General features: G+C 42.0%; 1 protein-coding gene across 2 annotated transcripts; it reads right to left on the minus strand.

Moving 5' to 3' along the window:
- Nucleotides 1–47,450: 47,450 nt before the first annotated feature.
- sacm1la (SAC1 like phosphatidylinositide phosphatase a) lies at nucleotides 47,451–99,471 on the minus strand. Of its 2 annotated transcripts, none has more exons than XM_036145628.1 (20): nucleotides 99,339–99,471; nucleotides 94,784–94,881; nucleotides 94,477–94,551; nucleotides 94,240–94,367; nucleotides 78,039–78,188; nucleotides 76,281–76,340; nucleotides 76,176–76,209; nucleotides 75,975–76,076; nucleotides 65,480–65,565; nucleotides 65,276–65,362; nucleotides 65,114–65,182; nucleotides 64,953–65,032; nucleotides 64,683–64,781; nucleotides 64,468–64,606; nucleotides 52,083–52,152; nucleotides 51,912–51,984; nucleotides 51,701–51,794; nucleotides 49,002–49,094; nucleotides 48,851–48,908; nucleotides 47,451–48,434 (listed from the first exon to the last, which is right to left on the minus strand). In XM_036145628.1, the coding sequence occupies exons 1-20, from the start codon at nucleotides 99,365–99,367 to the stop codon at nucleotides 48,298–48,300; spliced, it is 1,761 nt and encodes a 586-aa protein (XP_036001521.1). In that variant the 5' UTR covers nucleotides 99,368–99,471; the 3' UTR covers nucleotides 47,451–48,297. The 2 variants fall into 2 exon arrangements, with proteins under 2 accessions (XP_036001521.1, XP_036001522.1); XM_036145629.1 differs by lacking the exon at nucleotides 99,339–99,471 and adding an exon at nucleotides 97,332–97,350.
- Between the last annotated feature and the right edge of the window lie 44,708 nt (nucleotides 99,472–144,179).

The following is a 144,179-nucleotide window of genomic DNA, read 5'->3' on the forward strand; positions in this document are numbered from 1 at the left end:
CAGTGTCCTTTGTCCTTAAGGTGTAGGTGGACAGCAGTCTTGTCCTGAGGAGGTTGCTCTCCTGTGTTGAGCCATGCGTCTGTGGAGAGGTTGTTTGGTTTCTCCAATATAAAGATCAGAACATTCCTCACTGCACTCAACTGCATACACCACTCCACATATCTTAGGTTTGGGGGGTTTGTCCTTGGGATGCATCAGCCTCTGTCTAAGGGTCCTATTTGGTTTGAAATGTACTTGGATTTTTTTGTTTGGAGAAAATCCTTGTTTTTCAGAGATTCCTGCAACATATGGGATGACGATGTTTTTGCATTTATCCTTCTCACCATTATGTTCTTCAGCGTTTCTTTTGGATTTTCTTGCAGATTTGACAAAAGCCCAGTTTGGGTACCCACAGGTTTGGAGGGTATGTTTGATGTGTTTCTGTTCTTTGTGCTTCCCTTCTGTTTAGTAGGGACATGCTGGGCCCGGTGTTGTAAGGCTCTGATTACAGAAAGTTTTTGCTCCAGTGGTTGGTGTGAGTCAAAAAGAAGATATTGGTATGTGTGAGTGGGTTTCCTATACACTTCAATGTTGAGGTTTCCATCTCCTTCCATGCTCACCAAACAGTCCAGAAAAAGTAGCTTGTTGTAGTTGACAACCTCGTGGTAAACTTGATGTTGTGGTCCACCGAGTTGATGTGTCTTGTGAAAGATTCCACTTCTTTTAACTGGATTTTGACAAATGTGTCATCCACATATCTAAACCAGTGGCTTGGTGGTGTTCCTCTGAAGGTGCCCAAAGCTCTCTTTTCCATTTCTTCCATGTAAAGATTGGCTACAATTGGTGATACTGGAGATCCCATGGCACGACTGTCAGGGATTGTGGATTTGAACCGTAATTCAGCAACACACAGAGCAACGTTCCAGTGAGTTTATTGAACACAAGATGAGTTGTGGAGAAGGTGTACAGAGAATACTACCAGACTGCAGCAGAGGGATGATGATGGCTGGAGATGGCGGACATGGCAGAGCTGGAGCAGGTGGACTTGAAGAAGCAAAAGGTAGGCAGGCGTGAGGCGAGGCAATGGCGAGGGAAGCATGAAGGCAGGGAAGAAGATGATCCGGAGGGGATGAGCAGTCTGAGGAGGGTTTATGTAGACAGATTGGCAGGTGGAACGAGTCAGACTTGATTGGAGGCGGCAGGTGGCAGTTATCAGGTGTGGAGTGGAGACTGGAGGCAACTGTGCTGGATGAGAGGTGGAAAAGTTCTAGAAACTGTCCAAGGGCAAAGGTGCATCTTGACAGCACCCCCCTCAAAGCCAGCAGATCCCAGACGCCCACAAAAAAACAAATAACACACAAGTCCACAATCCAAACGAAAAACAACCCAGACAGGGTGGGCGGAGGGAGGCTCAGGCTGGAGGGCTAGAGTCCAACAAAAAAATGACCCAAACAGGGCGGGCAGAGGAAGGCTTAGGATGGAGGGCTAGGGTCCAAACAAAGAAAAGTGACGACTGGGGTGCACTGGAGAGCTCAGCCGACGACTGGGGTGCGTTGGAGAGCTCGGCCGACAATTGACAACCAGAAGGAGCCTCTGGTGGGCGACTGCGACGTGGCATGATCTGATGCGGGCATCGCGGAGGGAAACCCCGACGAGGCAGAGTCTTGTGCGGGCGTCGCGGAGGGCGACCCCGACGAGGCAGAGTTAGTGGCGGGCGTCACCAAGGACGCCCCTGGCTTGGCAGAGTCAGTGGTGGGCGCAGCAGCAGTGGCGGGAGTAGTGGGTGAGGCTGGTGCAGCGGACGAGGCGGCCAGGCTGGTGAGTGCAGGTCTGGGTGGAGGCGGCCTGCGGAGGATCTGGGCATAGGCAGCCTATTTAATCCACTCCATTTCCTCCACTAGACCGGTTATTCCCAGAAGGAACAACGGTACGGCTGGTCCTTATAAATATCCAACAGATGGAGATACATGGGTTCTGCCGCAGAACCCATTATGGTCTCGGCTGAGGGCTCCGGGCTCTGTGTGGGTGACGGGTTCATGTTGGCCGGATCGTACTGTCAGGGATTGTGGATTTGAACCCGAATTCAGCCACACACACAGAGCCACATTTCAGTGAGTTTATTGAACACAGGAAAAGGTGACTAGAGAAAACTACCCAACTGCAGCATAGAGATGATGATGGCTGGAGCTGGTGGACGCAGCGGAGCTGGAACAGGCGGACGTGAGGGAGAAAAGGGCAGGCAGGCGTTAGGCGGGGAAATGACGGGGGAAGACACCAAAGTTTCTCCTGGCGCCATCTTTAAATGTTTGACTTTGTTTGCAAAGTCTGAAGTGTCCTATCAAAACACAATAAGGGCCTTGCTTTGTCAAAAGCCACAGTGTGCATACATAACACATTCATTAACTAATCAGGGCTAATATCACCTTTACCCATAACATTCAATTTAGATAACAAATTACAGAACATACAATACAATACAAATAACTTTGTCATTCACCAGATGAACATGTGTTAATCACAAAATCATTAATTCAACAAACGAGGATTATTTGGACACATTTAAGACATATCAGAATATATTTTTCTACAGAAAGATTTTGCTTTGTAAATAGGTGTGTAAAAATGTATAAGTTATTAGCCTTATCTCTGCTTGGTGAGACATGTAGCCTACACTCAACTGTTCTTCTGACTGTTCACCGAGGAATGTTAAGAAAGAAACATATCAAAACATACTAAATAGGAAACCTTGTAATTTACATTATAGAAAATGATATTTGCCGAATATGTTCTCTAGATTAGGCTAGTCTTCACCAAAGTACTCTTACAGCACCAGTAGCCTACTTACTTTTACAGGTGAGTATGAATGTAAGCTTGCAAAAGCAGGTAAAGCTCAATTGTTACTTCTGGAGTAGCAGGTGGGTGTAGATTGTTTTCTGCCATTGCAAGGCAACAAATGTCAAAAACAGTCTTATCACATGGATGCGGGCCTCTTGGCAGGCCTTCGTCTCTACAAGCTTGTATTTGTTGATTGACTACTGGTCTAAGGTAGTTGTAGTGCCAAACAGATTAGATTAGATTAGATTCAATTCAATTAAATTTTATTTATATAGTGCCAATTCATGAAACATGTCATCTCAAGGCACTTTACAAAGTCAAGTTCAATCATATTATACAGATTGGGTCAGATTATACAGATTGGTCAAAAATTTCCTATATAGGGAAACCAGTTGATTGCATCAAAGTCCCGACAAGCAGCATTCACTTCTGGGGAAGCGTAGAGCCACAGGGAGAGTCGTCTGCATTGTACATGGCTTTGCTGCAATCCCTCATACTGAGCAAGCATGAAGCGACAGTGGGAAGAAAAACTCCCCATTAACGGGAAGGAAAACCTCCGGCAGAACCGGGCTCAGTATGAACGGTCATCTGCCTCAACCGACTGGGGGTTACAGAAGACAGAGCAGAGACACAACAAGAGAGACAAAAAAGCACAGAAGTACACATTGATCCACTAATCTGTTCTACATTGGATGGTAATAGCGGGCGAGCCGTCTTCTCTGGATGATGTCAAAAAGTAGACAGGGTGTCTGCCTCACGGACCAAAACTGGGAGTTGGTTCCACAGGAGAGGAGCCTGATAGCTAAAGGATCTGCCTCCCATTCTACTTTTAGAGACTCTAGGAACCACCATTAGAACTGCAGTCTGAGAGCGAAGTGCTCTGTTAGGAATATATGGAGTAATCAGAGCTCTGATATATGATGGAGCTTGATTATTAAGGGCTTTATACGTTAGAAGAACAATTTTACATTCTATTCTTGATTTAACAGGAAGCCAATGAAGGGAAGCTACAATTGGAGAAATATGATCCCTCTTGTTGATTTTCATCAGAACTCTTGCTGCAGCATTTTGGATCAGCTGAAGACTTTGAAGTGCATTTTGTGGACTTCCTGATAGTAAAGAATTACAATAGTCCAGCCTTGAAGTAACAAACGCATGGACTAGTTTTTCAGTGTCACCCCTGGACAGAATGTTTCTAATTTTGGCGATATTCCTGAAGTGAAAAAAGGAAACTCTGGAGACCTGTTTAATATGGGATTTAAATTACATTTCTTGGTCGAAAATAACACCAAGATTTTTTACTTTATTACCAGAGGCCAAGTTAATGCCATCCAGATTAGGTGATTGATTAAGAAGTTTATTTTTTGAGGACTCTGGTCCAAGGAATATAAGTTCTTTAGTCTGCTGGTTCTGGTCCGGAGGCACCTGAAACGCCTGCCGGAGGGCAGGAGAGGAAACAGTCTGTGGACTGGGTGGGATGAGTTCTTAAGGATGCTGCGAGCTCGATGTAGGCAGCGTTTCTTCAGGATGTGCTCAATAGTGGGTAGTGGAGTACTAGTGACGTGTTGGGCGGCTTTCACCACTGCAACAGTACAGCTCCCACACCACACTGTTGCACAGTTGGTCAGGATGAGGAAAGCTGTAAAAACAGATGGGGAAAGCTGTAAAAAAATCAGTGGTCGTCCACTTGGTGACACAGCATTCCTGCTGGGACAAATTCTGTGGCAGTTCCACAGATGAGCAACTTGCTGCAGTTCCCTCTGAAAAAAAAGTTAAATTAATATTTACAGGAAATTATATGGATATTTTTTACAAATGTGTACAGTCCTCTGTAAAATGTATTTTAAAGCTCTGCTGAACCTTATATAAGTTTTAAATAGAGAAAGTTGGTGTGTTTAAAAATTACAGCATTTTTGTTAGAACATGTCTTAGATTTTCTACTATCTTAAGTGTAAAGGATTAAAAAATGTGAATATGGTAATTTAAATTGTGTAATGATATGTTAGACAGTCTTAAGAATAGCACAGTTAATTACGGTACCATTTATTGCTAAAATAAACAAACCACCAACTTCAGGAAACCAAAAGAAAGTTGCTGAGAAACTGAGGTCGGGCCGTTCCTTATATGACGCGGTCGTTGACAAAAAAGATTAATCCGCTGAGATCCAATAGTGCTGATATGTAAACTTTTTTGACAAAAATAAAGTAAACGAATAACGTATCCAAAATATTTTGACAAAGGTTAATCCCAGCGATCTGCATAGCGGTCAACAAAAAAAACAGCAGCCCACTCACCCACTCTTTCCGTGACAATCCAACAGGTGAGTAATATGCCCAATTAGCAATCTCCGCCCACATCCTGTTTACCCATACCTCCACAAACAAACAACCTAACAAAAAAGCTCTAAACCCAGACAAACGGACATCAAACTTTCATTTATGGCTCCTACATGTGTATACATTTTTTGTGATGCTGTGCCTTAAATTGTTACTGTGGAGGAGCAATACTTAAACAGATCTATAGGTGGCGTAGCATAACAGATTCACGCAATGGAGCAGAACGCAAGCTTACATTTTCTGCGTCTTTGTTCCTACATACAGACAGATACAGGCTTTAAGAATTGAATTAAGAGGTGTAAAAACAGAAGACAGGCACTTCTGGGATTTTATAGCTCTGTTAAAGTCTAATTTCAATTTTAGATTAGATTAATTTAGGAATGCATTTGTGCAAATAAGGACAGTGGATTGTGTCCTTATTAGAGTACATTGGAGTTCTGTCAGAAATATTAATAGGCAAGGCAAGGCAAGGCAAGGCAAATTTATTTATATAGCACAATTCAGTACAAAGACAATGCAAAGTGCTTTACATGATTAAAATATAGCAAAATAAAACAGAATAAGAGCAAGTAGGAATAAAATATAGAAAGAAAATAGAACAAAAAACTGGTGATTCAGTTAACTAGGACAGTTGAAGGCAATTTTAAACAAATGTGTTTTTAATCTTGATTTAAAAGAACTCAGGCTTTCCGCACTTTTACAGTTTTCTGGAAGTTTGTTCCAGATAATTGGAGCATAGGAACTAAATGCTGCTTCTCCGTGTTTAGTTCTGGTTCTAGGTATGCAGAGTAGGCTGGAGCCAGAAGACCTTAATGGTCTGGATGGTTTATACGCTGATAACAAGTCTGTGATGTATTTAGGAGCTAAGCCATTTAAGGATTTATAGACTAACAGAAGTATTTTAAAGTCTATTCTCTGAGATATAGGGAGCCAGTGTAAGGACTTTAGAACTGGGGTTATGTGCTCTACTTTCTTAGTCTTAGTGAGGACGCGGGCAGCAGCGTTCTGGATCAGCTGCAGCTGTCTGATCCACTTTTTAGGCAGACCTGTAAAAACACCGTTGCAGTAATCAATTCGACTAAAAATAAACGCATGGATTAGTTTTTCTAGATCCTGCTGAGACATCAGTCCTTTAATCCTAGAAATGTTCTTCAAGTGATAGAAAGCCGACCTTGTAACTGTCTTTAGATGCTTTTGAAGGTTCAGGTCTGAGTCCATCACTACACCCAGGTTGCGGGCCTGATTAGTGGTTTTTAGCTGAAGCGACTGAAGCTGTGTGCTAACTTTTGATCTTTCCTCTATTGGTCCAAATATTATTACTTCAGTTTTGTTTTTATTCAATTGGAGAAAATTTTGGCACATCCACGTATTGATTTCTTCTAGGCATTTACTCAGTGCCTGAACTGGTCCATAGTCACCTGGTGACATGGTGATGTAGAGCTGTGTGTCGTCTGCATAGTTATGGTAGCTGATGTTGTTATTTTTTATTATCTGGGCTAGAGGGAGCATGTAGATATTGAAGAGGAGGGGACCCAGAATGGACCCTTGGGGAACCCCAAATGGGATTTTTGTCATCTCTGATGTAAAGTTACCTACTGATACAAAAAAGTCCCTGTCCTTTAAGTAGGATTTAAACCAGTTGAGTGCTGTACCAGAGAGGCCGACCCAGTTCTCCAGGCGTTCTAACAGAATGGAGTGATCGACAGTATCAAATGCTGCACTAAGGTCCAATAGTACCAGCACGGTGGTTCTTCCACAGTCTGTATTTATATGGATGTCATTAAACACCTTGATCAGGGCGGTCTCTGTACTCGGTGAGCACGGAAACCTGACTGGAAAACGTCAAATCGGCTGGTCGTTGTTAAGAAGGTGTTTAATTGTTGAAATACAGCTTTTTCAATAATCTTACTGATAAAGGGGAGGTTTGAGATGGGCCTGTAGTTCTGGAGTAGAAGTTTGTCTAAATTATTCTTTTTCAGCAGTGGTTTGATAATTGCTGTTTTTAGGGACTGGGGGAAAACACCTGACAGGAGGGACGTGTTTATTATCTGAGTCAAATCAGACATTATGACAGGTAAAACTTTTTTAAAGAAAGCTGTGGGGAGAACATCAAGACAGCATGAAGAGGAACTTAGCTGCTGAATGATCTGCTCTAAGCTTTTGTAGTTTATTTGGCTGAATTGGGACATTTTGTCAGGATAAGTTCCAGCTGAGTACCGCTTTGGTTCTGGAGCTGGTGTGGATGTACAAACTGATCCTCTAATTTTTAGGATTTTCTCAGTAAAGAAGTTAGCAAATTCGTTGCAGGCCCTGGTGGAGTGGAGTTCTGAAGCCACGGACACAGGAGGATTTGTTAATCTGTCGACTGTGGCAAATAAGACACGAGCGTTATTAATGTTTTTCTTAATGATCTCAGAGAAGAAAGATTGTCTAGCATTTTTCAGTTGTAAGTTATATCTGTTAAGTCTCTCTTTATAGATGTCATAGTGAACCAGGAGTCTATTCTTTCTCCACCTGCGTTCAGCTTTGCGACATTCCCTTTTTTCACTTCTAACTGATGGAGCATTTCTCCAAGGAGATTTTTTCTTCCCGTAAAAAACCTTCACTTTAACTGGAGCAATGCAGTCAATGATGTCTGAGACTTTAGAATGAAAGTTATCTACTAGCTCATCTACTGAGTTGCAGCCCAAGGTTGAAGTATCAGAGGAAGCTTGAATAAAATTTTCTGTGGCATTGTCCTTAAAGGTGCGTTTTCTTACGATGTCCCTTTGGCTAAATGAGTCACTAGTAATGATACATTCAAAGGTAACGGAGAAGTGATCGGATAAGGCAACATCAGTTACATTGACCTGTGAAATGTTTAGACCTTTAGTGATGATCAAGTCTAAAATATGTCCCTGCTTGTGTGTTGGCTGTTTAACATGCTGAGTTAAACCAAAGTTTCTAAGTGTGTCACACAGTTCTTTTGCACTTCTGTCTTCAGGGTTGTCAACGTGAAAGTTGAAGTCTCCAACAATAATTAAAAAGTCATAATCAACACATATCACAGACAAGAGGTCACTGAAATCATTAAAAAAGTTTGATGTGGACTTAGGAGGCCTGTAAACATTCAGAAACATAGTTCGTACCGGGCTCTTTACCTGGAGAGCCAAATGTTCAAAAGAGTCAAATTTTCCCAAAAACACCTTTTTACACTTTAGTGAATCATTAAACAATGTTGCTACTCCTCCACCTTTCCTTTGCTGTCTGCTCTCACAAAGAAAATTGTAGTTTGGAGGAGTCGACTCCAGCAGAATAGCTGCTTCATTAGATTCATGTAACCATGTTTCTGTTAAAAACATAACATCAAGATTATTGTCAATAATGAAGTCATTAATTAAAAGGGATTTTCCTGACAGAGATCTAATGTTTAATAAACCCAGTTTATATGATTTGGTGGTTGATGGTGTCTTTGTGGCAGGTTGCATCTGACAGTTTATGACTTTTAAGTACGACTGATTATTCCTGTCTGTTTTCCTTTTGCTTTTCTTATTTCTGCCACGTATCATAACAGATATTCCATGTTCTCCGTCAGGAGGCCCAGGCTTATGCTGGTGGCGGTCTTGACTGATAAACGTACAGCCAGGGCCTGCTGCATATCACAAGGACTTTATGCGAAGGTCTTCAGGACAGGCATGTTCTGTGATATGTAGAGGAGGAGGAGGATCTGGACCTCTGCGTCCTTTGGAAGATGCTGATTTAGTCACAGAACTGTGGTTTTCAGAATTAATATGTGGAGAGGATGTCAACCGTAGACCAATCTTAAGGACTTTGTTCATGGTGTGAGAAAAATCCAGGAAAGGAACCTCTGGGCTTTGTGGAGAAGAAGGCGAGGCGGGTGTAGTCTGGATCGGTGTTCGTGACGATGGATTTTCTTGGTCCTCTCTTTGTCCTGCTGAGATCTGGGATGAATCCTCCTGTAGCTCTGATGTAGCCTCTTTCTGTGTCATCTTTCTGGCCATCTTTATCTTGGCTTGTTCGGGCTGCACTGGGCTTATCATTTGTTTAGGCACTGGATGTTCTTTGTTTTGGGACAAAGCTGATGCTGTATGGTTTACAGAATAGAAGATGTTTGAAATCAGTCGTTTTGCACCTGACCTATTTAGAGAGAAGCCATCTCTGTTGAACAGATGTCTTCTTTCCCAGAAGATGTTAAAGTTGTCTATGAAGGTTACAGTTGTTTCTTTGCATGTTTTTTCCAGCCATTTGTTTAGCATCAGAATTCGGGAAAAAATCTCGTCTCCACAAGCCACGGGCGGGAAAAGGCCGCTGAGAAGCACCTTGACATTTTTGCCATGAACTAAGTTCAACAGACGAATGTAATCCTCTTTCAATACTTCTGATTTTCTTATCCGGGTGACGTCGCCCAGGGCTTCAGCTTGTATTATGAGTTTTTCCAAGGTCGGGCGCTCTTTCAAGATCCTTGGAAGGATGTCTAATAAATCAGACACCAGGCCATAGTTCGAATTGTTATAAATTAACACCTCTGTGTTTTTCTTGTTACAGAAATGTTTAATCCCACATACAGACCCACTGCATAAAATCAGGGTCCTTGGCCCCGTAGCATGTCCTTTCTCTGATGTATTAGAGCGAAAGTCGTTGACGTACCTCTGAGTGTTGTCATGATTCTCCTGGGTCACATTTTGGAGCGGAGCGAATCTGTTTCGTAAAGGAATTCCAGCATTTCCAGCAGGTTTACTCCTATCATTTGTTGTGGGAACAGCCCGATGTTGTTTCACTTGTCCTGGGACATCTCTCTGTAGTCTCGGCCAGTTTTCTTTGTCTAGGCGTGGGGTTCGTTGATCCTTTGGTCTTGCACCCTGAGTGATCCAGGGATTCTCATTTTCCTCAGGGATCTGTTTGTTCAGAGAGTTGCTGGGCTGGTGGTCCCCGTTTGGAGTCGCAGGCAGGGTTGTTTCATTTCCATACGCGCCGTTTACATCATAATTCAGTTCGAGTCGGCATATCTTCTGTTCTATAACGGCGATCTTTTGTAGAAGCGTGTCAAGGTCCACTGTGGTGAAGGTAGGCATCTTTGCAAAATCAAAATCAAAAATAAATAAAAAGAAAATAAATAAAAATAACTAAATCCAACTTTCCGTGGTTTTGGCAAAGAGATAAAAAGGAGATAAAAAGTAAAACGCAGGAAAATGCAAGCAAGCAGGGAGCAGAGAAAAAAGCGTCCGAGCAGGCAGAGAGGCGGAGCAGAAATAGTAGTCTAAGCTATGGAAAGATGTGATTGTAAAAGTATCCAACAGCTATACTGCAGTGTGCAGTGACTATTATTGCTTTACTATAAGACAGAGGACTGTATTGTTCATTGAAGTGAATAATCTGTAATAATGAATTTATTAGCCACTCAACCAATTCAAAGTATTATCTTAATTCAACCAAAAAGCAGAAAGAATCAGGCTACCTACCTCAAATATTTCCAGACAGGAGAACTGTATTGGATTTTTTTGTAGCTTGTTTGACGAGCTTTAGCTCAAAAATGTGTCAACTCTAAGAATCTTGGAAATTCCTGTTGTTCATGCCAGGAATCACAGTCAACACTGGGGGCTGAGCACCCCTAAAGGTCAGATCCTAGAATAGCCACTGTAGGGCAGTAATGAGCGGTAGAGTCGATGGATAAGTCTGTATATGTGGGCAGCAACATTCTGATGCAACTGCAGCTGTCTGATCAAGTTTTTTGGCAGACTTGTGAAAACACTGTTGCAGTAATCAATTCGATAAAATAAAACATATGGATTAGTTTTTCCAGATTCTGCTGAGACATTAGTCCTTTAATCCTGGAAATGTTCTTCAGGTGATAGAAGGCCGACCTTGTAATTGTCTTTAGATGCTTTTGGAGGTTCAGGTCTGAGTCCATTATCAAACCCAGATTTCGGGCCTGATCAGCGGTTTCTAGCTGAAGCGACTGAAGCTGTGTGCTAACTTTTGATCTCTCTTCTAATGGCCTCAAAATTATTACTTCAGTTTTATTTTTATTCAGTTAAAGAAAACTTTGGCAAATCCATGCATTGATTTCTTCTAAGCATTTACCGAGCACTTGAATGGGTTCATAGTCACCTGGTGACATGATGATGTAGAGCTGTGTGTCGTCTGCATAGTTAGGGTAGCTGATGTTTTTTATGATCTGAGCTAGAAGGAGCATGTAGACTTAGAATAGGAGGTGACCCAGGATGGACCCTTGGAGAACCCCACATGTGATTTTTGTGGTCTCAGATGTAAATTTACCTAATGACACAAAAAAGTCCCTGTCCTTTAAGTAGGATTTAAACCAGTCAAGTGCTGTACCAGAAAGGCCGACCCAGTTTTCCAGGCGCTCTAACAGAATGGAGTGATCGACAGTAACAAATGCTGCACTGAGTTCCAGTAATACCAGCACTGTGGTTCTTCCACAGTCTGTATTTATATGGACATCATTAAATACATTGACAGGGGCGGCCTCTGTACTGTGTTAGGCACAGAAACCTGATATGAAAATGTCAAAGCGGCTGGTCATTGTCAAGAACGTGTTTCATTGTTGAAACACAGCTTTTTCAATAATCTTATTGATAAAGGGGACACATGAGATGGGCCTGTAGTTCAGCAGACGTAGTTTGTCCAAACTGTTCTTTTTCAACAGTGGTTTGATAATTGCTGTTTTTAGGAACTGGGGGGAAAGACCTGACAGAAGGGATGTGTTTATTATCGGAGTCAAATCAGACGCTATGACAGGCAAAACTTTCTTAAAGAAAGCTGTGGGTAGAACATCAACGGAGCAGGAAGAGAAACTTTGCTGGTGAATCATTTTCCTTAGATTATACAGCTCTTACCCAAACTTGAAAGGCCTAGCCACAACTAAAAGGATGCTGGGACAAATCAGCTCAGTTTCTTTGTCTTTTCTTTTCTTTTGATTCTGACAAAGCTCACAACTATGTGAGTGGGTTGATGACCTTCAAAGCACATGAATAAACAGAAATTACAATGAAATCTCTTGAATGTTTTACATTTTCAACCAGCTTTTAAAACTTAATTGTAAATGAAATCAACAAACAATAAACTGCATATTGCAAGCAATGCATACTACCATGTCCATGATTTCAAACATTTGAGACATATTGTCAAACAAACATATTCTCTCTTGGTTTTACAGCACAAAATATGAATCGTGTAAATTATATTTTACTATCTCCTACCAGTGGTGTCTTTTGTCGTAGCTTGGAGATGAGTTCTTTGTTTGCTGTGCAATCCTTCTGTGAAGCCCAGGTGAGCAGGATTATGTTTCTAGATTAGGTTTTTGGCTTGAGGAGGGAAATAGCCAAGGAGTACTTGATATTATGTTAAAAACACTCCACGCGGGTGGACATTAGAAATTGTCAAACTTGCCATTTCCTGGTTTAACTTGACAGCCAATCTTAAAAACCTCTTTAATGTTATGAGCAAATTCCAGAAAGGGAACATCAGGGCTTTGTGGAGAAAAAGGGGAGGAGTGTGCTGTCCACGGGGATGGAGGTTTTGGGTTCTCTGGTGAAGGTAAAGGGGAGTCCTCTTTTTGTCCTGTTGAGATCTGGGAATATTCCTCCTGTAATTTTGATGTAGTCTCCTTCTGTGTCATCTTTCTGGCTAACTTTGTATTGGCTTGTTCGGGCTGTACTAGGCTTATCATTTGTTTTGGCACTGGCTGAACTTTGTTTTGTGGGTTTTTTATTTAGAATTTTCCTTGGGAGAGGGTGACACGCTTCTTTAATTATTGGCACATCATGCAAAGGTTGATTTTTTTTTTAGTAATTCCATTCAAAAACTGAAACTTATATTCAATCATTACACACTTTTCTTTTAATTTTGATGATTATAACTGACAACTAAAGAAACCCCTTAATTCAGTATCTCAGAAAAGGAGAATATTACTAAAGACCATTACAGCAAATAGATTTCCTGAAATGTTGGCCAACTGAAAAATATGAACATGAAACGTATAAGCATGTACAGCACTCAATACTTGGTTGTGGCTCCTTTTCCCTGGAGTTGTTCAGTCTGTGGCACTGAGCCCAGGTTGCTCTGATAGTGGCCCCTTCTTCATAATATCCCATAGATTTTCTATGGGGTAAAGGTCAGGCAAGTTTGCTGGCCAATTAAGAACAGGATATAATGGTTCTTAAACCAGATACTGGTAGCTTTAGTACTGTGTGCAGGTGTCAAATCCTGTTGGAAAAATAAAATCTGCATCTCCATTGTTGTGCCATAACATGCCATGATAAATAATTGATCTCGGATTGGATTCTGAACAGTGGAAGAGTTTAACAAAGTGATCGCTGTAGCGCCCCCTAGCGGGCGGAGGTAAAATCGCATAAACAAAGGCAAGCGATTCTGAATTAAATAATTTTACAGGACAAAACGTCCTCAGAATATTATTTCAACAAATAATGCTTTGTTTAACTTGGGCTTTGCATTGTGAATGGATTGAAATACATGGCAAATGTTTTTAACTCCATTCCATGTTTTTGTTAATCAGATCTGCAGTGAACCAGGATTCACTGAAGTATTCTGATTATGATCAACCACTTTTGTTTGTCTTTTGTTTGTTTTGCATGTACATAGGTCCTTAGCTTAGCTTCTTTTTATCTTCATTTTGCTTAGTAGTTTAGTTAAGTTTCACTAGCCTAGTAGAGAGGATTCATTAATCGAAATATTGTGTTAATTCAGGTAAACAGCATTACATAGTGATATTCTCTGGAAGTTCATTTTATTTCTGTTATTAAATTCTTGAACTTAAAAAGAAGTTGTCACTCCTTTATTCTGTGTGTGCAGGTTTTGCTGTTAAAAGATCGCTAGTGCTCCAATTCATCCCTTTCAACCGTTGTCTTGATATCAGCTTAAGAGCTGATCATCACCAGACAATACTTAACAGACAGAGAGTTATTTATGAAACATTAAATAACTTTAAACAGTGTATAATTGCACAACATTTATGGCGTCCATGGGTGGGCCTTCGTGAACACAGCTTGAACTGCACACATATCAGAATATAACCTGTGACGTTTTTAGACTTTTAGGAAAATAAAAGTTAACTAATAACTTCTCAGCTAGTGATAATAAACTTAACTACAAGATCTTAAACTCAGATGCTTGAGTCAATCAAGGTATCTGTCATAACCAACAGTCCCAGAGTGGATTTAACTGTAAAGCTAAGCTTACTGACTGAACCAAAATTTGTTGCACATCTGTCTCCAGATGATGTGACTTATCCTCATGTTTGCTTAAACCACAAGTCTTAAATGAAAGTCCACAGTTATGCGCTTTCAAAATTACCTGCCATCTGGAAATTTAGATGCTCAAATATCTAACCTAAGATGCTTTGCATATTTGTTTAACAAGACATTTTGAAAGCTTACTTGTGTTGTGTAGAACGTATTCGTCTCCAGATTTAACTCCTAGTTAATCTGAGGTGTCACCCTATTTGTGGAAAGGGAGGTGATGCTCTTAAAGCTAAAAGTGCTAATTTCCCTTAAAAGAAAGGTGAGGATCATAAGCTAAAAAGGTAGTAATTCCTTAAAAGGTGAAGCCTTGCGCAAAAGCTAGTAAACCCTAAAGAAAGGTAAGCAGTCGCTACAGAGCTCGTAAGTCCTAAAGGTTTAGCATCTTAACACTGAAAGAATAGTGTCGTCATAAGTCGCACGTTGAACGGTTAACCTGCGCACCTGTTTCTACACACACAAATAAGTATTTACAAAATGTATGTTTAAACATAAAAGCATAGCTAAGCATGCACCGACTGGATATTATGTTATTTTGAAAGTTTTGTCATAACCTGTGTTTGTTTTGTGTTAGCAAGATGGAGCCAGGACGTCTCACATCTGTGGCTACACCTGTGGTGGACCAAGCAGACATAGAGAGGCAGAAGGTTGTCGTTGCTGATCTCATCAACTTATCTGCAGATGAGTTGAATAACTTAAATAGTTTTAACCTTGCTGAATGCGATAAAAAGATTAAGGAACTGATTAACTTCATTCAGAATCCGACCAAAAGGACTCGGATTCAAGAGGTTGTGGGACAACTAACATTGTTATATCAACGTAAATCACAAGTAGAAGATGAACAATATCTTCAGTTACAGGTTGAGCATCAGATGGTTTTGGACAGAGTGAGTGCTGCCAGATGTGAGCTCTCAAAGGCCGAGGTGAGGAAGGAGGAAACTGATGCTGAGACCAAGGACCTCAAAACTCCTGATGTCTGCAAGGCTGCATCCCACCAGAGAAGTGAGTCCTCCACCCCTCAGGTGATATCTTCACACGATCAACCTCAGCAGGTTGAATCATTGCAGGAGCTGGAATCACAGAACATCTGTGCAGTTTCTATTGCAGCACCTAGAACAGAGCCAGTCTTGCCAAAATTTAGAACAGAACCTCTAAATTTTGAGTTCACAGGAAGTACTTCCACAGACTGCATGGGAGATGCTGGAAGTCAGACTGTCCACGATGAAGCCTTGCTTCATCCTGCTGCAGTGGACAGCCCCAAAGAGTACCAGGTAAACAACTCTGCAGACACATGTGGTTCAGATTGGAGGGATGAGCAGACATCACACCTGACTCATACCACCACCTGTCCTGACTCTGTGCCACCCTCTAAGGGCCAGAAGAGTCACACAGGTGGCCCACACCAACCTAAACCCCCACCACATGTCAGAGTTCACACCCTGGAAAACTCTCAATTAGATCAGGAACATTCTTCCTTACATCAAAAGTTAGTTCACAGACCTCCATCAGGTCACGAACATAACCGATTTGACTTCCCAGGTGGTCCAGGGCCACCTCATAATTACGGTTTCTGTTTTCGCCAACTTGAGTCTCTTGCTCGTGAAATAGAACAGTTCGACCCAGATAATCATGATTCCAACATTCATAATTATCTGCAGGAAGTCGAACGCTGTCTCTTTGACCTGCCATTTTCCTCATCTCGTGAGAAACTAAAGCTTATTTGGAAAACAACAGCTAGAAGCGTTCATGTTTTCATTAGAGCTCTTTCTCCAGAGATTTGTGACAGTTATTCAGCTCTTTGCAAAGCTTTAAGAGAAGAAAATTCTGCGTACAGGGATCAGGCTTCAATAACTCTTGACGCTTTCAGCGTTATTCAACAAGAAAATGAAACACCCAGAGATTATTACTATCGTTTAAGGAACGTTTATTCTCAGGGATGTAATTCTCCAGGTCCTGAAAAAGATCCACTCTTTAAGTCTCTGTCCCTTGATAATTTACATGAGAGTGTACGTTATGAAGTGACCATGCATTGCAGGGAAAGTAACTTTTCCATGCACGAGATCCGCAGATATGCCCAGCTTGTTTGGAACACTCATTTGCAATGTGACAGGAAACAAAGCAAGCGTAGAGTCTTAAACCTTCAGACAAGGAACAGGCCTAAGAAAAGACACAAAGTCAGTTCTCCAGTGATCTAGCAGACCGAAAGGTTTGTGGACAGACTGCCACGAAAGCCTAGGCAGCCAGACGATGGTCAACTCTTTTACAATGCAAGATCCCAAGGTCATATTGGTAAAAGGTGGAACCATTCCAAAGAAATGATCACAAAGGAAAACTTTGAAAGTATCTGCCGAGATTTTCTCACCGAGTTTGTCGCACGTTTAACAAGATTAAACGGTGAGCTGATCGAATCCAAAGCAACCACGCAACTTATCATGCCTCAGCTTGATAAGGTCCGCGCTACTTCCGGGTCCCGCTTGTAGGCAAACACAGGACTGTTCTCGCATTCTATCATTACAAAACGGGTGAATTAGAGCGTGCTTTTAGTTAGTTTATTTTCGAAATGTAAACAGTGCCTACGACTTGTTGTGCTCCCGGTTGCACACAGAGGCATTCCAATTCGTTGGATGTACGTTTCTTTCGTTTACCGAAGGACGAAGAAAGACAAAAGAAATGGATATTTTCAATGAAGAAGGACCCAGGCACACAATCCCAGTCGACTGGGGGAGCCATCATACCCCGACAGAATGTACAGTCTACACTTCATCTCCGGTAAATACAACTTAATTTTGCACTGGTCATTGTTCTACTGAAATAGCGGCGGAGGGGAGTTGGTGATCGCTCGACGGGGCCGGAAGAAACAGAGCCGCAGACTGCAGCAGCCTGCTGCAGTGGGTGATGGGGGGCTCTGGTCGGATGGCCCGTACGGGTCGTGTCGGCCCCCCCTCTTTGGGGGGCCTGGTCCGGGGGGCGCCTGGTCCGGGGGCGGGGCCGGGGGTCGGGCACAGGCAGTCGTATTGTTGAATTGTGGTGACCCCCCCCCCCCAGTTGGGATTTTTGGATGTGAATGCTATGTGGGAATGTGTGTAAAGCGTCCTTTTTTTAATTTATTTTTTATTTTATTTATTTATTTTATTTATTTATTTATTTTTTTGGTGTCTGTGTGTGGCGAGTGGGGCACAAGGGAGGGATGGTGTGAATGAGTGTTTTTTTTTTTTTTTGTTTTTTTTTTCCAGGTTTGGGTTTGGTCCGCTCCCTCTCCCAAGATCATCTCAAGTCTCCGCTAGGTGCGGAGCCCATCCCCCCACGTCCTGCCCTCCTCCGCTGCGTTGGGGGGCGCCTTGACCCTCTGCCGCGTTAACGGTCCTCGGGTTTGGGGCGGGTTCCCGGGTGGGCGCCGGCCCATTCCCGGCGGTGGCTTCGCGGGGCCTGGCCCCCCGGGGGGCGGCCGGGGCCCCTGCCGCGGGGGCGGGGCGCCCCTGGGGCCTCTGGCCCCCAGGGCCCATGGCCAGGACCACTTCAGCGCGGCCGGCTGCCGGCGGAGCCCACGGGCTCGTCCCCGCGGCTCTTGAGGGCGTCGGCATTGCGGTGGCTGGGGGATTTCCTCGGGGTCCTCTCTCCTCTTTCCTCAGGGGGGGGTTGTAGATTTCCTGTGAAGGCCCCTCCCGGGCGCACTGCTTTGGGGGCCCCTTTGGGAGTCCGGGGTTATGGGTCCCCTGACCCCTGCCTCTGTGCTCGGGGAAGGTGGGTCTTCGGTTCTCCACAATCACTATCAAGCCATTTCCTTCTGGATAATTTTCACCTAAACTAGTGCACTCTCACAATCTCCCACAGGTGCTGGGTCCCAGGTATTAAATGTTCACTTATATACAGAAAGGCTATAATTTATTTACTTTCTTTTCCTTTTTTTTTAGGTATCACATTCCTCTCTCCTGGTTCTTTTCAGGATCGTAGTGGCACCTTTTACTGAAAATAATGACCCATTATTATTGTTCTTATTATTCTTTGTGTTTTTACTGCTTGTGTAATCCCATGCCTAAAGTCTATGATTGCTAAGACTATGGGAAATGTAATGTTTCAATATCAAATGCTTTCACAAATCCCTCTTGAAGAAGTACACTCCGTAGTTTAACTTTTCCCTTGTTAAATGCTTAACAAAATGACAGTCTCATTAAAAATGCAGAACGTGTGATGATTTGCTGAGGTGAATCCAATGTAAGCCAGACACGGAGCTAATGCTTGATGGGTTTATTAAAGAGATGATGGCTCATGCAGACAAAAAAAATAATCCACAGAGGTTATGAGCAGACATCCAGGTAAAAACAGAGCTAGTGCGGACTCAAAAAACAAGACTGGTCAGAACAGGCAACAGACAGGTAAGTTTAACGGGAAAAAACTGAGGCTGGAGTGCTCTTACCATGAGCTTGCGAAACGGGATCAGATGTGACGTTCTGGCACTGGAGACTGATCAGAACGGAGTTTAAATGGAGGTGAGAACAGGTGAAAACACTGGGAGTTAATTGCAGGCAGGGTGGAAACTGAACAGGTGTGCTGAGTGGATAATTAGATCAGCTCCAGTCCAAGAAATGAGTAGTTGAATAAGGTTACGTTAAGCTCCAATTGTAAATAAAAATGATTAAAAGGAGGGAATGTTAGAAGAAACGTGAATGTAATCATTTTCTTTTTATCTTTTTATTAAGGACTGTTCTACTGTTTTAACTTCACACAGGCCTAGACAAGGAGTCTCTTGCTATATGTGTTAATCTTACACCTCTGTGTGTGCCAACCCCATGTTGTAAAAACCCCCTTGCCTTTTCTTTTGTTTCTTACCCCCATGTTGTGAACCCCTGACTCTGCCTGCCACTTCTTTGATGTCTGATAATAAAGGCAAATGGACAGAGGTAACCAGCGCAGATGGAGCCGAGACTGTGATGAAAACGGCCTCACGTTTCTGGCTCTTCTGCCCTCTGTCTCTTTGAGAAGAGTCTAAAAACTTGTTTGTGTTGGCTTTCTTTCCAAAATAAAAGAGTTATTAAACTTAACTCTATCATAAGAAAACACAGCGGACCAACATCAGCAGATTACAAGGCACCCCAAACCATCACTGACTGTGGAAACTTCACACTGGACCTCAAGCAATGTGGATTCTGCACCCCCCCCCCCCCCCTCTTCCTCCATACTCAGTCTAAACCCCGCCTTCTGTGGAGCTGGTTCAGCTTCTTTCACAACTTCTTTCTGCTGCAGTTAACAGAGCAGCAAGCAGAGCGATCAGAGTCATGATTTTTTGATCAGAAAACAGATCTGCTAACCAGATGCAGTCTAAAACGCCACTTAGTCTGTTTATAAATTTCGTTCTCATTAGGCACCTGCAATAGCAAATGCATTTGCCATAGCAACTTCACCTCAAAATCAAATGAGGCCAACTGAGCAACCCACCTTTGTTCTACAGCCCCAAGCTTGGCAGTTTGTAGATAAGCAACTGGATTATTGTCAGTGAACACCGTAAACTTGGCACCGGTTAGGTGTCCCTAAATTTTTCAGTGACTGCCCATTTCAGTGCCAAGAGCTCCAATTGAAATGAGCTGTAGTTTGCGTCATTTCGCTCCGCAGGGTGTAAGCTGCGACTGGCATAAGCGATTACCCGCTCTTCTCCTTCTTGGTTTTGTGCCAGTACTGCACCCAATCCATGATTGCTGGCATCTGTATATAGGCTGAAAGGTTGGGTATAATCTGCGTAGGCCAATATTGGTGCTTGAGTTAATGCCTCTTTCAGTTTCTCAAATGCAGTTTGACACTGTAATGTCCAGTCAATCAATTTGGTTCCATTCTTTTTATCAGTAGGGATGCCTGTTAACAGAGAATTAAGTGGCCGTGCAATTTTGGAAAACCCCTGGATAAAACGTCTGTAATAGCCGGCAAGGCCCAGAAACGCCCTCACCTCCTTAACGGACTTTGGGGCAGCCCACTCGGTAACTGCAGCCACCTTCTCTGGATCAGGCATAACCCCCCTCTGGTTAACCACATGACCCAGAAATCTCACCTCTCTCTGAAACAGATTACACTTGCCGGGTCTAAGCTTCAGGCCGTGCCTCCACAGACGCATGAAGACTTCTTCCAGATGTTGCAGGTGGGTATCAAAATCAGGTGAGTAGACAATTATGTCATCCAAATATACAAGCAAAGACTCAGTAATCTGCCCACTTAGACATTGTTGCATTAGTCTCTGAAAGGTTGCTGGCGCATTGCAGAGACCAAATTGCGTTGGAATTCAAAAAGGCCCAAAGGTGTAGTAACGGCAGTCTTTTCCCTATCCTTTGGGTCAACTTCGACTTGCCAATATCCACTGGCCAGGTCTAAAGTGGAAAACCACTGTGCCTTGGAAAGAGAGGTTAAAGTTTCTTCAATTCTAGGGAGAGGGAAAGCATCCTTGTGAGTAACAGAGTTCAATTTTCTATAATCGATGCAGAACCTCCAGCTCCCATCTTTTTCTTGACCATAACAATGAGTGCAGCCCAAGGGCTAGAACTTTCAGTTATCACACCTTTGTCCAACATGTCAGCTAGTAGTGACCTCATTTCTTTGGTATACATGAGTGGTGGCAGCGGTCTGAACCTCTCCCTTGTAGGGCATGCATCTCCTGTCGGGATGGTATGCTTGACGGCATCCGTCCGACCAAAATCCTCATCGTGTTTAGAAAACACTCTCTCCCATTTTGTAAGTAGGGTGGTCAGTTACCGGCTTCTGCAGGTGGTAAACCTGGTTGTTCCATTAGTCTGGGTAGACCAAAATCTTGGCTCTCCTCTAGCTTCCACCAGCCCTACTTGCACCACGCCACTGTCATCAACAGCTAGTTCGACATCTCTATCCCCGTGGACATCCAAGTCATCGACTTGGTAGAGGCGGCCGATCTTTTGGTAACGCCCTAGGGTAACTGGAAAATTATTCAAATTTTTCAGACGAACAGGGAGCAAGGGTGCGGCCCACTGAGACAGTGTTGGGCTCCTTCAGGGCTTCCACCAGGCCGCAGTAGTTTCTTCCTGCTGGTCCCGCTCGAACTCGACCCCAGACCACCACCTCGCTCCTTGCTGGGATCTTCACCCGTCACTGAGCTGGCCAAACGTATCCCATGAACTCATCCTCTGTGGCATCAGTGGTCCTCTGGCAAAGGGAAAAAGCCTCCCGCCATGCCCACTGGGACCTCGGGTTTTGGCAGCAAAAGGACAAGGGCTTCCCAGGGTTACGGAAAACCACATCCCAACATGGTCTAATTACATTCATGCCGATGATGAAGGGATTTGTGGAGGATTCACCAGTCACTACAAAAACCCCTTTTTGGTTAATATCGACACCCTCAATCTTAAAGTCCATTAGGGCGTAGCCTATGCAGGGGATCTCGAGGCCATTTGCCGCCTTAAGCTGGATGTAAGTGGGAACATTATTGACATTGCAGTTCGGAAAGTGTTTTAGGAACAGGCTCTGTTGCATAAGTGTCACTTGTGAGCCCGTATCCAAAAGCCCCTCCAAATTAATCCCTCCCACAGACACATCCGCATATGGGCAATTCCCCACTAAATTAGTAGTGGTCCTTTGGTCCTTTTGACCTGACCCCACTGCATGGACCTCGACAGTAGGGTGTGCTAGTTTAAAGCTGGCTGATTTTCAGAGGACTCCCTGCAAAACTGGCCTATATGGCCCGGTTGTTTGCACACCCTACAAATGGGCCTACCGTCTTCATCCCATCGGTAACTGGTGTGACGGTCCTGCTGCCGTTTCCCCTGGGGGTATGGAGAGGTGGTCCTTGGGCTTACTGATGTTCGTGCGGGACCCGTTGATCTCTGGTCTTTGATTAACTCGAGGGCAAGGTCCTTCATCTGGGCCTTCACCTCCTCCATGAGTTCCCTTTTCAGTTCCTGTTTCCATACGTCACTCTGTTGGTGAGATCGAACAGCATTAGGGTCCCTTACCGCCGCACATGTAACTTCAGGCCATCTTGGACTTTGTTCTTCTTCCAATAGAAGGGCCTCCTGTTGAACGGCACCGAAGGTTGCATCAGGGTCCAGGCGCACGACCCGCTTCAACATCTGAAGTAAGGCACCATCCTCCAGGCCAAGCAGGAATTGGTCCCTAAGGTGGGTATCCGTGGGTGCTTCTGTTGCGTCACGTTTCTGTAGTTCTTGGCACAGCTCTCTCAACCGGAGCACATACGCCTGGACAGACTCGGCTGCTTTCTGCACACAACCAAAAAATCGTGACCGTAAAGCAGAAACAGGAACCTTCTTTGTATACAAGTCATCCAGAACTGAAAATACTTTTGTCACCCTATTACACTCATCACAGAGCACATTAATTTGGCGTCTGGGCAACCCAGACAAAGCACCAATCAAAATCTTTACTTTATGTGACTCAGATAAATCATTTGCCTCTAAAAGACCTCGCATTTGCTCCTTCCACTCATTATATTTAATGTCACTTTGCCCTTCGAATTTAGGGATCCATGGGGCAACGGGATAGATAGGCATCATAATTTCTAAATATTATATATATATATATATATATATATATATATATATATATATATATATATATATATATATATATATATATCTTTTTAAAAAAACCTATAAAAGTTTCCGTTTTTCTCTTTTTTATCTATTAAAACACTGCTCACAATCCTGCGATCCTGTCAACAACGCCAGAATCTATGGCACCTGAGTGGTGAATTTAATAAATAGGAACTGCAGTGACTGTGGGCAGGGCTTTAACGAAATGAGCCGTAAGAGTTAACAATTTATTTTAAAAGAAAAATGAATCAATAAAAAAACATGTAAGGCAGTGAGGAGCTTTAATACAAAAGTCTGTTAAAGGACAAATAGTCTTTTAACTGGCCCAAGGGGGGGATGGTCCTCCCCGTCGCTCAGTCCTCTCTGATCGATCCTCCATGACCATGGGCGCGACCCTCTTCGTCACCAGCTGATCGATTCTCCACGACCACGGGCAAACCTCTACGGCGATCCGGCCGCTCGCACTCCAATATCTGATCGTCCGTCCCTCAGCAGCGATCAGTTGGAGCGATCAGTTGGCCGAACCTCTGCAGCAACCAGTCCTCGGGGGCGCGGTCCTCTCCGTCACCAGCTGATCAATCCTGCACGACCACGGGCGAATTTCTGCAGCAATCAGTCCCTAGTCTTGCCGCCCTGCCACTCTCACACCTGCGATCTGTCCGGCTCCACGTCGCTGCAACTGCACAGGTCTCTTTATTGCCGGCCTCCCAATCTGCATGCACCTTTGCAAATAGGGAACACCTCTGATCTAAGGTAGGCGTCGTCAGATATGGGTGGTAACGTCACTTCAAAATCAAAACACAATCAGAAAAACATGCAACACCAAAAGAAAATAACTTCAACTTATAACAAGCAAATTCAAATCAAAAGTCAAGGACATGCAACTAACTTAAAGAAAAACAAGACCACATTGCCACACTACTACTTTAACTACTACTACTAATACTAACTTTCAAATATACTTCAACTATCTTCAACTAGTTCAGCTTTTTCCTAAAATGTCATTCTTTTATTTCATTTCAGCTAGTTAGGCGCCTGCCATTGCATTTGCAATGAGGATGCCTCCCATGCAAATGCATGGAGGCACCTACTACTATTCACCTCTAAACGGACTCTTTATTATTAAAATTCTTAATTGTTTGACGATTAATGCGGCCCGAACCGTAGCGTGCACCCCGACAACATAGGTATCAAAACGTGCGGTTCGGTCGGGAATACTATTACTATTACTATTACTTTTATTGGGTTTCGAGTTACCATGACAACACAATTAGTGAAAAACCACCCCCGAAAAACGCCATAGTAATCAATGGAGTTAGGGAGAAAGCCAAAAAAAAAGCCTCCAAAGGACCATTTTCAAAGCTGTACTGTGTCACCATGCTTTCAGCTACGAATACCGTTTAGCTTCCAGATTGTAGATATATTTGTGAACTACCCAGAAGTGAAAACGGGATGTGGATATCTTTTATCGTCTCTTCACAGTTACTCCTCAAAGCTCATGTCCAAAAATCAGCTAAATCATTGTTTATAATGAAAGTCACTGATGGAATTCTCCAACCGGTAGAGTGGCTCACTCTGTCGTTTTCAAAGATTTCAAAACTCCGAAAAACTTCAACTTACTTGCTCAATTTTCCCTCTACATAGACAAATTATACATCAAAACGTAGGTATTTTTGTCTGGATTCAGAAAATGTAGCCCTCATTGGTGTAGGATTTATAGATTTTTCGCCAATCACCTCAGACCACCACAATCCCAAAACCCTACCAAATCAGTTCCTATGGAGCGCTTTTGAAAAATGACATCTGAAAATCCAAAACATCACACGTTTTCGCATCGTCCCCACTCCTTAACCGTTCAATGTACAGGTATGATACTTTCACACATGAATGTCCCAACCCTTCTGGCACTCACAAAAACAGGAATTTTGTGTATAACTGTTACGGTTTTGCCGCAGGAACAATTTGTTCGGGAGTAGCAAATGTGCAAAATCCTGAAAACGCTTTGGAGCTGCATCCTTCCACATCATCCACTTTTTTACATCGTCGCTGTGCCTACACCGATTTTTGTACAAACATAAAAATGAGCACCAAGGTCCTCAAAAGCCTGATGATACTCACCTTGAAATAATTATTTTGATATCTCTTATACTTTTTCAGCTACAGCGATTTGTTCTGGACCGTTTTTAGAGGATTTCTAAAATTCCATAAAAATCCCCTTTGAATCATAATTTTTTATGCCTTTATTAAAATATTTCCAGCAAAAACCAATAGTTTATCTTCTTCTCCTATTTGTTACGAAATAAACGCAGAAAAAATTACGTCTCTACCATTTACGGATCAGGAGATATAAAGTGTTGTGCGAGGCAAAGTATTCCTTTCTATTCCATTGAGGCAGACTCTCACCAAAGTGTCTGCTGCCTGCAGCAGAGGTGTTAGTGAGTTTCCATGACGAAAGAACTCTGCTGGCCAGAGGGACAGGCTCCATTGGGATAGAATGGCAACTTTCGACGCCCACTGCAGTGGCTGTGATTAATGTAGGAATCTGAAATTCGCACAGTCACTTCCTCTTAACATTTAAAATTTTTCAAGTGACTATCAGCCATGTGTCACTTTTCTGCCCCATTTTGGATTTCACATGCTTTCCTAATGGGCCTTTGCTTCCAACAGGACCTGGCATGATGCCTAGACACGACGCAATTGGCCAATAAAACACCACCCACCTGTAGGAAATGGCGCTACACACCATTTTGGTCAAATGTTGAGTTCTGGGCCCAGATGTGGTGAGGCTTAGTTGCTAAAGTAGGCCAATTTGAGCCGTGGCCTTTGGTGAGCTTTGGTGACAATAAGTATTGGCACCCCTTTTTGAGGCACTTCCCAGTACAGGATTTGGACCAAACTGACAGAGTACAATCAACCGGTGATACTGAACACAACCATGATAGCGGCTAACGGTTAACATGTTGCTAACCGGAAGTAGCTCTAGGAACGTACAAACTTCTGCTTCACAGAGTCTGTACTTCCTTTAGAGAGAAAGCTCCACAAGAAATTTGGCCTACGTTGCATAAAGCATCTCCAAGTTATGAGGTGTCAAACATCCAATGCTTTTCAATGGGGGACAAAACTCCTTATGCTCCCAGAAATGCATGCCCATATATGGCTACAGTATAGCTCAGATGGAAAGTGCAGGCTTTGCATGCAAGAGGTCATGAGATTGAATCCTGGTGTGGGAGACTAAGAGTTTTGTATCATAATCCCCACAGTGGGTATAACAAACACTGAGCTATATTATACACTGGAGTGTTAATAGCCCGCTGTTAGAACGAGTCGCTTTGAAGCCACCAGCCTCCATATTGGTACCCCCTATTTTCCCCCAGTAACTAGGGAATATGTGCGCTGCAGCATCAAATAACAAGGATTTTTTCATGTTTAGGGGGAGCTTAACACTTTTAAAATGTCTAATGCCATATACTTTATGTTATGTTCTAAAATTATCAAGTACTGAGAAAGTCAGGTGCTGAAATATTTTGCATTTTATTAATTCAAATATACATATATAACATGTATAAATATCTAAATAACAATATACAAAAACATATATTTACATATATGTATACATATATATACATATACACATATTTATGTATACATATATGTATATTTAATATAAATAACATGTAATTTCCTAGTAGTTGATAGTGTTAGTACATCCACTGACTGTAGAATTACCTGTGAAATGTTTTCACACAGCCAGAAAACTGCTTGTTGCTGCAACCAAATCCTATGGGATTCTGTGAGAGTAGGGAGTAGAAAGATTGCGGCCAGTGACTTGAGTTTTTCGCCAAAATCAGCACTCCAGTGTATAATATAGCTCAGTGATACCAAAACATGTGTGCTCATCCCATGAAGTATTTTTTGTACCACCTGCCATTTTGAGTTACCATGGCAACGTAATAAACAACATATTTTGTCCCTATTTGAGGCACATCCCAGTACAGGATTTGGACCAAACTGACAGAGTACAATCACCCGGTGATACTGAACACAACTATGTTAGCGGCTAACGGTTAGCATGTTGCTAACCGGAAGTAGCTCTAGGAAGCTCGTACAAACCTCTGCTTCACAGAGTTAGTACCTCCTCTAGACAAAAAGTTTCACAAGAAATTTATGCTACGTCGCATAAAGCATCTCCAAGCTATGAGGTGTCAAACTTCTAATGCTTTTCAATCGGGGAGGAAGCCCCTTATATTCCCAGAAATGCATACCCAAATATGGCTACAGTATAGCTCAGACACAAAGTAGAGGCTTTGCATGAAGCTGGGGCCAAATCTTTGTGCCCCTGTGCATGCAAGAGTTTGCAGGATTGAATCCCAGTGTGGGAGACTTAGAGTTTTATATTATAATTCCCACAGTGTGTATATCAAAACATGTGTGCTGATCCCATGAAGTATTTTTTTGTACCACCCGCCATATTAAGTTACCATGGCAACGTTATAATTGACGTATTTTCTCCCTATTTGAGGCACTTCGCAGCACAGAATTTGGACCAAACTAACAGAGTACCCACACACGGTGATACCAAACACAACCATCTTAGCGGCTAATGGTTAGCATGTTGCTAACCGGAAGTAGCTCTAGGAAGCTTGTACAAACTTCTGCTTGACAGAGTTTGTACTTCCTTTAGAGAGAAAGCTGCACAACAAATCTGGGCCATGTCGGAAAAAGCATGTCTATTTTATGAGGTGTCAAACATCCATTTTGACCCCTATTTGCCTCTGCTACATGCTGCAGAAATGCTCCAAAGACACTAAAATAACATTCACCTCAGTACCTCATATGATAAAGGTAACTAGAATCGTTCAACTTCTGAAGAAGTTGAAGAAGGCGCCCGCCTGGTGGTGCGCATAACCGTCAAAGGCAAAGCTTTCTTAGTTCCTTGGTCGTAGGCTCTCATCCCTTGTGGATTTTAAATCAAATCTTCTGAATGAAAAGGATTTTTCTTCATCAAAACCTGCCGATCGGGAAAACTTTGTGTCTGCAGAGATGCAAACTGCGTATATCGATCTGAGACGCAGCTAATGAGCTAATTGGCGACAGCCGACAGTCAACGTTTGCCATTCATTTGCTATGGTAGTCCTAAACCACTACTGACGTAATACACTTTTTGGCCACAAGCGTCATTTTGGGGGCGTTGTTTCCACCTCTTTTCTTAGAGCCGTTTGTAATAGAAAGAAGAAAAGGCAAAAACGGTCCAAACAAAAGGTCGTAACGTTTACATTTGTAACCTCTGCCTTACATAAACACTAGAATTAAATCTTAATAAATAAAAGTATAGACAATTATTTCAGTAACTCAATTCAGTAAGTGAAATACACTATATATAGGGGTTGGACAATGAAACTGAAATACCTCTCATTTTAGCGTGGGAGGTTTCAAGCCTAAATTGGACCAGCCTGGTGGCCAATCATCATTAATTGCACATTGAACCAATAAGAGCAGAGTGTGAAGGTCCAATTAGCAGGGTAAGAGCACAGTTTTGCTCAAAATATTGCAATGCACACAACATTATGGGTGACATGGGTGAGTTCAAAGGAGGACAAATTGTTGGTGCACATCTTGCTGGATGTGTCAAAACTTTCTTCAATTGAATAAAAACAAAACTGAAGTAATAATATTTGGACCAATGGAGGAGAGATCAAAAGTTAGCACACAGCTTCAGTCGCTTCAGCTAGAAACCACTGATCAGGCCCAAAATCTGGGTGTAGTGATGGACTCAGACCTGAACTTCCAAAAGCATTTACAGACAGTTACAAGGTCGGCTTTCTATCACCTGAGTAACATTTCCAGGATTAAAGGACTAATGTCTCAAAAGGATCTGGAAAAACTAATCCATGCGTTTATATTTAGTAGAATTGATTACTGCAACAGTGTTTTCACAGGTCTGCCTAAAAAGTGGACCAGACAGCTGCAGCTGATCCAGAACGCTCCTGCCCGCGTCCTCACCAAGACTAAGAAAGTAGAGAACATAACCCCAATTCTAAAGTCCTTACACTGGCTCCCTGTATCTCAGAGAATAGACTTTAAAATACTTCTGTTAGTTTATAAATCCCTAAATGGCTTAGCACCTAAATACATTACAGACTTGTTATCAGTGTATCAACTTTCCAGACTTTCAGGTCTTCTGGCTCCAGCCTACTCTGCATAACTAGAACCAGAACTAAACAAGGAGAAGCAGCATTTAGTTCCTATGCTCCACTTATTTGGAACAAACTTCCAGAAAACTGTAAAAGTGCGAAAATCCTGAGTTCTTTTAAATCAAGATTAAAAACACATTTGTTTAAAATTGCCTTTGACTGTTCTAGTTAAACTGTTTTACTGTTTTTAATGTTCTTCTTTGTTTCTACATTCTATCTCTACTTGCGTTTATTCTATTTTCTATCTACATTTTATTCCTACTTGTGTTTATTTTGCTATATTTTAATAATCTGTGACCAAGACAGCAAGTCTTTGTGACGTATCAAGAGCCACGGTGTCCAGGGCAATGTCAGCATACCACCAAGAAGGACGAACCAAATCTAACAGGATTAACTGTGGACGCACGAGGAAGCTGTCTGAAAGGGATGTTCGGGTGCTAACCCGGATTGTATCCAAAAAACATAAAACCACATAACTCCACTTATAACTATCTGAAATATAAACTAAAGGTCACCAGTCAGTTCTAAAACATCTTTAGATGAACCCTTGTTGAGCCCTGGAGAACCAGCGTACCAGATTAGCGCCTTACAAAGAGTTTACAATCATTCTGTTACATTTTATCTGAGTGTCTTTTACTCAGGTGAGCAGCAACTTGTGGTCTTGTCTTATTTTTTATTGATTATTTTTTTAACCTGGACACGAACATTTATCACAGGATCAGCCCGATCCAAATAAACTGAATAGTTTAACACACTTACCATAACACAGCAGCTCCCCATCACCGTTTATGACAACGAACTTCCACTTTTTCTTCTTCTGTTTTAAAAGTGGTGCACCCTTCTTCTTCTTCTTCGTGTTTTAATGGGTGCTGACCACATCCAAAAGGATCATTACCGCCCGTCTAGTGGTGCACTCTGTTCCTCATCTTTATATTATCAGCAGAGCAACCAGCTACCGTAACACCTGTTTCAGCGCGCAACAGCTCTACCGTAATAACAGTCTACACGCAACATTTCCCCTCTGTAAAATCAGGGACATTTCCGGGGAGAGCTTTAGCCGGGGACAGGTGGTCCAAAACGGGGACAGTGCCCGGAAATCGGGGACATCTGGTCACCCTAGTAAAGATAGCCAGTGTGGTGTTAGCTTTAGCCTAGCACGGCGTAACCCCCTCCGCGGTTACGCCGGCTTTGTTTACGTTCCGGTCGCCGGCTGAGTTGCACTTCCGCCCGGCCGGGAGAAGTCGGCAGGATCCAGTGTTCTGGAGATCTCTAGGATGACGGGAATATCGGCAATAAATGTATCACTGTTATAGCTCCAGTGTAAGGTCCAGAAACTGATGTGTGCTATTGCGCAGCAACGCGGTGCAGTTTTGGAAGAAAAAGTCCGGTGAAAAATAGATAAAAAAAAACTTCTAAATAACAAGTGCTGGAGAGACGCTGCACCGAACAGCCAGATACGAGGGTCGGCAGCTGTTTATGACGCAATGTGCGTGATGTGTATCCGGTTGTTAAGTCGTGACGTAACCACACTCCAATAATACTGTTTCCGGGTCCAAACGCTGGGTCCGCTCTAACTGCTCTGACGCTTTTGCCCGACTATGCCGCAGTGCTGTGTCCCGTGTTGTTTAAATAGATCGGAGTTTAAAAAAATGAGTGACATTCAACTGTCTTTTTACCACTTTCCATGTAACGAGAAAGAGAAGAGGAAATGGCTGCAGTTAAGGTAAGTTACAAATTTTAAACAAATGAAGAAACTTTGTTCTTTGCCGCCTAGTTAAGATGAAACTAGCTAGCTACGGCTAGTTAGCTAACGTTAGCTTTGGCAACAGTCTACAGACAAGCCGAAGCATGAAGATGTGCGTACGTAGCAAGAAACAACATTAGACCAGTTTGATATTATGATAATCTGCTAACGTTTCTCATTTCTATAATAATTGAGCATTGTTGGAGGGAGTCTGAGATATAAGATCAGAATCATGGTTAATGGCCAGGTATGATTACATATTTGATTCTGATCTTACATTGCTCAGTGTACATACACAGAACAAGCCTGGCCAAATCCAATCTTGAAGAAGCTGTGTGTGTCTTAGTATGCTTGGTTTCAGGAATGGAACAAACAAACCCCCTTTTAGTATATTAGTGTTATATTATGTAATACAGTATTCAGACCTCTCAACTTTTATCAAAAGTTAGGAGTGAGATTATGCTAATTTGGGGGCGGGGCTTGTTTGGGGGCGGGCTAACCGGACCCTGGAAGAGCCGGTGGAGTCAACTCCATCTCATTTTTATCCCACCAGACAATGAAGTAGACATGTATTACTTGTGTGAAAAAGAGAAAGAGACGTATTAATACTTTATTGTTCAGTTAATGGATTAAAACATAAATAATACACAATTGTTCAAATAATACTGATTAAAATAAGTAGTCGCGACCCCATGAGGGATAAAGCGGTTCGGAAAATGGATGGATGGATGGATGGATAAAATAAGTAGTTTTAAGTTATTGACCGAATTATTACACTGTTACACATTCATCTATAGGTTGTTTATCATTGTAAATCTATGACCTGATTGGTGATTCAGGCTGAGTTTCATCAAGCCTTTATGATCCCCTCAGCAGCAACACTGAAGCACACAGAGGTTCCCGCTGCGTCTTTACGCACGATCCAGCTGCTAATGTCTCCCTCTTTTCAGCTCAATGCACTTCTAGACTGTTACAGTTTATAACATTCTCATCACCTTTCACAGCAACAGGTTTCTCAGTCAGTCGCCGCGCTGACCAGACAAATCTCCATTTCTCTCGTCAGCGCGCTCTGGGCGCACTGACGCCCAGAGCGCACCGCTCCGAGGGAAAGGAGGGGGGAGAGGAGCAAGCGCGGAGGCACAGAAATACGGTGCATGTAGTTAAAAAATGCAGAATTAATAAAAACGAAACTTATAAACTGACCAAGTGGCGTTTTAAACTGCATCTGGTTAGCAGAACTGTTTTATGATCCAGCGTGCAGCCATGACTGGTTCTGAATGAACCGGTCATCTGGCAGCAGCTCCCCCCCCCCCTCCTGTGTACGCGGTACAGGACCTTACCGGCTCACTTTCGCCACTGTTAAGACTAAAATTATTCATAACTCTGATCACTCTTCCTGCTGCTCTGTTAACACGAACTGCAGCAGGAATTACTGATGGCCACAAGTTGTGAAAGAAGCCGAAACAGCTCAGCAGAAGGCGGAGTTTTGTCGTCCGCAGCCCAGATGGGCTTTGTGATTTTTATGCGTGAGAAATTCCATGTTTGCGTGTGAAATGCCATGTGTTGCGTGTGAGCGTGTGGAGTTAGTGAAATGCGTGTGTCACACGGTCAATGCGTGAGAGTTGAGAGCTATGCAGTATTATTAGGTATTATCAAAATTTCACCTGTAGTAGGTCAGTCTGGTCACTAGGAAGGTACTACAACCTTTGAATAATAATAATAAAAAAAAATCCCTTTGGTGAATTAATGTAATTTTATTCTAAAAGTAATATTTATTAATAATTATATATTATTTTTTTTTACAGACGTGAAAACTTCACTCCGAATTGCAACTCTAGGGTGTGCAGTTGGCATTTCCCCAATGGAGAAGCTGCTGGACCATCTGTACGGTGGGAGTACCTCAGACAAGGCAATAACAGCTGACTGTGGACTTCTCCAACATTTACATCCCGGAGATATGGTTATGGCAGACAAGGGCTTCACAATTCGTAACATTTTGCCAGAAGGAGTTTCCCTGAACATCCCGTCTTTCCTTGTCAATGGACAGTTTACGCAGGAGGAAGTGAACAATAACCGATTAATTTCGAAAGCTAGGATACATGTGGAGCGTGCAATTAAGTGACTGAAAGCGTTTCACATTTTGGACCACATTCCATACCAGTTTAAACTAAATGTAAACAAGATAGTTAAAGTGTGTGTGTGTGTGTGTGTGTGTCTTACAAATTTACAAACACCCATTCTCCGTGAAATTGGATGAGTTAACTGTATTTAACTGTTTGTATATGCATGAATTTCTGTATATTTGCTTGCATGTTTGATTACCCACTACATGTACTTACTATAGAGTTAAAAAAGACTGTTTGATATATAATAATAAATAAAATACCTGGCTTGTGTGAAATTTCAAAGTTTCATTTATTTTCTTAAAACTGTGAGAGTTGTAAGGATAGGAAAATCTTTATAAAATATAGGCTACACAGCATTTTATCTTTCTCATTTTATCTTATCTTAAAGTAAAGCACTACAAACATTCAACATTTATCTTAAATTACTTTAAAGCAGTTCAAATTCTTTCAGTTATGCACAAAAATAGGCTACAGCAGATTAAATGTAAGAAGCCACAACAAAAGTATTTACAGAAAACAAGGGGAGACACTGGTGAATACATTTAAGTAATATCACGTTTCCCAGTTGATTACTTCCATAAAAGCTTTAGTGGGTAGATTTGTTTTCTTAAAACTGGGAGAGAATGTAAGGTAGGAAACAATCCTCATAAAATATTTCAAGAGTGTCAATGTTCACAGCCCATGTAGGATCTTTTAGCACTGGCAGAATGACAAGGTCAAGAGGTGTCCACACAAGCAGTTGACAGGTGTTAGCTCCGGTCAGGTGCAGGTTTCCCTGGATCTGATGCCAGTAGTTGTGAGTGTCAGGGAACCAACCACTACATCGAACTCCATGAAAAAGTCCCTACTCTCCGCTGCCTGCAGGATAGTCTTGGTTCTGGCTGACCACGGACACTTGACTTCAATCACGCAGTTTCCAAACACCGTCCCATCAGGAGATCCACCAAGCAGGCCGCTATCAGATAGGAACAGTCCCCTCTCTTGTATGACAGCACCAGTGCGCTCAGTGTATTTCTGCTTTACCCTCAGGATGCCTGAGCCCATTCTTTGTCCTCCTGGGTGACAGGTCTTTTGATGCCAGCTGAAATAATGGTATACAAATGGTTATAATGATAAAATGAGTAATGTATTTATCTCAATTTAATAGCCTTTTATTATAATCATCATTTATTTATAGCACACAATCTAAACTTTTTAAAAAAATAAGAAAAATAAAATCTCAGTGTACATCTCAGCCTCACTGTCTTGCAAATATATTTCAATATGGTGATATGATTATGATTTTTCAGCTGCAATACAACACACCGCGAGTGTATGTTAACTTAAATACGATTAATCTCGTTAGCAATAGCTTTAAACCACATTACGTAGTTAAGAAAATATTTTAAACCACACAACATCAACAAACTTATTACAAACCTCAGACACTCTCTTGGTTGCAATAGACCCCTTGCAACCACGTGACTCCGTTACCCAGAACCCCTTGTGTGGCGGCCATATTGGTTGGCACGCCATTTGACGAAATGACGAGTTCTCCAGGTATTTTTCTTCTTTAGATAACGTATCACAAGATCGTTTTAAGAGTAAGTTTATGGTTGATGGTATCAGATTGCCAGATCCACACAGCAAAAGCCTGAAGGGACGGAGCGAGTCTGTGAAATGCTGGCCAAGGGTTTCGTACCGCGACACAGCTGCTTTATAAACACGCAGGCCAGTACGGACAAGAGAGCACGAAAGCCCCTGAAACCACTGGACGGCTGCAATTATTTTATATCAGGAAAAAGGCTCCAGCAAACGCCCGCGACGCCATGAGGGATTAAGCGGTCAGATAATGGATGGATGGATGTTCAGACATGTTTGTGCAACAGCACAAAGCAGAGAGGAAGACCCGCCCGGTAGGTTAAAAAAAACATCACTCACTACGGATTATTTTGGTGTTTTTGTCTTGTTAAAATGGGTGGAGGTGTCGGCGACATTGCAGCGTAAACACAGACGTACTAGCGCCCGGGAACGGGCGGAGGGGAGGTGGCGATCGTTACACTGGCCGGAGAGCCGCCGCTGTCTGGAGCAGCAGGAAGCGGGTGTTGCTAGCAACATGCTAGCAACATGCTAACAGTTAGCCGCTAACATGGTTGTGTTCAGTATCACCGGGTGATTGTACTCTGTCAGTTTGGTCCAAATCCTGTACTGGGAAGTGCCTCAAATAGGGGTGCCAATACTTAATGTCACCAAACGTGACCAATCTTCATGGGTCAGATTGGCCTCCTTTAGCAGCTCAGCCTCACCACATCTGGGCCCAGAACTCAACATTTGACCAAAATGGTGTGTAGTGCCATTTCCCACATGTGGGTTTATTGGCCAATTGGGTCGTGTCTGGGTATCATGCCAGGTCCTGTTGGAAGCAAAGGCCCAATAGGAAAGCATGTAAAATCCAAAATGGGACAGTAAACAGACACATGGCTGAAAGTCACATGAAAATTTTAAAATGTTAAGAGGAAGTGACTGTGCGAATTTCAGATTTCTACGTTAATCACAGCCGCTGCAACGGGCGTCGAAAGTTGCCATTGTATCTCAATGGAGCTTCTCCCTCTGGCCCTCAGAGTTCCGTCGTCATGGAAACTCACTGACACAGCTGCAGCGGCCAGTCTACCGAAGTGCAGAGACTTTGCTCACAATAAGTCCCATTGGATTATAATGGAGAACTTTGCCTCGAACAACGCTTCATATCTCCTGATCCATAAATGGTAGAGACGTAATTTTTTCTGCGTTTAGTTCATAACGGATAGGGGAAGAAAAAAAGCTATCGTTTTTTGCTAGAAAAAGTTTAATAAAGGCGTAAAAAATTATGATCTAAATGGGATTTTTATGGATTTTTAGAAATCCTCTAAAAAGGGTCCCGAACAAATCGCTGTAACTCAAAAAGTATAAGAGATATCAAAATAATTCTTTCACCATGAGTATCAGCAGGCTTTTGATGACGCTGAAGCACATTTTTATGTTTGTACAAAAATTGGTGTAGACACAGCGACGATGTAAAAAAGTGGTTGATGTGGGAAAATGCAGCTCCAAAGCGTTTTTAGGATTTTGCACATTCGCTACTCCCGAACAAATTGTTCCTACCGAAAAACCGTAACGCTATCCACAAAATTCCTTTTTTGTGAGTGCCAGAAGGGTTGGGACATTCATGTGTGAAAGTCTCATGTCTGTACATAAAACGGTTTAGGAGTAGCGACAATGCGAAAACATGTGATGTTTTGGATTTTTAGACGTCATTTTTCAAAACCGCTCCATAGGAAATGAATGGGGGAGGTTTCGGGTTTGTGTCGGTCTGAGGTGATTTGCGAAAAATCTATAAAAGCCACACCAATGAGGGTTACATTTTCTAAATCCAGACAAAAATACCTACATTTTGATGTATAATTTGTCTACGTAGAGGGTAAATTGAGCGAGTAAGGTCAAGTTGTTCGGAGTTTTGAAATCTTTAAAAAAGCTAGAGTGGGCCACTCTAGCGGTTGGAGAATTCCGTCATTGACTTTCATTGTAAACGATGATTTCGCTGATTTTTGGACATGAGATTTGAGGAGTAACTGTGAAGAGACGATGAAAGATATCCACATCCCGTTTGCACTTCTGAGTAGTTCACAGATATATCTACAAACTGGAAGTTAAACGGTGTTCGTAGGTGAAAGCATGGCGACACAGTACAGCGTTGAAAATGGTCATTTTGAGGCTTTTTTGAGGCTTTCTTTCTACCCGACTCCATTCATTCCTATGGGTTTTTTGGGGGTGGTTTTTCGCTAATTTTGTTGCCATGGTAACTCGAAACCCCAATAAAAGTAGTAGCACACTATTCCCGACCGAGCCGCACGTTTTGGTACCTATATCGTGGGGGTGCACGCTACAGTTCGGGCCGCATTAATCGTGGAATAATAAAGAATAACTAGAACTAGAAAAATTTCTGAAGAAATTTAGCAAGGCGCCTGCCACTTGGTGCGTACCATACCATCAGAAATAGCAACAGGAAGTAACACTGCGAATTTCAGGTTCCTACGGTCTTCACAGCCCTCGCAGCGGCCGTTGAAAGGTGCCATGTTAAGTCAATGGACCTCCTAGGAGCCTATTGCTAGCAGCGTTGTCATGGAGACTCACTGACAGCTGCAGCCCTCTCTCTGTCTGTAAAGGCAGAAGAACTCTGGCTAAGCAGCAGTTGGTAGGACCTTCCTAAAGCTATTTCCGTTAGCAACATGCTAACGGTTAGCCGCTAGCATGGCTGTGTTCAGTATCACCGGGTGATGTTACTCTGTTAGTTTGGTTGAAATCCTGTACTGAGAAGTGCCTAAAAAGGGAGAAAATCCTAAAATTCACCAAATATGTCAAGCAGAAGTTTGTACAGGCTTCCTAGAGCTACTTCCGGTTAGCAACATGCTAACCGTTAGCCGCTAGCATGGTTGTGTTCAGTATCACCGGGTGATTGTATTCTGTCAGTTTGGTCCAAATCCTGTAAAGGGATGTGCCTCAAATAGGAAGAAAATACGTCATTTATAACGTTGCCATGGTAACTCAAAATGGCGGGTGGTACAAAAAATACTTCATGTGATCAGCACACATGTTTTGATATTCACACTGTGGGGATTATAATACAAAACTCCAAATGTTCAATACCGGGAATCGATCCCACAACCTCTTGCATGCGAAGCCTGCACTCTCCATTTGAGCTATACTGTAGCACCATATATGGGCATGCATTACTGGGACCATAAGGGGTTTGGTCCCCCATTGAAAAGCATTGGATGTTTGACACCTCATAGCTTGGAGATGCTTTATGCGACGTAGCCCAAATTTCTTGTGGAGCTTTCTCTCTAAAGGAAGAACAAACTATGTGAAGCAGAAGTTGGTGAGACCTTCCTAGAGCTACTTCCGGTTAGCAACATGCCAACCGTTAGCCGCTAACAAGGTTGTGTTCAGTATCACCGGGTGATTGTACTCTGTCAGTTTGGTCCAAATCCTGTACTGGGAAGTGCCTCAAATAGGGGTGCCAATACTTAATGTCACCAAACGTGACCAATCTTCATGGGTCATATTGGCCTCCTTTAGCAACTCAGCCTCACTACATCTGGGCCCAGAACTCAACATTTGACCAAAATGATGTGTAGCACCATTTCCCACAGGTGGGTGGTGCTGTATTGGCCAATTGAGTCGTGTCTGGGAATCATGCCAGGTCCTGTTGGAAGCAAAGGCCCAGTAGGAAAGCATGTGACATCCAAAATGGCACAGAAAACTGACACATGGCTGAAAGTCACTTTAAAATTTTAAAATGTTAAGAGGAAGTGACTGTGCGAATTTCAGATTTCTACATTAATCACAGCCGCTGCAGCTGGCGTCGAAAGTTGCCATTCTATCTCAATGGAACGTCTCCCACTGGCCCTCAGAGTTCCGTCGTCATGGAAACTCACTGACACAGCTGCAGCGGCCAGTCTAAAAAAGTGCAGACACTTGGTGTCCAAGTCTGCCTATTGGATTATAATGGAGAACTTTGCCTCAAACAATGCACGATTTCTCCGGAACCGTAAATGGTAGAGACGTAATTTTTTCTGTGTTTATTTCGTAAAGGATAGGGGAAGAAGACTTGCTATCGGTTTTTGCTGGAAAAAGTTTAATAAAGGCGTAAAAAATTATGATCTAAAGGACATTTTTATGAAATTTCAGAAATCCTCTGAAAATGATCCCGAACAAATCGCTCTGGCTAAAAAAGTATAAGAGATATCAAAATAATTCTTTCACTGTGAGTATCAGCAGGCTTTTGATGACCATGTAGCTCATTTTCATATTTTTACAAAAATCGGTGTAGGCACAGCGACGATGTAAAAAAGTGGATGATGTGGGAAAATGCAGCTCCAAAGCGATTTCAGGATTTTGCACATTCGCTACTCCCGAACAAATTGTTCCTGTGGAAAAACCATAACAGTTATCCACAAAATTCATTTTTCTTGAGTGCCAGAAGGGTTGGGACATTCATGTGTGAAAGTCTCATGTCTGTACATAAAACGGTTTAGGAGTAGCGACGATGCGAAAACATGTGATGTTTTGGATTTTTAGACGTCATTTTTCAAAACCGCTCCATAGGAAATGAATGGGGGAGGTTTCGGGTTTGTGTCGCTCTGAGGTGATTTGCGAAAAATCTATAAAAGCCACACCAATGAGGGTTACATTTTCTAAATCCAGACAAAAATACCTACATTTTCATGTATAATTTGTCTACGTAGAGGGTAAATTGAGCGAGTAAGGTCAAGTTGTTCGGAGTTTTGAAATCTTTAAAAAAGCTAGAGTGGGCCACTCTAGCGGTTGGAGAATTCCGTCATTGACTTTCATTGTAAACGATGATTTCGCTGATTTTTGGACATGAGATTTGAGGAGTAACTGTGAAGAGACGATGAAAGATATCCACATCCCGTTTGCACTTCTGAGTAGTTCACAGATATATCTACAAACTGGAAGTTAAACGGTGTTCATAGGTGAAAGCATGGCGACACAGTACAGCTTTGAAAATGGTCATTTGGAGGCTTTTTTGGGGCTTTCTTTCTACCCGACTCCATTGATTATTATGGGTTTTTTGGGGGTTGGTTTTTCGCTAATTTTGTTGCCATGGTAACTCGAAATCCCAATAAAAGTAGTAGCACACATCTCGAGATCGAGCCACAGGTTTTGATGCCTATATTGTGGGGGTGCACGCTATGGTTCGGGCCCCATTAATCGTGAAGGAAGAAAAATAAAGAATATTAATAATAAAGAAGTCGTTTAGAGGTGAATAGTAATAGGTGCCTCCATGCATTTGCATTGGAGGCAGTGCTGTGCTTCGCACAGCACTGCCTCCTCATTGCAAATGCTATGGCAGGCGCCTAACTAGAAAAATTTCTGAAGAAATTTAGCAAGGCGCCTGCCACTTGGTGCGTACCGTACCGTCAGAAATAGCAACAGGAATAACACTGCGAATTTCAGCTTCCTACGGTCTTCACGGCCCTCGCAGTGGCCGTTGAAAGGTGCCATGTTAAGTCAATGGACCTCCTAGGAGCCTCTTGCTAGCAGCGTTGTCATGGAGACTCACTGACAGCTGCAGCCCTCTCTGTCTGTAAAGGCAGACGAACTCTGGCTAAGCAGAAGTTGATAGGACCTTCCTAAAGCTATTTCCGGTTAGCAACATGCTAACGGTTAGCCGCTAGCATGGCTGTGTTCAGTATCACCGGGGGATGTTACTCTGTTAGTTTGGTTGAAATCCTGTAATGAAAAGTGCCTAAAAAGGGAGAAAATCCTAAAATTCACCAAATCTGTCAAGCAGAAGTTTGTACAGGCTTCCTAGAGCTACTTCCGGTTAGCAACATGCTAACCGTTAGCCGCTAACATGGTTGTGTTTGGTATCACTGGGTTAGTGTACTCTGTTAGTTTGGTCCAAATCCTGTACTGGGAAGTGCCTCAAATAGGGGTGCCAATACTTAATGTCACCAAACGTGACCAAAGTTCATGGGTCAGATTGGCCTCCTCTAGCAACTCAGCCTCACCACATCTGGGCATAGAACTCAACATTTGACCAAAATTGTCAGTAGCGCCATTTCCCACAGGTGGGTGGTGCTGTATTGGCCAATTGGGTTGTGTCTGGTTATCATGCCAGGTCCTGTTAGAAGCAAAGGCCCAATAGGAAAGCATGTGAAATCCCAAATGAGACAGAAAACTGACACATGGCTGAAAGTCACATGAAAATTTTAAAATGTTAGGAGGAAGTGACTGTGCGAATTTCAGATTCCTACATTAATCACAGCCGCTGCAGCGGGCGTCGAAAGTTGCCATTGTATCCTAATGGACCTTCTCCCTCTGGCCCTCAGAGTTCCGTTGTCATGGAAACTCACTCACACACCTGCAGCGGCCAAAGTCTCTGCACCAAAGTGCAGAGACTTTGCTCACAAACAGTCCCATTGGATTATAATGGAGAACTTTGCCCCAAACAACGCTTGATATCTCTTCATCCGTAAATGGTAGAGACGTAATTTTTTCTGCGTTTAGTTCGTAACGGATAGGGGAAGAAGAAAAGCTATTGTTTTTTGCTAGAAAAAGTTTAATAAAGGCGTAAAAAATTATGATCTAAATTGGATTTTTATGGATTTTCAGAAATCCTCTAAAGAGGGTCCCGAACAAATCTCTGTAACTCAAAAAGTATAAGAGATATCAAGATAATTCTTTCACCATGAGTATCAGCAGGCTTTTGAGGACCATGAACCTCACTTTTATGTTTGTACAAAAATCGGTGTAAACACAGCGACGATGTAAAAAAGTGGTCATTGTGGGAAAATGCAGCTCCAAAGCGTTTTTAGGATTTTGCACATTCGCTACTCCCGAACAAATTGTTCCTGCGGAAAAACCGTAAGTTATCCACAAAATTCCTTTTTTGTGAGTGCCAGAAGGGTTGGGACATTCATGTGTGAAAGTCTCATGTCTGTACATAAAACGGTTTAGGAGTAGCGACGATGCGAAAACATGGGATGTTTTGGATTTTTAGACGTCATTTTTCAAAACCGCTCCATAGGAAATGAATGGGGGAGGTTTCGGGTTTGTGTCACTCTGAGGTGATTTGCGAAAAATCTATAAAAGCCACACCAATGAGGGTTACATTTTCTAAATCCAGACAAAAATACCTACATTTTGATGTATAATTTGTCTACGTAGAGGGTAAATTGAGCGAGTAAGGTCAAGTTGTTCGGAGTTTTGAAATCTTTAAAAAAGCTAGAGTGGGCCACTCTAGCGGTTGGAGAATTCCGTCATTGACTTTCATTGTAAACGATGATTTCGCTGATTTTTGGACATGAGATTTGAGGAGTAACTGTGAAGAGACGATGAAAGATATCCACATCCCGTTTGCACTTCTGAGTAGTTCACAGATATATCTACAAACTGGAAGTTAAACGGTGTTCATAGGTGAAAGCATGGCGACACAGTACAGCTTTGAAAATGGTCATTTGGAGGCTTTTTTGGGGCTTTCTTTCTACCCGACTCCATTGATTATTATGGGTTTTTTGGGGGTTGGTTTTTCGCTAATTTTGTTGCCATGGTAACTCGAAATCCCAATAAAAGTAGTAGCACACATCTCGAGATCGAGCCACAGGTTTTGATGCCTATATTGTGGGGGTGCACGCTATGGTTCGGGCCCCATTAATCGTGAAGGAAGAAAAATAAAGAATATTAATAATAAAGAAGTCGTTTAGAGGTGAATAGTAATAGGTGCCTCCATGCATTTGCATTGGAGGCAGTGCTGTGCTTCGCACAGCACTGCCTCCTCATTGCAAATGCTATGGCAGGCGCCTAAAAATTTCTGAAGAAATTTAGCAAGGCGCCTGCCACTTGGTGCGTACCGTAACGTACGGTCTTCACAGCCCCCGCAGCGGCCGTCAAAAGGTGCCATGTTAAGTCAATGGACCTCCTAGGAGCCTCTTGCTAGCAGTGTTGTCATGGAGACTCACTGACAGCTGCAGCCCTCTCTGTCTGTAAAGGCAGAAGAACCCTGGCTAAGCAGCAGTTGGTAGGACCTTCCTAAAGCTATTTCCGGTTAGCAACATGCTAACGGTTAGCCGCTAGCATGGCTGTGTTCAGTATCACAGGGTGATGTTACTCTGTTAGTTTGGTTGAAAGCCTGTACTGAGAAGTGCCTAAAAAGGGAGAAAATGCTAAAATTCACCAAATCTGTGAAGCAGAAGTTTGTACAGGCTTCCTAGAGCTACTTCCAGTTAGCAACATGCTAACCGTTAACCGCTAACATGGTTGTGTTTGGTATCACTGGGTGAGTGTACTCTGTTAGTTTGGTCCAAATCCTGTACTGGGATGAGCCTCAAATAGGGAGAAAATACGTCATTTATAATGTTGCCATGATAACTCAAAATGGCGGGTGGTACAAAAAAATACTTCATGGGATCAGCACACATGTTTTAATATACACACTGTGAGGATTATAACACAAAAATCTTAGTCACCTACGCCAGGTTTCAAACACACGACCTCTTGCATGCAAAGCCTGCACTTTCCATCTGAGCTATACTGTAGCACCATATATGGGCATGCAGTATTGGGACCATAAAGGGTTTGGTCCCCCATTGAAAAAGCATCGGATGTTTGACACCTCATAGCTTGGAGATGCTTTATGCCACGTAGCCCAAATTTCTTGTGAAGCTTTCTCTCTAAAGGAAGAACAAACTATGTGAAGCAGAAGTTGGTGAGACCTTCCTAGAGCTACTTCCGGTTAGCAACATGCTAACAGTTAGCCGCTAGCATGGTTGTGTTCAGTATCACCGGGTGATTATACTATGTCAGTTTGGTCCAGATCCTGTACTGGGAAGTGCCTCAAATAGGGGTGCCAATACTTAATGTCACCAAACGTGACCAAAGTTCATGGGTCAGATTGGCCTCCTTTAGCAACTCAGCCTCACCACATCTGGGCCCAGAACTCAACATTTGACCAAAATGACGTGTAGCACCATTTCCCACAGGTGGGTGGTGCTGTATTGGCCAATTGGGTCGTGTCTGGTTATCATGCCAGGTCCTGTTGGAAGCAAAGGCCCAATAGGAAAGCATGTGAAATCCCAAATGGTACAGAAAAGTGACACATGGCTGAAAGTCACATGAAAATTTTAAAATGTTAAGAGGAAGTGACTGTGCGAATTTCATATTTCTACATTAATCACAGCCGCTGCAGTGAGCGATGAAAGTTTCCATTGTATCTTAATGGAGCGTGTCCCTCTGGCCCTCAGAGTTCCGTCGTCATGGAAACTCACTGACACAGCTGCAGCGGCCGTCTACAAAAGTGCAGAGACTTTGCTCACAATAAGTCCCATTGGATTATAATGGAGAACTTTGCCCCGAACAATTCTTGATATCTCCTGATCCATAAATGGTAGAGACGTAATTTTTTCTGCGTTTAGTTCGTAACGGATAGGGGAAGAAGATAAGCTATCATTTTTTGCTGTAAAAAGTTTAATAAAAGGCGTAAAAAATTATGATCTAAATGGGATTTTTATGGATTTTCAGAAATCCTCTAAAAAGGGTCCCGAACAAATCGCTGTAACTCAAAAAGTATAAGAGATATCACAATAATTCTTTCACCATGAGTAGCAGCAGGCTTTTGAGGACCATGAAGCTAATTTTTATGTTTGTACAAAAATCGGTGTAGACAGCGACGATGTAAAAAAGTGGTTGATGTGGGAAAATGCAGCTCCGAAGCGATTTCAGGATTTTGCACATTCGCTACTCCCGAACAAATTGTTCCTGTGGAAAAACCATAACAGTTATCCACAAAATTCATTTTTCTTGAGTGCCAGAAGGGTTGGGACATTCATGTGTGAAAGTCTCATGTCTGTACATAAAACGGTTTAGGAGTAGCGACGATGCCAAAACATGTGATGTTTTGGATTTTTAGACGTCATTTTTCAAAACCGCTCCATAGGAAATGAATGGGGGAGGTTTCAGTTTTGTGTCGGTCTGAGGTGATTTGCGAAAAATCTATAAATGCCACACCAATTAGGGTTACATTTCCCAAATCCTGACAAAAATACCTACGTTTTGATGTATAATTTGTCTACGTAGAGTGAAAATTGAGCGAGTAAGGTCAAGTTGTTCGGAGTTTTGAAATCTTTAAAAAAGCTAGAGTGGGCCACTCTAGCGGTTGGAGAATTCCGTCATTGACTTTCATTGTAAACGATGATTTCGCTGATTTTTGGACATGAGCTTTGAGGAGTAACTGTGAAGAGACGATAAAAGATATCCACATCCCGTTTTCACTTCTGAGTAGGTCACAGATCTATCTACAAACTGGAAGTTAAACGGTGTTCGTAGGTGAAAGCATGACGACACAGTACAGCGTTGAAATTGGTCATTTGGAGGCTTTTTTGAGGTATTCTCTCTGCCCGACTCCATTCATTCCTATGGGTTTTTTGGGGGTGGTTTTTCGCTAGTTTTGTTGCCATGGTAACTCGAAACCCCAATAAAAGTAGTATCACACCATTCCCGACAGAGCCGCATGTTTTGATACCTATATTGTGGGGGTGCACGCTACGGTTCGGGCCGCATTAACGCACGAAGAAACTGGAATATTAATAATAAAGAGTCCGTTTAGAGGTGAATAGTAATAGGCCCTGCCCATGCATTTCCTCATTGCACATGCAAGGCAGGCGCCTAACTAGAAAATTTCTGAAAAAATTTAGCAAGGCGCCTACGTCGTGGTGCGTACCGTACCGTCAAAAATAGCAACAGGAAGTAACACTGCAAATTTCAGCTTCCTACAGTCTTCACAGCCCCCGCAGCGGCTGTTGAAAAGTGCCATGTTAAGTCAATGGACCTCCTCAGAGCATCTGGCTAGCAGTGTTGTAATGGAAACTCCCTCACAGCTCTAGCCTTCTCTCTGTCTGTAAAGGCAGAAGAACTCGGGCTAAGCAGAGGTTGGTAGGACCTTCCTAAAGCTACTTCCGGTTAGCAACATACTAACCGGTAGCCGCAAGCATGGTTGGGTTCAGTATGACCGGGTGATTGTACTCTGTCAGTTTGGTCCAAATCCTGTACTGGGATGTGCCTCAAATAGGGAGAAAATATGTAATTTATAACGTTGCCATGGTAACTCAAAATGGCGGGTGGTACAAAAATACTTCATGGGATCAGCACACATGTTTTGATATACACACTGTGAGGATTATAATACACAAGTCCAAGTCTTCCACACCGGGATTCGACCCCACAACCTCTTGCATGCAAAGCCTGCACTTTCCATCTGAGCTATACCATAGTCATATATATAAGGGTCTGTGGTCCCCCATTGAAATATACTTTTTAAAATGAATTACTGATAAAATTAAGTTTTTCATGACATTTTAATTATATGACCAGTACCTACATAGGTATAACTTTGACCCTTTGCATTTTAGAGATATATACAGTAAATTCAAACATGTGTAATGTACATGCATAATCTAAGTATATTTGCAGTGTTCTAACAACATTAACAGGTCAAACTTAATGACATCAATATTTGTAGTGAATTTATTTAAAACGTGACCATAACTGTATGCTTAACTTGCATGTTGTCCACACAATTTATTTTGGATCCCAAATAATTTAAACAGTTATCAAAAAAATATATTTTAATGCAATATTTTGTGCCACTGCCTTAAACTAAAGTGCAGGTTTGCTGGCAAAACCCATAACATCTATCCACTCCATCCAAACAAAAACTACTAATAATGATACATTGCAAAAATATATAATTGACAAAGGCTCAAGAAACCACAGTGAATTATAATGGTGTAAAATTACTGTTATGTTCTTGCATGTTTAATTTTTTGCTTCTTGTGAAAGAAAAACACTGAAACAATTTAGTTTTTTTATCCAACGCTGTCCATTCCAAAATGCTGCATAACCATCCAAAAATCAAGCATCTAACATTATGTTTTCAATTATATTTTTGTAAAAGATCTAAATTTGGTCTTAATAAGCCTACAGAGAAATGCTGCTTAAAGTGTAACTCACCCCAATGTAAAGGCATAACATCACCCCAAGATTAATTTAGAAAAAGTGCCACCAAAGCCTGCGGTTCCATGAGAGAAAGGGCTAAATGTGGGGATGAGTGTGGCCGTCTGGTCAGGATGAGGATAAGTGAAATGTGGAAACATAGAGGGACCAGGGATCTGGTGGTCCGGCCCCCAACAGTTTTTCTGGGTGATGTCACAAAATCTTTTTAAAGGCATACTATGCAACATTTTTCAATTAATTAATGTGTTCCATACCGTTTTGGATGATTAAATGAGTCATTTCAGGTCGAACAAAGGTTTTCTCTGCAGCCCTGGTGGTCTGTGGGGGAAATACCGCACTTGCAATTGCAAGAGCCCTCGGACCCGCACCCACAGGCTCAGAAGTCTCGTGCAAGACCGCAAGAGTCGGTCTTGCTTTACGGCGAGAACTCCATGTGTTTTTGCCCTGCCATTCACTATATGCACGCGCGAAAGCAACAACAAAGAACCGCAAGTTTTTTTTAATTATTATTATTATTTTTATTTTTTTTTGAATGTTGGCGAGGCGGCTGCCGTTGCGTTCGCCTGTCTGCTAAACTCAAAACAACCGCGCCTGGCTTGACGGAGAAACCAGAACAGCTGAGCATCTTTACAACAGTGCACTTTTACTTTCGCCCTCTGGGGGGAGCCTCGCTGGAAAATCAACCCCGGTTGCATAGTATACCTTTAACCAATAGCAATACTCATTCAAAATTTTCATTAAACCTTAGGAGAGTGCCACACAGGCGGTTTTAGACACAGAAGCAGTATTTCAACAAATATGCAGTAATATGTCAAAATATTGCCTGGGATATGTAGACGGCACTATAAAACATCCATGTTAACAGTTTATTAGCAAGAAAAATTTATTTGGCGGTGAGTTACCCTTATAAAAAACTATTAGGCCTCTTTTACACACATTTCACTGTCAATAGTGTTTTGTTTACTTTTTATGTATGTACTAATTAGGAAAAGCAGGAAGAAAATAGTCCTTGTTCCTAATCTCAAAACTCTGAGGCTTAAAATAAAAAAATGGCAATATAAGCTATACCCAATCGGCACAGTTTACGATTATGCAAATCAAAATTGTCTGAAGGCCTTTGATCACACGTTCTTCAAATTAAACTTTATAGGAAGACATTGTTTACTCATTGCAGTATAGCCACATATTTATATTTCACACACAATTTTGTAAACCTTGTTACATTCAAAACTCTGTGTGCATACTTTATATAGAGCTTTTCTAAATGAAGTACAACAAATACATTTAAATATCTTAATGTTTGAGTCCAACACTTTGGGGGTGACAATTCAGGATTAACAACATATCTCAGTAAAATGTATGTAGCACATCAACAAAAAAAGAAATCCTACCCAAAAGGAAATAAACTGTAATGTATTACAAGAATTATTTTCTGTTAGCTGACAAACCAAGGCAATCAAAACAATCTCATGAAACCAGAATATGGAATGACTATTATAGGTACACAAATGTACAGAATAACAAATGGTTGTGGACACACATCTGAAGAACGTTGACTTCGCCGTAGAGAAAACATTTGAAAAACTAAAATCCAGAAAGTAACACAGATAGCAGATTAGTCTAGATCAGATCAGAGAGAGAAAACAGTGAAGATGAGGTACAGGAGCATCTGTTTAACAGAGGCTCCCTACACATACATTCAGTCCATCTTTTCCTTGTGAACCAACTTTGGGGCATCTACAAAGTCTTGGCCATTAAACAGGATGATAGTAGCTGTGATTGCACTGGCGCTCCCCCAGAACATTACATAAGCAAGGGTCTCTGTCCATGTGTCACCTAAAAAAAAAAAAAAACAACCTTCACATTAGCAGTAGAAGCACAAATCCAGCCTCCATCTCAACCATGGATGAAAATTCTCTGAAAGATCTTATATGATAATATCATTTTGGTTGCTGAAGTAGTGCAGAGGCAATACATGCCATTTTTCTGAAAACCCAAAACCCTTATTTGATCACCCAAATACTTAAATTTGAATTAAATGTTTAAAACAAACGTCAATTTGTAGGTAAGACAACTTTATCTACATAACACCTTTCACAGGATAGAAACCACAAAGTGACTGTGAGCACCCATAAAAAAAAAACAGACTAATTTTATCTCCCAGTGAGACAAGAGTCAGTCTGTGAACCAGCAACAAACTGAATTTCCTTACAGAACAAAATAAAGCAGTGTTCACTTGAAGCATCACTTACCAGCCAGAAGAAGAGAAACAATGCACATGGAGAATGCAACCAGCATCACAATGGGCAGCTTCAAAAACAAAATACAAAAGAAAAAGTTGTTTAGTGTGTTAGACCACTCAGGTTCATTGTTATTACTAGGTAGTACACTGATAAGACTCACTGTTAGGAACTTCCAGTCCTTCTTCACACGAAGAGGAGTGGGGCCATCTGACTCATCAACAGCAAAGTTACCCAGGAACAGATCAATAGCATCCTAAAGAACAACAATGCTGCTGCAGCAATTTTATAGTCTTTCTTCAAGTATAAATCAACAAGGAAGCCTTTACTCAGAACCCACCATATTTTACTCACAGTCATGGTAATAAGATGAGAGAGGTACACTACAAAACGTAATGATTAACAACATCTGTTTAATGTTTAAAGAACTTAACACACTTTTTATATCAAGCTCTAAAATAATTTTTTTTTTTACAGAATCTTCCCAATATTGGCGTTTATTCAACATCAGTAACGTTGACAAAAATGTTTGGTAGAATAGAAAAAATGATTTTCACTAAAACGAACCAGTTGTTTTTAAAGTCTCAAGAATCAATCCAATGAACCTAACAGAACCATTCAGGGGTCCGTTCTTCGTACGTCGCTAACTCAGTTAGCTGGATTTGATTGTTGACAATTTGGCATGATCTTGGATCGTTTGGTTCTTCGAAAGACTTCCTGCACTTGTTGTCATAGCAACACGTGCGCCAGCTTAAACCTGCTCGAGAGCAGGCTTATTTCATGTAAACAGGATTAGATTGCAGCTTTATAAGCGGAGGAGATAGGGAAGTCTGTCGTACCTATGTCCATTTTTACGACTGCAACCTGTTGCGGAAGGTGCAAGAATAATTTTAGAGCTTTTCGAATGAATCGCGTATTGCGCAATAGACAGGATCCTTTAGCGCAGCGCGACAGTGTAATGGGGTACCGCGAACGAGCTATTTTTAGAAACGTAACGTCACGATGACGTCACATCACGTGGTACGCAGTGGGGCAAACTCCGGAAACCCGCCGCTGTTTTGCTTTAAAAGAGACGTGCGTTAGCCTAGGTTTTACTCGTTAAAACGACTGCTTTTTCCAAATCTAAGACCATGGTTTATAAACATTGTTGCTATGGAAAGTGCAACAGCGACTCGAGGTACGCTGATCGGCCGCATATGAAGGATGTTTTCTTCAAGAGTGCCAAGGAGAAATGTGTGCGCTTGGCACACCGGTGCGGTCGGCCTACATATGTAGCAAGCATTTTGTCGGAGGAAAGGGCCCAACCGAAGAACATCCTGACCCAATTCCAGCGACATCAAGTCAAGGTAAGAGTATTTTGGTGGCCGACATGTTAATAAAGAAGCGCCTGCTACCATGATAGCATATAGGCTGTCATGGTAGCAGGCGCTAACATGATACCCTGCTACCAGGATAGCTTACTCAAAAACATTTCAAATCAGACAAACATTAAACACGGACGGTGATTACAAAAAAAAACAAAAAAACGGCCGACGACGGCATGACCGCCGCGCATCCCCCACACCTGATATGACCGCCACGCAGGAAAAAAAAAAACAAAGCTTACCGTTCAATCAACTCTGTTCGTTTTCCGGTCTTTTTAAGCCCTCGACACTCAAGCCATCGTTTGAGCTGAAGGTTGGTGTGTTCTTCGACAGTGCGACCAGTAAACCGTGCGCCTGGGACACCGTCTTGGTAAAGTTTAATGGCTGCAAAGTCAGTCATATCGCTGGTTCTGTTGCGCTTGTAATAACTGGGTACTCCGTGCTTCTTTATCTGTGTGCCCTACCTAAGCGGCAAAAGGGGCGTTGCTCTTGAGACGGTGACGTCACGTGCGCGGTACCCCATTGTAGAGAGATTTCTCTTGGTGGCTGTTATAAACAGACAAACACATCATTTAACAGTGGCTTTTAAAGAGGTGTTAGAGCCATAAATAGAAAATATTTAAGTTATTTGTATAATGGTTTGCTTTATATTTTTATAATATTCGGTAAGATTTGTTCAGGCCATTTTATTTTGAAGTTTAGTTTTACTTTTACTTTACTTTTAGATAAATCATTTTTTGTTAAAAATCCCAGTTTGCATGTGTTCTTTACTTCCAGTGTCTAAGGAATGACACCGAAATTAGGATCTCTTGACATAACAAGTGCCTTTTTAAAATAAAGTATAATAATTAAAGGCTACCATTTTGTAGAATATTCTTGTACTTCACTTTTACTTGTTCCCATGTTCTAGTGGGTCCCGTGGAGGCTCTGATATAAAAGAACAAAGTAAATATCAAATTATTAAAATGCAAAAATACATACTGTAGAAAGTGATAGAAACATCTAACATGGACAGCACTTATGCATTTAATTTGTTTGCTACTTTTTGCCAGCCCTCTCTCCTGGCTTTAGCAGACTTTGAAGTGTTCACTGTCGTTTTAATTAATGACTCAAATTCGACATAACCTTCCATTAAAAGCTGTGTTCTGGTTGGGAGAAAAACTGTGGGCGTTCTTTGTTAATGCTGAACAGCCAATAGCAGCGCTGCTGATCAATGTTTCTACTATCGATACATTTCCCCTTTTAAACAGACGCATGAACGCGCAGTTGTCTCAGATAACTCAATCCAGCCATACTAATCGTAGACAACAGGTGTGTTCGAAGAACCCAATTAGCCGGATCATGATTAGCCGGATGAAATCATCTTGGATGTCTCATTTGATCTTGGATGTTTTAAGCAACGTACGAAGAATGGACCCCAGTTTATAGGAAATTATTTTCTTATGATTGTGAATTTTTTAAATCTTTTTGGAATAAATGAATTGTGTGACAGAGGTACTTGTCTGAATCCATCTGAAAAGTTGTTTTTGTAGTAGCGGATCATGGAGTTCCAGCCATCCATCAGCAGTCCCCACTGGGTCCTCTTGCCTGTCCTGATCAATAAATAAACTCGGGTTAAACAACTGCATGATAACAGTAATAACAGCATTGCTGTGGGATTCAAACTAAAATAACATGTTTGTGTGTTGAGGGATGTTTTATTGCATTACCTCGTGAAGTCTGTTTTTAAAGCTCCAGTCCCAGCATACTGCACAGCACATGCATTGGCATTGTCAGCCCATGCTGTTAGAGAGCAAACAAAAACATGAGGATACACTAAGACTTTACAGAATCTACTAATCACATAACACATGCTGATAGTAGAGCATGCAGTGTCTTACCATTTTTGTAGACTTTTTCAAACTCGACCTGCTCTTCAATGCGCTGACCCACATTCAGAACTCCAATTCTCTGTGGAAATTAGAGAGAAATATTATGTACTACTAAATAGTAACTAACTTTCCTGCCCTCTTTAGGAAATCCATCCTATTCACAAGAAAGGTTCTACTAAAAGAAGGAAATTTGGAAATGAAGCCTGACAGAAGTAGGAAGAGATATTTATAGATATTTTGTTGTGTTCTGATGTGTTTTTATTGTGTTTAAGGCTACACTGAGAAGCTAGCACTAACAAGTCACACAGCAATCCTAATGGTCTTTGAGCCAAGTGTTAATGTTTTGGGTTGCATTTTGGGTTGTGTTTACAAACTTTATTTCAATGAGGGTTGAAACACTGACGGTACATTAGTGATGGGTACCGAATTTGTTTTTTTATAAGTACCGACTGAATCCCATCGGTACTACCAAGTACCGATTCAAGTAAAATCAAATGGTACTATAATGTGTATACTCTATTTCTGTTAAAAACAAACCTATTCATAAAATTAAAACCATTAAAATAAAACAAAATCATCACCACTATGTCAACTCTGTTTAAGAAGACAATAACAAGCGTTTGGGCCAGTTACTGTCAGAACTAGAAAGTCTGTTTAAGTTTACATGCCTTCATATGTTTTGGTTTGTGAAATGGAGAGTTTCAGCCGTTCTCTACATTTGTCTATCTTACATGTTTTTTAGTTTTTTTTCAGGAGGCTGTAGACCCGGCTTTGACTCACATCATCCATGCATGTTTCCGTTGCGTAATGATGTATATGAGTTAAAGGCTGTCCGAAATCCGCATAGCAGTCCAAAACTCCTTTCCTACTCACAATAGTGTTCTTACTGTCGAACCCATGAAAGGTCAAGGAACAGCAGCTAGGAGCAGGAGCTATAATTGGATATTTTCAGATGTAGCCAGGGTTTCCGCTATGAAGGCAGAAAGCAACAGGCAAAAAGCTGTGCAGACAAAGTAACCAAGAGCTTTAAAGATGTAGGGATGTATTGGTAGTTAGTGTTTGTGCTTCAGCACATGCCTTTTCCCAATCTTCAGAAGGCAAATTCTCTTCTATGTCTTCGACCCAGTAATTAAGTTTCAGTAGAGAAGACTGAGAGGAGCACTCCACTAACAAGCTATATTGTTTGGAGATAATTGCTTTACCACAGTAATCATTCTTCATTTCGTTTTCCAGGGAGAACATTGAGGGGATTGACACACATTGATTTTGAAATGATTTAATACATTTTCTCACCTGTAGATATTTAAAGTAGTGTTTCTTTGGAATGTCATACCTGGATATTAGCTCTTCAAATGACATGAGGAGCCCATTCTCTAATCCCATGAAATCTCCTATTGTCTTTAACCCTTTTTCTGGCCATTTCGTCTAAATATGTCTTCACCTGGTACCAAATTGAAATCATATTCCTTACTTTGTCTTTTTTTCAGCAGTTTGACTTTTGTTGAATATGTACCGCGGGAGAGAAAGAGAGCAATTTTCAATGTCCATCCAAGGTGGGGGAGACTCATCTGTAAAGTAATACATGATAATTCTCCATTGTGGTGCCCAATAGTACCAGAGTGTATTGGGGCACCTGAGACCTCCTCTATCATACAGTGCCAACAAGAATGATCAACGCAGCCTTTGTCTATTATTCCACAAAAAGTGTATGAAAAATTTCTTCAAGAATGAAAATAAGTTGGCAGGGGGCGACAATGGGATGTACTGAAACAGACACAAATGTTTCAGTATTATATTTAATTTAAGAACGTTAATTCTTGCTATGAGCGACAAGGGCAAGTGATTCCATCTATCTATAGAGGAAATGATAGAGATTACCATAGGGTTATAGTTAACTCCAACAATGTCACTGATATGTGACAAACCTCAAATATGTGAAATTATCTGCCTTTTAGAATTGGAAAGAGGTCCAATTCCAATCCCTATGAAGGAGTTAACATAATGAGGATTTGTTTTTATTTACTTTATATCCTGATATTTTCCCAAATGTGTTTAACAGGGAAAATTGGGAAACTATCTCAGCTTTGTCTGCCCTAATAGAGAATGACATCAGCAGCAAATAAAGCAATTTTGTGTTCCTGTTGGCCTATTGTCAGACCAATTATATTTTTATGAGATTGCACTGCAATGGCAAATGGTTAAATTGCTAGAATAAATAGTAAGGGGGAAAAGGGACACCCCTGCCTACATCCCCATTTAATTTTAAATGGTTTAGATATAACCCCATTTGTTATTATTTCAGCATATGGTTAATTAAATAAAAGTCTAACCCAGTGGCAGAAATTATTCCCAGAGCTAAATCTCTTTAATATCTAAAATAAGTAGGGCCACTCAACTATCAAAAGCCTTTTCAGCATCCAACGATAAAGCAGTATCTTGTTTTCCTTCCAAATTATAAATAATATCAATTTTACATTATGAAATCCCTGTCTACCTACGATAATTCAATTCTGATCACAAGCAACTCTACAATAGACCCCTTGCATCTGACGTCACAGTCACGTGATCGGGGGTGCGCGCCTCCATCTTGGTGGGCACGCTAGCGTGACAGCCCACCACTGCACTGGCACAGTTAGCTTATTACTCGCATGGCCGGCGGAGCGATTGTTCAATATGGTGTAAACCTGTTGCATTGTTGGTTGCGGGAATCGTGCTGGGAGGGACAAAAAGTCGTTTTATAGGTTGCCTACCATAATAGACTGGCAGTGTGCTAACAACGGAACCGCAGGGTTTAAAAAGTTCACCGCTCACGATCTGTGCGGCGCGACGCTGGGACGCGACCGGACTGTACACACTGTTCGTCATGCCCCCTCTGGGACCGCTCGCTGTGGTGGCAGAGGCAGGCGAGCGACGGTGGGTGAACAGGGAACCAGAGCAGGGGGTCGAGCCCAGCTCACGCACCGGCGGCCGCGCGGCACGGTAGGTCGCCCGGCCCGCCCCGCGAGCGGAGGCGTGCCGAAACAGGCGGCCAGCGCGTCACGACCGACGTTCGGGCCCCGCGGGTCCCGGGCCGGGGACGGAGAGGAGCGGAGGTCGCCCCCTCGTAGCTCTGCTTGAACAGCAGGATGCGCTCACGAAAACCTCACGACGGCCGACTGAACAATATTAAACTCACCCTTCCACGGACAACTGCTACATCATTCAGGTAACAAACAGACAGTTCACGTATCCATCTGGCAGTGAACTGTTTGTGCGCTTCCAAACTCTTGTACGCCTTTATCTGATCGCCACTGTACGTTGGGGTGGGTGACAACACAAGGTAGTTCACCAGATCCGCATAGCAAATGGCCAATGGCAATGGCCAATCATCGGGATTGCTAGAAAAATCCATATCAGGAAGAGCCAAAGGGTCCGCATGACCGATCCTTGTACATTTAGCATAGTAAAATGCCTTATCAGAAGGCTGTAACTCATCCACATAAGGCTTGGATTGCATGTTGGTAAGGGTGGCTGCCAACCAATATGGCCGCCACGCAAGGGGTTCTGGGTAACGGAGTCACGTGGTTGCAAGGGGTCTATTGTGCTGCTAAGGGTGGCAGCACGTTAACGTAGCTCTGTAACTTTAATTGAGATTTCTTTTCTTTTTTTTTTTCAAAGTTTCATTCCTGCTTTTCTTGGAAAAATTGTTTTTTGGACAACAGTTTGTTCTTGTATTGGATGCTGTGCGGCAGGATTGATTTTTCCTAATACTTTTCTATATTTTGCGCTTTTGTTATGATGCATAACAATAGCAAAAGGGTGGTTTACAACCGGGAGGAGGTGATTAACATCACAAAAGCAGAAATCATACAACTCAAGCCAGAAATCCCACAAGTTGAAAAGGAGCCGTTGTGGTTGCAGAACAGGAGCAAAGAGAAGAGATAGAGAGAGGGACGAAGTTCAAACTATCTCTGCCATCCATCATCATGGGCAACGTGAGATTGTTAGCTAACAAGTTGGATGAACTTCAAGCCCTGACAAGAACTCGACAAGAGTATCAGGAACGCAGTATTATGTGTTTTACTGTGTTGTGCCATCAAGCCATGAACAAAAATCTGATTTAATTGGGAACAACATCTAACATGAGGAGAAATCAAAATGGGTTGTAAGCAAAGGAATTTGACACATCCATGCAGAGACAGCCTCTCTAAGCAGGGTGCCCTGCTATGGAGCCAGGTTCCACCTCACACTTTACGCTGGAGTAAAGAATCCGTCCATGCCAAAACCAGCTTTTTTATTTTTGTTAGACTGTTGCAGGAAAGCTGGTGCGAGACGGCGCGGAACGGTCTCCTTTCCTCACCAGGCCAAGCTGAGACGAGGGGTTGAGTTTCACAACCCCTCAGGTTGTGAAACTCAACCCCTGTTATTTCTCTGCCAAACTCAGGTTTGGCAGAGAAATAACAGGGAAAGTTAAATGGGTTATTTAGAAGGTTACTTTCACAGTATTTTTGAAACACATGGAGCTAACAGGGTAGCTCCCGCTAGCATTCTTTGAGCCATGCAATTGTGATGTAATTTGAGTGTGTTTTAATGGTTCTAACAAACGTTATCTCCACAAGGGTTTTATACATCGATGGGATATTAATGTTTGTGTTTTCCGGTCTGCTCATTACGACCAGAATAAAGCCTAAGCTTTTTAAAGTTACCGGCGCATGTCCACTAGCATAATTGCTATTAGCTTCCGGTGACTTCCGCTTTCACGGATATACAACTACGGATCGTTTCAAACATAAGGTTTGTCTCCACCATCGTTCGATAGTGCTATGAGCGTTATTACTGCGTTAATATGGAATATTAATGTTGATTTGATCATGTTTTTGTATAACTTTAGGATTACCCGACTTTAGCGACCGATCACTACAGCGATAACCCTAACCTCCCGGAGGTATAATCACATTAATAAAATCAAGAGTTCTAGAAGTTTACTGATGTTTACTGAGAAAATCATTCTTTAAAATGTTATTTCATCAAATAATGTTTTGTTTAACTCAGGATTTGCATTTTGAATGGGTTGAAACGCATACCAAATGTTGTTCTGAATTAGCTAAACTAATTTAACCTCAATTCATATTGTTTAAGATGAATTTTGGTTATTTAACTCAGACCTGCAGTGAACCAGGATTCACTGAATTATTCTGATGCTGACGATGATGATCAACCACTTTTATTAGCGTTCCAAGCCCGCAGTGCAGAAAGAACGAGCTATGCAAGGCATAGCCGTTTGTCTGCTGTGTGAGCAGAGAACCCTATTGTTTTTCGTTCGTTTTTACATTATTTATTCTTCTTATTCTCTGCTGAAACGCGTTGTGCGGCCCATGCGGACTTGTGACGAATCTATATATATATATATATATATATATATATATATATATATATATATATATATATATATATATATATATATATATATACATACATACATACATACATACATACACATATATACTGTTTATTCACTTCGGTCTAACAAAGCTCTGATGCTATCACAGAACAAACTTGAACGTGTAGACCTGTATCTCTCTACCTAATATTAGAAAAATCACATTCTAATCAAAAATATAAACAATATCTTTTCATCTTATCCCTCGAGTCCCTCAATTTAAACAAAAATAAGCCGCACAGTGCTGAGGCATCTTTAGTGTCTTCAGCTTGCATCAGCAGGATAGGGTAGCAGATCGACCACCCCAAGATGGCGGCCGTAATTCCTGCGCAGCGACAGTCAATGCGGGGTCTACTCTTATATTATGTCTATGGGAAAAGTGGCCTGGGTAGTTCCGTTCTATTAAAAATGTTGTTTTACAGGTGTTTGCAGGGCTTGCCAAAGCTAACAATTAACAAAGTACATCGTATTTGTAAGGCGGGATCCAAAGCCCCGTCAAGCAAACTGAAAAAAGGATTCACATTCTATTGTGATGTTCTCTGGATGTTCATCTTATTTCTGTTAATAGATTCTTGAACTTGAAGAGAAGTTATCACTCATTTATTCTATATGTATGCAGAGTTTGCTGGTAAAAGAACACCAGTGCTCGAATCATCCCTTTTAACTATTGTCCTTATATGAGCTCTTGAACTGATATTCACCGAACAATACCTAACATTTATTAATATTTATTAAACATTAAATAATTTTTGTTCCTGTGCCAAAGAGGCCGCGTCCTAGCGGCCCTCAGGACTACAGACCGGTGGCACTGACATCCAATATCATGAAGACCTTCGAGAGGCTAGTCCTGGAGCAGCTAAGGCCCATGGTCAGACCCTTCACTGATCCATTACAGTTTGCCTACCAGCCCCCCCTGGGAGTTGAGGACAGCATCATCTTCCTGCTGAGTCTACACTCATCTAGACAAGCCGGTAAGCACTGTGAGAATCATGTTCTTTGATTTCTCCAGTGCTTTCAACACCATCCGTCCGGCTCTACTGGGTGAGAAGATGACTGCAGTACAAGTGGAGCCCCCCCATCATGTCCTGGATTGTTGATTACCTGACAGGCAGACCACAGTATGTACGCCTACAGAACTGGTGAGCAACACTGGGGCCCCTCAGGGGACTGTCCTCTCCCCCCTCTTCACCTCAGACTTCAACTATTGCACTGAGTCCTGCCACCTTCAGAAGTTTTCTAATGACTCAGCAATAGTTGGCTGCACTGAAAAGGGTGATCACTGTGGTGGGCAACTTTGGACACTCTGACGACCGTGGCAGAGGAGGATGATGCTGTCCAGGCTTCAGTCCATCTTGGACAATGTCTCACACCCTCTCCATGACACACTGGCCTAGCAGGGGAGCTCCTTCAGCAGAAGACTCCCATTACACAGATGCACCACAGAGCGGCACAGGAAATCATTCCTGCCTGTGTTCATCAAACTCTACAATGCCTCCCTCTGAGAGTCAGACCCCCCCCCCCCTGTAATTCTGACACATAATTATAGAATTATTGACATTTATCCATTCTTTTTGCTCTCTTTTGCACATTGCCATTATCACTTTATTTTAGATCTGTAAATGATAGATAGATAGATAGATAGATAGATAGATAGATAGATAGATAGATAGATAGATAGATAGATAGATAGATAGATAGATAGATAGATAGATAGATAGATAGATAGATAGATAGATAGATAGATAGATAGATAGATAGATAGATAGATAGATAGATAGATAGATAGAGTTACATATGTATAAATATTTATATTTCTTTTGTGGAAAATGTTTTATATATATATAATTATGTTTGTATATCTGGAGCGTGTAACAAAATTAATTTCCCTCTGGGATTATTAAAATACTTCTGATTCTGATCTGAACAGTGTGTAATTGCACAACAACTAAGACATGGCTGCAGGATCATATCCCTGACTCCAATGTCTCTCTGCAGGGCTTCCTGTCTATATGAGCACACAGAGATTTAAAGAGCAGCAAGAAAAAGAAAGGAGGTGGATTGGCAGCGCTTGTCAACAACAGATGGTGTCACCCAACACATGTTACTGTGAAGTGTCTTCTCTGAAGTCCAGATATTGAATTATTGGCAGTAAGTTTTTGTCCATATTATTCGCCAAGAGAGTTTACCAGTGTTGTTTTGGTGGTTGTTTACATTTCACCCTTACATTCCGTTGACCCCAGGATACAGACAGCATCCCAATTCTTTTGTGGCAATATCTGGCCTCATTCTCTGCTATGTGCTGCCAATGTTTGTCAGCTGCTCTACCAGAGAAAACAAGACATTGGATTTATTTAACACAAAAGTCAAGGATTCATATATTTCCAGATCAAGACATTTTCTGGGTAAATCAGATTACAACCTTGTTTTTCTCATCTCAGATTATAAAGCCCTTGTAAATAGACTACCTGGTCTCAGGAAGCTGAAGAAGCCCTACCAGGTTGTTTTGAAAGTACCGATTGGATTTCTCTCCACGAGCCACATGGAGAGGATATAAATGCCACGACTGAGTGTGTGACCGACTATATGAACTTCTGTGTGGACAGCATCATCCCTATAAGAACTGTAAGATGCTTCCCTAATAACAAACCCTGGATCACCGGTGACCTGAACAAACTGACCCACATACCTAATAATTTCCAGGGATTTTCCCCTTGATCTTAAAATGTCTGTTTAAGACTCAAAAGATGTGAGGCTGCTCTCGAGGCAGAAAGTTTGTTATACTGTGTTCTCAGTAGCAAAAGATTTTCGGTGGATGTTTGGACTTAACGTTTAATAATAATCTCTTTCAACTAACTCAATTACTGTTAGTTCTTTTGTTTTATGATAGGTTTGTTTTGCCTTATAACTCGCAAAACAAATTATTTGCCCTCTTATATGGGCCTGAAAGGCTTTCCATTTTGAAGTGGGTGATGTTTCATCTGTATTGGTTTCAATAAAGATGTGAATTTGGCCATCTATGAAAGATATGTTTTCTGAGTCTAGAACCAGTTAAAATCCCCTGCTATAATATAGCAACAAGACATAGATGAAATTATAATGGCAGGCATACACTGTGCAATATTTTCAATCATTATACTCAGATACAGCTCAAACTGTACAACGAAACTGCAGGGTTTAAAAGTTCACAGCTCTTGATATCTGTTATTACACTGTACACCCTGATGCGATCTGACTGCTCACACTGTACGGAAGTGTCAAAGCTCATTGTTAAACATTAGGCTCACTAGAACGAAACGTGCTGCCTTGGCAATTCTACGAGTTGCTCCTCCGTAGTTTCACTCCATGTCACACGTATTGCCGCCATGCTTCTCTTTTCACTCCTATGTTTTCGTCTAAAAAAAGAAGAATTCCCTTGTTTGCACGTGTGCAGTGCGTGAGGTTGGGGGAAATCGGCTCATAGAAGCTTGTAGCTCTGCTTCAACAGCTGGATGCACTGACAATCACCTCACAAGGACCAACTGAATTTCAAACATGTCTGATTTTTATCCGACCGTATGATTCCTGATCAGGAGGTTGTCGTGAGAGGCTAATCACACCTCGTTATCCACCTCCCCACGATGCAGGACACACAATGAAGCTTAAACTCGGCCCGATCCAAAAAATTCTTGCACGACTGAAGAATCAATTGTACAGTGTATGCCCAGTTTAAAGAAGAGATTATGAAAGAACTTGGGGTCTTCAGTGTTAGAAGCATAAATATTTATCAAATTTATCTTTTCCGTAATAATAATTGTCTAGCCAATCAGGACGCAGGGCTGGAGTTTCATAGATGTGACGTATTGGATAAGCGATCGTGACGTGAGACTGTTTTGATTCAGATAGCAATGGCGGCTTGCATCGAGGAAGCAAGCGTTAACATTGATGCTGCTATTTCTTCCGTGTTGTCCAATCTACCTAATATTGTTTCATTAAAAGAACATCAGAGAACGGCTCTGAAGGCTTTTGTTGGTGGAAACGATGTTTTCACCCTTCTCCCGACCGGATTTGGCAAGTTTTGTTTTCCGGGGCGCGCCCGTGGCGGAGCGGTTAGCGTGAACCATATTAGGAGGCCTTTAGTCCTCGACGTGGTCGGCCCGGGATCGACTCCGACCCGCGGCGCTTTGCCGCCTGTGTTCCCCCCTCTTCCCGTCAGCTCACTGTCAATAAAACGCGTTTCCTGTGTCGCTCTCATTGCGTCACGGGTTAGCTTTGGTGTGAGTGGTTGAAATAGCACGTCGATAAAGAAAAGATGACAAACAAGTGGCTTATCCAATCATACGCAAGGATTTTTGATAAGGCCCAGACTTCAAAAAAGGCAATTCCTATGGAGAGGTCCCAGATGAATGTGAGTGGAGCTAGGCGGAGCGAAATCTATTTGGCTAGAGTCAGGCAGGGCAGTCAAAAGTAGCCGGTCAACGGCGGCAAATCGCCGTCTATAGCAGCTCTTGTCGCCGCCTAAATTTCCCCGATTATACATCCCAAAAATCACTTTTGCATCTGTCTCCACTGAGAGCAACATTAACGAGTGATTGGGTTCCTTTTTCCAACCGAGATGCTACTTTTCCGATCAAAACACAGACCGGTGTTATGCCGAAAAGTGCATGCCTGCCGAGATATGCGTCCCCTGTCGCGGGAGCGCGCCTCGCTCTGTACAACTGAATATCGACAAAGAAAACAGATTAAAATGTGACCAACGCAATTACTTGTTATTAACTTAATGATATCAAAACTTTTTAGTAAACCTCTTGTGGGGAAAAAAACTAGTTATTTGGCAGATTTGTTTACAAAATTACGGGTGTTATCCATCCATCCATTTTATGATCCGCTTAATCCCTCATGGGGTCGTTAACCGGGCGAGAGGCGGGGTACACCCTGGACAGGTCGCCAGTCTGTCGCAGGGCTACGGGTGAGTCACAACATTAAATCCAAAGTTTTTATCCGAGGTACGGCTGATTTATTTGTTGTGGTCTCTTGTCATTCACACACAACAATAAACCATGAGAGCAGACATGAGTTTTGAAACCGCAAAGCTTTGTCTTAAGCGGAAGATCAGACGTGCATCTACACAGCACAGCGTTCATAGACCAGTGTGATGCCTTCACGAGCGTCAGAAAGCTATGGTGCATTCAGGAGCATGGGACATTTCAAACTTACAAGGAAAGAGGCATGAAACGGAATAGAACTTAACTCATACAGTAAGGTATTTATCCAGAAAAAGCGTGGGCTTTCTTACAATACTGAATGCTCTATAATTGTATTTCTGCTATTTTTTGATTATGCACATCTATTAGGTTTTTATTCTGAAAAATCTATAATATTACATATATTATAATATAATATTACAGCAGCAAATTATCAAAGTTTTTCAGGGGATGCATTTTGTGTTCGTCTCTAGAATCTTCGCCGATGATATATCGTGTGTGTGATGAGTGCAAGTGAAATTAAACTGAGATGAGATTTCGAAAGAGCGATATGACTGAAATAAATTCAACATGTAAATTCAATTTTAAATTCCAACCCTGTATTTTTATCATAAATTCAACTTTGTTCGTGAAGAAACGATCGTTTTTATAACAGAACTGTGAATAATAATAATAAGATGAATAGACCTCACCTAATCTGATCTGTTTTATGTGGTGCTAGTAATTCAAATTAAACTAATTTTATGCAAATGGAGATTACCTTACCTTGTTAAAACATGATGATAACATCATGGGAAAAAATAATGTTTTAAGAATAATAATAAAAAACAAAGGTTGTTTTTCTGAAGAAATGATCATTCACATTTTTTGCCTTTTATTCAATTTGAAACATGCACTTGACTCTATTGTTTAAAGAATCACCTGTCTTGAAAGCTTCCAAAATACATCAGGGAGACTATTTTTCAAAATTCTCCCCTCTGGGGCTTGGGCACTGGCATAAGTGCACCCTCCTACCTGATAGTGTGTGGCCTGCTACTGTAAAAAAGTTTGACTGCCCTGGTCAGGTTAAACCCCTCTTACCTGAGATGTAAAAGGTGCTGAATATATACAGCCCTGCCACCTCCTCCCTACCTTAGCCTCCTTACTAGATAACAGGTGAGTTTATAGAAAATAAGTAAGTATCAGAGTGATTTTTTTAGTTTTTGCATCCCTCTGCAGTTCCAAGAAGATATTTTAATTCTTAACCCACCTGACATCCCCTCTAACATTGAATGGGCTTCCCACTGTTTAATTATTTAAAGAAGAAGAAACTGCCATTATCGAAACCTCTCTTTTGTACTTTTGTGTGTCGTCTTTACCAGCTTTCCTGTGACAACTGTCATAAACAAACACCGGTAGATGGTCACTGGAATGTAAGTAAAGCCCGGTGCCTGCCAGGCTTATAATACGCTGGGGGGAACCCTGAATGAGAACCATATGTTCTGTAGATACAGCTAACCAGAACATTTTTCTTGTTTTCTATACAAACATCAATTGTTATACATTCAACTATGCCCACTATCACCTTTGTTATTTTATCCTTAACAAGAATTTGTACTTAATTTAGTTCACCCAGTTTAAAATACATTGATTCATTTAAATATTTGTGAACTAACTTCACAGCTCCAACTTGAAGTAGTTTTTGTTCCTTTATCATAATTTGTCTGAAATAAAACACAAAAAATATAATAATCAGAATCATCATTATTCAGCCATGATTGTTTACAGTTCTCACACAAAGTGCAGGTGAGATTTACCAGGAATTTTCTTTCCTCTCTTTAAGCAGCACAGAAGAAAAACCCAGAGTAATACTGAATTACTGCCACATAGTCTTATTCACCTATATCACATTTCTTATAACTTAGTTTGTTGTTTAACTAGGTATACAGAATATTGGTTCAGACCATCGTCATTGAGAAGAGGATTGATCCTTTCACCATCTTTCTTCTTCCCAAATGAGAAGAGGTGAACATACCTGAAGTTGAGACTGAAGTGAACGTCTGGCCAGCAGGCTCTGAATTACATTGGTCCTGTCCAGGCAGTCCATGCAATTACTCCTGAAAACTCCTTTCTGCTGGGTCAGTATCTTTCCATCCGAGTTCACCATAAAGTAGCTAGACACAGAGAAAATTCTCAACACCTCTTTACAGTATGTATCTTGAGCTACCAACAGCTTGGTAGTTCAGTTACCCATATTCATCTTGTGTCTCTGCAACAGCATCCACCAAGATCTGAAGCCGGTCCCATCTCATGTGACTGCACTCTTTGTGAAAGTCGAAGGCCAAGTAACTGAGGACAATGAACATAATGTTAAAAGTTGAATGACCACTCTCAGGCACAGCTAATCTGAAGTTATCTTTAGAAAGAAAAACTGACAACTTTAACTGCTTTGTTAGACATTTTGTTGCCTCTGAGTGAAAAAGGGACCGTAAAACCTTAAAAGCAATGAATGGCACTTACTTGAGCATACCATTGTTCAGACCAGACGACATTTTGGCAAACTCTTCTTCTAGCGGCTTCTCTGAGCCTTTTTGATTCACCTGGACAAGAAAGTCAAAATTGGCCTTAAATGTATACAGTCAGATTATTCTTAGCTCAATGTTTAATTTGAATGTCCTCACCAGGTTTAGAACAGTTTGTTTTCCATAGATGAGCAGCTGAGAGTCAAAGTGCCTCTGGAAACCATCCATCTGTATACATTCATCAAATGGCTACCATCAGATTGTCAATTCTACCCTGGTTAAAACCAAAGAAATCAGACAACAAGAAATGGTGGTTCTTACATGATTCATGGTTTTGCTGATTACAGGTTTAGGTTTGTACTTCAGGTTGGGCCTCTGGCTCCAGTAAAATGGCATAGAACCTCGTGTCTGTAAATGAAAATAGATTTTAGTTTCTGAAATGTAGTTATATATCTAACGGTTTTCAAAAAAATGAAAAACAAAAAAAACACCCAACTGTAAGAATAAATTTACTTACAAACTTACCTGGACAAATGAAGCCTTTGCTCCCTCATACAAAACTATCTGCTCAGTTTCCACAAAGTTAGCAGCATGGCCTTCAGAATCAATGCCTGTTGAAACAATAACATCTCAAATCTGTCAAAGGAAGTAGAACCACACTATCTTGTGCTGAAGAAGACTGCGTACTTCATTTCCATTGTTAGCCGCTACATTGTACACAAGGGCTGAGTCAAAACGATTATTCAGTCGCAATTGCAAATTTCATCAGCTAGCCAATTTTCCAAATTGGCATAAACATTAGGGCAGTGTTAAAATATTGATTTTGCAATTATAAATAAATTCTTATTCCTAAAAATCGATTCATAAAACCAATATTTTTCACTGTGTGAGCCGCCATTACTTACGCATGAGTCCGCGCTGACAGGCAGGCGCAGAGTTCAATTTTTTCGACTGAGTATGCGGTGTTACACTAAACTGTTCGGCAGCATTAAGTCTTCACATTGAATTGTTTCATATGTGACACGGAGCTTGATACACTGAGCTGTTCCATGTAAGCGGCAGTGCTCCCGGATTAGGTGGTTTTCATTTTTATTTTATGGGTATAATTTGCTTTGGGTGGGTGGACATAATTTAGGCAGATATGGAGTCAGTTCGGTGGTTTTTGAGTAAACATTAACTTCGTGATTTCATCATTAGACATTGGTTCATAGTAGTTATTGGGGCAATTTGACTCAACCAGGTACTGACCGTGTAAGACACGCATTTCCCTGACCGCACATGCACAAACACACCACACATGGCATTCCTCACGCAAAAAAATAACAAAACCCATCTTGGCTGCGGATGACCTTTTCATAGCACTGTTCAATCAGAGCTCAGTCTAAAACCCTCCTTTTGCAGAGGTGTTTCAGCTTCTTTCATAGCTTGTGGCCATCAGTAATTCCTGCTGCAGTTAGTGTTAGAGCAGCAGAAGAGTGATCAGTTATAAATAATTTTGGTCTTAACTTTATTGAATGATTATTATTATTATTATTATTATTATTATTATTATTATTATTATGTACATTTGGGGTCTGTTTCATTTGATCCATTCATGCGGGTCTATCTAGAAACAAAATGTTTTACGATCTGTTGAGTAGGACAAGATGTTGTTATCCCAATAGATACCGAAGGCACCAACGAGCCACTGGCCATGAAGTGAGTGATGGCATCCCTTGGGTTCTCAAGTGGGCGCCCTCCTGTGTTTCGCTGATAGGCCCACGACACATCCAGAGGGTTCAGCAGTGAATCCCAGCGTCCTAGGTTCACTCCCATCAACCATCACACGCTTAAGCCCCAGGCCAGGTCCTTCCTCTTGATCCACAGCCACTGGCCTTGGAGAGGTCCTTGATTGCCTGCCTGTGGGCTTTCCCTCGCACCTCCATCTCCCTGAGTAGCCTAGTTGTTGAGCTGGCTATGAATCCCCTGCAGCCTACTTTCACCGCGCGTACCTTCACGTTTCATCCTTGCTGTTGGGCTTCTGCTGCAAGATTCGTGTATCTCAGCTTCTACCGCTCATAGGCCTCCTCTATGGCACCCTCCCAGGGTACCATGAGGTCAATGATGTACACCAGCTTGAGTGACGAAAACCACAGAATGAGTTCTGGACGCAGGTTGGTGGATGCAATTTCCGGTGGAAAGCACAGCTTTTTGTCCAGGTCTGCCAGCATTTTCCAGTCCTGTGCTCTGCCCGGCTGCCCAATGTCAGCCCTACTGGTGATGGTGAAGCTGGCTTGACCCTCTCGAACAAAAAGTGTTGGCTGCCGGTGGGATGGAGGCGGGGGGAGCGCATTTGCACTCATCCGCTGGCATTCCAGCACTGCTGCAATACTTCTGAGCACCTGGTTGTGTCACCAGGTGTAGCGACCTTGGGTAAGGCTGGTCTTGCATCCCACCAAGATGTGCTTTAGTGTTGTTGGGCTTGGGCACAAGGAGCATGTGGGGTCATCGCCATACCATTGGCTTAGGTTTGCAGGTGACGGTAAAACATCATAAGCAGCTCTGATGGTAAAGCTTGCCCTGAATGCCTCCATCTCCCATAGATCTTTCCAGGAGAGCTTTCTTTTCTCAACTCCTTCCCATGCCATCCACTTTCCTTGCTTTGCCTGTGCCACGGCTTGTGTGCTCCTTGCTGCTTCCTCTTCCCGCCGTACCTCTTGGACCACCAGCTTGCGCTTCTGAGCTGGATTGGCCTTGTTCCAAGTTGGTCTGTGAGTGCCACTCCTCCCCTCCTGAACATGTCCCACAATGTCCCGGTGTCGGAGTGCTGCCTTTGCCTGCTCTGTAGCAGCTAGCGGGGTCCACTTCCTCCCAGTGGCCAAGATGGGTGCTGCTTGGGACACAAGTGGGTCCCTAGAGTCTTGGAGCGTCATTTCCAGTCTAACCTTGGCACACTTGTACTCTGCCAGGCTAGTGATGGGAAGTTCCAGCATTCCTCTGCCATAAAGCCCAATGCTACTGAGGCACCTGGGAAGGCCAAGCCACTTCCTGGCATAGGCGTTGACCAGCCTCTACAGTTTTTCCACCTTTGAGAGTGGAACCTCATAGACGGTTAGTGGCCAGGGGAGACGTGGCAGGAGTCCATACTGCATACACCAGAGCTTGAACTTGCCAGGAAGCAAGGTTCTGTCGATGCACTGGCTATGTCCTTCCTGAGCTGCTCTTCTTCCTCTTTGTCTTTGAGGGAGGCATCATACCATCACCCCAGGCTCTTCACAGGCTTCTTGGTGACCGTTGGAATGGGTTCATCACCAATATGGAAGCAGTGGTCCGACAGCCTCCCCTTGACGATGGAGATGCTCCTGGACTTGCTTGGCTTCTAAAGCAGACAGCTTATTGGACTCAGGAAGGTGGAGCTTTTGTTGCAGCAGACAGAATTTTCGTATTTTCGTCAGAAATCTGGAAATGACTTGTTTAGAGGTGCAATATTGAGTGTAAATGTTGTGAATGGAGTTTGAACAGATGTGAGTTTCCCCATATTAGGCAGTCTCGATATGTTGAAACAAAGGGAGAACAGTTGTGTGTTTTTTTCCCTGTTTTAAGTTAAAACATTAACAATAAAGTGTCAACATTCCTCTTTCACTTTTTAACAAAAGTAAAACATCTCTACTTCCATGTCCAGTCAATTAAAAATGAGACAGAGTTGACTTGATCCGCTACCCCTGCATCGCTCTCCATGCAGGGGATACAAATACCAGGTGACACAAATACCAGGTGACAGCTTTGCCATTGCAGCAAAACTGAAGTGCCGCCACGCTCTGAAAGTTTACCATAATCTCATGCTTAACTTTCCATAAAATATTTTTTGTTGGATTGTGGCTTTCTAAAACTGTTGTGCGTTCAGGGCTGATCATACAGAACATTATTTGATTGGTGGGTTTTTGTGTGTTCTGGTGGTTTTTAACAGATTCTTGGGCTGAAAAACCTCAACCCTATGCGGCAGCACTGGCAGGCTGCAAGGACATGCAGCATCACAGTCCCTCTCTCACATATGTGCAGGAGTGCCTGCTGGAAAAAAAAAATAAACGTCTCTACATGCTCTACTAGTAAAGCTAATGAAACATTTTACCATCCTTTTCCCCCACATCGCCTTGCTGGGAAAAGGTGTGGGAATTGTATGAATTTGTCACAAGAAACGTAAGCAACACGTACACTTGATTATGAAGGTAAAAGGTCCGGGGAGAGTATGTGCGGCTCACAGTATCTGCGAGCCGCACAGTATCTGCGAGCCGCACATATGTGCACAGCACGCCCAAGTATGTGGGAGCTATAATATTGTGTTTTTATCAGTAAAGCACACTGAGAGCAGACTTTAGCTTAACAACCACGTTAGTCTATTAGTTCTTTTTGTCAAAGCAATTGTCTCAACATTTAGGAAGAGGTCTTTGTCCTTACAGCCGCCATTAGGTATTATTACTTTATTAATTTGCAGTTAAATGTTAATATGATACTAATATCAAGATGTCGCACAACTACACAGTCATGAAATTCAGTTAACAGCTAAAATGTTTTTAATAGCAGCAATCCTAATTGGGATCGGATCAAATCACATTGAAAAAAATGTATTCCAAATCTTGAGAATCAGTATCCAATCGACCACTTACCCTGAGCTACCACTATAGTTATGCTGCTATAGGCTTATGCTGCTCGAGGACATCAGGATCTATTTTGTCACTGCCTACTGTTCTCCAATTTGCATTGTTTGTTGTTATTTTAGCTTTTAACTTTTTGTTCTGTCATTTTTTTCCTTTCATAGTAAGTACACCTGGTCTGGCATTCTGTTAGCTGTGACATCATCCAGAGAAGACAGCTCATCCTCTATTACCATATAAAATAGAAGCAGAGATTGATCCAAGAATCCTTTCTGTGTTTTTTTTGTCTCTCTTATTGTGTCTCTGCTCTGTCTTCTCTAACCCCCAGTCAGTCGAGGCAAATAACCATTCACACTAATAATGATGATGATGATTATGATCACAAGAAACTTTTGCATCACCTCCCAGAAGCTGGAAAGAAAACAGACCAAAACATTTTTCACACCTCACTTAGTAACTCAAGGAATTATTTTAAACTAAATATTTTAGGCTAAAGTATTAAACTGTTTATCGGTTGTTCTTTTTTCTTCAATCCCACAGTTATGTTTAATAATTTCTGCCAAAAGCTGCAGCATTTTGATTTAATCCATCTGAATGCAGCATTTGCAAGCCTTACTCTGATTGGATGGAAAGAAACTTCTCTGTGATTGGCTGGTGAGGTGGACAGTTTTTGAAGTCACGAGCGCACAGACAGAGTCGAGCGAGCGCACAGCTGGTGTTGAGCGTGGAAGGATTGGGTCGAGTGCGCAAGCAGACACGGAACTGACCGCGAGGATAGTGGGTTGAGAAGAGTTTATCAGATTTGAGCACGCACCAAACAGGTTTTGAGCGCGCGCGTAATTTGTAAACGCTGAATTTTTGTCTCACTGCGCGCTCAAACAACGGCACAAATATCGCTCCAGAAGTTGGTATACAGAATGATGAATGAAAAATAAGTGGGTATGCGCCGTATACCCGCATATACCCTGAACTACACCACTGCCTGTCCGACATCATGCGAGATCGTAAAGCATTGACACCCATTATGCAAAGCTTCATTTTTTTTACAAACACGGCAAAATCGTTCGTCATCTTTACCGTCGACAGGCTGCAGACATGTCCCGAATTCCTCGTTTTCAATCCACTTTTGTTGAAATTTGCATTTTCCCCATTCCTCTAGCTCTTTTCTCTGCCTCAAGCTTCTTTTCCGAATATTGTAAAAACATATGGCGTTCCGATCCTCGGCTGCAGAAGCTGGCTCTTGGGACGTAGAATGTCACCTCTCTGGTGGGGAAGGAGCCTGAGCTTGAGAGTTTCCGAGTAGAGATAGTCGGACTCACCTCGACGCACCGCTCTGGCTCCGGAACCAGTCTCCTTGAAAGGGGCTGGACATTCTTCCACTCTGGAGTTGCCCATGGTGAGAGGCACCGAGCTGGGGTTGGCATACTGGTTGCCCCCCATCTCGGTGCCTGCACGTTGGGGTTTTCCCCGGTGAACGAGAGGGTGGCCTCCCTCCGCATTCGTGTGGGGGGACGGGTTACCCACCCTTTTTGGAGTCCTTGGAAGGGGTACTGGAGAGTGCCCCTCCTGGGGACTCCCTCGTTTTGCTGGGGGACTTCAACGCTCACGTGGGCAATGACAGTGGGACCTGGAGGGGCGTGGTTGGGAGGAATGGCCCACCTGATCTGAACTCGAGTGGTGTTTTGTTGTTGGACTTCTGTGCTCGTCATGGATTGTCCATCACAAACACCATGTTCAAGCATAAGGGTGTCCATATGTGCTCTTGGCACCAGGACACCCTAGGTCGCAGTTCAATGATCGACTTTGTTGTCGTTTCATCTGACCTGCGGCCGTATGTCTTGGACACTCGGGTGAAGAGAGGGGCGGAGCTCTCCACCGACCACTACCTGGTGGTGAGTTGGCTCCGATGGCGGGGGAGGAAGCCGGTCCGACCGGGCAGGCCCAAACGCACTGTGAGGGTTTGCTGGGAACGTCTGGCAGAGTCCCCTGTAAGGCGGAGCTTTAACTCCCACCTCCGGGAGAACTTTAAGCACGTCCCGAGGGAGGCGGGGGACATTGAGTCTGAATGGACCATGTTCCACGCCTCTATTGTTAACGCGGCTAGTTGGAGCCGTGGCCGCAAGGTTGTCGGTGCATGTCGCGGCGGCAACCCTCGAACCCGCTGGTGGACACCAGCGGTGAGGGAAGCCGTCAAGCTGAAGAAGGAGTCCTACCGGGCTTTTTTGGCCTGTGGGACTCCGGAAGCAGCTGATGTGTACCGGCAGTCGAAGCGGCAGGCGGCTCGGCTGGTCGCCGAGGCAAAAACTCGGGCGTGGGAAGAGTTCGGAGAGGCCATGGAGAAAGACTTCCGTACGGCTTCGAAGCGATTCTGGTCCACTATCCGGCGTCTCAGGAGGGGGAAGCAGTGCAGTACCAACACTGTTTACAGTGGGGGTGGTGTACTGCTGACCTCGACTCGGGACGTTGTGCGTCGGTGGGCGGAATACTTCGAAGACCTCCTTAATCCCACCAACACGTCTTCCATTGAGGAAGCAGAGCCTGAGGACTCTGGGTCGGGTTCTCCCATCTCTGGTGCTGAGGTTGCTGAGGTTGTTAAAAAGCTCCTCGGTGGCAAGGCCCCGGGGGTGGATAAGATTCGCCCTGAGTACCTTAAGGCTCTGGATGTTGTGGGGCTGTGTTGGTTAACGCGGCTCTGCAACATTGCGTGGACATCGGGGGCAGTTCCTCTGGATTGGCAGACTGGGGTGGTGGTCCCCCTATTTAAAAAGGGGGACCGGAGGGTGTGTTCCAACTACAGAGGAATCACACTCTTAAGCCTCCCTGGTAAGGTCTATTCAGGGGTTCTGGAAAGGAGGGTCCGTCGGATAGTCGAATCTCGGATTCAGGATGAGCAGTGTGGTTTTCGTCCTGGCCGTGGAACACTGGACCAGCTCTATACCCTCAGCAGGATTCTTGAGGGGGCATGGGAGTTTGCCCAACCAGTCTACATGTGCTTTGTGGATCTGGAGAAGGCATTCGACCGTGTCCCCCGGGGGATCCTGTGGGGGGTACTCCGGGAGTATGGAGTACCGGACCCTTTAATAAGGGCTGTCAGGTCTCTGTACGACCGGTGTCAGAGTCTGGTCCGCACTGCCGGCAGTAAGTCGGACTCGTTTCTGGTGAGAGTTGGACTCTGCCAAGGTTGCCCTTTGTCACCAATTCTGTTCATAACTTTTATGGACAGAATTTCTAGGCGCAGCCAAGGTGTTGAGGGGATCCGTTTTGGTGGCCTTAGGATTGCGTCTCTGCTATTTGCGGATGACATGGTCCTATTGGCTTCATCAGGACGTGATCAACAGCTCTCACTAGAGCGGTTTGCAGCCGAGTGCGAAGCGGCCGGCATGAGAATCAGTGCCTCCAAATCCGAGACCATGGTCTTGAGCTGGAAAAGGGTAGAGTGTCTGGGGCCTGGAGGAGGTGTGGGCCACTGTGTCCGGGGTCTTGGCGGGGGGCTGCGGTGTGCAGTCAGCGGCCTACCAGGTCTGGGGCTGATGCCTCCGCTCCCCCCAGGGGACGGGGGGCAGGGATGGCAAGGGTAAGGTGGGGGGAGGGAGTGGGTTTATTAGGTATTTAGGGGGAGGGGGGGGCTCTGGCCGGGTGGCTCGTGCGGGTCGTGTTGGCCTGCCCTCTTGGGGGGGCCCGGTCCGGGGGGCGTCTGGTCGGGGGCCGGGGCCGGGGGCCGGGCACAGGCAGTCGTATAGTCGATTTGGGGTGACCCCCCCCCTTTGGTCAGTGTTGGATGTGAGTGTTATGTGGGAATGTGTGTACAGCGTCTTTTTTTTTTTTTTTTTTTTTTTTTGTGTGTGGCGAGTGGGGCACAAGGGAGGGATGGGGTGAATGTGTTTTTTTTTTTTTTTTTTTTTTTTTTTTTTTTTTCCCCAGGTATGGGTGTGGTCCGCTCCCTCTCCCAAGAACATCTCAAGTCTCCGATAGGTGCGGAGCCCATCCCCCCACGTCCTGCCCTCCTCCACTTCGTTGGCGGGCGCCTTGGCCCCCTGGCGCATTAGTTGGCTTCGGGTTTGGGGCGGGTTCCCGGGCGTGCGCCGGCCCGCTCCTGGCGGCCTCTTCGCGGGGCCTGGCCCCCCGGGGGGCGGCCGGGGCCCTCGTCGCGGGGGCGGGGCGCCCCTGGGGCCTCTGGCCCTCAGGGCCCATGGCCGGGACCACTTCAGCGGGGCTGGCTGCCGGCGGAGCCCACGGGCTCGTCTCCGCGGCTCTTGAGGGCGTCGGCATTGCGGTGGCTGGGGGATTTCCTCGGGGTCGTCTCTGCTCCTTCCTTGGGGGGGGGGGTTGCAGATATCCTGTGTCGGCCCCTCCTGGGCGACCTGCTTTAGGGACCCCTTTGGGAGTCCGGGGCTACGGGTCCCCTGACGCCTGCCTCTGTGCTCGGGGAAGGTGGGTCTTTGGTTCTCCACAATCACTATCAAGCTATTTCTGGATAATCTTCACCTAAACTAGTGCACTTTCACATCTCCCACTGGTGCTGGGTCCCAGGTATTAAGTGTTCACTTATATACAGTAATCTTATAATTTATTTATTTATTTATTTATGTTGTGTCACTTTCTTTTTTCAAATATCACATTACACATGTCAGCTTACATAATAATATATATGATTTAGCAATGGCATCTAGGTGTTATTCGAGTGTATCTGTTGCTTTATGTCTGTTGGTTGTGCTGTTCTTTTTGTGTCTCTTTCCAGGTGATGGAGCAGACAGAGGACATTTTATCATTCTCTTCCTTTTATCTCCTCTTTCTTTCACCTTTACTCTTTTTTTTTTCTTTTCTTTCACTTTTTGTTCTTCCTTTACTCTCCCATTGTCATGTCCATATAATTTGAAATTCTCCTTGCAGGTATCATAATAAAGCTATTTACACGCATAAATCAAGTGGAGCACTATGGCGAAGGCTGTTTGCTCCACTTGTAAAAGCAAAATCTGTCGAGCTCCATCTGGCATTGAGATATCAATTCCTATTGCCATAGTGCTAGACAGGACACTGGGAAAAAAAAAAAGAGAAAAAAAAAAAAAAAAAAAGGAAAAGGGTAGAGTGCCTTCTCCGGGTTGGGGAGGATGTGCTGCCCCGAGTGGAGGAGTTCAAGTATCTTGGGGTCTTGTTCACGAATGAGGGGAAGATGGAGCGGGAGATCGACAGGCGGATTGGTGCGGCGTCTGCTGTGAAGCAGAGCCAATAGGCGAAGCTCTTGATTTACCGGTCAATCTACGTTCCTATCCTCATCTATGGTCACGAGCTTTGGGTCGTGACCGAAAGATCGAGATCCCGGATACAAGCGGCCGAAATTAGTTTTCTCCGTAGTGTGTCTGGGCTCTCCCTTAGAGATAGGGTGAGGAGCTCAGTCATCCGGGGAGGACTCAAGAGTAGAGAGATAAGATCTTATAAGGCTTTATTGATCTCACATTGGAGAAATTTACTTGCCACATCAACTCATAAGAGAAGGTGCAAAAGTAGGAAAGGTGCATCAGTTATATACAGCGAATCTTCATATATACAGTGAATCTTCATATATACAGTGGATCAAAGAAAAAATAAGAATACAAAAATACAAAAAGAAATAGGAATGGGCATATGATGTCTTACATTCACAGTGATTTTATATATATATATATATATATATATATATATATATATATATATATATATATATATATATATATATATATATATACACACACACACACACACGTATTGACAGGAGCCGCTGCTCCTCCACATCAAAGGGAGCCAGTTGAGGTGGCTCGGGCATCTGGTTAGGATGCCTCCTGGACGCCTCCCTGGTGAGGTGTTCCAGGCATGTCCCACCGGGAGGAGACCCAGGGTAAGACCCAGGACACGCTGGAGGTACTATGTTTCTCGACTGGCCTGGGAATGCCTTGGGATTCCCCCGGAGGAGCTGGCCCAAGTGGCTGGGGAGAGGGACGTCTGGGCCTCCCTACTGAAGCTGCTACCCCCGCGACCCGACCCCGGATAAGCGGAAGACAACGGACGGACGGATGATTCTTGATATTTCAATCAATACCCAGTCCTAATAAACATTATGTCAAAATGACCTGTAATAAAATGAGTTGGACCAATTTGAAATAAAAATAAGTTTAGATGGTGCACACATCCTCAAACTGGAACTAAACGGCTTACTTTTCCTAAGTTGTGCTCTCTGGTTGCTTTTTTGTTTTTAGATTTAGTGCTTCAAAAACCAACTGACTTGAATAAGAATCTGTTTTTTTCTAATAGTCTGATCTGAAGTCAAACATTTCAGACAGAAATGTAATTTTCATTTAGTACTAGTCAAAATGTCACAACTTGATCCAGTCAACATAATGTTTTTGCATATTTACCTCTAACATAGTATCTAACACCAGCACGGAAGCAGCTTCTCCTGGAGATCAGGATCCACTCAAAGATCTTTCCATTTATACGGCATGGCTTCATGACAATGACTGGAGCAGAATGGTCAAAGAAAAGCTTAAACCCTGAGCTACTGTCTGTTAAGTAATATTTTCAACAAAAACATATTTGATACTTGGGGCAAAGGATACATCCATGAATAACAGGCAGTGCAAATCTGTGAAGCTGAGAAACAGTGGTAGAACATTTTAGCATAAAAACAATAAAGAAGAGTGAGGCTTTGTGATAACAGTTACCTCGGGCTGCCCAGCCAGTTCTCTCAAAAGGTTACCATTCCAGACAAACCTCTGATCCGCCTGTAAACCACAGGAAACTAAGTTAGACACTAGATCTTCAAATTTAAAAACCATTCCCTACACAATATCCAATACCTCCTTTATGAAAAGCAAAAAACAAACAAAACCTTTTTAAAACCTTTTCCCTAAAACTACACCCCCACAAAAACATAATGAATAATGAATAACAAATTTTTACTTTAAACAATGGAAAGACCTGTACACATCCTGTACACTAGCATTAGCAGCATAATTTCTGATGAGCCATGTTTAACAAGGATTTCTTTGACTGCCTCCACATTAGAGCGATCTCTCTGGGCTCCTTCGATCGGCTCTATCATCTAGTGAGAGTGGGGGGACGTTGAATGTGTCCTGTGGGGTGGCTAATATGGGGGTGCCTGGGTCTTGGGGGTGCCCAGAGTGGGTGTGTGGTGGGTCTGGCGCTGGGGCCTCTGGCCCCTGTGGGGGTGGGGCTTCGGAGCGACCTCTGGTGGCCACTTGCAATCTTGGGGGGTTTTGCGCCGAGGGATGTTGATTACTGGCCCCTGTTGATTGTGCTGCTCCTAACCTGGGCTGATTGTGTAGGCCTTACCCCTGGTGGCTTCCTCTGAAATTGAGGGTTATGTGTGGCAGGTCGGCGCGGGAATGGCTACCCTCCAGAGGGAGGGTTGGCTGAGCCATGCACCCCATGCGTTTTATACGTATTTGAGAACAACATGCAACAACACAACAGAGGCAGGCTCTCTCTCACACTCCTGTTCTCTAATTGCCATCTGGAGTTTGGGGCCTGGAGGAGAAGCGGGCAACCTAGTCGGGGTCTGGGCTGGGAGTGGTCATTGGGTCCCGGGGGTCGGCTGGGGCTTTTGCTCTCCCTGGAATATGGGCGTAGGGCTTAAGTATGGAGGGCAGGGTGTGTGGAGGTAGCACCTCAGGGCTCGTGGGGTGGGCTCTGGTTGGTTGGCCCTTTGGTTCATGTTGGCCCCATCTCTGGGTGGATGGGCCCATTGGTCATCTGGGCTGAGAACTCCCCCATCTTTTTTTTTTTTGGAAATTTTTCGTGGCTCTAGTGGCTCGTTTTTTAAGACAATAGGATGACAGGAAGGGGGTGGAAGAGGGGGAGAGACATGCGGCAAAGGACTGATGGTCGGAATCGAAGCCGGGGCGACCGCGTCGACCACGTCGAGGACTAAGGCCTCCGTACATGGGTCGTGCTACCCGCTGCGCCACCAGCACGCCCACTCCCCCCCCCCCCCCCCATCTTGATGTTGGGGGGGGGGAGGGTGCTGACATCCCTGTGTTGGTCCCTTTTGGGCACCTTTGCTCTGGGGATCCCTTTATCTGTACCAGCTTCCACATAGCTGTTCTCACACATTTATTACACCCTTTAATCCAAAGTCAAAGAAAGAAATAGGAGTAAATATGTCTCAGTGGGAAATGGGTCATTTGGGGGGGTATCTAAATGGAAAGAGGGGAAAAAAGGAGCTTAACTGTATCCCTGAAAATGTGTAAACCTCAACACCACTAACATTTTGATGACATTTAGTATGACTCCTTTTTCTGCTTATTTACTTTAATACAATGTGCACAAAGACAAAAGCATGCAAACATCTCTGTTCTATGAAGAATAGAGGCACTTCTGAACGAATACAAATACCTGTGACTTACTTTGAATGAACAAAATACACACATTCATCATGTAGATTAATAGGGAATATTTACCCTCTCCAGCAGACTCATTTCCTGGAAGTCAGGGCTGGTGTTAGCCAACCGCTGCAGTGTGTGTGTTAGGTCAAAGTCGGTGCAGAAGTAAAAGCCATCTGTAGTCAGCACGTTGTTAATCATAGCAAGGAAGGTCTTATTTTCCTGAGACTAAAGCAGAAAAACAGTTTTCACGATACGCTTCTGTAACACACATGATAAATTCCAATAAAATTATTCCATTCCAATAAAAAACCTTTAAGGTGTCCATCCACAGATGTGTTAAATTTAACTGGCAATGTACTGCCTTTTTGGCAGCCATTTAAATATTTAATACCATTCATTGCATATTCACCTAAAGACAAAAGAAACCAAACGAGAAGGTCAGAATAGCACGTTCTTATATTTCTGCCTAGGGACTTTATTTTTTGAGGGGGATTTTTCACAGCTCAAGTGGCTCGTTTTTTTATGACAGTAGGCTGACAGAAAGGGGGAGAGAGATGCGCCTAAGGACCGCGGGTCGGATTCGAACCCGGGTCAACCACGTCGAGGACTAAAAGGCCTCCGTAAATGGGTCGCGCCACCCGCTGTGACACAAGCGCGCCCCTTAAAGGGACTTTAAACGTTGACAGTAGCACTTGCAATTTACTAATTTAAATAGGGCAAACAAAATAGATTTTGCATATCTTTTCCATTGCGCACAAAATCTTTGTAGCTATGGAACTACAGTGCTGCTCACCATTACTGGCACCCGTGAAGTTTAAGTAGATATTATTGAATATCTAGTGAAAGAAATTCCTCAAGTGAAACAACATTTTACTACAGATAGATTGTGTTTGATTCAAACCAGCAAATGATAAAGACCATTTAAAAAGATAAACATCATGAGGAAAATATAGAAAAACATAATGTTTAACGTGTCAATGGTATTGGCACTCTTTGCTGCATATCAATATGGAAACACAATTTGGCTCACCTGCAAATCACAAAGGATCACCTGTGATGAATTGCCTCCATCCATGTGACATGAATTATCCAATGAATGATCATTTTGGTGTTTTAAACAGCCCGCTGTTATTGCCCCTTCATGTATGACAGTGGTAAAGACAAAGGAGCTGTCTGAGGACACCAGATTTGCCATTATTTGCAAGCACAAGACCTGCAAAGGGTATAAGGCCATCTCCAAAGACCTTGGCATCCCTATTTCAAGGGTGCATAATGTTATTAAGAGGTTTTCCTGGCATGGACCTGTCAAGAACCTCCCTGGACATAGGGGGAAGAGAAACATTGATGACAGAAATCTTCAAAGGTTGGTGCGAATGGTGGAAAAAAACACCATGTCAAACATCTAAAGACCTGAAGACCAACCTGGATCAGTCTGGTGGAATTGCTTCAACAAGTACCATCGCTGCACACTAAACAAAGCAGGTCTTCGTGGGTAGAGGCCAAAGAAGACCTTATTGCTGAAGAAATTACATAAAAAACATAAAAAGGCAGGTGAAGCGCGGAGGACTAAGAGCTAAGCTAAAGCTAACACCACACCGGCTCTCTTTACCCAGCATTTTCCTTGCCAATGTACGGTCGCTGCTGAACAAAATGGAGGAGATCTGACTCAACATTACATGCAGCAAGAGACTTTTGAACTGCAATGTCCTAATCTTCACGGAAACTTGGTTAAACAGCGGAATACCGGACAATGCTATTTAGCTAGCGGGACGCCATACATTCCGGGCGGATAGAACATCAGATGGCTCCGGTAAGACCCGAAGTGGGGGACTGTGCATTTACATTAACAAAGCTTGGTGCACAAACTCTGCTATTGTTGGGAGACATTGTTCAGCTAACCTTGAGTTTCTCATGGTTAAATGCAGACCGTTCTGCCACGGGAGTTCACTTCCACTATTATCACTGCAGTCTATATTCCCTCGGACGCTGGTGCTAAGTCTGCTATGAAAGAACTTCACGCAGCCATCAGTAAACAACAGACAATTCACCCTAAAGCTGCGTTTATTGTCGCAGGTGATTTTAATCATTCAAATTTAAAGTCAGTGCTACCGAAATTTCACCAGCATGTGGCTGGAGCTTACGTTGCGACACCCCTCCCCCACCTGGGTCAGTCAGATCACCTTTCTTTGTTCCTCACCCCCAAATATGCACCTCTCATCAATCGTGTAAGCCATCAGTGAAGACCATCAAGGTGTGGCCTGCAGGAGCAGATTCATCACTTCAGGAAAGGTTTCTACACACAGACTAGAGGATGTTTGCTTCTCAAACCAGTGGCTCTCACACAGACATTGACTATTACACCTCCTCTGTACTGGATTATATTAATACCACTATTGACAATGTTAATATCAAAAGCAGATCACCACATAACCAAATCAGAAGACATGGATGAACAGGAAGGTGCGACTCCTATTGAAGACATGCAACACTGCCTTCAGATCAGGAGATGCACAAGTTTATAGCACAGCCAGAGAAAATCTGAAAAGGGGCATCAAAGAGGCCAAGTACTGCTACAATCTTAAGATAGAGGGACACTTTTCCAACGCTGACCCCCGACGCATGTGGCAGGGAATTAAGGTCATCACTAACTATAAACCCACTCACACCACCTCTGGAGCCACTGATGTCAACTTCCTGAACGAGCTGAATGACTTTTATGCTCGCTTTGAAAGAGACAACAGTGAAACTGCCACCAAGCTCAAATCCTCAGCCGACCAACCGCCAATCACACTCTCCTCCACAGATGTCTGCAATGCACTGAGCAGGATCAGCACGCACAAGGCAGCTGGACCAGATAACATCCCTGGACGCGTGCTCAGGGCATGTGCGGAGCAGCTCGCTGAGGTTTTTACAGACATTTTCAACCTGTCTCTTGCCCAAGCAGCTGTACCAACATGCTTCAAATGCACTTCCATTGTGCCAGTGCCAAAACACTCCAGCCCAAAGTGCTGGCGACTACCGCCCTGTAGCACTCACACCAATCGTAATGAAGTGCTTTTGAGCGGCTGGTCCTGGCACACCTAAAACACTTGCTACCATCCACATTGGACTCACACCAGTTTGCATACCGCAGCAACAGGAGCACAGAGTTATCATGGCACTGCACTCTGTGCTCACACATCTGGACAATAAGAACACTTATGCACGCATGCTGTTTGTTGACTTTAGCTCAGCATTCAACACTGTCATCCCGGCTAAGTTAATAGCCAAACTACGAGACCTGGGCATCAACACCTCCATGTGCAACTGGATTTTGGACTGTCTGACCAACAGACCCCAGAATGTCCGATCAGGCTCCAACGGCTCCACGTCCATCACACTCAACACTGGTGTACCACAGGGCTGTGTGCTAAGCTAATTTCTCTACTCCCTCTTCACCCACGACTGCAAGCCTGTGTACGCATCCAACTCCATCATCAAGTTTGCGGACGACACTACGGTGATTGGTCTCATCAGCAACAACGATGGGACTGCCTATAGGGAGGAGATCAAGCACCTGGCCACATGTGTCAACCACCTGGACATTTTATGATATTGCTAAATGATTTAATTTTAATATAGAACACAAACACAGAATTCCAATTAAATCTTTATTTAACCAACTTTTTTAACCACAACAGAATTTTTTTAAAGAAAAATTACTTAAGAGACCTGAGTTATGTTAAAAAATACTGACAAAGAATAAACTAAAGTGACCAGTAAAATAACCAAAATAAATATACCAAATAAATTAAAAAAAAGCCTATTTAGGTGGAAATAGTACACTAGTTACTTCTCAGGTTTCATAATTGAGAGGCTGACGCAGGGCTGAGGTCCGAGGTTGTGGCGTGGGAAGACACAGATTGCAGCTCATTTTGCACTGATTCCAGGCACTAGTTGCACAATTTAGGGAGCGCTGTTAAAGAAAAACTTGCGTCCCGGAACTTTATATCGTGGATCAAGAGTGGCAAGTAGTTGTTTGAAGCCAGGTTTTGCAACTGCAGACAACAGCAGTATATCCATCACTATGAAGCATGTTTCTGCATGCGTGATGTCCTTATGCCGCTTGGACGCTTTTTCATTTTATCACAAAGAAGGGAGCCCAGTTTAGCTGCTATACCTGCTTTGTTTTGGAAGATGTTCCAGAAGATTCCTTCGAAGACGCGGAGTCCCGCGGGGCTGACACAGCTCGCGCTGCTGCGGGTGTGAGCAGCTTACGTGATGAAACAAGTTGGTTGCGTTACCAGACTTTATTTTTACCGGTTCCTTGCAAGTTTTACAAATCACTGTGGTTTATTTCTGTCAGACTGGCGAACTAGTAAAACCCCGTTTTGGGACCGTTTCCTCCGCCGCTCCTTGCTGCGACATATTCACGTGCTCTGTGTTGTGGTTTGAGAGGGCGGCGCTTTGTGACGGCGTGCCTGGGTCCGCTATTATGATTGGTCGAGAAGAAGTAGTGACTGTAGCATCAACTAATATGATAGGCTGAAAGGAAGGAAAGAAAACTGTCTCTATCAAACTTTTATCGACCCTTTTATTTCCTATCACGCCACACGTCTATCGATCGAAATATATTGTTATTGAATTATCGTCCAGCCCTAACTTGTATTCACAAACATTCTCAGAGTCCTCTCAGAGAGCTTCTATCTTAGCCTAAAAAGTCCTACCTAGGAGTGATTCAGATTGCTGCTGAGAGCGACTGAGTAAGAAAACATTTCTATCTTAGTGTGGAGGTGTGGTTGACCCCGTTGCTAGGTGTGACGCTGCCTTTTAAGAGCTGGGATTGGTTGATGGTTCAAGAAAAACAACAACACAAATGCGTTACTAGTTATCAAAGAAGAGAAATTAACTGATTAGACGGGTTTAAGAAATGTATGTCATGATTATGAAACTTATCAAAATTAATTTATTGTCACAACATTAAAATGTTTCAACACAACTTATTGACAAATAATGCCATACCGCGCACGTGACCTCACCGACTCAAGAGCAACGCCCCTTTTGCCGCTTAGGTAGGGCATACAGGTAGAGAACGCCCGTAGCAACCAGCTATTACACGCGCAACAGAACCAGCGATATGACCAACTTTACAGCCGTTAAACTTTCCCAAGACGATGTCCCAGGCACACGGATTACTGGTCGAACTGTCGAAGAACACACCAAGGTTCAGCTCAAACGATGGCTTGAGTGTCGAGGGTTTAAAAAGACTGGAAAACGAGCCTAGTTGATCGAACGGTAAGCTTTGTTTTTTTTTTCCTGCGCGGCGGTCATGGCGTCATCAGCCGTTTTTTTGTTTGTAATCACCGTCCAGGGATTGGAATATGTTTAATGTTTGTCTTATTTGAAATGTTTTTGAGTAAGCTATCCTGGTAGCAGGGTATCATGTTAGCGCCTGCTACCATGATAGCCTATATGCTATCATGGTAGCAGGCGCTTCATTATTAACATGTCGGCCACCAAAATACTCTTACCTGTTCACTACTTGATGTCGCTGGAATTGGGTCAGGATGTTCTTCGGTTGGGCCCTTTCCTCCAACAAAATGCTTGCTACATATGTAGGCCGACCGCACCGGTGTACCCAGCGCACACATTTCTCCTTGGCAGTGTTTTTTTTTTTGGAACTTTTTATTTTTCAAGAATTTTCACAACAAAGGAACATTCCCTGAGCCAAGAGCAATAAGATCAATGACAGAGACACTGGTGCCACATATACAATATTTCAAAATAAATGCAGTACAATAAACCGGATCACCAAAGACTTTGAATACCCGTAGAAAAAAAAAAAATAAAAATAAAAAAAACTATGACAGAGCAGATTGCAATTCACTGGACTCATTGCAGCCCGAAATCATACACCCAAATATAATTTCACCAAATGCCATCTTTGATTAAACGTTGTAAACATGCGGTCATTTTTTCCATCCTATATACTTGTTTTACCCTATTCTTCCACTCTTCTATAGATGGTGACAGAACTTGTTTCCAGTTAGCCGTAATAGTTTTTTTAGCTACTAATAGTAAAATGTGCAAAATATACTTTTGGTCTACGTCAAAATAATCTGGTATTATATTTAGTAAATAAAACAAAGAGCTTGAAGGTATTTCTCTGTGTATAATTGTCTCTATTTCATTCCTAATCCCCTTCCAATACTCACTGATAACAGGACAGTCCCAAAGAATGTGCGTATGATCACCAATCTTCCCACACTGTCTCCAACATAGGGCCGCTGAAGGGTTTTTGGCAAATCTAGAAATTACAAGTGGGGTACGAAAGAATCTTATTACAAATTTCCAACTGAATTCTTTCCACATTTGACTGTTAATTCCTTGTGACTGTCCTCACACAATTTGTCCCATTTTTCGTCCTCTATTGTAGAATTGGATTCTAATTCCCATTCTTCTTTTACATTATAGGTATTTTGATGTTTATTAGATGAGAGAATTTTATACAAATGTGAAACATGCTTCTTGGTTGGAAAGTTTTTTTTCTGCAATGGTAATAAAATATTGTTCTATATCGTTTGGATTTCTATTAAGTCTATCACGTTCCTTGTGACTAATAATGTAATGCCTAATTTGCATATATCTATATAAATCGTTTGCAGGGAGACCGAACTGTTCCTGAAGTTGTGCAAAGGACTTTAAGTCGGCCCTATCGAATAATTGGTTTAGTATTTTAAGACCTTTACCTGCCCATCTCTTAAAGCCTTGGTCCCACGTGGAAGGTGGAAAGTCTATATTGCCCACAATAGGCATAGCTCTGGAGACTGACCCTGTATCTCTAAGCATCTTTTTAACTTCTGTCCATATTTTTAAAGTGTGTCTGGTCCATTTATTTCCAATTTTCAATCTATTAACACCTCTGATGTCTAGGAAGGGAAGAGTAGATAATTGTATACCTTTAGTTTCACCCTTTTCTATTTGAAGCCATTTTGCTTCCTCATCCCCTCCAATCCAAGTCACAATGGCTGATAACTGCGCTGCCCAATAATAACATTTCAAATCGGGTAAAGCTAAACCACCCCTATTTTTGGGTAGATGAAGTGTTTTAAGTTTAATTCTTGCTCTTTTTTGTTGCCAAATAAATTGGGATATTAATTTATTGCGCATGGTAAATGTTGAGACTGGGACTCTTACTGGCAGAGATTGAAACAAGAACAGAAGACGAGGAAGCAAGTTCATTCTGACAGTTTCCACTCTGCCATATAGGGATAAAGGTAGGACCTCCCATCGGGACAAGTCAATTTTGATTTTCTTAATCAATTTGTTATAATTAGCATCGAACAATTTTGAGGGTTTGGGTGTGAGAATTATCCCCAAGTACCTAAATCCTTGTTCTGACCAACGAAAGGTCTCACTAAGTTGGCTTGGTCGTTGTCCAGATGTCATTATTGCTTCTGACTTACTTTGGTTGATTTTGTATCCAGATATATCACCATATTCCTTTAAGCAATGCATGAGCTTGGGCACTGATGTAAGAGGGTGCTTTATAAATAATAAAATATCATCCGCGAAGAGGGCAATTTTATGAGTTGCCCCTTCCCCATCCCTGATTCCTTGTATGTGGTCGTCCTGGCGTATGGCCTCTGCCAGAGGCTCTATACTCAGGGCGAACAAGATGGGGGACAACGAATCTCCCTGACGCACCCCCCGCTCCACGTTGAAAAATTCTGAACAACACCCGTTAACTCTAACCTTAGATTTGGAATTTTTATAAAATAACTTAACCCAACTTACAAATGTTTCACCAAAGCCCATCTCAATTAGTGTATGTTTAAGAAATTGCCAATCAACACGATCAAACGCTTTTTCGGCGTCTAAACCGAGAAGCATGGATGGTTGGGGATCTTTTGTCATCAATGACTGTAAGTTTAGGGCTCTTCTTACGTTATTAGATCCCTGTCGACCCATGATAAACCCAGTTTGATCTGGATTAATAAGTTTTTTTATATACTTTTGAATTCGAGTGGATATAATTGATGTCAATATTTTATAGTCCACGCAGAGAAGACTGATTGGACGGTAACTTGCACATTGTAGTGGATCTTTTCCCTCTTTGTGAAGGACTGTGATGATCGCCTCAGACCAGGACTCTGGAGGATTCCCCTGAATTTAGGACATAATTATAAAGCCTGCACGGTATGGGTGTGAGATCGTTATTAAAGGCCTTGTAAAATTCTCCTGCGAACCCGTCTGTTCCTGGTGCCTTGTTGTGTTTCAATTTACCAATAGTCTCTCTAATTTCATCTTCTCTAATAGGCTCAACTAGCCTTGAGGCTTCATCTGTTGACAGTTTAGCCATTTTCACTGATTTAAAAAACGTATGAATTTTGTCTTCTTTTGATTCCTGATTTTGACTCTTGTATAACTGTTCATAAAATTTTGCAAAATTGTCTGATATTGTTTTTGGACTAGTTGCAATTAAACCACTATTAAGTTGCTTAATTTTTGGGACAATACGGCTCGCTTGAGCCTTTTTCAGTTGAAATGCTAATAAACGACTAGCCTTATTTCCAAATTCGTAGCATTTCCTGCCAATAAATCTGAGGGCTCCCTCCGCCCTGTAAGTCAACAAGTCGTCTAATTTATTTCTATCTTCTTTAAGTTTATCTAAAGCCTCTTTTTTCCCTTGTTGTTTGTGTTCATTTTCCAATCTTCTGATTTCGTTCTCCAACTGGAATTGTTTTTGCATCCTTTGTTTCTTTAATCTGGATCCTATGGCAATTATTTTGCCCCTTATTGTGGCTTTTGCTCCATCCCACAAGACGGACGGTGAGACCATTCCATTATCGTTGAAAACAAAATATTCATTTATGGCTGTCTGTATTTCTTCTCGAATAGACGGATCCGTTAAAATCGATACATTTAACCACCAATACCGAAAACAGGGTTCTAAACCTAAGTCAAGTTTCATTGTCACAGGACTATGATCCGAAATTGTAATTGATTCTATTAAACATTCCTTAACCTGATGAATGTTATTTTTTGTTATTAGGAAGTGATCTAGTCTGGAGTAGCTGCCGTATACCTGGGACATAAATGTAAAATCTTTCTCCTTTGGATGGAGATGGCGCTAAATGTCAATTAGCCCGAGTTCTGTCATCATAGTCGCTAGACTTTTTGACATTCTATTTTGGGATTTGAATGTTGAGGGTAATTTGTCTAATTTATTGCTTAGAACACAATTCATATCCCCACCTATAAGCAGTAAGCCCTCTCCTTTCTCTGCCAGAAGATTTGCGAGTTTTTTGAAGAAAAATGGACAATCCTCGTTCGGGGCATATACATTTAGAATACTCAATTTTATCCCCGCAATGGTTCCCACTACCATTATATATCGTCCCTCTGGATCCTGATAAACTTTTTCACAGCTAAAGTAAACAGACTTATTAATCAGAATGGCTACCCCACGTTTTTTACTATTTCCATAGGAGCTGAAATATACTTGGTCTACCCATTCCCTTTTTAACTTTAGATGTTCCTTTTCCGTGAGATGCGTCTCTTGAAGCAGGGCGATCGCACACTGCATCTTCTTTAATTGTGTCAGAATTTTCTTCCTCTTAGTTGGGCTGTTTATACCATTTATGTTATATATTATTAAAGTCAATGGTGTCATCATTAAGGTTCAATTTAATAAGCTGATAAATAAATTGTCACTGTCTCAAAATACGTGTCTCTCATACAGAAATATAAAAGCAAAATAACATTCCTGTAAAATAATCTTGGATAAACCTCTCGATTCAGGGAGAACACATAAAGAACACTTTGAACACATAACAGAACTTCCAAAAGTGCAGCCAGCCATAGTCCTTGAACTGTAACCATGCCTGACCCCCGATAACATTGGGACAGAGAGTGGTGGGCTCTCTGTGACAAAGAGCACATTGTGTGCAATCAAGACTAGTATTACACTAGGGTGTAAAAAAGTAACCTGACAACAGCCAGCTGCATGTATCGCTCCGCCTAGCTCCACTCACATACATCTGGGACACGGCTCATTGAAAGTGATTTCCCCAACCAAATTTTTGGTCTGGCCAATCAGGACGCAGGGCGGGTGTTTCATGGATGTGACGTAGTGGAGAAGCCACCGTGAGATTCCAACAACAATGGCGGCTCGCATCGAGGAAGCAAGCGTTAGCATTGATGCTGCTATTTCTTCCGTGTTGTCCAATCTATCTGATATTGTTTCATTAAAAGAACATCAGAGAACGGCTCTGAAGGCTTTTGTTGGTGGAAACCATGTTTTCGCCCTTCTCCCGACCGGATTTGGCAAGTTTTGTTTTGTTAGCGGTTAGCGCGAACCATATTGGGAGTCCTTTAGTCCTCGACGCGGTCGGCCCGGGATCGACTCCGACCCGCGGCGCTTTGCCGGCTGTCTTCCCCCCTCTTCTTAGCTTCGGTGTGACCACTACAGTGTCCCCCCCCCCCCGGCTTAGCTTCGGTGTGACTGGTTGAAATAGCACGTTGATAAAGATGACAGACAAGTGGCTTATCCAATCATATGCAAGGAGTTTTGATAAGGCCCAGCCTTCAGTAAAGGCAATTCCTATGGCCGTGTCCCAGATGTATGTGAGTGGAGCTAGGCGGAGCGATACATGCAGCTGGCTGTTGTCAGGTTAGTAAAAAAGGTCTCTGTGAGTGTAGCTCACTCATGTAAATAAAACAAAACGTCTCCATTTTTTTCTTTTTTTTTCCCTTATTTGTGACAACTTATAATGTTCTCAATCAACAATTATACCTTCAGTCTTTTCTCATCATATTCCTACATGGCTTTACGTTACCTTTAACCAGTTTTAATCTTTTATCTTCACCTGTCTTATCTTCATGCTCGCTCCTGTTCCATCATGGCCTTCAGATCTGCTACCGACAACGTCCCGGCCTTCTTTCTCTTCGAGCTGATGTTCCATCCGTCTGCTAGACTTTCTTCGAGGCGCTCTCTTTCTCCGTGAGACACCTGGACACCCAACCGCTCCAGGGTGTCCGATGCCTCCATCAGCGAAGGAAAAGTGCTGTCTCCCGAGTCCATTTTAATCTTCAGGCGTGCTGGATACATACACTTCGCCTGTACGCCCTTCTGTTTCAGCTGCTTGACAACTGCATGCACTTTTGCCCGTCTCTTTTGTAACTCAGGGGAGTAATCTTGATCGAAGAAAATCTTCTTGCCTTGAAACGAAACCTGTCCTTGTCTCCACGCTTGCTGTATAACAACATCTTTCACCGCTGCGTCCAGAAATCTCACAATTATTGAGCGAGGAGGCGCCGCCGGGTTTAACGGCTTGGACAGGAGCGACCGGTGGGCTCTTTCGATCCTTATGTCCAGATCTGGTGGCAGCGTCAGTACTTTAGGCAGTAGATCTTTAACAAACTCAGCCACGTTCCCTTCCTCACTCCCCACTGGAATCTGGAAGATGCGTAAGTTGTTTCTCCGTAACCTGTTTTGTAAATCGTCACATGTGGCTGCAAGTTGTGTTTCTCGCTAAAGCAGGTATCGCAGCACCCGGTGTTGCCTCCCTGTTACCTCCTCAGCCGCACCCATGCGGTCCTCCAACTCGTCAATCCTCCTCCTGTGGTCATTCAGTTGTGTCTTTATTTCGGACACAGTTGTCTCCAGGCGACCAAGTACCTCTTTGGTTTGCTTATGTCCCTCGGCGTTTTCCTGTCGCATCTTTCTCATCTCTTCCAGCATAGACGTCTCGCCCGCTAGCTTATCATGTTTTTGGCTAGCGTTAGCACCTGGTTGGTCTGAGTCTGAGCTAATGCTGCTAGCCGGGCTTGGCGATCTTCGTTTTTTGTCGTCAAATTCCTTGGAATTCGCTTGTTTGTTTCCCAATCTGGTCTTTGAAGGGCCGCTTATTTTGTAGTCATGTATTGTATAAACTGAATGGTATTTCTTGATAAAGTTGTCGTTATTTTTCTAACATTTAACAGAGCCTAACGTTTAAGCTGTTGCTTCTATCATGACGTCACCGGAAGTCCCTTTCCTTGGCAGTCTTGAAGAAAACATCATTCATATGCGGCCGATCAGCGTACCTCGAGTCGCTGTTGCATGTTCCATAGCAACAATGTTTAAAAACCATGGTTTTAGATTTGGAAAAAGCAGTCGTTTACCGAGTAAAACCAAGGGTAACGCACGTCTCTTTTACAGCGAAACAGCGGCGGTCAATGCAAGCTTGTCCTACTGCGTACCACGTGATGTGACGTCATCGTGACGTTACATTTCTAAAAATAGCTCGCTTGCGGTACGCCATTGATGTCAGATTGAATTCTGATCATCTAACCGGAGGACAAATCAAAATGGATTGTGAGCAAGGAATTTCACCACAGGCACGAAGGACCTCCCCTCTCTGCAGGGATTCCCTGTTGCCATAAAACCTTGCTCCCACATGACAATCCCCTCAGTCTTCATTCTTCCTGCCTGAGACAAAGGAGGAGAGAGGCTGGCTTGGGAAGCCAGCTGCACAAGCCAGGCATGGGGCCTCATGGGGCCCGAAAGACCCACAAGCCAGCACAGGGGAGAAATCTCTCTTCGGAGGATATGACCGGGCAAATCAGAGTTAAGTCTGCTGTCTTAACTTCAGCGTCAGGCGCCGGAGGAAAGAATCCCTCCATGTCAAAAACAGCTTTGTTTATTTCTCCTCAACTGTTACGGGAAAGGTGACTTGAGACGGCGCGGATCGGCCTCCTTTACCCACTTCCCAGGCTGAGAGAAAAAGGGAGCTGAAATCGTGACTGCAACCGGGTCAGAGAACGCTGCAGAGCCTCCGACCGGCCAATCCCGACAGCGTTGTGGCTGGCCGCATGTCTGCTGATGCTAAGCCACTAGTCGCTACTGAAAGAATCATGTATCCCCTGCTTTTCCACTGTTCTTCCTTGGATAGTCAAAGTGGACCGAACTCAGAGGAGGCACCGACAGGTTGGGCAGAGAGACCACAGGGAAAGTTACACGGTCATTAGGAAATGTTTGTGTAATGCGTCCACATGGTGTTTTTAAACACAAAGAGCTAACGGACGTAGCTCATGCTAGCATTCTGATACCATGTCATTGCCGATGTGATTAGAGTCTGTTTTATGGTTATAACAAATGTTATCTCCACAGAAATTTTATACATTGATGGTATATTAATGTTTATGCTAACCGGCTCACTCATTATGACTAAAAATAAAGCTGAAGTCTTTAAAGTTAGTGCCGAAAATCCGCTAGCCAAAATGCTATCAGCCTCGGTAACTTCCGATTTCCGATTATTCAACTAAGCTTGTTTTAAACGTAAGGTTTGCTTCGTTTCGGTCCGCCATTGTCCGATAGTGTTATGAGCATTATTACTGCATTAATATGGAATATTAATGTCGATTTAAAGGCGTTTTGTTTAACTTTAGGAGTAATCGTTTTTAGCGACAGGTCGCTACGGCGACCCCTACCTCCCCAAGTTATAATCACATTGATAAAATCGAGCGTCCCTAAATTAATGATTTTACTGAACAAATCATTCTTTAAAGGGGAAGTCCGGTCAACAAGGAAAAATCAGGGGATCATTAGCTATACCTAAAACTAATACTTTTGTGTTTTTTTATTGAATTTAGCGTTAATAAGAAAATAAAAGCATAAATTGTCGACTGGATCACTGTGTATTATTGCCTATATTTGGGCATTAATGGCCGCCTGATAACACATCCTGTGACGTAGAATCGCGGAGAGCCGACGGCAGTTCTCCGCGCTTTACAAGCAAACTCAATAGGAGCTGTTGTACACAGCTGCGACCAACAACAATTATTTTGGATTTTCAGAGGAGTTCACCATTAAAATTCACGGGAGCTATTGCTAAAGCAACAATGCCCACGTGCATGGCAGTTGGATGTTCCAATACATCGGGTGAAAGTGGAAAAAAACATTGTTTTTTTCACCTTTACGATTCATGATCCACCGGGTTCTTTTGTTGGATTACCTACTTGAAGAGAGAGGATTTGCCATCGTGCTTCTGGCCAGAGAGAAAACACTGTCTGTAGCCAACATTTAGAAGAAGAATGTCTTCAAGATGACATGAGAGCGAGGATTTTCGGTAGGTTTTTCTTTTTCATAATGTAGAATTTGCCGGAACATTTGTGTACCAACCAGAGCGGCGGAGGGATACGACACACTTAGAAAGCATGCTCACTGTTGTGAAGCCCACTTGTTTTATGCAACTTTGTTTTTTTTTTCTAAAGTTGCTTGTAAATTTCATGAGTTGCGGGTTGCAGGGTTTTTTTTGGGCTTGTTTTTGAAAGTGAAGTGGCTTGTTTTGGCTCTAAACTAAGTGACGCCGAAATATCCCTCCGCCTCATAACGCACTGGAGCTCATCCTGACAGGAGCAGAGAGTAAACTCAGAAAGAGCCGCTCTTCCCGTATTTTCTGCAGTTTACGGTTGCAATAACTGATGATAACTGCTGAAAGTAGATTAGGCGGTGCACATCACCATTTTGAGCAGAGATTGGTTCTAAAGATGAGTTTTATACTCATCGTATAACATTGCAGAATTTTGACATGAAAACGGGTATTTATTTACAAGGGGACAGATAGGGCATTGGGACTTGCTCAACAGCCGGTCCCGCGATATGACGTCACAATCTGGGAAGAGGCAGCGCTGTTCTTTACCGGCGATGGCTGCCCCCATAAAAGGACCCTAAAATGAAAATTACTCTTACTTAAAAAAGCTTATTTATTGAACAGTATGTAACAATTTTATATTTAAAGTACTTTCAGCAGTTTGAATTCTGATTTTAACCAGACTTCTCCTTTAAAATGTTATTTCCTCAATTAATGTTTTGTGTAACTCGGGATTTGCATTGTGAATGGGTTGAAAACATGCCAAATGTGGTTCTGAATTAGTGAAGCTAATTTAAACTCATTCGATGTTCCATGTCAGGGTCGATGGAAAAAAAAAAAAAAAAAAAAAGAGAAAAAAGTGCCTACAAAGGATCGTTTAATTTGTGATATTTTTTTTTAGATAAAGGATGCATAGCCATGATATTTGACTTTTTTTATTTATATGTCAGTAGCTCACTCTGGTTGCATAAAAAGTTTTTAGGAAACATTAGCACGTCCTGCTGGCGTATTAGTTGTTATTTTGGAGTTTTATGCTTAGTTTATGCTCAATTTGTTAGTAAATAACGCCTTTCATGTTTATTTATAATAGTAGCAAAACTATGTCACTGTGCATGTGCAGCCGGGGATAAAACAAGGAAGCAGCTAACAGCTATTAGCATCTCCCAGCGTAACAATGGAAGAATGGTCCAAAATCCAATAAAAAGTAAAAATATGCAAAGAAATATATATGATTCCAAGAGGTAAAAGACTGGAATGTTGCTGGGAACACAGTATGAACGTTGGTCTTCACTGAAGCAGACGCTAAACCTGCCGATTGCGTAAATGTGACCGCAGAATTGATTGACGTGAGTAAATGTTCAAATATGAGGCTCTTCAAGTTGCTGTAAATCGATTGGTCTTCGATCATGCCAAGCTGCCGCTTTACTGAAGGGTACTGCAGAGGGACAGGCTCGTTCTGGCATTATTTACAATTGATTTATTAATTAAGTAACAACGCATTATGATCGTTCTGCAATACTGCCAATAGATGGCGCCACATCTGTTTACATTTGCTCATCGTGCCTATTGTGGGGCTATATTTAGCCTCAAAAAGTACCATCAAAAACACCATCAGATTGGACACTGATCATGATAAAAAAGGTTATATACGCAAACGGTTTTTGGTCTTTTTTTAAGCATATAATGTGGCTATATACAACTTTAAAATCTCTGTGTTGACGCTGAACTTTGAAAAGTTAAACATTTATTCCACAGTTGCTATCGTATATTGCATTTGTTAAAACTACACAGATGAGCTTATAAAACTCTGTAATAACTCCACAAAAATGTGTCTCAGATGAATCTTAATCATGCCAAAGTCTAAATAATAATGTAGCTCTGTTGATTTAGGGACTCACTAAAACTAAGTAATGTCAAATGAGAATTGTTGATTTAAGCTGATTTACATACAACCTGGTTAGCCAGAACGCATGTTTATCCCAGGTTGGAAGAGTGGCATTGAGAATTTGTACCCAGTGTAAAACTTGCACGGTAACACTAACAGTAACAACGTTTGAGATCTTTAGCAAACTGCAAAGCTTATATTTTTGCCATACTGTTGACTCTGGAAAAAAAAGAGCATATTTCTGGGTACAAAAGGTTTGAACCATCTTGCTAACCTGTATCTCTGAGAGATGTAGCACTGTCTTCTTGTAGGAGATCACATCAAAGTCTACAGCCTTCCACACAGAATGTCCAAGGAGACTACCTACATTCCTCTTCCTGGTGATAACAATCAGGTACATCCCTGTGCAGTGAACACTGTCAGTCAAAATTCCATCTTTTTGAAAGCATCAAAGACATGCTTAACAGAATATTTTACAGCATGCATACTGTATTTATCATTAGGCACCTACCTGCAACCAGGCGAATAGTTCCCATTATCCCACAAATAGGTCTGGTGACAGCAGAGGGAGGAATATCCGCTCTACCTATGAAGCCAGCACATCAGCAAAGAGTTTTAAGAGAAATGTACCATTCTGGTTATGGTATTTTGTTCTGCATCCATTGCCGTTTATTGTTCACAGAATCGCTGAGGTCTAGGTTTAGCAAAGAACAGCTGGCAATTAAAAAAAACTCATCATTCACCACCCTCTCGCTGTAAAACATTCTGAAACAATTTTATGAGATTAGTGTACTACTGTTATTATTCAGATGCTCTACCTGTAAGGGTCATCTCATTTGAAACCCGGTCAATGACCAGGACGGCATCAGCCCCCTCATCACAGGCCTCAATGAAGAACTTCTCAGGGGTTGTGTGCCTATGAGAACAAATTAAAAACAAAGGAAGGCTTGAAATTCAGAAAATGATCACTATGAGATTCTCCAAAAATATATAATTATTTCTTATTTCATTTTAACAACTTGGGACTCTTTTGTGCAGATCCATTACATAAAATAAAATTGATGTAACAAAATAGATAAAAAAGCCAATGGGTTGAACACTTTTGCAAGTCACTGAAGGTAGATAGGGCTGCACAGTGGAACAGTGGGTAGGCCATGTTGCCATGCAGCAAGAAGTTCCTGGGTTTGAGCGCTCTGCATGGAGTTTGCGGGTACTTCGGCTTCCTCCCACAGTCCGTGAAAAAAAAAAAAAAGACTGTTAAGTAAAGTGGCCTCTCTAAAAATTTGTCCTGTTTGTCTCTGTGTTGCCCTGCGATAGACTGGCAACCTGTCCTTGACACCCTGAGATGGGGACCAGCACCCCTCGTGACCCCACAAGGGATAGGCGTGTTAGACAATGGATGGGGATGGATGGATGAAGAGAGATATTCATCTGACGACAAATCACATTACATGAGACTGTAATTTTAATGCACCACCAAACATTGATGCATTTGAATAATGGGATCTACACACACACGGTAAATATCTTCCTGCATTTGAGGGAAAAAAAACAGGGTAGCTCCTCCCAACTCATCAGACCAGTCTGTCCACACTTTGCTGACACTCTGAACAAGCATCCATGTTGAGCCGTTGGACCTCAACAGCGCCTTTTTGACGCTCAGATCACTTTAAGTCTGAAAGCAGCATTAACTTACTGTGTATCTGAAAAAGCTTCTGACATAGTTATTCAATGACATTAATGAAGAGGATGCTCGTGTTGTACATAGTGTTCTTCATTTTATGAAGAATCCTCTTTTGTAAAGTCATCTCCAGACGTTAGCTGGATCGGATATCGGATGAGATAGATATATATATATATATATATATATATATATATATATATATATATATATATATATATATATATATATATATATATATATATATATATATATATATATATAAAAAATCACACAGCTATTTATTTGTCTTATTTATAATACTTGAAAATCTATATATGCACATCTAAGTCTAAATACAATAGTCTGTACTGTAGCCAAGCTAAAAACCTTGAAAAAGAATGGTCTCGCACAGCTTTTTCCTAGTGTTGCCACTCTGCAGCTTTAGTGAGTCCAGTTTTGCAACATGGTGCAGCCTTACTTTATAGAAGGCAGATACAAGTAGTGAAATCAGCCCGAATACATTTCCATGCAGCACAGGAATGAGGCACCTTCTCTGATCCACGTTCACTACAACAGAACTTGACTTTTTTCTGCCACATACAATATGGCGCTGACCTTGACGTGCGAACCTGCGCCCAACGACGCGTCTATTCCAGCTGGGGGCAGTGCATTATAAGTTGTTTGGCTACTGCCAAGAAGCTCGGATCCATTCCAGATGCATGTTGGTTTGGCTGAGCAGAGGGGACCCGGCATGCTCTAAGGGGCGGTACATGGGTGGGCTTAGAACCCGTTAATAACTGCTTGCAGTTCTAGTTGTATTTGTGTTCCCATACTGTACATTCTATAATGTTCATTATTGTTGCTGTTATTATTAGTTGTAGCTGAGGAGTTTCAGTCGTGGAATTGATGCAGAGGGACATAATAATAATGCCAGTCGTAGGAGGAGGAGGAGACAGATGAAGAGGAACAGGAGAAAGAGAAGGTGACCGAGGAGAAGTACGAACCATCTAAAAAAAACTGTGCCAGGTACAGAAGCAGGGTTGGTAATAGGTGTTTGCATTGAATTGTATAAAACCTCTCAAGGATTGCAGTCCAAACCAAGGCTTTTTGCGATCTTCTAATAGGCTGAAAATGTTGCTTAATTTCAGGTCTAGCTTATATATTAAACGATTATAACCTGCTTGTTTAGTAAACCTTTATAAACTGTAGGTTTCTATTGTTTTTGTACATGTGGGGGTGGGGTGCTCGCCCGGGGAGTAATTCGATGTAGAATTGCCACTGTTCCTCAGTCTCTCCACCTGTTAATGCTTCAACCGCCTCACGACCTTTGTATCGATCATTCTCCTAAGATTATTGCACATAATGTCAGACATGTTAAATAGCCAAGTATGATTAGGTGTCCTCGTCACACTGGCATTACTCTTTTTAAGAAAACAAAGTCCAGCTGTTGTTTAAGCCTTTTCTTTGGTGGTGCCATTTTGCTGAGAGATTTAAAAAAAAAAAAAAAAAAAAAGATTATTGGTTGGTGTTGACGTTACTTGGGAACTCTGACAAAATTAGCAGTTCAGTAATGGACAGGTGCCCATCCCACGATTACAATGACTTAACTCAAAAGATATGGTTTCTAAATATAGATGTCAACAAACCACAAGACGATTTAAACCGACCATATTCATGACAACATTCTCTACAGAGCGTTTTACCTCGTTATGAGGTCTCTGGTCAGACTGTTGCTGGTAGCGCAGCCTCCCGCCTCCGCCCTGCTTCCCAAACACACAGCGCAGCTAAGGGAGGGGAGCCAGTGACATCACACTGCATTGCGCTTTCAAAATACAAACATGTGAGGTAAAGATTTCAAAATCAAGGTTTTTTTTCTTCTCAGCGTCACAGTATACTTATTGAGGGGGACAAATGTGCCCATCTTGAATGTTGGGGTGGAGGGGAACACGTCCCCCCGGTCCCTACACCTATAATTCTGAACACACGGGATGAAGTCTAGAGTGGGGCCCCAGATAGAGGGAGATTATTAGCGGTCTTGTATGTCTTCCATTTTCTTTCAATTACTCCCACAGTTGATTTATTCACACCAACCTGCTTGCCTATTGGAGATTCACTCTTCCCAGCTTGGAGCTTGTCTACAATTTTTTCCTGGTGTCATTTGACAGCTCTTTGGTCTTGGCCATGGTTGGGTTTGGAGTTTGTCTGTTTTAAGCTGTGGACAGATGTCTTTTATACAGATAAGTTTGAACAGGTCCCATAAATACAAGTAATGAGTGGAGGACAGAAGAGCTTCTTGAATAAGAAGTTACAGGTCTTTGAGGGCCAGACATCTTGCTTGTTTGTGGGTGACCAAATACTAATTTCCACCTCAATTTAATAATAATAATTCTATAATAATAAATTCTATAATAATAAAAAAATCTACAATGTGATTTCCTCTTTTTTCTCCTTTCCTATCATAGTTGAAGTGTACCTATGATGGAAATTTCAAACCTCTCATCTTTCAAAGTAGGAGGACTTGCACAATCAGTGGCTGTCTAAATACTTTTTTGTCCCACTGTATGTACAGTAGGGCAAAAATGATTTATATATTTATCCTTTATATATTCTTTATACATTTATTCTTCATCCTTTATACATGTAAATAATAGGAAGGGACCAAGTACTGAACCATGTGGCATCACCTTATGGACAGCAACAAATTTCTGTTGCTGAAGTAATTTGTGAACCAAGCTATTGCTTGAAAAGCCGTGTATGAAACATTTTGAAACAATAATGAAGAAAATGGGATGGGCAACTAATAGCTTAAATCCCTGAAGCAGAAAATGGCCATTTGGAGACAAATAGGCAGCTGCTGTTCTGACACAGTCACTCTATTGTTGATCTTGCGTAATCTGTTGTAGACCAGTCTCAACAAGAAATGCACTAAATCGACACAGCTCTCTCCTAAACTGATTCTTTCCCCTGAGCTGCTTTTTTGGTAACACACTAATTTTCAACAATCTATTTACAAGAGGCTCAAATGAATTTTAAACTGGTGGTTTGATCCGAATCCAGAGTGCCATCGTCACACTATTTGTGACATGGGGCCTGGAGCCACTTCGACACGTTTGCAGTTCTTTCTTTTTTTTCTTTGTGAACTCCCAACAGCTGAGGGCCGAAGAGGAGGGATAACTGGTAAAACTGGATGACGCGCATCGTGGATGAAGGTGTAGCAAAGGTGTGGCATAAAAGAAAAAACGTTGTCAGGTTTTAAAAAATAAAGCTAGCTGTCCCCCGAAAGCCCTTTTTACTTATACAGCCAGCAGCTACAGGTACACGGAGCTTCACGGAAGTCAGTTTAACACCAATATGGAGCAAAAAAAAAACAAAAAAAAAAAAGTAAGTTCTCTCCGCTGTGATTAAAAAAAAACAAATAAATAAATCAGTACCAGGAGATTCGGGAGACGTTGATAATACCCATGTTCACTACGGACACCAAATTGATCAAAGCTGTCTGTGTGGTTTTCATTATAAATGAGTGAAAGCTGAAGCTCGGCTGACTGCTGCTCTGTATTCGATCCTGCAAGAAACTTCATCTTACACGGCTCAACTTCTGCTTCACTGTTAGCTTAATTGGAAACTGTGTTCTTCTTCAGATGTCATTAAAGTTAAACTGCGAGAAGAACTGCTAACAGGATGGTTACTGAAATTGAAAGAAGATTACTTACAAGTTGTATCTTTCATAGGCGGTCGCCATTTTCCTTCCGAATGGTTGACCTCAGTGACGACAACCTAGTGAGTGGCTTCCTTGTGTGTTGCCAGTTAAGTGTCTGACAAAGCGCACAATGGGAGGTACTGTTAAGCAGCTTTTCTGTCCAGCTCAGTCCAACCTGGCACCCACGAAAAGTGGATGGATGATCGGTATTTGTAGTTCAGTGCGATTTTTATTTTTTTAAAGAACTTTATTAGAACATGAAACAACTACCAACTCCGTTATATAAATGTAAAATTACAATCATAAAACTAATCATACCTTCCCAAAAAAATAATAGTATATGGTGTATTTATGCAACAAAAAAACTACAGTATGTAAATAAAATGTATTCATACATTTAGTTTCTTTGACTAACAAAAAAGAACATAAAATGAAAAATGAAAAAGAGCAAAAACACATGCTCAGGAAAAAATCAATGAATGAACCAAAATAAAAGAGGGCTAAACTAAGTTAAAGGGTTGACAACATAGTCTTTTACCTCTGGACTGTTAATTTTTCTGAATGAACATAATAACATATGAAGTTCTTTTTGAAAAACTACCCACAATGGTTAAGATATTGCGTAGGTACATAATAAAAATTCAAAATATTTGTTTTCAAAGACACAATCATGTAATGTTTGTACTACAGTACATAAAGAAAGCAAAGTCTTTCAAAGTAATCTAGTTTATTAACTAACAGCATTAGTTATTGTAGCTCGGGTTTACAGCTCTCGTTTCTTTCTTCTTCATGTCGCTACCTCTTGCTTAGCCTCTTGCATCACCACCTACTGGTGCTGCATATCATTACATCCCCGTTTCAAGCTTTTTTGTTAACGTGTCAACTGCTTTCACTAGCAGAGTCACCAGTAACAACATCACCATTAACAACAGAGTCAACATACAGACCTCAGGAGTTAACAGAACTTCATAATAACAGAACTCCACATTGAACAGTCTAATTTTTTATTTTATTTTTTTATAAATTTGTTCAATCAGTCTCTCTGGTGGTCTCCGTGTCCTAGCTGACCTTCTGAAGACCTGTGTAGAACTAGTGTTGTTTGGTAAAGCATCATTACCCGCACTGTGTGGGTCAGCAGTCTCTCTGGCCTGATGGCCTGCATCTCTCTCTTCCTGACCCTGTTTCGGTGAGTCTTGTTCCTGAGTCTTGAGTAAACTCCTCCGGTTTCTCCTGAGTACTTGTCCATCATCTGTCTGTATCTCGTATGACCTGGGGCTCACTTCCTTGAGGACTGTGGCCTTTCGCTGCCACATGCCGCGATCCTCAACTCTCACAGTGTCATTTTCCTCCAGAGCCTTCAGCCTCCTGGCTGTTTTATCATAGTTCTCTTTTTGTTTCTGTTTGAGCGCTGTTTGCTTTCCTGTCAGCTGTTTTGTGTTAGTCCTTAGTGATAGGTGTGGCAGCGTTGTACGCAGCTTGCGACCCATGAGGAGCTCAGCTGGGGAGAATCCGCACGCCAGGGGTGCAGTGCGGTAGCTCAGCAATGCAAGGTAAGGGTCAGATCCACTGTCACTTGACTTCTTTAACAGTCTCTTAATGATCTGGACACCCTTTTCAGCTTTCCCATTCCCTTGTGGATGCTGTGGACTGGAAGTGATGTGTTGAAACCCATAGTCCTGTGAAAACTTCCTGAATTCTCTGCAGTTGTACTGTGGTCCATTGTCACTGATGACAAATATAGGAATCCCATGCCTGGAGAAAACACCTTTCATATGAGTAATTACCCCAGCAGCTGATGTGTTAGAAAGCTGGGCTATTTCTGGATAGTTAGAGTGATAATCTATTATCACAAGATAGTCTTTACCATTCAGGTGGCATAGGTCAGTTCCCACTTTTTGCCAGGGTCCTGTGGGTACATCAGTGACCAGCATGGGCTCTTTGGTCTGTTTATAGTGATGTTTAAGGCACGTGGCACATGTGGATATCATATTATCAATGTCATTTTTGATTCCCGGCCAGTACACTGCCTCTCTGGCTCTTCTCCTACATTTCTCAACCCCGAGGTGTCCCTCATGAATGCGGCACAGCATGTCTTGTCTCATTGACTGTGGGATCACCATTCTATTGTGTCGGAGCAACAGGCCCTTTACCACACTCAGGGCAGCTCTGACTGGATAATATTGTGGACAGCTGCCCTTCTTCCAGCCATTTTTTAGGTTGTCCATCACTCTTGTCAGAGTAGCATCTTTTCCTGTTTCCTGTATTATCTTTTGCAGCATGACATCAGACACCGGCAAACCTGACATCACTGTGTCCACATGTACTGCAACATCGGCAGCACTGGACGATACTTTAGCATCAGTGTCCGGTAGGGAGGCCCTGGACAGTGTGTCAGCCACAACTATGTATTTTCCTGGGGTGTAGACGAGCTCAAAATCATATCTTTGCAACTTCATCATAAGCCGCTGGATTCGAGGAGACATCTCATTCAGATTGTTTTTTATAATTGAGATCAGCGGTTTGTGATCTGTCTCCATAGTAAAGGTAGGTAGTCCATATACGTAACAGTGAAACTTTTCACACCCATAAACCAGCCCCAGAGTCTCTTTCTCTATCTGAGCATATCGTTGCTCAGTGTCCGTCATTGTTCTGGAGGCATAGGCCACAGGTTGCCAAGTGTCACCAACTGATTGCAGTAATACGGCATCTAAGCCCTCCTTTGAGGCATCTGTTGATATTTTTGTCTTTCTTGCCGGATCGAAGAAGGTAAGAACTGGCTCAGTAGATATCATTTGCTTTAGCATTTTCCACTCTTTGTCATGTTTCTCTGTCCACTCAAACACAGTTTCTTTTTTTTTAGCAGTTCTCTCATGCATGTTGTTTTTGATGACAGATTTGGAATGAATTTGCTCAAAAAATTAATCATCCCTAGAGCTCTCAATACACCTTTCTTATCTGTGGGATGTGGCATCTCCTAGATGGCTTTCACTTTTGAGTACAGAGGCTCCACCCCCTCTCCTGATATCTTGTCACCCAAGAAGACAACCTCCCTGACCCCAAACAGGCACTTCTCTTTATTAAGTTTCAGCCCGCTCTCCTGGACCCTCTGTAAAAGCTTAGTAAGTCTTTCATCATGTTCCTGTCGTGTCTTTCCCCACACCACTATGTCATCAATGTAGACTCTTGTGCCTACCAGACCCTCTGTTATTCGCTCGACTGCCTTTTGAAAAATCTCAGGTGCTGATTTAATGCCAAATGGCAGCCTGAGAAAACAGTACCTTCCAAACGGGGTGTTAAAGGTGCATAGTTTGCTGCTTTCAGCATCTAACTTTATTTGCCAAAAACCCTGTGAGGCATCAAGTTTGCTAAAATACTGAGCACCTGCCATCTCGCTGGTGATCTCCTCTCTCTTAGGAATCTGATAATGTTCTCTCTTAATATTTTCATTTAGATCTTTGGGGTCTAAGCAAACTCGTAACTTTCCATTTGGCTTTTTGACACAGGTGATCGAATTTACCCAGTCTGTGGGTTGTTCTACTCGCTCAATGACCCCCAGTTGTATCATCCTGTCCAGCTCTTTTTTCAGGCTGGCGCGCAGTGCAACTGGCACTCTCCTTGGGGCATGTACAACGGGCTTAGCATCACTCTTAAGTTGTATTTTGTATGTGCATGGCAGGGTGCCTTGTCCTTTGAAGATGCCTGGGAAGCTATCTACAATGTTATACACCCCTGCACCTTGTTCAGTCACATCTACAGTGTCTCTATTGAGCTGATATATTCTTCTGACCAGACCCAAATCCTCACATGCCTTGTCTCCAAGGAGTGACTGTCCCTTAGGAACGACCACAAACATTATAGGTTTCTCCTTAAGCTCTCTAAGATCATTAACATTTATAATATTCGCCTTTGCCCCAGTATCAAGCTGAAATGAAATCAGTGTCCCATTTACCACAAGGGGTGCCACCCATTTATCTCTTTTATCTGCATTCCTAGCTTGATGTACATCAGTATTCTTTGTTAATGGACCCTTTCCATCTTCCTTGTTTACCATACTGATAAAAAGCGAACCACTACCATCACTTTGGTCTCCACTATCATTGTCATCCTGAACAGTATGTACTTTTTTATTTTTGGACATACACATTCTGGCAAAATGATGTAAACCTCTGCATTTTGAGCATGCTTTTCCAAAAGCTGGACATTTCCTTGGTTTATGATCACTTCCACATCTTTTGCAGCTGAACATGCCATCATTTGTGTTCCTATTCTTGAGCTTAGCTGTGCGTTTCTCTCTGATGGAGACCGTGTCCACTGCCTCGCATAGCTGACTGGCAGCTGCTGCGCCTTGTTCTCTTTCGGCGAATGTTTTCGCATGTTCTCCAGCCATTTCACTGGCTTGACAAATTTTTACTGCTGTGTCCAGTGTGAGATCACTTTCCCTCAAAAGTTTTTCTCTTGTCTTTACGTCCTTAGTGCCAAACACTATCTGATCACGAATCAGCGAGTCCCTCAGTACACCAAAGTTACATGATGCAGCTTTTATTTTTAATACTGTCAGGTAGCTGTCAAACGACTCATCTTGTTGCTGCACTCGGGATCGAAACACGTACCGTTCAAATGTTTTGTTTTTTTTAGACAGGCAGTGTCCATCAAACTTCTGCAGGACGGCATCCAACTTGTTTTCCTCCCCGGTCTCAAACGTGAACGTGTTGTAAACTTCCAGCGCTTCCGGGCCGGCAATTGTGAGCAGCATGGCGATCTTCCTTTCATCCGGCTTGGAGTCCAGTCCCACTGCCGACACGTAGAGCTGGAACCGTTGCTTGAATGTTCTCCAGTTAGCATCAACGTTCCCTGTTAGCTTTAACTGCTCGGGCGGCTTCATTGCATCCATAGTTGCGTAGTGGTCCTAACTGCTGTCTATGAAAACAACAAACCTACCCCACTCCTGGTACCATGTAATGTTTGTACTACAGTACATAAAGAAAGCAAAGTCTTTCAAAGTAATCTAGTTTATTAACTAACAGCATTAGTTATTGTAGCTCGGGTTTACAGCTCTCGTTTCTTTCTTCTTCATGTCGCTACCTCTTGCTTAGCCTCTTGCATCACCACCTACTGGTGCTGCATATCATTACAAATCATATACAATATTTTGGATGGAAAGGAATGTTGATGGATGTGGTGAGGAGGTCATGGAGGGATTACCATAAATTATACACAGGCTCACAATAATAAAACACATGCTCTGATGTATCTTAAATAACTTTTATGAAGGATAAATATTGTTTGGAATTTTGAAGTTAATTCTTTAAAATTAGGTGGTATAGAAAAACTTTGGAATTGTGTTCTTGGTCCCAAATGTTCCTTCTTTCCATTGATGTTATTTGTTTTCTTTTTTACAAAGCCTGTGTATTTCGTTGTAGTTTGATGCTGCCTTAAAAATGTTATTACATTTCTCCATGAAGCAAATCTAATCCATCAACATCATAATTTTACTACTGGTCTATTTACACGATTCTTATTAAAAGGCATACTATGCAACATTTTTCAGTTAATTAATGTGTTCCATACCGTTTTGGATGATTAAATGAGTCATTTCAGGTCAAACAAAGGTTTTCTCGGCCGCCCTGATGGACTGTGGGGGAAATACCGTACTTGCAATTGCAGGAGCCCTCGGCCCGCACCCACAGGCTCAGAAGTCTCATGCAAGATCGCGAGAGTCGGTCTTGCTTTACGGCGAGAACTCCATGTGTTTTTGCCCTGCCATTCATTACATGCACGCGCGAAAGCAACAAAGAACCGCGTGTTAACGTCAAATAAACATGCAAGCATATCGAGTTTTTTTTATTTATTATTATTATGTATTTTATTTTTATTTTTATTTTTAATATTGGCGAGGCGGTAGCGTGTTTGGCGAGGCGGCCACCTCGCCAAAATAGCACTGCGGGAAACCCTGATGTTCATACTTTCACTGTGTTAGTCATTGTTTGTACTGCCGTTTTTTCCACTTTTCATTGCATTCGCCTGTCTGCTAAGCTCAAAACAACCGCGCCTGGCTTGATAGAGAAACCAGAACAGCTGAGCATCTTTATGACAGTGCACTTTTACTTTCGCCTTCTGGGGGGAGCCTCGCTGGAAAATCAACCCCGGTTGCATAGTATACCTTTAAGTAGCCATTTAGACTGATAATGATTAGTATTAAACCCTCTATGATATTCATTTCTTGTGCATTTTTATTTTGATTTGTTAATCTATTCTTTATATTCATACATGTTACTATTTTCATCTATTAAATGTGTGATTGACCACAAGTGCTTTTCCATCCAGTTTTCCATTCACAAAGACTTCCTTCTGTCTTGCACACCGTTTGCCACTTCAATGGCCTGTTTTATGCTTTGGAGAGTGGGCCTAAGGATTTTTTTGGTGCAGTTGAGTGAATAACTAGATTGTATTCCGGTGAAGCGTTTGAAGACTGCGCACATATACCCAGATGATCCAGTGGAGTTAGCTCAGCCTCCCTGCCATGGCCATCCCCAAGTTTCCTTGCCCACCATTCCTGTTGTTCCTACTACAGGCTGGGTTGTCTCCTTGCTAGAGCACTGTGGGGCGCCTCCCTCACTTTTGACTCGTGTGGCCGCGAAGAACAGCCATTGCGGCTGTCTTATTAAACTTATTGTTAGGATTTGCATTTGTTTGTTTTTTTTAGTTGTGATGTGTTTTCACATGTTATGTGCTATTGCATTGCAACACATTCTATGTGTTCAGAAGGTTTCTGTGTAGCACACATTTGAAATAATATTTCACACCAGAATGTATAGGCCCATTTTGTGAAGGTGAAAAGAACAGAAATGGAAATATAAATATATAAAAGCTCTGACTGTTGGACCCTTACAGTCATTCTTGTATTTGTTCTGAGCTGGAAGTTCATTCTTAAACTTCCAGCTCAGGACAAATACAAGAATGGAGACCTAAATACAAGAATAAGTGAGACCTATTACTTATCATCTCTTTATTGCCCACTTCCATAGCTTTCCTTTTTTTTTTACTTATACAAAAGCAATTGTTCATAAACTGACTTGAGCATTTGTTGGCTTCACTATAACTTTAAATTACAGATCTTTTAAAATTGTAATGTTGACATGGTTCAGTTCTGGGGTCCGTTCTTCGTACGTTGCTTAAAACATCTGAGATCAAATGACACATCCAAGATGATTTCATCCGGCTAATCCTGATCCGGCTAATTGGGTTCTTCCAACACACCTGTTGTTTACGATTAGTATCACTGGATTGAGTTATCTGAGACAACTGCACGTTCATGCGTTTGTTTAAAAGGAGAAATGTATCGATAGTAGAAACAATGATCAGCAACGCTGCTATTGGCTGTTCAGCAAAGAACGCCCACAGTTTTTCTCCCAAGCAGAACAAGAGCTTGGAGGGTTATGCCGAATTTGAGTCATTAATTAAAACACCTCAAAATCTGTTAAAGCCAGGAGAAAGGGCTGGCAAAAAAGCAGCAGACAAATTAATGCGTAAATACTGTCCATGGTGGATGTTTCTCTCACATTCTACAGCATGAATTTTTGCATTTTAATAATTTGATATTATTTGTTCTTTTATATCAGAGCCTCCACGGGACCCACTAGAACATGTGGACAAGTAAAAGTGGAATATTCTACAAAATGGTAGCCTTTAATTATTATACTTTATTTTAAAAAATTTCAGTGTCATTCCTTAGAGACGGAAAGTAAAGGACACGTGCAAACTGGGAATTTTAACAAAAAAAAATCTTTATCCATAAAAAATGAAAATCTTCCTTTTCCAAGTCATCCACAGTTTACACGGTAAATCTGTATTGCTCCGTGTCTAGATAATCCATCCATATTTTTTTCTAATACAATATACGGCTCGACAGGAAGCAAGCCTTTCAAAGTAAAACTAAACTTCACAATAAAATTGCCCGAACAACTCTTCTTACTGAACATGATAAAAATAAAAAGCAAACTATCATACAAATCACTTAAATATTTTAGATTTATGGCTCCAACACCCTTTTTTCCTCTTTAAAAGCCACTGTTAAATGATGTGTTTGTCTGTTTATAACAGCCACCAAGAAAAATCTCTCTACAATGACACTGTCGCGCTGCGCTAAAGGATCCTGTCTATTGCGCAATACGCGATTAATTAAAAAAACTCTGCAAATTATTCTTGCACCTTCCGCAACAGGTTGCTGTCATAAAAATGGACATGGCTGCGACAGACTTCCCTATCTCCTCCGCGTATACAGCCGTGATCTAATCTTGTTTACATGAAATAAGCCTGCTCTCGAGCAGGTTTAAGCTGGCGCACATGTTGCTATGACAACAATTGCAGGATGTCTTTCGAAGAACCAAACGATCCAAGATCATGCCAAATCGTCAACAATGAAATCCTGCTAACTGAGTTAGCGACGTACGAAGAACGGACCCCTGGTCTGGCCTTTTTTGCTCTGTTGTTTTTCAGTTCCTCCTCCTCTCACTCAGCTCACCCTTCACTCCCTCAGCAATCAGTCACACCTGCACTAATTAGTCAGAACTCACTCCACCTGCCAGCATCCCTACAAAAGCCTTCCTCAGTCTTCTATTCCCTGCCGGTTCGTCATCAGTCTCCACTCACTTCACGTCTGTCAGCCTGGTTTGCTCTCTGCTCTGTTGCTGGATTCCTGCCACCTCTGTGCCTAAAGTAAAGCCTCTGCTAGCTGCTGGATCTCCTGCCAACTCTGTACTTCAGGTTTGCTCTGTGCTCTGTCGCTGGACTGCCTGCTACCTCTGTGCTCCAGCCGCCCCGCATCTCCAAGAACTCTCTCCGGTCCGTCAGCTCCTGCTCCCATCTGCACCGCCAGCTTCCTCCAGTCTTCCAGCTCCTGCTCCCATCTACACCCCAGTTCCAGTCCAGTACAGCCTCTCTGGTTTCCTCATCCACTACTCATCTTTCTTTCAAAAAACTCTCAGTAAAATAGCTCCATGTGTGGTTTGCATTCTGGGTTCATCAAATAAAAATTGTGACAAATGTGCACTTAATATTAAAAGTTTACATTTTACATTTTTGTCAAGTGTTGGATTTCATTCGTATGAAACCTGGTCTGAGGGCCCTGTTGAATTTTTTTGCTTGGGGCCCCAAGAGATCCCTGCAGTGCCACTGCTTGTCAGATTCTCCAGTTGGCTTCTGAAACCTGGATACTTACCCTCTGTTCTGCCTCTCGACCAAGCCTTTTGCCTAGCCATTGATAAGACGGCCTCTAGTTCTTCCTGTCTCATTCACTAAGGCCTGCCTCACCCAGTTTGTAGATTTGGCAGCAAAGGAAGAAAACAATTATCGGAGACAAAACACTTGAAATATACATATATTTATTACAATTGGAATTCCAAGGGGAGACAAACACTTACGTTACGCTCACCCAGTACGTCACGTGTACAACAAGGGACAATAAAACGCTGGACCTTTTTTATGCCAATGTTAAAGACGCCTACACCTCCGGCCCCCTCCCCCCACTCGGACGCTCGGATCACAACCTCATCTACCTGCTCGCCCATTACATTCCACTGGTGAGGAGAACAATAGCACAGAAGAAGTCAGTGAAAGTTTGGTCAGACGAAGCCAGTGAGAAGCTGAGGGATTGTTTCAGAACCACAGACTGGAGCATGTTCCAAAGCTCTCATGGAGATGACATCAACAGTCTGACTGAATGTATCACTGGCTACAAGAACTTCTGTGTGGAGAGCATTTTGCCTACACGACGGCTACGGTGCTTTCCAAACAACCCCCCCCCCCGGGTAACCCCTGAGCTGAAAGTCCTCCTGAACCAGAAGAAGAGGGCTTTCAACTCAGGGGCCAGAGAGGAGCAGCGTAGAGCACAGCGGGAGCTCCAGTGGAGGATCAGGGCAGCAAAAAAGGATTATGGGAAGAAGATGGAGGAGCAGCTGGCGCAGAACGTCAGGGATGTGTGGAGAGGTCTGAAGAACATGTCCGGCTTTGGGCAGAGGACCAGCAGGGCTGCAGACGGTGACACCAGGTTTGCAGATGAGTTGAACACATTCTTCACCCGGTTTGACTTCCCCCACACTGGCCGCCTCCCTGCCGTCAACTCTCCACACGTCTCCAACTACCAGCCCTCCAGAGATCTACCATCCCCCCCACCGCCACTCTCATCAACGACCGACCCATCCACACCTTCAGTCCTACCTTCCTCCCCCCTCACAGTCACACCAATGCAGGTGAGAGGTCAGCTGACGAGGCTGAAACAGAGGAAAGCCTCTGGACCAGACGGCATCCCCCCAGGCTGTTGAGGACCTGTGCAGATGAGCTCTGTGAGGTCCTCAGCTACATCTACAACCTGAGCCTCAGTCTGGGGGTGGTGCTCACCCTGTGGAAGACCTCCTGTGTGTCTGAGGGGAACGAGCTGGAGTACCGGTCGGTCATCATGAACATTGTGGACTGGTGTGACAAAAAACCATCTGTGTTTAAACACCAATAAGACCAAGGAAATGGTGATCAACTTCAGGAGAAGACCCCCACCTCACTCACCTGTGAACATCCAGGGGCAGGACATAGAAACTGTGGAGAGTTTCAAATACCTGGGTGTTCATGTCAACAACAAACTGGACTGGACTCCTCAGGAGGCTGAGGTCCTTTGGTGTGAGCAGGCCTCTGCTAAAAACTTTCTATGACTCTGTGGTGGCCTCAGCCCTCCTCTATGCTGTCATCTGCTGGGCCCCTGGCAGCACAGAGCGGGACAGAAAGAGGCTGAATAAGCTGGTGAAGAAGGCCACTTTTGTCCTGGGCTGCACTCTGGACTCTGTGGAGGAAGTGGCTGAGAGGAGGGTGTTGTCCAAGTTCACATCCATCATGGACAACACCTTCCACCCCCTGCACCAGACTGTAGAGGAGCTGAGCAGCTACTTTAGTGACAGACTTAGACATCCTGTCTGTAAAAAGGAGCGCTACCGCAGGTCATTCATTCCTGCTGCTATCAGATTATACAATGCTGCACTATAACTGTAACCACAACTACAATAACTAATGTGCAATGACTAATGTGCAATAATCTAATTAATACACTGGGCCACAACCCGTGCAATAATCCTGATGTAGTGACTTCTGCTGCTATCACCACCTGAACCTATGTCAGTACACATGTATGTATGCATATATATATATATATATATATATATATATATATATATATATATATATATATATATATATATATATATATATATATATATATATATATATATATATATATATATATATATATATATATACACACACACATACATACATACATACATACATACATACATATATATAGATCACTATGTATGTAAATAAGACAGCATATGCCCATCCCTATTTCTTTTGTATTTTTTGTATCCTTTTTTATCTATTGTATATACGAAGATTCACTGTATATAACTGAATGCACCTTTCCTACTCTGCACCTTCTTGTATGAACCGATGTGGCAAGTGAATTTCTCCATTGTGAGATCAATAAAGCCTATCTTATCTTATCTTATCAAACCCCACTTGGTTCTCCATTCTCCATTCCCATGGATACACATCCATCACTTTTATACCTTACAAATGCAGGAGTACCAGTGTGGGGCATCAGAAGGTAGGCTGGGCCATTACTCACCAGAAAAACTCATCCTTTCTAAAAGATGATAAAAACTGATGTGACCCCGGGTGAAATCCCGCTCTCGGCATATCCTGAGCTAGAAGTACCTCTATTGAAACTAGGAGTTACCATTACCAGCTAATATTAAAGGATCTTTAGAGCCAATCAGATCCTGGTTCTTCCTATATGAAATCAAAAAAAAGTGCATAAACCGCAGGTCTTTGTGTGTCTGAAGCAAACAGTTTACATTCTTTACCATAAAAACATATTGATCAACATGATTCAACTTTACAGTGTAGATATCATAACACAAAAGAAATCAAACATGTGAGTCAGTGGAACAGAGCAGTTAAACAGTAGCACAATATGAGAAGAGTCTGAAACGTCAAGAACGCAAACTTAAGAAAGCCTTCAGGCCATTCAGGGCACAAGGCAGAAAATAATCTAATCGCGCATAGGGTCTCTTCAGGCAACTCCTACCGTTGAAGAAAAAGGAATCAGAGTTCTCTGGCTTCTTCATCCCCAGTCCTCTTCTTGGTTCCCCCTTGCAGGCTGGACGATTGGGCTGGATGGTAATGAATCTTCAGCTCTGGATTGGGCACTGAGCATTTTATTTTGTATTTCTCTCTAATAAAACACTTTGTGAAGATGGTTGGTAGACACGAGCCCTTGTTTCTATTGGGGAACAGAAACAAGGTGTAATTAGTGTTCTTATCAAAACCCCCATTCATGTGTCATTTATTAAAACAACCTCCAAGCACTTTCACATTCAAGATATTTCTGTGCACAATTATTTAGCTCCCAGAGTTCTGCAATTTAATTATTAGTTAAAAAAGTAATCTTTAAGTTCAAATGTATTTGCAGTAGTTTTGTAGTAATTTTTAACAGAATGCTTTCAATGTGTGTGTTACGGCCCCCACCACCGAAGGAGGGAGGGTAACACGACAACCACAAATATGAGACGGGAGCCTGGTGAATGTGTCAAAATAAATAACGGGATTTATTGTTTGTACAATAAAAAATCCCACAAAAGAGGTTTTACTGTTTGTCAGCCCTCATCCGCCCCTCCAGCTGGCCTCTGATGAACACCTTATATGGCCGTTGTCTTGAGTCTTGATTGGCTCCTTGATCCATGAACCAATTTGGGGCAAGTGGCTCCATCCTGTACACCCAACCTGTGGGGAAAACAGAAAACAAGAGGGGGAGAAACACCACAAACATGTCCTGAAGCCATGTAACACCCCCACCCTTTTAAATCCAAACCAAAACTTCTGGGGAATCCAACATCAAAACGCACATGACAAGGCATCCGCCAAAACGTTCTCAGACCCTTTTTTATGACAAATCTTTAGGTTGTACTCTTGGGTCATTAAGGCCCATCACATAAGACGTTAATTTTGATTGTACATCCTGGAAAGAAAGACCAGTGGGTTATGGTCAGTGTACATAGTTATGGGTTCCTCACTCGAGCCAAGATAAACTTCAAAATGCTGCAATGCTAAGAGTAATACAAAGGTCTCCTTCTCAATGGTAGAGTATTTACTTTGATGACAGTTGAATTTTCTCGAGAAGTAACTCACCGGATGCTCAAGACCATCCTTATTATGCTGTAGAAGAACCGCTCCTACCCCAACTGCACTTGCGTCTATGTCCAGCTTAAATGGCAGGCTGAGGTTTGGGGCGGAAAGAACAGGTGAACAGGAAAGCAATCCTTTAAGGTTCTCAAATGCATGCTGACATTCTTCGGACCAAGAAAAAGGCTTTGAAGGACTAGTCAAAGCAGTCAGCGGAGCTGCTACTGTTGAATAGTTTTTACAAAAGCGACGGTAGAATCCCGCCATCCCGAGGAATCTACGAAGCTCCCTTCTGTTTGACGGCACCGGAAAGTCAGAAATTACCTTGACTTTCGAATCCACAGGACACATTTTTCCTCCACCAACCTTCTGACCTAGATAGATAATGGCACTTTTGCCAAACTCACACTTTGAAAGATTGAGAGTCAGTGAGGCAGCCGAGAGGCATTTGAAAACCTCAAGCAGAGTGGCAAGGTGGTTGGTCCATTCACGAGAGTATACAACAATGTCATCCAAGTATACCCGGCAGTTTGGCACATCTCCCAGTACTTTATTTACAAGCCTTTGAAATGTAGCAGGAGCGTTACACAACCCAAAAGGCATCACCGTGTACTGGAGGAAACTATCTGGAGTCACAAAAGCACAGATGTCAGAAGAACGTTTTGTTAATGGCACTTGCCAATATCCTTTTAACATGTCAAGTTTAGTGACATATGTTGCTGGTCCAATTTCATCGATACAATCATCGATGAGTGGCAAAGGATAGGCATCAGGTACTGTTACAGCATTTACCTTGCGAAAGTCTGTACAGAACCTTGGACTTCCATCAGCCTTTATGTCCAGTAAACACGGGGAACTCCACGGGCTACAACTTGGAACTGCAAGTTTATTTGTAACGAGATAGTCCACCTCCTTTTTCATTATTTCCCTTTTTGTAGGGTTGACACAATATGCTCGCTGTTTTATAGGTACAGGGTTAACCAGAACAATGTCATGAGGTACCACATTAGTCTGAGTAGGAGTATCACCGAACAAACATTTGAAGTCCACAATGAGTTGTGCAATGTCTCTAGCTTCGTCATCTGATAAGTGTGACAAATAGTGTGGTAGGTTAGACAGAACCTCACTATTACTAAGCCTTCCATCCTGGGGGCCATCTTTGTCCCTGACCACATACTCCTCAGCAGAATGTGAAGCTAGACAGGCAACAGGGGAAACTGGCTCTACCTGACTTTTAGTTTCTTTATAATTTTTTCTTGAATGCTTAAGTTTTATCATGTTAACATGACAAAGTCTAGTCTTACGGCGGCGATCAGGAGTCCGGATAATGTAGTTTATTCCACTTAGTTTCTTTTTGATATATTAAAGAATTATTTTTGTTCTTTGACAATGTATTTTGGGAAAAACTGTTTAGTTTTAAACTAAGAGCAACATATATGCTCGTGCCTGTTATGTTGCTCACATAAAACTAAGAACAACATGTGTTATTTTGCTATAACTTGTTTTAACTTGTGGTGGGAATCTATGACAATGTGTTGTGGGAAAGACTGATTCTGTTTTCCTTATTTTGCTTATATTTGCGCTATTATCTGAGTTTGCAATATTATTTTGCTTCACACACTGCTGAGATGCTGGGAACGTTTTTTGTTTTGGAAACGGGACGAACAGCTCAGATGGGAGGGAGAAGTGGCCACTCTCGCTCCCATCTGATACTTTATTGGTATAAAAAGGAGGGGACCGCCCTCAGTCGTAGAAGTCAGCCGTGGGTTGTATGGACGCCCGGCTGCGTGGATTGCTCTCTAACTGGACTGACCGACTTCCCAGTCCTAACCATGGTAAGAGATGGAACAACACGCCTGTTTGAAAGCTTGCCAGGCTTTAAGTGCTTGCTACTTTGCGTGTGCGAAGTGCTTGCTGTTTTGTGTTGCTGTGTTCTGTGGGGAATAATAAATGTATGCCTTATATTCTAACAGAAACAGTGTTTGAGTCCTTATTTGTGTTTGCCGATCTCTCCCGATCCTGAAATAAACATTTCATAAAACACTTGTCCACAACATATGGTCCAGAAAATTTTGTCTGGAGAGAAGAATCAGGTATGGGTAGCAAGACTAAAACCTTATCACAAGGTTTAAATTCACGAGCCACTGCTTTCCGGTCATAATGTTTTTTTTCATTTTAACCTGTTTTGAGGTTAAAGAACGCTGAGCTAGAGAGCGAGCTGCCTGCTGGCGCTCTCTCATTTTTGCAACTTACTCTGGGATACTATTAACGGGGTTAGCGGTTGAGACCAACTTGTCCTTGAGGACTTTTAAAGGACCCCTAACCTCATGTCCAAACACAAGCTCAGCAGGACTAAAACCTAAACTTTCCTGCTCTGCCTCACGTGCAGAAAAAAACAGAAGTGGGATGCCTTCATCCCAGTCCCTCACTGTGTCCATACAGTATTTGCGAAGCATTGCTTTTAAGGTCTGGTGAAATCTTTCAAGGGCACCCTGACTTTCAGGATGGTAAGCACTTGATGTAACATGCTCTATACCCAACTCTTTTAATGCTTGGGCAAAGGTCCTCGATTTAAAGTTGGTGCCTTGGTCAGTTTGAACAACCTTGGGAAGACCAAATGCTGAAAAGAATTTTACCAGTGCTTTTGTAACAACAGGAGCAGTGATCTTCTGGAGGGGCACGGCCTCAGGAAATCTGGTGGAAGCACACATCATTGTTAGAATAAACTGGTTTCCACTTTTTGTCTTTGGCAAAGGCCCTACACAGTCAACTATTACTTGTCCAAAAGGTTCACCCATTACTGGAATCGGTGACAAAGGAGCAGGGGGAATAACTTCAATTTCAATTTTTTTTTTTTTTTAACTTGGTTTGGTTTGCCAGCAACTTGGCAAACCTGGCAGGTATGACAATACTGTGAAACAGCAGACTTGAGCCCTGGCCAGAAGAAGTGCCTGAGAACTTTTTTATAAGTCTTATTTATGCCTAAATGCCCCGACAATGGATGATCGTGTGCTAAAGCTAGAACCTGCCTGCAGCACTCCGTTGGCAAAACTACTTGATATGTGACATTCCAGTCTTCCGAGTTGTCACCAGCCCAGCAACGCAACACAAGACCTTGGTCAACCACGAATGCTACCTTTTTCCCTCTGGCTTCTTCCTGTGTAAGAACAGCAGAAAAACATTTGATCAGAGTTTTATCCCGTTTCTGCACGGCGATAAGTTCCTCTCTCGAAACTGGTAAGTCTGCCATGTCTAGATCTGGAAGAGAAAATACACTTTCAGATCTACGGCCACTCTCAGATCTTACGGCTTCAGAAAGTTGATCCATGGCAAGGAAAGAGTCAGACAAGTCATGACCATTTTTTTGTCTGGGCTCTCGTTAGTACCCAAGCAGGAAAAATGTCAGGAGCCATTGGGTGTTCACTCTCTGAGCTTGTATCAGGTGTATCCAAAACCTCAGGCACAGGTAACACCTTACCGCCAGCCAAGTCATTTCCCAGGATGAGATCAATCCCCCTTATGGGCAAGACGGGAAGAACAGCGACTCTGAAAAAAACACTCACAAAAGGTGAGCTAATGTGAATATTATGCAAGGGTGTAGACACAAAAGTTATTCCAATACCTTGGACAACAACACTAGACTGACAAGATGACTTAACAGACAAAGGCAAAATACCCTCCCGAATAATGGTCTGGGAACCACCCGTGTCCCTCAGTATTTTTACCGTTAGCTCATCTTTGGGGTCTCCTGTTCAGGAAACAAAACCTTGAGTAACAAAAGGTTTAAAACAGGGATCTTGATCGTTCTCATTATCTTTTTGGTTGTAAGGAGGTGACACATTTCTAAGCAAACCAACACCTTTTGGTTGTGAGGATAAAGCCTTGTTTTTCAAGGAAAAGCAGTCAGCAATGACATGACCTTTTTTATGACAAAGGAAGCACTCCTGAAACTCCCGTGGAGGAAATGGCCTTCTAGCCTGGGCTTCTGTCTCAACAGGTTTAGGTTTTTACAGACGGGTGGCCAAAACCTTATCTAAGCAAGGTGCAGAAAGAAATACATTTTTGTGTGTCAACATAAACTCATCTGCCAGAATGGCTGCATTTGCTAGTGAAGCCACTTTTTGCTCATTCAAGAAAACTACTGTTTTCTCAGGTAATGTATTCTTGAAAACTTCTAGCAGAATCAACTGGCAAAGAGATTCAAAGTTTTCCTTTACTTCACTAGCAACACACCATTTAATCAAAAAGCAGTCCTTTCTCCTGTGCAAACTCCATACATGACTGACCTTTAGATCGCTTGTGATTCCTAAATTTTTGCCTGTAGGCCTCCGGCACAAGCTCATAAGCATGCAATATGGACTTTTTCAGTACCTCATAATTCATGCCATCCCCCGTAGATAGACATGAAACAACCTCCTGTGCTTTTCCCATGAGCTTGCATTGTAGTAGCACGGCCCACATCTCCTTTGGCCATTCTAATGTTACTGCAATCCTTTCAAAAGCATTGACGTAGGAATCCACCTCTGACTCCGTAAAAGGCAGCACTAGAGCAATGTTTTTGCTGACATCAAACTTGCTCTTAACAGACAAACCCTGCGTAGGATCAGCTGATCTGCTCTGTGAAAGCTTCACAGTTTCCATCTCGAGCTGTTTTAATCTGATTTCCTTCTCAGCCTCAATTTCCAATTTACAAACTTCCAGTTTGCAATCAAACTCAGCCTTGCGTACCAGCTCCCTCTCTTGTGCTTCCAACTGAAGGCGAGCTAGCCGAACCTTAAGCTTAACATTACCAGTAGATTCACTGAAGTCTGGTGAGACAGGATCAAAACAAGGTAAAATCCCAGGTGGCGCCTCAGGTTCCACCAACACCTTCAGGGGAGTTGCTATGGCAGACGCTTCAATAGAAGGAACAGGGTCATCACAAATCTCTGGGTTACTTTTACTTGAATCCATGAGGATTTCAAGCTCAATCAATCTCTTCACAATGATATTCTTAATTTCACATTTAGCAAAATGCTTTTTCACAGGAATATCAAAATGTTCTGCAATTCACAACAAGTCATCCTTGCGACATCTTTCCAACTTCTCATAACAAGGAGTGTGAATGAACTCACCTAAGTCAAAACTCATTGTTGAACAGTCACAAGGACATGGCAAATATTGTGGTTGTAGTTAGCTCAGGACAAAAAAGCTCCCGGACGAGCCTCCACTTGTGTTACGGCCCCCACCACCAAAGGAGGGAGGGTAACACGACAACCACAAATATGAGACGGGAGCCTGGTGAATGTGTCAAAATAAATAACGGGATTTATTGTTTGTACAAAAACAATCCCACAAAAGAGGTTTCACAAACCGAGGGGAGGGGAGGGGGGGGGGGAGTAAAGAGACCACTAGGCTGTGCCAAACAAATCAAAACAAGCCCTACCTTCTACCATCTAAGCTAGACCAAAATAAAGAAAAAAACTATCCTAAAACTATCCTAAACTAACAAAACAGCTCACAGAACATAGGTGGCACCAGCCTACTTACCTAGTGTTTTTAGCAGAGATCAAACTACGTGGTGGAAATGTATGGTGTCCCCAAACTTACCTAGTCTTTAAACTCCCACCACCACATTTTACACAACAGGCAGCCAAGCAACACCAAAAGTTTGTTTGTTTGTCAGCCCTCATCCTGCCCTTCTTCTTCTTCTTCTTCTTGTTTTTTTTTATGGCGGTTGGCAAACAACTTTCAGGTGCATTACCACCACCTTCTAGACTGGAGTATGGATCAGATGTAAAACCACTATAATCTTCCCATAATACCTGTTCTCCTTAGAAAATTAAAAATACTATTAAAAACTACATCCCCCGATGATCTTTGAAGCAAATTTCTAATATCTAACTTATTTATATTCCTATTTAAATTTCTAATTAACTCCTCCCTTTCTCGAACATACTACATTCTAAAAAAAATGTTGTATTGTTTCCAATTTCCCACAATAACTACAGAAACCTGTATCATGTTTATTAATTATTTTAAGAGTACTGTTTAAACCTGTATGTCCAAACCTTAATCTAGATATAATATCTTCTTCTTTTTTATTCCTGCTACATTTCCTAAATTCTCCAACTTTTCTTTGGATGCTATAATAAAATCTGGCATTGCTTCCTTTATCCCACTGTTCCTGCCATTTATTCTTAATATACACTTTACTAATATTTTTAACCTCATTTTTACTCATTTTAATATTTAAACCAACAATACACTTTTTTGCTGCATTCTTAGCAAAACTATCTGCCAGCTCATTCCCTATTACTCCAATGTGAGCAGGAACCCAAACTAATTTGACCAGAGACCCATAACTTTTAATCCTAAACATTAACTGATTTATAGCAACTATAATATCTTGCCTTGATTCTGAATTTTGTTCTACAATACTTACTAATGCACTACTTGAATCTGAACAGATTACAACCGCTCTCTCTCTTGTTTCCTCAACCCATTCTAGAGCCATTAAAATAGCCATTAGTTCACCTGTATATACTGTCAATTTGTCTGTTATTCTTTTATTTCTCATAATATCTAATTCCGGAATTATAAAAGCTATTCTTATATTATTATTTGACATTTTAGAAGCATCTGTATATATTTGTATATATTCCGCATACTCATTTCCAATATAATTTTCCACCTCTTTCTTTTCTAATTGTTTTCCTTTTTCCAGTAAACTTAAATCAACTTCCGCTATCTCAATTATCCATGGTGGAATAACAGGAATAACAATCACAGGACTAATTAAACTATTATTTAATCCTATCTCTCTTATTTCATTTTTTATAATCCATCCAAAACTATTTATTTGCTTTTTTTCTTTTTCTTGACAAGGTTGTAACATAATATATGGAGGATAACTTTCTTTATGTCCTTTAATATTTGCCCAGTAAGTTATGGCTAATTGTTACTGTGAATGCAGTAGGCATTCACAGTTATTGAGATCCTCTTCCGCCTTTTTACTGTTTAAAGTTTGATTCGCTTCTCCTCCTACAGTTTTTCTCCGATTTCAACCATTCAACTTTTAAACTATTCAGCTTCTTCTGGAATCGATGGCTATATCTTTTTGTACTTATATCTTTTCAACTTTTTAAAATATTCAGCTTTTTCTGCACATTTTCAGCTTTTTTTTTCTCCCATAGGAAATGAATGTAATTCACTAAAATTCCGCTCATTTCAGCTGCTTTTTCACAGCTTACTGCTTCAGCCTACTTTCAGCTAGAAACGTCATTCAACTTTTAAAATGTAGTGATATCTTTCAGCTATTATGGTATATTTCAGCTTTTTCATATCTTTTACCATTTTCATATAGTACCTCCTTAAAATAATTTTGTCTTTTCAAGAAATTCCGCAAATAACATGCGTTGCTATGGTCGTCAAGGAGGCAGTTATAGAGTGCGCACTCTAGAAATTCAACTAATTCTTCTACTCCGAACAACTTCTTCTCACTCGCTCAATTTTCAACCTATCCACATAAATTATACATCAAAACGTAGGACTTTTTGTCTGGAATCAGGAAATGTAACCCTCATTGGTGTAGCATTTATAGATTTTTCGCAAATCACCTCAGAGCGACACAAACCCAAAACCTCCCCCATTCATTTCCTATGGAGCGGTTTTGAAAAATGACGTCTGAAAATCCAAAACATCACACGTTTTCACATCGTCGCTACTCCTAAACCGTTTGATGTACAGGCATGAGACTTTCACATATGAATGTCCCAACCCTTCTGGCACTCACAAAAAAGGAATTTTGTGGATAACTGTTACGGTTTTTCCGCAGGAACAATTTGTTCGGGAGTAGCGAATGTGCAAAATCCTGAAAATGCTTTAGAGCTGCATTGTTCCACATGATCCACTTTTTTACATCGTCGCTGTGCCTACACCGATTTTTGTACAAACATAAAAATGAGCAACATAGTCCTCAAAAGCCTGCTGATACTCTCAGTGAAAGAATTAATTTGATATCTCTTATACTTTTTCAGCTAGAGCGATTTGTTCGGGACCAATTTTAGAGGATTTTGGAAATTTCTTAAAAATTTCCTTTATATCATAATTTTTTACGCCTTTATTAAAATATTTCCAGCAAAAACCGATACCAAGGCTTCTTCCCCTATCTGTTAAGAAAGAAACGCAGAAAAGATTACGTCTCTACCATTTACGGATCAGGAGATATGGAGCGTTGTGCGAGGCAAAGTTCTCTATTATAACCCAATGGGACATATTGTGAGCAAAGTGTCTGCACTTCGGTAGACTGGCCGCTGCAGGTGTGTGAGTGAGTTTCCATGACGACGGAACTCTGAGGGCCAGAGGGAGAGGCTCCATTGAGATAGAATGGCAACTTTCGACGCCCGCTGCAGCGGCTGTGATTAATGTAGGAATCTGAAATTCGCACAGTCACTTCCTCTTGACATTTTAAAATTTTCAAGTGACTTTCAGCGATATGTCACTTTTCTGTCCAATTTTGGATTTCACATGCTTTCCTATTGGGCCTTTGCTTCCAACAGGACCTGGCATGATGCCCAGACACGACCTAATTGGCCAATACAGCACCACCCAGCTGTGGGAAATGGCGCTACACGCCATTTTGGTCATATATTGAGTTCTGGGCCCAGATGTGGTGAGGCTGAGTTGCTAAAGTAGGCCAATCTGACCCATGAACTTTGGTGACGTTTGGCGACATTAAGTATTGGCACCCGTATTTGAGGCACTTCCCAGTACAGGATTTGGACCAAACTGACAGAGTACAATCACCCAGTGATCCTGAGCACAACCATGTTAGCGGCTAATGGTTAGCATGTTGCTAATTGGAAGTAGCTCTAGGAAGTTCAGACAAACTTCTGCTTCACAGAGTCTGTACCTCCTTTATACAGAATGCTCCACAATAAGTTTGGGCCTCGTCACGTAAAGCATCTCCAAGTTAGGAGGTGTCAAACATCCAATGCTTTTCAATGGGGGCGAAACCCCTTATACTCCCTAGAAATGCAGGCCCACATATGGCTACAGTATATTAAAGTTTGAAATTCTACTTCTGCTTTGTTAAACGGTTCAGTGTTTGGAATGAGTTAGGAAATGTTTGGTGCCTTTCCCTCAGTTTTTTCTTCTTCTAATCATTCAGCTATTGTTCTTTCATGTTTAAATTCTTCAACTCTTTCAAATTCTTCAACTTTTTCAACTTCTTCAATGCTTTTCAGCTATTTTTTCTCTTCTTCAAAGATCTTCTGCATCTTTTGCTTAATCATTCAGCTATCTGCATTCACAGTGCATTTTCGCAGGAAATGCAAATTTTTCTAGTTTCCTTCTAAGCTCCAACGGCATCTCACCCATCTCAACTTGTAGAGCTGAAGTTGGGGTACTTTTCATCGCTCCACAACAAAGTCTTAATGCTTTATATTGTATTCTATCTATGGTTTTTAGTAAACTATTTGAAGCTGAATTAAATAAAATACATCCATAATCAAAAACTGACCTGATTAGACCAGTGTAAATTGTTTTTAAAGCTTTCCTATCAGCTCCCCATTCTTTTCCCCTTAAACACCTCATTATATTTAAGATTTTTTTACTTTTTCCAACTATTTTATTAACATGAGTCTTCCATGTAAGTTTTTTATCAAACCAGAATCTTAAGTATTTTATTTGATCTATCCTTTCAATAACTTTCTCATATAATTTGAGATTTGTAATAATATTTAACTTTCTATTAGTAAAAACAACAACTTTAGATTTAGATATTGAGATTCTAAATCCCCATTCTAAAGCCCAAGCTTCTACACTATGTAACGCCTCTTGTAGTTTCCTATTTACAAATTCAATATTTCTTCCCCTCTTCCAAATAAGGCCATCATCTGCAAATAATGAAACACCAAAAGATTTATCTATATTTTTAAAAATATCATTAATCATTATAATAAATAGCATAGGACTTATTATACTACCTTGGGGAGTGCCATTTTCTATTTGATGCCTTGAACTTAATTCACCACCTACCTTTACTTTTATATTTCTTTCCGTTAAAAAAATTTTAATCCATCTATATATTCTGCCCCTTATCCCCATTTATTTTATTTTAATTAACAATCCTTCTTTCCATAACATTTCATAAGCTTTTTCTATATCTAAAAAAATTGCTATTAAACTCTCCTTATTAATCTGAGCCCGTCTAATTTCATGTTCCAGACATAATGCAGAATCTATTGTACTTCTACCTTTTCTAAAACCAAATTGATAGGATTTAATCTTCTCTTTCAACTCTAAATAATAAATTAATCTATTATTTACCATTTTTTCCATAATCTTACCAATACATGATGTTAAACCTATTGGCCTGTAACTCTCAGCTGAGTGAGGATCTTTACCAGGTTTACAAATAGGTATAACAATTGCTTCTTTTCACTTGTCAGGTAATATTCCTTCCTTCCATACCTTATTATACAATTCTAATAATATTTTTTTACTCAATTCACTAGGATTACTTAGCATACTGTAACTAATTTGATCACTCCCAGGAGTTGATTTACTGGAATTTTTCAACGCTTTATTCAATTCTATTAAAGAGAAATTTATATTAATAAATTCCTCATTATCTTCATCATTACACAATAATTCATTTTGATTCTGTAATGTAATTTCACATCCTTTTTTTCTTTACTATTTAGATTCTCCGTGCTATGTATCTTTGTAAATACTCTTGCTAATAATTCTGCCTTACTTTTATTATCTACTATAATTTTATCATAGTCTTTTAATACTGGAAAGAAATATTCTCTTGATTTACCGGACATTTTTTTTATAGTATTCCAAACCTTATCTAATGCAGTATTTTTCCCTAAGGACTCACAATATTTCCTCCAATAATCCCTTTTAGCATTTCTTATAATTTTCCTGACTTCTGCCTGTCTCCTTTTGTAATTTATTAAATTTTGGAAACAAATATATTTTTTAAGAGTTTTAAAAGCCTTATTTCGAGATTAATTGCTACTGAACATTCTGATGTCCACCAAGGAACTATTCTCTTTTTTTAGTACCATTACTTCTAGGAATGGCTATTTTTGCTGCGCTAATAATGCTTTTACTAATTTCTAAATTCAATTCATTTATTGGTTTACTTGTATCTATATTTACCATATTAATCTCATTTAATATTCTAAATTTTCCCCAATTTGCATCCCCAAATCTCCATTTACCTTCACTTTTAACCTGGTTTTCCTCTATATCAATTTCTACCTCAATAAAAATTGGATAATGATCACTTCCTATTGTACTTTTTTTGCATACTCTCCAGCTGCAACTATCCGCAAAAGATTGCGACACCAAAGTCAGATCAATAACTGATTCTTTCCCTCTTATCAAATCCACCCGAGTGCCTACACCATTATTTAACACTACCAATTCTTTTTCTTCAATCACTTCTTCTAAAACTCCTCCATTATAATCATCTTGCTCTCCCCATAAAGTACTGTGTGCATTAAAATCCCCACACCAAATTATTTTCCCTCTCCAATGTCTTAGGATTGTTTCAAATTTTAATTTTTCCAATTTTTTACAAGGATTATAATAATTTATTATTTTGATACTTCCATTATTTGTCCAAATTTCTACAGCAATAAGTTCTAGGTCTGTTATTATTTGAAGCTGAATGAATTTAATATTTTCTTTTACAAATATGGCACATCCTCCTCCATTCCCATTTATTCTATCTTTACGTAAAACTGAGTAACCATGAATATTAAATTGCAGTGATGATTTAAGCCATGTTTCTTGAATACATATCATGTCTGGTTCCTCATCCTGCCCTCCAGCTTCTTCTTCTATTGTATTTTCTGGCAGTTTACATCCTGTGTGCATTATCGCCATCAACTGGACGGAGATGTAATTTAGAAATATATTTTCCTATATATCTTTGTATCTTAATGAAACTAAATGATATCTATACTTACACACTCACACACACTAAATCCTCCAAGCTAATTCTGTATCTTTAAATATTTAATAAGTGCTTTAATTAAATTATCTGATTGATGCTTCCCTAATAAATCAGCCATCTTTACTGAACTCCCCAATACCCTTTCCAATTCTTTCCCTTTCTTTTATATATTTTCTACAAAAGAAATCAACACATGTTCTACTCCTTTGATTTCTCCACAATAAGAACAATTACCTGTTGGATGTTTCCCTATTACTTTTAAACCAGTATTTAAACTAGTATGCCCAATCCTTAACCTGTTTATCCATATTTCCTCTCTTCTATTCATTATACTATTATATCTTATGATAATATCTTTCTGCATTTTATATAAATGTCTTCCTTTTTCTTCTAAATTCCATCTCTCCTGCCATATATTATTTATTTTATCTTTAATAATTACTTTTATTCCTGTTCTACTTAGCGGGATATCATATTCAATTTCTCTTACCTTAACTGCTTCTTTAGCTAACTTATCTACTTTTTCATTACCTAAAATTCCTTTGTGTGCTGGAACCCATGTGAATTGAATACTTATTTTTGTTGCTTTATACCATATATTAAATAACTGACTTCATCTAAAAGATCTTGATGGCTTTCAGATTTTCCACTTTTAAAACTAGTCAGGCAAGACATTGAATCTGAACAGAAAATCTCATTTCTAGGCTTCACCTCCAGCACCCACTGTAATGCCAAAATAATTGCCAATATCTCTGCTGAAAAAAATTTAAAATTTATCTGTTGTTCTTCTTTTTATAGAAATATTTTCTTTCGGAATATATACCGCTAATCCTGTTTTACCATTTTCCTCTTTTGATGCATCTGTATATATTTGTGTCATATTTTCATCCCTTATATCTAAATACTGCTGAATAATTTGATACAAACCTCCACAGGACTGTTCTATTTTTTGGTTTCTAAATTTACTGTTGGCATTTCAAATAACCATGGAGCAATTTTAGATGTAATTACAGTTTTACAGTATGTTGTAGAATACTCTGCATAAATATTTCCTTCCCTTCCAAAACTCCTTATGTTATGGCCATATTCCCAACATTCTCTGAATATCTGTTTAGTAGGGTGATTTTTCTCATGTCCTTGTAAATTTAACCAGTAATTTATTGACAGTTTCATCCTCCTTAAGTCCAGTGGCATTTCTCCAGTAATCACCTGAAGAGCAGGAATTGGAGATGTTCTAAAAGCACCACAACATATCCTAAGCGCTTTGGCTTGGATTCTATCTAAATCTAATAACAAACAATTTGCAGCAGACTTATAAACAATACATCCATAGTCCAACACAGATCGAATTAAAACATATATTCTTTTCAAAGATGTGCTAGTTGCCCCCCAGTCATTCCCTGACAAACATTTCAAAATATTAATACTTTTTTTTACATTTATCAATAATCTTCTGTATATGTATCTTAAATTAAAGTATTTCATCAAACCATACGCCTAGGTACCTTACGATATTTACATGCTTCAATTTATGCCCATATAATCTAAGATCTACCCCCATTCATGTGACCATCTTTCAAAAGTTTTAATTGCTGATTGCATTCTATTTTTTAAATGACTAATATTTCCTCCTCTCACCCATAATGCCCCATCATCTGCATATAACGCTTTACTAATTCTAAAATCTATATTATCAAAAATATCATTAATCATTATATTAACAAGCAATGGACTACATACACTACCTTGTAGAGTTCCATTTTGTATAGCATAAATATTTGAATAATTTACCCCAACTGTTACTTCTATTGTTCTATTCTTTAAAAAATCCTTAATCCAATTAAACATTTTTACTTTAATTCCCATTTTATCCATCTTAATTAATAAACCCTCCTTCCAAAGCATATCATACGCTTTTTCAATATCAAAAAATGTAGCTAAGAGCATTTCTTTATTTACCTGCAAAGCACAGCACTGCCTCCCATGCAAATGCATGGAGGCACCTATTACTATTCACCTCTAAACGGACTATTTATTAGGCCCTGCCCAATGCAAATGCATGGAACGGACTAAACGGACTCTTTATTATTAGGCGCCTGCCATAGCATTTGCAATGAGGAGGCAGTGCTGTGCGAAGCACAGCACTGCCTCCAATGCAAATGCATGGAGGCACCTATTACTATGCACCTCTAAACGGCTTATTTATTATTAGGCGCCTGCCATAGCATTTGCAATGTGCTTCGCACAGCACTGCCTCCCATGCAAATGCATGGAGGCACCTATTACTATTCACCTCTAAACGGCTTATTTATTAGGCGCCTGCCTTGCATGTGCAATGAGGAGGCAGTGCTGTGCGAAGCACAGCACTGCCTCCCAATGCAAATGCATGGGCAGGGCCTATTACTATTCACCTCTTAAGGCGTCTCTTTATTATTAATATTCTTTATTTTTCTTCCTTCACGATTAATGGGGCCCGAACCGTAGCGTGCACCCCCACAATATATACATCAAAACGTCTGGCTCGGTCTCGAGATGTGTGCTACTATGTTTATTGGGGTTTCGAGTTACCATGGCAACAAAATAAGCGAAAAACCACCCCCAAAACAACCCCATAGGAATGAATGGAGTCGGGGAGAAAGAAAGCCTCAAAAACCCCTCAAAAGGACCATTTTCAAAGCTGTACTGTGTCGCCATGCTTTCACCTACAAACACCGTTTAACTTCCAGTTTGTAGATATATCTGTGACCTACTCAGAAGTGAAAACGGGATGTGGATATCTTTTATCGTCTCTTCACAGTTACTCCTCAAAGCTCATGTCCGAAAATCAGCGAAATCATCGTTTACAATGAAAGTCAATGACGGAATTCTCCAACCGCTAGAGTGGCCCACTCTAGCTTTTTTAAAGATTTCAAAACTCCGAACAACTTGACCTTTCTCGCTCAATTTTCACTCTACGTAGACAAATTATACATCAAAACGTAGGTATTTTTGTCAGGATTCGGGAAATGTAACCCTCATTGGTGTGGCATTTCTAGATTTTTCGCAAATCACCTCAGAGCGACACAAACCCGAAACCTCCCCCATTCATTTCCTATGGAGCGGTTTTGAAAAATGACGTCTAAAAATCCAAAACATCACATGTTTTCGCATCGTCGCTACTCCTAAACCGTTTTATGTACAGACATGAGACTTTCACACATGAATGTCCCAACCCTTCTGGCACTCAAGAAAAATGAATTTTGTGGATAACTGTTACGGTTTTTCCACAGGAACAATTTGTTCGGGAGTAGCGAATGTGCAAAATCCTGAAATCGCTTTGGAGCTGCATTTTCCCACATCATCCACTTTTTTACATCGTCGCTGTGCCTACACCGATTTTTGTAAAAATATGAAAATGAGCTACATGGTCATCAAAAGCCTGCTGATACTCACAGTGAAAGAATTATTTTGATATCTCTTATACGTTTTTAGCCAGAGCGATTTGTTCGGGATCATTTTCAGAGGATTTCTGAAATTTCATAAAAATGTCCTTTAGATCATAATTTTTTACGCCTTTATTAAACTTTTTCCAGCAAAAACCGATAGCAAGTCTTCTTCCCCTATCCTTTACGAAATAAACACAGAAAAAATTACGTCTCTACCATTTACGGTTCCGGAAAAATCGTGCGTTGTTCGAGGCAAAGTTCTCCATTATAATCCAATAGGCAGACACTTGGACACCAAGTGTCTGCACTTTTTTAGACTGGCCCGCTGCAGCTGTGTCAGTGAGTTTCCATGACGACGGAACTCTGAGGGCCAGTGGGAGACGTTCCATTGAGATAGAATGGCAACTTTCGACGCCAGCTGCAGCGGCTGTGATTAATGTAGAAATCTGAAATTCGCACAGTCACTTCCTCTTAACATTTTAAAATTTTCATGTGACTTTCAGCCATGTGTCAGTTTACTGTCCCATTTTGGATTTTACATGCTTTCCTATTGGGTCTTTGCTTCCAACAGGACCTGGCATGATGCCTAGACACGACCCACTTGGCCAATACAGCACCACCCACCTGTGGGAAATGGCACTACACACCATTTTGGTCAAATGTTGAGTTCTGGGCCCAGATGTGGTGAGGCTGAGTTGCTAAAGGAGGCCAATCTGACCAATGAACTTTGGTCACGTTTGGTGACATTAAGTATTGGCACCCCTATTTGAGGCACTTCCCAGTACAGGATTTGGACCAAACTGACAGAGTACAATCACCCGGTGATACTGAACACAACCATGTTAGCGGCTAACTGTTAGCATGTTGCTAACCGGAAGTAGCTCTAGGAAGGTCTCACCATCTTCTGCTTCACAGAGTCTGTTCTTACTTTAGAGAGAAAGCTCCACAAGAAATTTGGGCTACGTGGCATAAAGCATCTCCAAGCTATGAGGTGTCAAACAACCAATGCGTTTCAATGGGGGACCAAACCCCTTATGGTCCCAATACTGCATGCCCATATATGGCGCTACAGTATAGCTCAGATGGAAAGTGCAGGCTTTGCATGCAAGAGGTCGTGGGATCGAAACCCGGTGTGGCAGACTAAGATTTTTGTATTATAATCCCCACAGTGTGTATAATAAAACATATGTGCTGATCCCATGAAGTATTTTTTTATACCATCCGCCATTTTCAGTTACCATGGCAACGTTATAAATGACGTTTTTTCTCCCTATTTAAGGCTCATCCCAGTACAGGATTTGGACCAAACTAACAGAGTACACTCACCCAGTGATACCAAACACAACCATGTTAGCGGCTAACGGTTAGCATGTTGCTAACCGGAAGTAGCTCTAGGAAGCCTGTACAAACTTCTGCTTGACATATTTGGTGAATTTTAGGATTTTCTCCCTTTTTAGGCACTTCTCAGTACAGGATTTCAACCAAACTAACAGAGTAACATCACCCGGTGATACTGAACACAGCCATGCTAGCGGCTAACCGTTAGCATGTTGCTAACGGAAATAGCTTTAGGAAGGTCCTACCAACTGCTGCTTAGCCAGAGTTCTTCTGCCTTTACAGACAGAGGGCTGCAGCTGTCAGTGAGTCTCCATGACAACGCTGCTAGCAAGAGGCTCCTAGGAGGTCCATTGACTTAACATGGCACCTTTCAACGGCCGTTGCGGGGGCTGTGAAGACCGTAGGAAGCTGAAATTCGCAGTGTGGCTTCCTGTTGCTATTTCTGACGGTACGGTACGCACCAAGTGGCAGGCGCCTTGCTAAATTTCTTCAGAAATTTTTCTAGTTATTCTTTATTTTTCTTCCTTCACGATTAATACGGCCCAAAACGTAGCGTGCACCCCCACAATATAGGCATCAGAACCTGTTGCTCGATCTCGAGATGTGTGCTACTACTTTTATTGGGATTTCGAGTTACCATGGCAACAAAATTAGCGAAAAACCAACCCCCAAAAAACCCATGATAATCAATGGAGTCGGGTAGAAAGAAAGCCTCAAAAAAGCCTCAAATTGACCATTTTGAAAGCTGTACTGTGTCGCCATGCTTTCAGCTATGAACACCGTTTAACGTCCAGTTTGTAGATATATCTGTGACCTACTCAAAAGTGAAAACGGGATGTGGATATCTGTTATCGTCTCCTCACAAGTACTCCTCAAAGCTCATGTCCAAAAATCAGCGAAATCATCGTTTACAATGAAAGTCAATGACGGAATTCTCCAACCGCTAGAGTGGGCCACTCTAGCTTTTTTAAAGATTTCAAAACTCCGAACAACTTGACCTTACTCGCTCAATTTTCACTCTATGTAGACAAATTATACATCAAAACGTAGGTATTTTTGTCAGGCTTCGGGAAATGTAACCCTCATTGGTGTGGCATTTATAGATTTTTCGCAAATCACCTCAGAGCGACACAAACCCGAAACCTCCCCCATTCATTTCCTATGGAGCGGTTTTGAAAAATGACGTCTAAAAATCCAAAACATCACATGTTTTCGCATCGTCGCTACTCCTAAACCGTTTTATGTACAGACATGAGACTTTCACACATGAATGTCCCAACCCTTCTGGCACTCAAGAAAAATGAATTTTGTGGATAACTGTTACGGTTTTTCCACAGGAACAATTTGTTCGGGAGTAGCGAATGTGCAAAATCCTGAAATCGCTTTGGAGCTGCATTTTCCCACATCATCCACTTTTTTACATCGTCGCTGTGCCTACACCGATTTTTGTAAAAATATGAAAATGAGCTACATGGTCATCAAAAGCCTGCTGATACTCACAGTGAAAGAATTATTTTGATATCTCTTATACTTTTTGAGCTACAGCGATTTGTTCGGAACCGTTTTAAGAGGATTTCTGAAAATCCATAAAAATCTCATTTAGATCATAATTTTTTACGCCTTTATTAAACTTTTTCCAGCAAAAAACGATAGCTTTTCTTATTCCCCTATCCCTTAGGAAATAAACGCTGAAAAAATTACGTCTCTACCATTTATAGATCAGGAGATATGAAGCGTTGTTTGGGGCAAAGTTCTCCATTATAATCCAATGGGATTTTTTGTGAGCAAAGTCTCTGCACTTTTGTAGACTCGCCCGCTGCAGCTGTGTCAGTGAGTTTCCATGACAACGGAACTCTGAGGGCCAGAGCGAGAAGCTCCATTGAGATACAATGGCAACTTTCATCGCTCACTGCAGTGGCTGTGATTAATGTAGAAATCTGAAATTCACACAGTCACTTCCTCTTAACATTTTAAAATTTTCATGTGACTTTCAGCCATGTGTCAGTTTTCTGTGCCATTTTGGATCAAACCACTTATGTTTCCAATAATGCCCATATATGGCGCTACAGTGTAGCACAGATGAAAAGTGCAGGCTTTGCATGCAAGAGGTCGTGGGATCGATTCCTGGTATGGAAGACTTGGAGTTTTGTATTATAATCCTCACAGTGTGAATATCAAAACGTGTGTGCTGATCCCATGAAGTATTTTTCGTACCACCCGCCATTTTGAGTTACCATGGCAACGTTATAAATGACATATTTTCTCTCTATTTGAGGCACATCCCAGTACAGGATTTGGACCAAACTGACAGAGTACAATCACCCGGTGATACTGAACACAACCATGCTAGCGGCTAACGGTTAGCATGTTGCTAACCGGAATTAGCTCTAGGAAGCCTGTACAAACTTCTGCTTGACAGATTTGGTGAATTTTAGGATTTTCTCCCTTTTTAGGCACTTCTCAGTACAGGATTTCAACCAAACAAACAGAGTAACATCACCCGGTGATACTGAACACAGCCATGCTAGCGGCTAACCGTTAGCATGTTGCTAACAGGAAATAGCTTTAGGAAGGTCCTACCAACAGCTGCTTAGCCAGAGTTCTTCTGCCTTTACAGACAGAGAGGGCTGTAGCTGTCAGTGAGTCTCCATGACAACGCTGCTAGCAAGAGGCTCCTAGGAGGTCCATTGACTTAACATGGCACCTTTCAACGGCCGCTGCGAGGGCTGTGAAGACCGTAGGAACCTGAAAATCGCAGTGTTACTTCCTGTTGCTATTTCTGACGGTACGGTACGCACCAAGTGGCAGGCGCCTTGCTAAATTTCTTCAGAAATTTTTCTAGTATTCTTTATTTTTCTTCCTTCACGATTAATGCGGCCTGAACCGTAGCGTGCACCCCAACAATATAAACATCAAAACCTTCGGCTCGGTCTCGAGATGTGTGCTACTACGTTTTTTGGGGTTTCGAGTTACCATGGCAACAAAATAAGCGAAAAACCACCCCCAAAACAACCCCATAGGAATGAATGGAGTCGGGGAGAAAGAAAGCCTCAAAAAACCCTCAAAAGGACCATTTTCAAAGCTGTACTGTGTCGCCATGCTTTCACCAACAAACACCGTTTAACTTCCAGTTTGTAGATATATCTGTGACCTACTCAGAAGTGAAAACGGGATGTGGATATCTTTTATCGTCTCTTCACAGTTACTCCTCAAAGCTCATGTCCGAAAATCAGCGAAATCATCGTTTACAATGAAAGTCAATGACGGAATTCTCCAACCGCTAGAGTGGCCCACTCTAGCTTTTTTAAAGATTTCAAAACTCCGAAACAACTTGACCTTTACTCGCTCAATTTTCACTCTACGTAGACAAATTATACATCAAAACGTAGGTATTTTTGTCAGGATTCGGGAAATGTAACCCTCATTGGTGTGGCATTTCTAGATTTTTCGCAAATCACCTCAGAGCGACACAAACCCGAAACCTCCCCCATTCATTTTCTATGGAGCGGTTTTGAAAAATGACGTCTAAAAATCCTAAACATCACATGTTTTCGCATCGTCGCTACTCCTAAACCGTTTTATGTACAGACATGAGACTTTCACACATGAATGTCCCAACCCTTCTGGCACTCAAGAAAAATGAATTTTGTGGATAACTGTTACGGTTTTTTCCACAGGAACAATTTGTTCGGGAGTAGCGAATGTGCAAAATCCTGAAATCGCTTTGGAGCTGCATTTTCCCACATCATCCACTTTTTTACATCGTCGCTGTGCCTACACCGATTTTTGTAAAAAATATGAAAATGAGCTACATGGTCATCAAAAGCCTGCTGATACTCACAGTGAAAGAATTATTTTGATATCTCTTATACGTTTTTAGCCAGAGCGATTTGTTCGGGATCATTTTCAGAGGATTTCTGAAATTTCATAAAAATGTCCTTTAGATCATAATTTTTTACGCCTTTATTAAACTTTTTCCAGCAAAAACCGATAGCAAGTCTTCTTCCCCTATCCTTTACGAAATAAACACAGAAAAAATTACGTCTCTACCATTTACGGTTCCGGAGAAAATCGTGCGTTGTTCGAGGCAAAGTTCTCCATTATAATCCAATAGGCAGACACTTGGACACAAAGTGTCTGCACTTTTTTAGACTGGCCCGCTGCAGCTGTGTCAGTGAGTTTCCATGACGACGGAACTCTGAGGGCCAGTGGGAGACGTTCCATTGAGATAGAATGGCAACTTTCGACGCAGGCTGCAGCGGCTGTGATTAATGTAGAAATCTGAAATTCGCACAGTCACTTCCTCTTAACATTTTAAAATTTTCATGTGACTTTCAGCCATGTGTCAGTTTACTGTCCCATTTTGGATTTTACATGCTTTCCTATTGGGTCTTTGCTTCCAACAGGACCTGGCATGATGCCTAGACACTGACCCACTTGGCCAATACAGCACCACCCACATGTGGGAAATGGCACCTACACACCATTTTGGTCAAATGTTGAGTTCTGGGCCCAGATGTGGTGAGGCTGAGTTTCTAAAGGAGGCCAATCTGTACCAATGAACTTTTGTCACGTTTGGTGACATTAAGTATTGGCACCCCTATTTGAGGCACTTCCCAGTACAGGATTTGGACCAAACTGAGCAGAGTACAATCACCCTGGTGATACTGAACACAACCTGTTGTTAGCGGCTAACAGTTAGCATGTTGCTAACCGGAAGTAGCTTTAGGAAGGTCTCACCAACTTCTGCTTCACAGAGTCTGTTCTTCCTTTAGAGAGAAAGCTCCACAAGAAATTTGGGCTATGTCGCATAAAGCATCTCCAAGCTATGAGGTGTCAAACATCCAATGTTTTTCAATGGGGGATCAAACCCCTTATGGTCCCAATACTGCATGACCTTATATGGCGCTACAGTATAGCTCAGATGGAAAGTGCAGGCTTAGCATGCAAGAGGTCGTGGGATCGAAACCCGGCGTGGCAGACTAAGATTTTTGTATTATAATCCCCACAGTGTGTATATTAAAACATGTATGCTGATCCCATGAAGTATTTTTTAGTACCACCCGCCATTTTGAGTTACCATGGCAACATTATAAATGACGTATTTTCTCCCTATTTAAGGCTCATCCCAGTACAGGATTTGGACCAAACTAACAGAGTAACATCACCCGGTGATACTGAACCCAGCCATGCTAGCGGCTAACATAATAGCTTTAGGAAGGTCCTACCAACTGCTGCTTAGCCAGAGTTCTTCTGCCTTTACAGACAGAGAGAGGGCTGCAGCTGTCAGTGAGTCTCCATGACAACGCTGCTAGCAAGAGGCTCCTAGGAGGTCCATTGACTTAACATGGCACCTTTCAACGGCCGTTGCGGGGGCTGTGAAGACCGTAGGAAGCTGAAATTCGCAGTGTGGCTTCCTGTTGCTATTTCTGACGGTACGGTACGCACCAAGTGGCAGGCGCCTTGCTAAATTTCTTCAGAAATTTTTCTAGTTAGGCGCCTGCCATAGCATTTGCAAAGAGGAGGCAGTGCTGTGCGAAGCACAGCACTGCCTCCCATGCAAATGCATGGAGGCACCTATTACTATTCACCTCTAAACGGACTCTTTATTAATATTATTCTTTATTATTCCACGATTAATGCGGCCAGAACCGTAGCGTGCACCCCCAAGATATAGGTACCAAAACTTGTGGCTCGGTCGGGAATAGTGTGCTACTACTTTTATTTGGGTTTCGAGTTACCATGGCAACAAAATTAGCGAAAAACCACCCCCCAAAAAACCCATATTAATCAATGGAGTCGGGTAGAAAGAAAGCCTCAAAAAAGCCTCCAAATGACCATTTTCAATGCTGTACTGTTTCGTCATGCTTTCACCTACGAACACCGTTTAACTTCCAGTTTCTAGATATATCTGTGAACTACTCAGAAGTGAAAACGGGATGTGGATATCTTTTATCGTCTCTTCACAGTTACTCCTCAAAGCTCATGTCCGAAAATCAGCGAAATCATCGTTTACAATGAAAGTCAATGACGGAATTCTCCAACCGCTAGAGTGGCCCACTCTAGCTTTTTTAAAGATTTCAAAACTCCGAACAACTTGACCTTTCTCGCTCAATTTTCACTCTACGTAGACAAATTATACATCAAACGTAGGTATTTTTGTCAGGATTCGGGAAATGTAACCCTCATTGGTGTGGCATTTATAGATTTTTCGCAAATCACCTCAGAGCGACACAAACCCGAAACCTCCCCCATTCATTTCCTATGGAGCGGTTTTGAAAAATGACGTCTAAAAATCCAAAACATCACATGTTTTCGCATCGTCGCTACTCCTAAACCGTTTTATGTACAGACATGAGACTTTCACACATGAATGTCCCAACCCTTCTGGCACTCAAGAAAAATAAATTTTGTGGATAACTGTTACGGTTTTTCCACAGGAACAATTTGTTCGGGAGTAGCGAATGTGCAAAATCCTGAAATCGCTTTGGAGCTGCATTTTCCCACATCATCCACTTTTTTACATCGTCGCTGTGCCTACACCGATTTTATTAAAAATATGAAAATGAGCTACATGGTCATCAAAAGCCTGCTGATACTCACAGTGAAAGAATTATTTTGATATCTCTTATGCTTTTTTAGCCAGAGCGATTTGTTCGGGATCATTTTCAGAGGATTTCTGAAATTTCATAAAAATGTCCTTTAGATCATAATTTTTTACGCCTTTATTAAACTTTTTCCAGCAAAAACCGATAGCAAGTCTTCTTCCCCTATCCTTTACGAAATAAACACAGAAAAAATTACGTCTCTACCATTTACGGTTCCGGAGAAATCGTGCGTTGTTCGAGGCAAAGTTCTCCATTATAATCCAATAGGCAGACTTGGACACCAAGTGTCTGCACTTTTTTAGACTGGCCCGCTGCAGCTGTGTCAGTGAGTTTCCATGACGACGGAACTCTGAGGGTCAGTGGGAGACGTTCCATTGAGATAGAATGGCAACTTTCGACGCCAGCTGCAGCGGCTGTGATTAATGTAGAAATCTGAAATTCGCACAGTCACTTCCTCTTAACATTTTAAAATTTTCATGTGACTTTCAGCCATGTGTCAGTTTACTGTCCCATTTTGGATTTTACATGCTTTCCTATTGGGTCTTTGCTTCCAACAGGACCTGGCATGATGCCTAGACACGACCCACTTGGCCAATACAGCACCACCCACATGTGGGAAATGGCACTACACACTATTTTGGTCAAATGTTGAGTTCTGGGCCCAGATGTGGTGAGGCTGAGTTGCTAAAGGAGGCCAATCTGACCAATGAACTTTGGTCACGTTTGGTGACATTAAGTATTGGCACCCCTATTTGAGGCACTTCCCAGTACAGGATTTGGACCAAACTGACAGAGTACAATCACCCGGTTATACTGAACACAACCATCTTAGCGGCTAACTGTTAGCATGTTGCTAACCGGAAGTAGCTCTAGAAAGGTCTCACCATCTTCTGCTTCACAGAGTCTGTTCTTACTTTAGAGAGAAAGCTCCACAAGAAATTTGGGCTACGTAGCATAAAGCATCTCCAAGCTATCAGGTGTCAAACATCCAATGCTTTTCAATGGGGGACCAAACCCCTTATGGTCCCAATACTGCATGCCCATATATGGCGCTACAGTATAGCTCAGATGGAAAGTGCAGTTTTGTATTACAATCCCCACAGTGTGTATATTAAAACATGTGTGCTGATCCCATGAAGTATTTTTTGTACCACCCGCCATTTTGAGTAACCATGGCAACGTTATAAATGACGTCTTTACTCCCTATTTGAGGCACATCCCTTTACAGGATTTGGACCAAACTGACATAGTACAATCACCCGGTGATACTGAACACAACCATGCTGGCGGCTAACGGTTAGCATGTCGCTAACCGGAAGTAGCTCTAGGAAGCTCCTACAAACTTCTGCTTAACAGATTTGGTGAATTTTAGGATTTTCTCCCTTTGTAGGCACTTCTCAGTACAGGATTTCAACCAAACAGAGTAACATAACCCGGTTATACTGAACACAACCATGCTAGCGGCTAACCGTTAGCATGTTGCTAACCAGAAGTAGCTTTAGGAAGGTCCTACCAACTTCTGCTTAGCCAGGGTTCTTCTGCCTTTACAGACAGAGGGCTGTAGCTGTCAGTGAGTCTCCATGACAACGCGGCTAGCAAGAGGCTCCTAGGAGGTCCATTGACTTAACATGGCACCTTTCGACGGCCGCTGCGGGGGGTGTGAAGACCGTAGGAACCTGAAATTTGCAGTGTTGCTTCCTGTTGCTATTTCTGACGGTACGGTACGCACCAAGTGGCAGGCGCCTTGCTAAATTTCTTCAGAAATTTTCTAGTTATTCTTTATTTTTCTTACTTCACGATTAATACGGCCCAAAACGTAGCGTGCACCCCCACAATATAGGCATCAAAACCTGTGGCTCGATCTCGAGATGTGTGCTACTACTTTTATTGGGATTTCGAGTTACCATGGCAACAAAATTAGCAAAAAACCAACCCCCAAAAAACCCATGATAATCAATGGAGTCGGGTAGAAAGAAAGCCTCAAAAAAGCCTCAAAATGACCATTTTCAAAGCCTTACTGTGTCGCCATGCTTTCACCTATGAACACCGTTTGACTTCCAGTTTGTAGATATATCTGTGACCTACTCAGAAGTGAAAACGGGATGTGGATATCTTTTATCGTCTCTTCACAGTTACTCCTCAAAGCTCATGTCCGAAAATCAGCGAAATCATCGTTTACAATGAAAGTCAATGACGGAATTCTCCAACCGCTAGAGTGGGCCACTCTAGCTTTTTTAAAGATTTCAAAACTCCGAACAACTTGACCTTTCTCGCTCAATTTTCACTCTACGTAGACAAATTATACATCAAAACGTAGGTATTTTTGTCAGGATTCGGGAAATGTAACCCTCATTGGTGTGGCATTTATAGATTTTTCGCAAATCACCTCAGACCGACACAACCCGAAACCTCCCCCATTCATTTCCTATGGAGCGGTTTTGAAAAATGACGTCTAAAAATCCAAAACATCACATGTTTTCGCATCGTCGCTACTCCTAAACCGTTTTATGTACAGACATGAGACTTTCACACATGAATGTCCCAACCCTTCTGGCACTCAAGAAAAATGAATTTTGTGGATAACTGTTACGGTTTTTCCACAGGAACAATTTGTTCGGGAGTAGCGAATGTGCAAAATCCTGAAATCGCTTTGGAGCTGCATTTTCCCCACATCATCCACTTTTTTACATCGTCGCTGTGCCTACACCGATTTTTGTAAAAATATGAAAATGAGCTACATGGTCATCAAAAGCCTGCTGATACTCACAGTGAAAGAATTATTTTGATATCTCTTATACTTTTTTAGCCAGAGCGATTTGTTCGGGATCATTTTCAGAGGATTTCTGAAATTTCATAAAAATGTCCTTTAGATCATAATTTTTTACGCCTTTAATAAACTTTTTCCAGCAAAAAACCGATAGCAAGTCTTCTTCCCCTATCCTTTACGAAATAAACACAGAAAAAATTACGTCTCTACCATTTACGGTTCCGGAGAAATCGTGCGTTGTTCGAGGCAAAGTTCTCCATTATAATCCAATGGGACTTATTGTGACCAAAGTGTCTGCACTTCAGCCGCTGCAGGTGTGTGAGTGAGTTTCCATGACGACGGAACTCTGAGTGCCAGAGCTAGACGCTCCATTGAGATACAATGGCAACTTTCATCGCTCACTGCAGTGGCTGTGATTAATGTAGAAATCTGAAATTTGCACAGTCACTTCCTCTTAACATTTTAAAATTTCCATGTGACTTTCAGCCATGTGTCAGTTTTCGGTGCCATTTTGGATCAAACCACTTATGTTTCCAATAATGCATGCCAATATATGGCGCTACAGTGTAGCACAGATGGAAAGTGCAGGCTTTGCATGCAAGAGGTCGTGGGATCGATTCCCGGTATGGAAAACTTGGAGTTTTGTATTATAATCCCCACAGTGTGTATATTAAAACATATGTGCTGATCCCATGAAGTGTTTTTTTGTACCACCCGCCATTTTCAGTTACCATGGCAACGTTATAAACGACGTTTTTTCTCCCTATTTAAGGCTCATCCCAGTACAGGATTTGGACCAAACTAACAGAGTACACTAACCCAGTGATACCAAACACAACCATGTTAGCGGCTAACGGTTAGCATGTTGCTAACCGGAAGTAGCTCTAGGAAGCCTGTACAAACTTCTGCTTGACAGATTTGGTGAATTTTAGCATTTTCTCCCTTTTTAGGCACTTCTCAGTACAGTATTTCAACCAAACTAACAGAGTAACATCCACCCGGTGATACTGAACACAGCCATGCTAGCGGCTAACCGTTAGCATGTTGCTAACGGAAATAGCTTTAGGAAGGTCCTACCAACTGCTGCTTAGCCAGAGTTCTTCTGCCTTTACAGACGAGAGAGGCTGCAGCTGTCAGTGAGTCTCCATGACAACGCTGCTAGCAAGAGGCTCCTAGGAGGTCCATTGACTTAACATGGCACCTTTCAACGGCCGTTGCGGGGGCTGTGAAGGACCGTAGGAAGCTGAAATTCGCAGTGTGGCTTCCTGTGGCTATTTCTGACGGTACGGTACGCACCAAGTGGCAGGCGCCTTGCTAAATTTCTTCAGAAATTTTTCTAGTTATTCTTTATTTATTATTCCGTCACGGCTAATGCGGCCCGAACCATAGCGTGCACCCCCCACAATATAGGTATCAAAACCTGCGGCTCGATTACGAAATGTGTGCTACTACTTTTATTGGGAGTTTCGAGTTACCATGGCAACAAAATTAGCGAAAAACCACCCCCAAAAAACCCCATATGAATGCAATGGAGTCGGGTAGAAAGAAAGCCTCAAAAAAGCCTCAAATGACCATTTTCAACGCTGTACTGTGTCGCCATGCTTTCACCTACGAACACCGTTTAACTTCCAGTTTGTAGATATATCTGTGACCTACTCAGAAGTGAAAACGGGATGTGGATATCTGTTATCGTCTCCTCACAGTTACTCCTCAAAGCTCATGTCCAAAAATCAGCGAAATCATCGTTTACAATGAAAGTCAATGACGGAATTCTCCAACCGCTAGAGTGGCCCACTCTAGCTTTTTTAAAGATTTCAAAACTCCGAACAACTTGACCTTACTCGCTCAATTTTCACTCTACGTAGACAAATTATACATCAAAACGTAGGTATTTTTGTCAGGATTCGGGAAATGTAATCCTCATTGGTGTGGCATTTATAGATTTTTCGCAAATCACCTCAGACCGACACAAACCCGAAACCTCCCCCATTCATTTCCTATGGAGCGGTTTTGAAAAATGACGTCTAAAAATCCAAAACATCACATGTTTTCGCATCGTCGCTACTCCTAAACCGTTTTATGTACAGACATGAGACTTTCACACATGAATGTCCCAACCCTTCTGGCACTCACAAAAAAGGAATTTTGTGGATAACTGTTACGGTTTTTCCACAGGAACAATTTGTTCGGGAAGTAGCGAATGTGCAAAATCCTGAAATCGCTTTGGAGCTGCATTTTCCCACATCAATCCACTTTTTTACATCGTCGCTGTGCCTACACCGATTTTTGTACAAAACTATGAAAATGAGCTACATGGTCCTCAAAAGCCTGCTGATACTCACAGTGAAAGAATTATTTTGATATCTCTTATACTTTTTGAGCTACAGAGCGATTTGTTCGGGATCATTTTCAGAGGATTTCTGAAATTCATAAAAATCGTCCTTAGATCATAATTTTTTACGCCTTTATTAAACTTTTTTCCAGCAAAAACCGATAGCAAGTTTCTTCTTCCCCTATCCCTTACGGAAATAAAACACAGAAAAAATTACGTCTCTACCATTTACGGTTCCGGAGAAATCGTGCTGGTGTTCGAGGCAAAGTTCTCCATTATAATCCATAGGCAGACCTTGGACACCAAGTGTCTGCACTTCTTTTAGATGGCCCGCTGCAGCTGTGTCAGTGAGTTTCCCATGACGACAGGAACTCTGAGGGCCAGGTGGGAGACGTTTCCATTTGAGATAGAATGGCAACTCTTCGTACTGCCAGCTGAGCGGCTAGTGATTAATGTAGAAAATCTGAAATTCGCACAGTCACTTCTCCTCTTAACATTTTAAAAATTTTCATGTGGACTTTTCAGCCCATGTGTCAGTTTTACTGTCCCATTTTGGATTTTAACATGCTTTTCCTATTGGGTCTTTGCTTCCAACAGGACCTGGCATGATGCCTAGACACGACCCACTTGGCCAATACAGCACCACCCACCTGTGGGAAATGCGCACTACACTACAATTTTGGTCAAATGTTGAGTTCTGGGCCCAGATGTGGTGAGGCTGAGTTGCTAAAGGAGGCCAATCTGACCAATGAACTTTGGTCACGTTTGGTGACAATAAGTATTGGCACCCCTATTTGAGGCACTTCCCAGTACAGGATTTGGACCAAACTGACAGAGTACAATCCCCCGGTGATACTGAACACAATGTTGTTAGCGGCTAACTTGTTAGCATGTTGCTAACCGGAAGTAGCTCTATGAAGGTCTCACCAATCTTCTGCTTCACAGAGTCTGTTCTTACTTTAGAGAGAAAGCTCCACAAGAAATTTGGGCTATGTGGCATAAAGCATCTCCAAGCTATGAGGTGTCAAACATCCAATGCTTTTCAATGGAGGACCAAACCCCTTATGGTCCCAATAATGCATGCCCATATATGGCGCTACAGTATAGCTCAGATGGAAAGTGCAGGCTTTGCATGGTAAGAGGACGTGGGATCGAAACCCGGTGTGGCAGACTAAGATTTTTGTATTATAATCCCCACCCGTGTGTATATTAAAACATATGTGCTGATCCCATGAAGTATTTTTTTTATACCACCCGCCATTTTCAGTTACCATGGCTAACGTTATAAACGACGTTTTTTCTCCCTATTTAAGGCTCATCCCAGTACAGGATTTGGACCAAACTAAACAGAGTACACTCACCCAGTGATATCAAACACCAACCATGTTAGCGGCTAACGGTTAGCATGTTGCTAACCGGAAGTAGCTCTAGGAAGCTCTGTACAACTTCTGATTGACAGATTTTGGTGAATTTTAGCATTTTCTCCCTTTTTAGGCACTTCTCAGTACAGGATTTCAACCAAACTAACAGAGTCAACATCACCCGGTGATACTGAACACAGCCATGCTAGCGGCTAAACCGTTAGCATGTTGCTAACCGGAAATAGCTTTAGGAAGGTCCTACAACTGCTGCTTAGCCAGAGTTCTTCTGCCTTTACCAGACAGAGGAGAGGCTGCAGCTGTCCGTGAGTCTCCCATGACAACGCTGTCTAGCAAGAGGCTCCTAAGGATGGTCCATTGACTAACATGGCACCTTTCAACGGCCGCTGCGAGGGCTGTGTAAAGACCGTAGGAACCTGAAATTCGCAGTGTTACCTTCCTGTTGCTAATTCTGACGGTTACGGTACGCACCCAAGTGGCAGGCGCCTTACTAAATCTTCTTCAGAAATTTTTTCTACGTCTTCTTTATTTTTCTTAAATCACGATAATGCAGCCCCGAACTGTAGCGAGCACCCCCACGATATAGGTATCAAACTTGTGGCTTGATTTACGAGATGTGTGTTGCTACTTCTCTTTATTGGAATACTTTATTGGGGTTTCGAGGTACCTGGCAACAAAATTAGCGAAAAACCACCCCCAAAAAACCCCATAGGAATGAATGGAGTTCGGGTGGTAGAAAGAAAGCCTCAAACAAACGCCTCCAAATGACAGTTTTCAACGCTGTACTGTTTCGTCATGCTTTCACCTACGAAAAACCGTTTAACTTCCAGTTTGTAGATATATCTGTGACCTACTCAGAAGTGAAAACGGGATGTGGATATCTTTTATCGTCTCTTCACAGTTACTCCTCAAAGCTCATGTCCGGAAACTCAGCGAAAATCATCGTTTTACAATGAAAGTCAATGACGGAATTCTCCAACCGCTAGAGTGGCCCACTCTAGCTTTTTTTAAAGATTTCAAAAACTCCACAACTTGACCTTTCTCGCTCAATTTTCACTCTACGTAGACAAATTTACTCAAAACGTAGGTATTTTGTCAGGATTCGGGAAACTGTAACCCTCATTGGTGTGGCATTTATAGATTTTCGCAAATCACCTCAGAGCGACACAAACCCGAAAACCTCCCCCATTATTTCCTATGGAGCGGTTTTGAAAAACGACGTCTAAAAATCCAAAACATCACATGTTTCGCATCGTCGCGCTACTCCTAATAGTTTTATGTACAGACATGAGACTTTCACACATGAATGTCCCAACCCTTTGGCACTACAAGAAAAATAATTTTGTGGATAACTGTTACGGTTTTTCCACAGGGAACAATTTGTTCGGGAGTAGCTAAGTAGCGAATGGCAAAATCCTGAATGAAATCGCTTTGTGGAGCTGCATTTTCCCACATCATCCACTTTTTTACATCGTCGCTGTGCCTAAACCGATTTTTATTAAAAATATGAAAATGAGCTACATGTCATCAAAAGCCGCTGATACTCACAGTGAAAGAATTATTTTGATATCTTATACTTTTTTAGTCAGAGCGATTTGTTCGGGATCATTTCAGAGGATTTCTGAAATTTCATAAAAATGTCCTTTAGATCATAATTTTTTACGCCTTTATAAACTTTTCCAGCAAAAAACGATAGCAAGTCTTCCTTCCCCTATCCTTTACGAAATAAAACAGAAAAAATTACGTCTATACATTTACGGTTCCGGAGAAATCGTGCGTTGTTCGAGCAAAGTTCTCCATTATAATCCAATAGGCAGACTTGGAC

The sequence above is a fragment of the Fundulus heteroclitus genome, chromosome 13 (genome assembly GCF_011125445.2).
Source record: "Fundulus heteroclitus isolate FHET01 chromosome 13, MU-UCD_Fhet_4.1, whole genome shotgun sequence".
Classification (NCBI taxonomy): Eukaryota; Metazoa; Chordata; class Actinopteri; order Cyprinodontiformes; family Fundulidae; genus Fundulus; species Fundulus heteroclitus.

What these genes read in the sequence shown, in the direction of transcription:
- sacm1la (XM_036145628.1), bottom strand. Translation starts at nt 99,367, where the DNA reads ATGGCGACCGCCTATGAAAGATACAACTT. An exon ending in AAATGAGATGACCCTTACAG is followed by an intron (nt 94,552 to 94,783) that starts GTAGAGCATCTG and finishes CTGGCTTCATAG; the next exon opens with GTAGAGCGGATATTCCTCCC. An exon ending in TGTTAGATACTATGTTAGAG is followed by an intron (nt 65,566 to 75,974) that starts GTAAATATGCAA and finishes TTGTTTCAACAG; the next exon opens with GCATTGATTCTGAAGGCCAT.